General features: G+C 42.0%; 1 protein-coding gene across 1 annotated transcript; it reads right to left on the reverse strand.

The window, feature by feature from the left end:
* Positions 1-61,708: 61,708 nt before the first annotated feature.
* GLA1 (Folylpolyglutamate synthetase family protein) lies at positions 61,709-120,991 on the reverse strand. Its single transcript, XM_086816329.1, has 10 exons — positions 120,568-120,991; positions 120,392-120,489; positions 64,542-64,692; positions 64,289-64,351; positions 64,031-64,192; positions 63,734-63,937; positions 63,008-63,107; positions 62,669-62,800; positions 62,405-62,536; positions 61,709-62,258 (listed from the first exon to the last, which is right to left on the reverse strand). Exons 1-10 carry the CDS (start codon positions 120,958-120,960, stop codon positions 61,882-61,884), a joined length of 1,812 nt encoding a protein of 603 aa, XP_086672455.1. The 5' UTR covers positions 120,961-120,991; the 3' UTR covers positions 61,709-61,881.
* Positions 120,992-131,091: the final 10,100 nt, after the last annotated feature.

The raw sequence follows: 131,091 nt of genomic DNA on the forward strand, positions 1-131,091 counted from the left end.
GCAGAACGCTGCATTTTGGAAACGCAGAACGCTGCATTTTGCACAAAATACAGCCTTCACAAACATGTTTCAATGGTGCCTCAAGAGGGAGCAATGAAGCAACCATATCAAATTTCTGCAAATGCAACAAACTACAAAGTTCAGATGACTAAAACGAGCATGCCATAGTTTTGCATCTAAAACTGCCTTTTCATCAGAAACTGCATTTGTTGAATCTTCCACACACTTGTCATAAGAATTGAGCCTATACAGCCCACAAAACAAGGTGCCAGATGCAATAATCGTATCACCAGAAGTCAAATCATGAACAGTACATCTGTCATCCACAAATTTGACTACAAGTCCAAGTCTAGCAAGCCAGACAATAGATTCTTCTTTATCCCTGGCACATACAAAGCATCTGAAAGTGTGAAAGCGCTGCCATTTGTAGCAGTAAGCATAATTTTACCAACGCCCTTCACTGGGTAAGAAGCATTATTGGCACATGTGACAGTATTCCCATTAGAGACAGCCTCAAGACAAGTGAACATATCACGATGCGAGGTAATGTGCTTTGTAGCACCACTATCAAAATACCATACATTAGAGTCAACAGAAACTACCAAACGTGCATCATGTACAGATGGGTCATACTGGCAATACACGCTAAATGCCCATTTTGTATCTTGCACAACATTTGCAGAATCTACATTTGTAGAAGCATCCGCTATTGTGGCTACATTTGACTCTTTCTTCTTTGCCTCTTTAGCCTTTAGCTTAGGGCAATTCTTAATGACATGATTATTTGCCTTACAATAGTTGCACCTGGTCTTTTTATTGCCTTTATCAAGAGCCTTCTCAGACTTATTGTTGCTACCTGTGGAAGGAGAAGAAGTTACAGACCTACTAATAGGAGAAGAAACAGTGGAAGGGGCTGCCTTACCACTTCTTCTCTGCTGCCTGGCCCTGTTTTGCCTGGACTACGCTTCTTGCAAGAGCTTGTTGACTAAAGTATCATACTTGACAGCATCAGGTCTGTCCTCAGTAAGAAGTCTCCATGTAGAAGCAAAAGTCTGATATGTCTCAGGTAAAGCATCAAGAACAGTCTACACAAGAGAATGATCAGGAATAATCTCACCTGCAGAAATCAACTATTCTTTGAGATCTTTAATCTCAGCAAGAAAAACATTCATGTCATCATCTTCCTGCATAATCTTCAATTCTAGCTCTTTACGCAGGTAAGAGATTTTTGCCTCGTTACGACTTGCATACAAACCAGCTAGAATATCCCAAGCCTGTTTTGTTGTTTTAGCTAAACGAACATGTGGGGTGATGTTATGTTTGACAAAAAGTGCAATCAAGGCATGAGCCTGCGCATCTTTACCATCCCAAAACGAGCTTGTTTAGCAGTGGGTAAAACAGCAGCAACAGTAGAGCTGCTAGAACCTGCAACATCCTTAATAGATCCTACATCCAAAGAACCTGGACGTACATCCATACCCTGCACAATGTTCCACACTCCTTTTGCAACCAAAACATGCTGCATCATATATGCCCAAAGTGGGTAGTTGCTGTCTCCATCCAGTTTGTCTTCCAGCAGACAACATGCGAAATACATCATTGTTGTTATCAGCCATGGCCACTGACTGAAATTGATGCAAAAGCTACCTGTAATGAAGCAAAGACTGAACAGAGAACAACTCGTGCTATGTAGCACGGTCCATAATAGAATACATATGCGTGTTTTGCAGAAAACTGCACTGTCAAAATTTCTACACAAAATGACGAAAACACCTGTGCAGAACTTGAAATGCAAAAACGGAGCCCGAAACGACCTCAGATGCGATTTCTGAGAACGCTATGCCCTACGGGCTTATTTGCAGAGTATAGGGACCTGCAAGCGCTTGCGAAAGCTCACCTCAATCGGAGAACGTGAGTCGAAGGGTGTTGGCGGTGTAGCGCTGGGAGCCGATGCCTGCTCTGATACCAATTGTTGGAATTAGGGTTGCAAGAAAGTACACAAAGCTTGGAGAAGAAGAAGCAAGAATGCACACAACACACAATGTATTATTGTGTCAATGTACAAAAGATAAGTTAGCCCTAGAAGGATGGGCGTATATACAAGCCGGGGGAAAAAACCTCCTAAAGAGGAAAAAAGTGCCCCGGCGGTCCTAAGTGTGTTCACACACATCACTGCCTATATATATATGGCAACAAGATCTCAGTAGTACAGCCTATCATCCCGAGACAGATGGTCAGACTAAAAGAGTGAATCAAGTAATAGAAGATATTCTTCAATCATGCTATGGTAGGGAACCCAAGAAGTGGTTAAGCTATTTGCATCTGGTTGAGTTTGCTTATAATACCTCTTATCACCGAAGTATCGGGATGAGCTCTTTCAAAGCTCTGAATGGACAAGATTGCCTGACACCATTAATATGGTCCGACCCATCGTCGAGATGTCCAGACATATGCTTGATGAAATGGAGTAGCAAATGCAATCAATCAGCAAAGATATTAAGGCTACCCAGGATAGGCAAAAGCAATATGCTGATAAGAAGAGAACAAAGGGAGTGTTTGAAGAAACAGATATGGTCTTCATTCGAGTACGACCCAAAAGAAGTTCTTTATCTCTAGGGAAGTACAAGAAGCTCTCTCCTCCCAGATACTGTGAACTGTATGCCGTTACAAAGAAAATAAGAGATCTAGCCTATGAACTTCTTCTACCTCCCCATCTCAAAGTACATAATGTGTTCCATGTTAGTTTACTTAAAAAGTATCTACCCAGCCCGAGTCATGTGATGCTGGATGAATGAACAATTGATTTCTCTGACTCAAGGCGAGATGGTACTCCAACCTGAAGAAATCCTTGATGTTTAGGAGAAGGCTCTCAGGAAAGAGTCCTTAGAGAGTTTTTGGTCAAGTGGAAGTTCTACCCTTTAGAGGACGCCACTTGGGAGAAAGAAGAAGAGCTGGTAAAGGACTACCCCCACTTTGCGAGATGAGGATATCTTACGTTTTTCAAGGGAAAGAGGATGTAAGGTTCCTCCTCAGCCTCTAAAAGATCTATAAGCTCTCTTCTCAATCCCCTGTAATCATCCCCTATTTTAGAATGCAAGAAAGCATTGTTTTCCCTTGTTTTTGGCCTAGAGAGAGAAAATGTTCTAGAGCGATATAATACAAATTTGAGATATTTTTGGATACAAAGTTTCTCCTTATATTTAAGATGAATTCTCTTGAAACAGAAGTTCAAAAAGAATTCTCCAATGTGCATTAGAAATTAATTGAATATGTGTATTAGAGACCTTAGCCTAAGGGTCCACATTTTCAGAAATTTTTTATTAAGGCCCAAATAAGGTTCTAAAGGGCCAATAAGATTAATCAAAGTGTTGGGATGACAAAAATAAAAAGAATAAAAGAAAATCTCCCAAAAATGAGTAAATGTTCACATAAGACGAAGAGTTGACTAAGTATTAGTTTTATCAGTCTAAAAATGAGGTTTATTAGTAAAAAAAATGAAATTTTGACACCTCAGTAAAGGAGGGAGGGGGATCATGAAGGAGGCGCCTAAATCAAATGATTACTCCATATTTTTAATTCAAAAAAGTTGAGATATTTCATCTCTCCTCTCTCCTCCTGCAAACTGGATCAAAAAGTGAGCCACCAAACTGGTCCAAAACTTGTCCAAATCGGGTCAAACTAAAGCTAGAAGTCTCTAGAACCCCATTGGACTTGGTTAATGGCCTCCCTCACCTATAAATAGACCTTGATTTCTTTGTATTTTCATCTTTGTGTATTTAGATGCCAGTATTATCTTCAAATTAGTGTGATTTTATTATCCCTCTATTTTGCCTCTCCATTGGGAAGCTTTGGAGCTTCACAAATCTTCATCCTCTCTTGGAGATTACCCTCTCCATCTTGGTGGCCAAGATTCTCTTGGGGGCTTCACTTCTTTTTAAAAAAATCAAGCCAAAAACCAAGGGTAAGCCTAAATCCATGGTGTTTTTCTATCTTTTTCAATGGTAATCTTCTTCCCAGCCTCTCTAATGCTTGGGAAGAATTTTAATCAATGGTTTTCTTCTTGAAATCAAGTTTTTAGTGATTCATATTGTTTAAATGGTTTAATGCTAATCTTTTATGCTTAAATATAATATTTTTGATTAGTAAATCTCTCTTCTTGAAAGATTAATCATCTTTTTGGTTGGATCCTTGTTAGAAGGAAAGATCTTAGTGCTAATCTCATTATCTTAATCAAAACTCTAGGCTTGTTTGACAAGCTAGAGAAGAAGATTTAAGTATTTTAATGATTTTTAATCTAGTTAAAATGATGATTAATTCTTTTAAGCTTGTTTATGATTAAGCTTGTTTATTATGATTAATTCTTTTAAGCTTGTTTATGATTAAGAAAAATCATATTAATTCATTTTAGTTGAAAGAGAGTTATGCTAACATTTTTGTAAGTATTTTCATATAGGAATGATAAATGGATATTTTTAAGAATAATCAAGAGGTTTAATTATAATTTTGCTTATAATTATGTTTATAATTATAATTATGCTATGTATGCATAATAAATTTTTAGTTTAAAAGAGGAATTCTCACCATATTTTGTAATTATGTATAAAAATTTACAAGTAGAATTTTGAGCATTCTCAGAAATTGCAGCAAAGCTATGGCAAAATTTTACCATTAAAAGAATGAATTTTATTTTTATGCATAAATTTAATAATGCAAAAAGAGGAATTCTCATCATATTCTAGGCAGAAACATTTCTAAGCTAAAAGAATAAATTTTGTTACATTTATGGTGAATATTTTTATAGTATTTATGCATAATTATTTAAATAGAGAAAAGAAAAAAATTTTGATATACTTATTTTACATGCATAAAAATCTAGATACAAAAAGAGAAATTCTCACGACATTCTATGTACAAACATTTTAAATACTAAAAGAGGAATTTTTGGCATATTTCAAAATAGGTATATTCATGGTATGAATATACATAAGTATTTTTATGTATTTATCAAAAAGAGAAATTTTTATTATACTTTTAATTAGAAAAATGCATAAATTAATTTCAGTGTTAAAAGAGAAGGTTTTACCATAATTCCATGTAGAAAATTATGGCATATTGATGCCTAGGTCCAAATGGAGAAAATAATATTTTAGAATATTTCTATGAGAATAATTCAATAAAATAATGTATGAATATTCACAAATGGATCATTGGAGAAAGAATTATCTTTATTAAATTCCATTATTCTTGAATAGAACTATTTATAATTTTATTATGGCCAAGAAAGAATAAATTTTCATAATTTTGGATTTTACCTTTACGATTGGAAATCACAGTTAATTTATCAGATAAATAGAAGAAAATTCCTTAGGAAACAAATCTAGGATTAAATCCGAGTAATTCAGGGTTAGACCATGACCACATGAGAAAGGTGGGCCAGTAAGACGCTTGCCCATCTCTCCAACCAGAAATTAAGCAAAACCTTGTGACCATTCCCATTTCTTCAGTACGAAGAATGGATTACCGAGCTGATTCAGAGAAGTTTTCCCTAAGACCTGAAATCATCAAGAAATAAGTTAGAAATTCATTGTAATTGATGGGTGGATTACCGAGATATGAGATTCATGATTTTCATTAAGAAAGTCTGGGTTTTGAGAAAAAGGGTCTTGTGGAATCAAACTTAACAAGAAAATTCTTACTTGAATAGAAACTCTGTTTTTGAAAAAGGACTGTCTTACGCCAAAATGCTGGAGGAAGCATTTGGCTTATGATTTAATCTAAGGAGAGTTACGTTGCAACAGCTGGCGGTGAGTCATCAAAGGACATCGATCGACAAAGCCTGCCAAGACCAACCTCGGTATGGTTAAAATGGTGCGCTTCCGGTACGATGGGCAAGGGCCGACGAAGCGGTCCCTGAGTAAAGTGCTAGGATACCTAAGGAGGATCCTAGAGGGTTCTGATTAGGCGATGCACGGGCTCGCGGTTGCTAGGACATCCATGCGTATGTCGAGGAAGATATGAATGGACTGACAAGAAATTATTTAAGTGAACTGGAACTTGAAATTGGATCTTTTTGGTTGACTAGGTGGTCTTCAACAGAGAGTCTGGATGACATTTTGATTATAAAACAATGGATTGGAATTTTGAGGATTATGATGGAAATACTATGGTTTCATCCCAATTCAGCTTTAAAGTTGAATCTATGAAAGGCAATTTCATATTGTGTGTGTAAGTGGTGTGTCTATTTTATATTTTGTTTGAGTACCGACTAGGGGGCCTGGGAACTCTTTTCCCTGGTTTTCGAGACAAAACATAACCAAATTTTTATAAAAAGGGATACCACACCAATACAATGGTTGGGCGGTTACGGTTAGGTTGGATCGGTGGAACTCTGTAATAAATTTAGATACGTTCAAGTTACGTTAGTTAGAGTAAGTGCCTGGAAGATTCTTGTTCTATGGGAAAGAGTCAACGGCTGTGCCTCGCTTTTAGAGGAAAAAAGCAATGATCTCTAGGAAAAAAGTGATGATCTCTATGAACCAAGTGCAAGTCCCTTCCTTGATCTAGCCATGTGACCTATGGGTTTGGTCGGAATAGAAAGGATAGTTAAGGCCTTGACCCGTTAGATAAATTTTTCGTTAGATGATTTTCCTGGCAGAATTGCCCGTGCTTTCTAGGCGAGGGAAGTTTTTCCGGTCTTGGTTTTGGAGGAACTGCCGAACTAGTCTCTTGTCCGCACATTCATGGTGGGTGAGGCCCCAAGTGGGAAGCCCTGCCCTACGCAAGAGGCTGCTACTTTTGCTGCTAGCACCCCGTCGGAGAAGCCTGCACGGTGAGGGCAGGGGTCTCAGAGCTGGTATCAGAGCTTTGTTGAAAGCTTAAGAATAAAAGACCTGAAATCATTGAGAAATAAGAGAAATTCATTGTAATTGATGGTGGGTGGATTACTGAGATATGAGATTTGTGATTTTCATTAAGAAAGTGTAGGTTTTGATATAAAGGGTCTTGTGGAATCAAACTCAACGAGAAAATTCTTACTTTAAAATTCTTACTTTCATAGAAACTCTGTTTTTGAAAAAAGACTGTCTTATGCTAGAATGCTAGAGGAAGCATTTGGCTTATGGTTTAATCTAAGAAGGAGAGTTATGTTGCAACAGCTGGGTGGGGAGTCATCAAAGGACGTTGCTTGCGGCAAATCCTACCAAGGTCTTGACCGGCCTCGGTATGGTTAAAATGGTGTGCTTCTAGTACGATGGGGGAGGGCCGATGAAGCGGTCCCTGAGTGAAGTGCTAGGACACCTAAGGAGGATCCTAAAGGGTTTTGACCAGGCGATGCACGGGCTCGCGATTGCTAGGACACCCATGCATATGTCGAGGAAGATATGGATGGACTGACAAGAAATTATTTAAGTGAACTGGAACTTGAAATTGGATCTTGTTGGTTGACTAGTTGGTCTTCAATGAAGAGTCCGGATGACATTTTGATTATAAAACAATGGACTGAAATTTTGAGGATTATGATGGAAATGTTCAATGCACTTACCCTAGTTGTTTGATGAGGGGCACACTGAAGACTAATGCATCAAGAAATTTAGAGCACAAACAAGTAGGAGGGGCCTTTTTCCCACCCCTGGCCCTATCAAACCATAGGCGTGAGAATGAGAAACCTCCTAGTCCTAGTTTTACTCTTTTGCAAAGGGGTGCATCACCTAGTGGGGCTCAAAATTCTAACCAAGCATCTACTTCCCACGGTGATCCTTCCATTCATATGATTGATGTTATGCCACCATATGTTGGAGCTATTACATAAAAGGGGAAGGAGAAAGTAGTTGAAGAACCCTCTCCACAGCCCTGAAGCCTCTCCAGTTTCGCACCCACCCACCCATGTTGCAGATCATGTTGCTCATCCTCGTGCCACACCTCATTCATCCAAAGTTCGTGCCTTAAATCGAGTGGAGCTTACCATGTCCCTTCCTCAATACCTTCTTACTTGCCCTAGTGGCCGTTCCTTATTACAAAAATATTGTCATGAGTTGAGCTCTTCTTGTGCTGTTGCTCCTACTTTACCTACTATGCATAAAGTGGATTACTTGTTGGCCGAGAAGGAGTGCCCACGGGTGGAGTGCCTTATCCATGATCTGGTTTTGCCCCATGCTATTGTTGATGGGGGATCTAGGGTAAATGTTCTTAGCTACACTATGTTCACAAAGCTTGGCCTCTCTTTTAATGGAGTCCCTATCTCTGGCCTTCATATGGGAGACCATCGTTCGGTGAGAGTAGAGGGCCATGTCCAGCATTTGCCTATCACTGTGGCTAGGATGACGGTGGAGATTGATTGCTATGTGTTGCAACTTAGTCCAAGTTCTAGTCAATATCAGTTGTTGCTTGGGCGGCCTTGGATTTGACAAGTTGACTATGTGATTGATATCCCTAGAGGGCATCTTCTCCTAGGGTGGGGTTCCTCTCGTGTGATTATACCTGCTTATCCTTCTTCTATTGAGAGTCAGGGGGTGACTAGTGATGTAGAGAGTGATGGAGATGATGAGGTGAGCTCGATTTCCTCCTATTCCCCTACGGTGTACCTTACCTACCTTGACTCCATTGAGATTACCATAGATGATGAAGAGGAGACTCCACCTTTGGCCCGTGCAGAGGATACTATGAGTGTGCCTATAAAAGGAGAGGATAAAGTGGTTCTTGTGGGAGCATCTCTAGAGCCTACTTTGAGGGACCAAATTGTGACTTTATATAGGGAGTATGCTGACATTTTTGCCTGGGGTTATACTAAACTTAAGGGTTTTCCTCCTGAGTTAGTTGTGCATTGCATCCCTTTGAAAAGGGTTTTCCTGAGTTAGTTGTGCATTGCATCCCTTTGAAACCAGGTGCTATTCCAGTGCGCCAGCACCAACGTCGTTTGCCTGAGTACTATCGTGAGGGGGTTTACATTGAAATTAAGAAACTTTTAGAGGCTAGTTTGATATTTCCTATTGATAACACTGAGTGGATGTCCCCAATCGTTGTAGTTCCTAAGAAAAATAAGCAATTATGCATATGCGTGGACTACAAGTAACTTAATAAGGCTACTATTGAGGACTATTACCCTCTGCCTTTCATTGACCAGATTTTAGATTCTTTAGCAGGGAAGGAGATTTATGCCTTTATGGATTGTTTCTCATGCTATAATGAGATGGCTATTGCTGTAAAGGATAAGCTTAAAACAACCTTTACGAGAATATCTTTGGAACATATGCATACCATGTCATGCCATTTGGTTTATGCAATGCACCATCTTCTTATCAAAAATACAAGCATGAATGTTTTCAGGATGATTTGATTGATTTTCTCAAAATTTTCATTGATGATTTAGGGGTGGGTACTTCAAAAGACAAACTTGTTCCTTCCCTAGCCTATGTGTTTCGCAAATGCAGGGAAAAATCAATCGCCTTAAATGCAAAAAAGTGTGTATTTGGTGTTGCATATGGCATTCTATTAGGTCATCTTATTGGGCAACATGGCATTGCTATATGGATCCTCAAAAGGTTGAAGCTCTTCTTGCATGTCCACCCCCCACTACTGTTTGGTTGCCAAGTGCGCGGCTTTCTTGGAGCTGCAAAACATTATAGCCGTTTTCTTAAAGATATGGCACATTTTATCCTACCTTTGAACTCTCTTTTACGGGTAGAGCAAAAGTTTCATTGGGATGATCCTCAACGTGACTCTTTTTCTTCTCTTGGCATTCACTACTGCCCCTATTCTTAAACCCCCTCATGCATCTAAACCATTCCATTTGTTTTCTTCATACTCCCATTATGTTCTTTCTTCTTGCATTGCACAAGCATATGAAAAGAAATTTCACCCTGTTGCATATTATAGCCAAAAATTAAAAGATGCTGAAACATGCTATATTTGGGCTGAAAGGGCAACTTTATGCATTACAGAAAGTGCTGAAAAATTTTGCACTTATCTTTCTATTTAGCATACTATCATATATGTTTCCCCAAAGATTCGCTAAGGTTGTTATTGAATAAGCTTGAGCCTCCTGAATGTCTTATGAGCTGGATAGTTGAGTTACAAGCCTATGATTATGAGTTGAAATCTAAACCTTCTGCTTTGCAAAAGCTAGTTGATTGCCTTTCTGATTTATCTCCTAGGGATTTGGGTGAGCCTGATGAGCCTACAGTTGACCTTTTTAAGATTGAGCTTTCTCAAGAGTGGTATGATAACATTGCCCATTACTTGTCCACTCTAACTTTTCCTCCTGAAATGAATAAGGCTGAGAAGAAACGTTTAGTGACCCATGCTAAAAAAAAATTCTATTATTGAGGGGGAACTTTATAAAAAAGGGTTTTGAGGGTGTGTATCGTCGTTGTGTACACAAGGAGGAGATACCCCATATCTTGCAGGAGTGTCATGATTCAGGTTGTGGGGGACATTTTGCGGGTAAGCTCACTGTGCTTAAAATTTTGCGAACAGGCTATTGGTGGCCTACTGTGTTTAAAGACTCCTTTGAGTGGTGTAGAAAGTGTGATATTTGCCAGTGTGCAACACGTTTGGAGAATCGTTTATGACCTAATAATCCCATATTGGCTGCCTTACCCTTTGAAAAATGGGGCATAGACTATGTTTGGCCTATAGCACCTACCTCTAAGCATGGGAAGTCCTACATTATTGTAGCCACTGATTACTTTACGAAGTGGTCAAAAGCTCTAGCAGTGTGAGGAAGGATGATGCACGTACTACTGCTACATTTTTGAATGAGCGTATCATTTATCGCTTTGGAGCACCTGGGGAACTTGTTTCTGATAGGGGGACTCACTTTCTTAATGATGTGGTAGAGGTACTCACTTCTTATTTTGATATTCGGCATGATAAGACTACTCCTTATAAGCTGTCTACCAATGGGCAAGTTGAGAGTACCAATAAACTTTAGTGACTATTTTGAGGAAGAGAGTTGATATTAATAAGAGGGATTGGGATGAGAAATTGTCAACAGTAGCAGCTGTTTTGGCTTATAATACTACATTCAAAGAAGCTACTGGTTTTGCTCCCTTTTCTCTTGTTTATGGCCAGGAGTGTGTTATCCCTATTGAGCATGAGCTTGCTAGTTTGAGATTTCTTCATGCACATACCTTACCATTTGAGGAGAGTCTTCAAGAGAGGTTGGGTACCCTAGAGCATTTGGATGAGTGGAGAATGAGAGCTTATTTACATCAAGAAGTTGCTAAACATAAGGCAAAATAAACAACGCACAAAGAAAGCTAAGAATTACTCCTTTGAGCAGGGCCAGCTAGTTCTTTTGTATGATGCACGTCATGAGCTATTCCCACAGGGAAGTTAAGCCATGTTTGGTCTAGTCCTTACCACATTGTTGAGGTCTTCCCTAAGAATAAAGTACAACTAGCTGAGATGGATGGGACATGGTTTGCCACCAAAACAAACTTTAACAAAATTAAACCTTATTGGATATGAGTTTCTTTCTTGTTCCTCTTGCTCTTCACGGGTTTTCCCTTGGTCTCTATACTTTGATGGTGCTTGCAGAGATGCAACGAAAAAAGGCTTATGTGGCATTGTGATTTATCCTCCTACTCGTTCTGCTATACTTTTGGGTATCCTTTTGGGTGAAAATGTTAGTAATAATGTTGCAGAATATCAGTCTTTGTTGTAGATTGGGTTGAGGGCTCTTATCTTGTTGGAGGCATCACATATTGACATTTATGGTGATTCACAGCTTGTTGTTTATCAGCACAATGGCCAGGCTTGCACACTTCACCCTTTGATGCACTATTATAGCCTATTAGCTCGTGAGCTCTTCAGCCATTTTTCCTCTTATACCCTTACCTTTTTGCCTCGTCATGAGAACACTGTAGCTGAGACTCTTGCCTTGATGGCCCTCTCTGGTTCTTTTACCCAACACTTTGACCTTTCATTGATTGATGATTCTTCTTCTTTATACCCATGGGAGCTTGTGCAAAATTATAAATGTTTGGGAGTGGAAGAAAGGTAGGCACCTTAGGGAGTTACACACTTTTGATCCTTTTGCCTATCATCAGCTTATTTTAGCTATGACCCACCGACTTATTCATTTGTCAGATGTCCTATTTCTTGCCATTGATCCTAGTCATTTGCTTATGATCGTGTAGCCTAATGGATAAGGCACCACTCTTAACCAGAGATTCTAGGTTCCCACTAGCAGGCTAGTTTTCCCCGCAGGACGCCACTGTTGCATGTTTTTTCGCACCCATACGCATTGTTCACATCATTATTGCATGTTTGAATGATGTACGTGTTTTCTACTATCATTATTGTCTTACTGCATGTGAACTTAAGTGTATAGCACTTTATTTGCATATTTTTAAAAGCTCTCACACTTGGCTAGCTCCGAGAAAGATGTTTTGACGTTTTGCAACATATAAAGATGGCCAAGCTCGAAGGCAAAACAATATGGACATCTATATGCCAGAAGGTCCAAGCTTGAAATAATGTGAAGCCTACCCGGATGGAACGTTGCAAAGGCCATGTGAAAGGGACCTTAGCCCATAAGTCTAATGAAAATAATTAAAAAACCTTCGCGAAAATCAAAAGTGGTATCTTGAGAGAAACGAAGAGGTGCCAACTCTGCAGCAGCAAACAGCCATGCACGTTCGTGTGTGTAGAAGACAACAGGGTTGCGCCATTTCAAAAACGCCGGCCTTGAAGCTGTGAGCACCACATACAAAAAAAGAAGAAGAAGCGGGGCGGTCTTACTATTCCTTGCCACCATACACAAATAAAGAGAGGCCGTTTGATGTTTCTTACCGCCATTGAGCAGAGTAACGAGAGCAATGGGAACAGGCGGCTGTAGATGAGGCGGGTGGAAAAGGCATAGGCGGCTATGTTTTTGCTGATGCTAGGGCATCTTAGGCGGAGATAGAAACGTCGTTGCTACTTATGCCAACGTATCCTGGGTGGAGAGAGAAGCGGCTCTATTGTTGATGCCAGCGCAACCACCTGCACAGAGAACACAAAGAGTAAAAGATCCATGTCCCCTCCACGCAACAAATTCTGGGGTGCTAACAGCGGAAGTAGCACTTCTTGCGCGGGGCAGGGTCCTTCACTCAGGGCCTCACCCACCTATATCCGGACAAGAGACTAATCCCTCGGTTCTTCCAAAACCGAACCTGGAAAAACTTCCCTCACCCGGAAAGCACGGGCGATTCCTCCAGGATATTTTTACTCTAATGTAGTCAAGAGTCTTAACAGAACTGATCTGATCCAACCCGTAAGTTCCCATAGTCAGATCAAGGAAAAGACTTGCACTTGGATCATAGAGACCAACGCGTTTTTCCTCATTGAGAGGCACAACCACTAATTCTTTTCCATAGAACAATTTTTATCCAGGATTTACTTCATCTATCATGCATTCTTCCACATACATCCACATCCATTCTTTCACATCCACATCCATTCTTCTCATACACATCCACATCCATTCTTCACATACACATCCATATCCATTCTTCACATACACATCCATATCCATTCTTCACATATACATTCCCATCCATTCTTCACATACACATCCACATCCATTCTTCACATACACATCCACATCCATTCTTCACATACACATCCCATCCACACATCTATTCACATCACATCTCATTTCTATGCAAGTTTTCAGTTTGATTTTCTTTTGAATACAAGGAGTATTTCTTGAATCAGTATCCCCAAAACTTCTTGATCGGAATTCTGAATTTCATACCAGAATTGCTCAAATTCTATAACCTTGATCCACATATCAATTTGAAGGGTCTCAAACTTAGTTTCAGATTTGGCGGGAGTTTTGAGTGTATTTTTCTAAATTGGTCACACCTTCTTTCCTTGAAACTGATGACGAAGAAGTTTGGTCTTGGTCATAGTCTAATTCAAGGTTCGAGTCAAATACAATTTTTCCTGATCTATCTTTCTCAAAAAGGTTTGATAATTCAGTTACTATTTTACTAAATTTCTTTCTTTGAATATTCACTTAACTGATTTCTAAATTAGTTACGAATTCCAATGAGGAATAGATTAATCATTTATCTGAATATTTTGATCTCGATAGATTTTGTGAATTCTCTTTTTACAATCCGTGTGAATATAAAATGATAGAAATTGCTCTCTTAGAGTATTTAATTATTCATTTATCAAATACTCATAGAATTTAAACATAGAATTCTAATTTTGATATAAAAATTCTTTATGCATCTATTTATGCATAAAAATCAACTTCAGTGGGAATAACACTTTTATAAAAAAATCCTTTTATGCATCTATTTATGCATAAAAATCAACTTCAATGGGAATAACACTTTTATAAAAAAAATCCTTTCATGCATCTATTTATGTATAAAATCAAATTTAATAGGAATAATACTTTTAAAATAAAAAGAATTTCTTTGTGCATCTATTTATGCATAAAAATTAATTTTTATAAGAATAATGCTTTTATAATAAAAAATTTCCTTTATGCATCTTTCTATGCATAAAAATCAATTTTGATAAGAATAACACTTTTGTAATAAAAAAATCCCTTTATATATCTTTCTATGCATAGAAATCAAATTTAATAAAAATAACACTTTTATAATAAAAAAATCCATTATGCATCTTTCTATGCATAGAAATCAAATTTAATAAGAGTAACACTATTGTAATAAAAAAATTCCTTTATGCATCTTTCTATGCATTCTTTTTATCAAAGGCATAGCATTTGAATTTAATTCAATATTTGCAAAACATAAAAATTAAGAAAACCATAGATTTTTTATTAAACAAGTAAGAAAATTAGCTTACATGAAGCTTGTAAGCTCTCCTTTGGCTTGAGGGATTGAGGGTTCTACTCTTGTTTGAAGCAAGAGTGGCCACCAATTCACTTTGGAGAGGATTAGGCCAAAAATAATTAAATTATTAAAAAAATCAATGTAGATGGCTCAGGACAAGAGCAGAGTAACAGTGCTTAAACACCATTAAGCTTTTACAAAGGGAGAGGCTTCAAACTGATTCTAGAATTTTCCAAATCAGTTTGGTCAATTTTTGACCATTTTTGGTTCAATTCAACTTACTTTTTGGATCTAGTTTTGAAACAAGAGAGAAGAGAGATGAAAATATATCATTTTGTTGAATAAAAATTTGGGGTAAGGATGAGAAAAAGGTGCCTTCTTCATGAGGGGAGATCCCCATACTGAGGTGTCAAAATTCAATTTTTAATTCTTTTCTTTTGTCCTTAGTCCACTCTTCATCTTATGTGAGCATTTACTCATTTTTTGGGGGGGGTTTATTTTATTCTTCAATTTATCTCCTCCCTACATTTGGATTAATCTTATTGGTTCATAGGAACCTTAATTGGACCATAATCTTTTTTTTTTAAATATGGACTCTTAGACTAAGGTCCTTTATACCTATTTTTAATTAATTCCAATTGCACATTGGAAAGTTCTTTTTGAATTTTTGTTTCAAGGGAAACCATTTTAGACACTAGGAGGATTTTTATATCCAAAAATATCTCAATTTTGAATTACCTCCCTCTAGACATTTCCTCTCTCCATGCCAAAACAGGATCTTTCTTTTATTTCAGAGAGGGGAATAATTATAAGATCAAAAGAGGAGGTTCTTACACCTACACACCTCAAAAGCTGGAGGGAGGAATCTTACAAAGAGAGAGGAGCCGTTTGCTGTCCGTGCATCTAAGGTATCGGCTGCATCTTCTACGCGCATCTACGACATCGGCAGTGTTGGCATCTATGAAGAGATAAGGCTTTCTTTCTTTGTCTATTGTTAAGAACATTTTGAGCTTTGCTAGTATTTGAAATAAAGTTCTACACACCTAATTTTCACATTGTCTTGCTCATCTATCTACTAAGCTGTGATATACACACTGTCGATATATGTTTTCATAACAAATCTCGTCTCTGCAACATAATACATTTTAAAAATGTGATTTTGTGATACATATATAAGTGATTTGTCATTTCATTATACATCATTGTAGGAGGGATTTGTGCATGCTTTGTGACACACCCAACATATTCCATTGCTTTTAGTGACTTAGCCGCACTATATTATCACTCCCTAGCATTTTTCCTTTGGGGTTCCTTATTCTTTCCTTCTTCTAGAGGTGTTTGGCTGTGGGGTTTCCCTTTTTCCTTACTCCCACCTACCTCTCCCTTAACACGGATTCCCTTCCCCCTTATTCAGTAGGTTGGCCTCCCTTATCTTATACCACAAATGTCATGATCAAATGGAGGTCATGGTAGCCACATGAATCTTCTAGTTCAACGACTCCCATGTCGCCTTCCCAATGGAATTCACCTCCGAGGAAGCAGTAGCTAAAGCCTTTTTTTGATCCCAAGGATCACCTGACTCAACAGAAGGTGATCATGTCCCCAACGTCCATGACAGAGGCAACAATGGCCACGGTAGCCTTCAATCCTCCACCCTCCACCCCCACCTCCCCCTCCACCACCTAGTTCCTCTCACCTAAGTACTAGCACCAAACCACTACCACCCCCACCCCCACCCCCACCCCCATCTGGTACATCCATACTACCACTCTTCCTTCCCCAAACCTCTTCACCCCCCATTCATTTTCCTACACCACCCCCCTCACTAACCCCACATTCACCACACTCCTTGTCAGCTAGGAATGTACACTGCATTCCATGGCATCCCGTCCACCTCAACCAAACCCCCACCCCTCTTTGATGAAAACCTTGCCACGCGAACCTCCACGTCGACAACCCCTCCACCCTCGTCTCACTGACACATCACCCCTCCCACCCAACTCTCGAAGAAGGTGATATTCCACTACAGCCACCACTGGAGTGCAAGGTTGAGCCTATGCTTAACCCTCTCAACTAGCAGCACCCCCTCAACTGCATAAAGTTTGAGCAAGCAATTGCTATCCTGCTCAATCGTGACAACTTCAGACAACGCTCATCACTCGCATAATGGACTACATGGACATCAATAAAGAGAATGTGGGGGAGAGGGAGAGCTTCAAACCAGCAAGTAAACACACACACACACACAAGAGAGAGAAAGACACAAGAGAGAGATGGATGGCTGAATTTTATTCTATCTTCTTCTTCTCTACTCAACCAACATAACATAAAGATAAGAGTACACACTATATGGGTTAGTACTCAACTACTACAACATACAAGGGTCGGCGGTCCCTAATGTGAACCCGTGTGACCAAATGAGCTGGCGCTATAACTATGCCAGTCTCTAATAATCCAAAATGGCTGTCACATAGCCTGTCATCCCATTGGCCGCATATCACCCATAATCTCACCAACCATGCCAGTGGTGTAGATGTGGAAGCTATCACCTAGGCGGGTCATCAATGTCTATTGTAGCACTAGTTGAGCTCAATATCTCAACAGTCCCCCTCGAGCTCAACTCCACACACTGCACTCCAAGTAAGCTCCTAAACCTGTGGAGCTTCTCTGTGCCCAATTCCTTTGTGTGAAGATGTCAACTACCTAATTCTCTGTGCTGACATATACAAGATCTACATCTCCTACTAGAACCTTCTCCCTCACAAAGTGACACCTCAATGTGCTTTGTTCTAGCATGATATACTAGGTTACTAGCCAACTATATGTTGCTCATGTTGTCACAATATATGACAACTGCTCTATCCACGGGCTCTCCCATGTCACCAAGTAGCTTCTGAAACCAAGCTACCTCACAAGCTGCCATAACATCACCCCTGTCCTTTGCCTCTGTACTCGAGACAAGGCAACTATTGGCTGCTTCTTACTGCTCCAACTCATAGTAGCACTCCTAAATGAGAACATAAAACCACTGGTAGATCTCATGTCTATAATACTACTAGCCCAATCAGCATCTGTGTACCCATTGCAACTGTATCTCTGTACAGCCTCATAGAAAAGTCCATAATCAACTGTGGACTTTATGTACCTACTGAGGATCCATCTAGCCACATCCAAGTGTGGCTTCCTAGGGGCCTGCGTAAAGTGACTCGCAAGTTCAACATCATAGCTCAAGTCTAACCTTGTAATGGTCATGTAGATCAATCTACCCACCACCACTATGTGCCTGTATGTAGTGGAGTCCTCCAAAAGCTCACCTGTATCTACGGCAGAAGGCTTTGTGTTTTTCTCTAAAGGCACTGAAATAGGCTTACAACCTGTCATACCATACTTGGACAACATGTCCAAGCCATACTACCTCTGTAATAGCAAAATACCATGAGGTGATCTCACCACCTCTATGCCCAAGAAATACCGCAGCTCACCCAAATCCTTCATCTCAAACTTTTGTTCAAAAGCATTCTGATATCATGTATGTCTGCATCACTATCACTAGTGATAATCAAGTCATCCACATAGATGACTAATAGCATGATCCCTCTATCTGTCTTTTTCACGTATAAAAATCTGCACATTGGATATCTGAAATCCAATGGTAACAAGATACTCCCCGATCTTGTTTGACCATGCTCTAGGTGTCTGCGTCAAGCCATACAAGGCTTTTTGCGTAACTTGCACATAAAATCTAGATGTGCATCACTCTCATAACCTGGTGGCTACATCATGTACACATCTTCTTGCAAATCACCATGCAAGAAAGCATTCTTTACATCCATTTGATGTAAAGACCAACCCTTCGCCAGCCATAGCAATGATAGCTTTCATGGTTGCCATTCTTACAACCGAGCTGAATGTCTTCTCCTCATAGTCTATGCCATAAGTCTATGCATAGCCCTTGACAACCAATCTTACCTTGTACTACCTGCTTCGCACACTGAGCCATCAGCATTGTGCTTGACTTTATACACCCACTTACATCCAATTGCCTTCTTTTCCTTAGTAGGCAAAGGCACTAACTCCCATGTTGCATTTGCATCCAATGCTGCCATCTCCTCATCCATGGCATCTTCCCATTTCTTATTTCCAATTGCCTGCTCAAAGCAAGTGGGCTCAACCTCCTATATTGCTTTTACCATCTAAGCATAATGATGGGCTATATATCCATCATATCTCAACCTGTCAATAGGATATCTAACCCTCATAGACCTATGTACACCTGGATCACTGCCTTGTGTCCTCAAAACAACCCTAGTTCTCCTTACACCAAGAGTAACCATAGACAGAATGCCAAGCTCCTCATTACTCAGAGCCACTAGAGTCACCATCCATATATGAGAGACCTATGACAAATCATGCACAAAAGGTTGACCTATCTTTACTTCCCTTTCTGTGATACATGTGTATTTGCATCATTCCTCAATGTGCGTAAAGAATGCCACATCATCAAAAATGGGGCCATGGTAAATTTTTTGTAAATCAACTCCAATTTTTTCGGAGGTTTCATATATAGAATCTACTCTTCAAGATCTTTTCGATATATAACATGATGGGGTTTGGACATGACCCATGGAAGATGTACAAAAAGTAGGTTCAAAAGTGATGATGTGGACCGGTTTACGGTAGCCTTTAAACTTGATTTTGAGGAAAATGGTATATCTTGAGCTCATCAACTCCAAATGTTTCGGAGTTTGAAATTATAAGATTTACTTTTCATGATCTTTCTAATGATATGTCATATGATGTGGTTTTAACATAAGGTAAGAAATGTTCACCCGCGGCTCCCATTTTCAAGCCAAAGATGGCATATGATGTGGTTTTAACATAAGGTAAGAAATGTTCACCCGCGGCTCCCATTTTCAAGCCAAAGATGGCAAATAATCCCTTAGAGGGCCCAAAAATGAGCACAAATTTTCCCTAATGAAACAAAATTTTGTGTACAGGTGGGCAAGCTGAGCAATACAAAGAATGCTTGTCCAATTTTCTTGAAGATGTGGTAATATCTATTGTAGACTTTGCTGAGAATTACTTTTTTAATAAGGAGAAAAATGAGATACAGTCAATGCACTACCAAGTGTCCATATTTATGCATATTACATACTTTTGCATTGCAGGTGACATCCACAAAATGATACACTTTTGTATCTCTGATGATAAGAAGCATGATACTCATTTTGTGCAACATTGTTTCATGCTACATTATAATTGGGTATTACTCTACAGTATTTCCCTACAACGTCATTGGGTTTGGTCTGATGGTGCTTCATCTCAATTCAAAGCAAAAAGGCCTTTCTACTTTGTTTCCAGGTACACTACCATCATAGGTTTGCAAATGACTTGGAATTTCTTTGGCTCTGGTCATGGAAAGGGAGAGCAGGGGCTGTGGTGAAGAGAGCACTAACTCATGAATAACTCAAGCCTGTATAGAAGCTTTAATGATTCATCTGCCAAAAATAATTTCACGCCCGTGGGGGTTTGTCAAAAAAAGTCCTTAGATTGTGCTAATTCCCTTTTCAACTTGCTACTCTTTAAAAATGGAGAGAACACTTGCTTTGTAAATAAGAAAAGTAATCCTAAATTGGGGATTCCAATGAATACAACATCGACACATGGAGACACTCAAGTACTCGATAACAGTAGTAGAAATAACACACAAAGAAGAAGAAGAAGACTTAAAAGAATCTCAATACTTTGAGTCTAATTTATACATACATCTAGTTTTGTTCTATTTATGATTGCAACATATATTGTATAATCATACACCATACTTTACAATTGATATGCGTTGGGAGGAAGTGGGCTTGATGATGATGAGGAGGTGGGCTTCATCTTCCTCGATGGTCTTCCTTTTTCTTGAACTTCATCTACTAGGAGATCTATTCTTGGAAGTTGCACCTCTTGAAGCAACAGCTAAATTCCCTCAATAATCAATAAACAAACCATATCCTAACAATAATGACTCAAAGGTACATGCTCCCCCTCAACAAAGCATCCATTAGGTGTCCTTAAATAGGCAAAGTTACAAGATATCTCCATAATTATATCCTAATCAACTCCAAAGATGTCTCAATCAAGATTGTAATTTCCTAATAATCAATAAACAAACCATATCCTAACAATAATGACTTAAAAGGCACATGCTCCACCTCAAGAACAACGTATCCATCATTACTAATTTTTTAAGACTTATTACTCGCGCAAGTTTATAAGAGTGGTTAAATGATTTAAAATTATATTTAACATCTCATGAATTTAGATTATTTTAAAATTTCAAATATACAAAATGGGTTTCACCAATTGTGGAATCCCAAAAAATAATGGAATGTAAACCTTGAGAACATCAATGCCACCTTTGTATTTTATGTATGAGTTACCAGTCTAGATGCATCAAATTTCTAGCTGAAAGAGAATCATGTTGTTTAAGGGCTAAAGGATTAAAAGAGGAAAGAATAAGGATTAGTTGTGCATGACTTTTGAAGCTCTTTCTATCGGTGGATTTAGTTTGATACCAAAGAATGAGAGATCCATTGATTCAAGAGCTTCATTGGATGGGAAAAAACATTGCAAGAAAAAAGATGAAATCAAGTCCCTAATCTATATAGTGTGTGCATACATCTACAAGCTTACATGGAGTAGGATAAGCTTGTATGGAAGATACCCGGATGTGCGAGGATGCATTCAACATACGATTGTGAGAGGAGCGTTTAGCATACGACTAGTTTCTCTTGTCCTCATTAGATATCTTTTGCCATAAGGAGGCAATGTGTTTGGTTCATTTATTCCTACCGCAAGAGCCTGGGCTTTGTATGACTGATAGTAGGGACATCTTAGTGCTTGACATCCATGCCCCTGACCAAACACCTGCAATGCAAATTGTTTCTCCACCAGCACCACTTTCTCAGCATTCAATGGCACAAAACCTAGAGAGTACTTTCAATGCAAATAAAGGAAATTTTGCATTATCTTTTGAGAACTATGAAATATAATGATCTGCACATCAAAATTGTAAGCATCATGATTCAAGTCAACTTACTATCAATTCTAAGAAAGTGTCATAAATATATACACCTTTTGATGATTCAAATGTCTTATACATTCAGTGCGAGACCAGCATCCTTTCGATGACCTTTTGATATTGAACTGCTAGCACCGAATTCTTGACCCTCCTACTCTCTTCAGGAAATCATCATCATATGCAAAAACCTACAAGCAATGTAATACGTTTAATTGATAAAATACACATAAAATGAGTACTAATAGCTTAAGAAAATTTTGGTATTGTTACCTATTAATTTTCATCACCTTCAAGCATTTTTCTTGTCCACAAAGGGATCATAGACTTACTCTTTTAATGTACGGTAGCTGCTATATATTTGCCCATATCTTCCAAATGGTCTGCAATTATTGTAGCCTCCTCCTCCAAAGGCAATTGGCTTTCATATGCCCTAGCCTCATTGAACATGTCCCTTAATATATCCTTTCTAGGCAGATACTCAGAGTCTTGGACTGCAAAATCAACTAGGAGGTGTTTGTCAACTCCTTCCTCTACCCACCCCATGTCTGCTTCCCTATAATTTGCTAAAGGAGCCAAGCAATAGTCTTCCAAATATTAAAATGATGCATAATGTCTTTTAATAATACATAATCACATTGGTCTGCCATAGATAGGCAAAGAAGGAAGTGACATGTTCCTTCTCATTAGGTGGACTAGCTTCCAATGGGATTATACTCATGGGTGGTGCTACATCGACATCAACAAGGGATGTACTAGTGGGAAACTTTTCCTTTTCAGCCTCTGCCCTCTCCACTGCTGGATCGATAGCCACCTCTCTTTCAACTACATCATCCTCGATTGGCACTTTGGTAAATCTGTTGTCTGGGGCGGCTTAGAGTCTTCATAAAGGAGATGCAGAAAACAAAGAAATCCATAACTGTATTGGAGAAGGCGACACTTCTTTGAGTGTAATGGGCATTTCTCCTCTACTCTATTGCCGCAGCTAGAGATCTTTTCAAGACAGTGGGGTTGAGCCTTCTTTTCATCATGACTTTGTCTGTTACAAAATCAGATGGATGAACATATTGTTCACCATCGAACGTCACGATGTTTGTAAGATTCCTCCCCAGTCCCTCAAGATGTCCAGTTTCTTCCCCTGTAATCAATCCCCTTTTCAAAATAATAAAAGATCTTGTTTCTACCTGTTTTGGCCTAGAGAGAGAAAATGTTCTAGAGAGAGGTAACTTAATTTTTATATATCTTTGTATGTAAAAATATCCTTTCTTATTAATTCTGGACTGCATTTTTCAAAGCAGTAGGAACTTTCTTGGATCTCAGCACAGCTTACCACCCCGAGACTGATGGTCAAACAGAAAGGGTGAACCAAGTAATCAAACATATACTTCGGTCATGTGTGGAACCCAAGAAGTACCAAAGCTATCTGCACCTAGTCGAGTTCGCCTTCAATGCTTCTTATCACCGAAGCATTGGGATGAGCCCTTTCAAAGCTCTGTATATAGACAAGACTACCTAGCACCATTAACTTGGTCCGACCCATTGATTAGGGTTGAGATGTCTAGACAGATGCTTGACGACATGGAGCAGGAGATGCAGTCAATCCGTAAAGATATAAAAGCTTCCCAGGATAGACAGAAGCAGTATGCAGATAAGAAAAGGTCAGACAAAAAATTCGATGAAGCAGATATGGTCTTCATTCGAGTACGCTCCAAAAGAAGTTCTCTATCTCTTGGGTTTATCCCCAAGATATTGTGGGCCATATCTGATTACAAAGAAAGTAGGTGACTTAGACTATGAACTTGTTCTGCCTCCTCATCTCAAAGTACATAATGTATTTCATGTCAGCCTTCTTAAAATATATGTATCGAGTCCTAATCATGTGCTTAATGATGAACTCTTAACTTCTTCAACCCAAGGGCTAATGGAACTCCAACCTAAAGAAATCCTTGATGTTCGAGAGAAGGTTCTCAAGAACAAAATTCTAAGAGAATTATTAGTCAAATGGAAGTTCTATCCTTTTGAAGACGCCACCTGGGAGAAAGAAACCGAACTGTTGCTCTGCGGGATTACCCCCAGTTTGCGAGATGAGGACATCTCGCATTTTTCAAGTGGGAGAGAATGTAAGATTCCTCCCCAGTCCCTCAAGATGTCTAGTTTCTTCCCCTGTAATCAATCCCCTTTTCAGAATAATAAAAGATCTTGTTTCTACCTATTTTGGCCTAGAGAGAGAAAATATTCTAGAGAGAGATAACTCAATTTTTAGATATCTTTGGATGGAAAAATATCCTTTCTTATTAAAATAAATTCCTCCGAAATAAAAGTTTAAAAATAATTTCCTAAGGTGCATTAGAAATAAATTATAATCTGCTCAAAAGACCTTAACCGGGGTCCAGATTTTCTAAAAATTTTGGATGAGGGACCAATACGATTAATCCAAATGTAGGGAGGAGATAAATTGAAGAAATAAAGAAAAACCCCCCAAAAATGAGTAAATACTCACATAAGATGAAGAGTGGACTAAGGACCAAAGGAAACATTAAAAAAATGAATTTTTGACACCTCGGAGTGGGGATTCCCCCTCATGAAGGAGGTGCCTTTTTTCTCATCATTGCTTCCTAATTTTAAATCAATTAAGTGAGATATTTCATCTCTCCTCTCTCCTATTTCACGTCTAGTTCCAAAAAGTAAGCTGGACTAACCCAAAAATGGTCAAAAATTGACCAAACTGATCTGGAAAATTCTAGAATCAGTTTGCTTGGTTTGAGGCTCACTTTTTCCTATAAATAGAAGCCTCCCCCTCTGTAAAAGCTTAATAGTGTTTATGCACTATTACTCTACTCCTACCCTGAGAGCCAATTACATTGAATTCTCTTGATAATTCAATTGTTTTTGACTAAATCCTCTCCAAAGAAATTGGTGGCCACTCTTAATCCAAACAAGAGTAGAACCCTCAATCCCTCAAGCCAAAGGAAAGCTCACAAAACTCCATGTAAGCTAAAAATTCTACTTTTTAATTTCAAATCTAAGGTTTTTTTTTTCTTTGCTTTTTTTTTTGTTGATTAAAGTGAATCTACCCCCTTCTCAATCTACCCCCTTCTCTTTCTTAAGAATTCAGCCTTTCTTTATCCTAGAATGAGTAACAAATAAAAGTGAATCTATCCCCTTCTAAGAATTCAGCCTTTCTTTATCCTAGAATGAGTAACAAATAAATTGATTAAACTTTTCTTATTGTTTACTCACTTGAAAGTGAAGATTGAGTAGATTAGAGTGCTTTACTTCAAATTGGGGTTAAATTTAAATTGAAAATAATATGTTAAAATTTGAGAAATGATCAGCCATACAAAGGAGGTTATGGCAAAATTTTCTTAAATTTTGTGAAAAATAAAGTTTATTTTTATGTTATTCTAAAAGAGTAATTCCCACCGTTTGTGCATTCTAAAAGAAATATTTTTATTTACTCCATGTACATATTACCTATGAATATGCATGGATATCATTGATATTAATTTCTTTGCATAAAAAGATGCATATTGGAAATCTTTTTATTATAAAAGTGTTGTTTCTATTAAATTTAAATTCTATGCATAGAAAGATGCATATTGGAAATTTTTTATATAAAAGTGTTATTTTCATTGAATTTAACTTATATGCATAAAAAGATGCATAATGAAAATTTTTTTATTATAAAAGTGTTATTTTCATTGAATTTAATTTCTATGCATGGGACGATGCATAATAGAAATTTTTTTATTATAAAAGTATTATTTTCATTGAATTTAATTTATATATATAGAAAGATGCATAGTGAAAATTTTTATATAAAAGTGTTGTTTTCATTGAATTTAAATTTTATGCATAGAAAGATGCATAAAGGAAATTTTGTTATAAAAGCGTTATTCTTGTAAAAATTAATTTTTATGCATAAATAGATGCACAAAGAAATTCTTTTTATTTTAAAAGTGTTATTCCTATTAAATTGATTTTATGCATAAATAGATGCATAAAAAGATTTTCTTTTATATAAAAGTGTTATTTCCATTGAAGTTGGATTTTATGCATAAGTAGATGCATAAAAAAAATTTATATCAAAATTAGATTCTCTTTAATTCTATGTTTAATTTCCATGAATATTTGATAAATGAATAAGTAAATACTCTGAGAGAGAAATTTCTATCGTTTCATATTCACTCGGATTGTAAAGAGAAAATGCAGAAAATCTATCGAAGTTAGAATTTTATATAAATGATTAATTTATTTCTCATCAAAACTCGTGATTAATTTAGAAATCAGTTAAATGAATATTCAATTAATGAAATTCAGTAAAATAGTAACTGAAATATCACCCCCTTTTTGAGAAAGTTAGTTTAGGAAAAATCTTATCAGACTCAAATCCTGAATCAGACTCTGATCAAGACCAAACTCTTTCATTAGTTTTGAGGAAAGATGTGACCAGTTTCAGGAAAATACACTCAAATCTCCCACCAAATCTGAAACTAAGCTAAGACCCTTCGAATTGATCTAAGGATCAAGGTTACAGAATTCGAGGAATTCTGTTTTGAAATTCAGTATTATAATTATGAAGTTTTGGGGATACTGATTTAAGATATACTCATTGTATTCAAAAGAAAATCAAACTCAAAACTTGCATAGAAAGCATGTTTTCTTAAAGGACTGTCTTACGCCAGAATGCTGGAGGGAGCATTTGGTATGTGTTTTTCCAAGGGAAGTTCGGTTGCAACAGCTGGCGGGGAGTGTTCAAAGGACAACTCACGCAGCAAAGCCTTGACCAGCCTCGGTACGGTTAAAATGGTGCGCTTCTGATACGATGGACGAGGACCGACGAAGCGATCCTTGAGTGAAGTGCCAGGACACCTAAGGAGGATCCTGGAGGGTTCTGGTTACTCATGGACTATACTATAAGATCTTGTTAGCGTGGGTCTGTACCAAGTGATTAGTTTGCAAGCGGGCATCCTGATTGTCCGTTATTGCTTGGTACTAATTCCAAACAATTTTTCAGTTGTGATCTTACTGAGTTTATTTATCAGATGGCACGTACCAAGAGAACTACTCAAAGGGTAGATACAAGCAAAAGGCCTACGGAGTCTCTTCAGGTGCAAGGTAGGAGGAGAATATATCAAGCCCACACGTAGTTCTACGAGAGCTTCGATAGATATTGAGCAACATATGCAACCTGCAGTAGCCAGGCTACCATTTCAGAGACTTGTGCATGAAATTTTTGAGCATTGGAGAATTGGCATGTGATGGAAAGTATCTGCAGTTTTGTGTCTCCAAGAAATTACTGAAGACTGGCTCATAGAGTTTTTTGAAGGGCTCATAGAGTTTTTTGAAGATGCATATTTCCTTGCTACCCATGCCCATAGGCTTACAATAATGCCTAGGGATTCAATACACTCCGTAGATTAAGGTACAGATATCATCGTCTATTAGCACCTGTCTCTAGTAATCGTCGCATATGCTGGAGATCTTAATGGTCTCGCCCCTCCATCCTCGTGCAAGGCCAGTTGAGGACGCCCATGGTGGTCATGACAAGGACACCCACTCTCAGACTTGGAGAAGAGTAGAAGCACAAGACTAGCAGAGCAAGATGCTGCACAACCTAACCCTCACGCACAACTAGAACTGGAGGCACAACCACAACCGAAGGCCACAATCGTCCGTTTTACCAGTGATGGTGATATTTTTCCTAGTGATCAAGCAAATAATGATGCATGACAAGAAGCCAACAGGGTTTGTATAGAAATCAACATCATTAAAGCAACAAATCCTAGAGAATTAACAGACTTGGAGAATATTGCTCCTATCAATATGGCATTTACAATTCAAGGAAGGAGGCTTGTTACTAGCTTAGATGCAGCCGACTTATGTGTTTTGCGATGTGGCGAGATACTAGAAGTCACAGACATAATTGTGCACGTATCACTATGGTATGTTGGCTGATTATGCTGTATTCTATTTTCTAATTCTATTTTTCACAAATCTTATTCCTATTTTCTCACAAATCCTAATTCTATTTTCTATTCATTGTTGCCTGTCTGCAGGTATTGTCTCTCTCTTCTACTAAAAGAGATACAAAATATTACATATGTTATAACAACATATGTTAGGTAATTTGTATGTGTTTTTTTTATAACACCTATGTCTTGTTTGTTTTTTCAGCAACATTGGAGTTTGCTTCTTTATGACATTGAACAAAATACATGTTATTTTGCAAACTCTTATTTATTGAAGTAGGATAAACTAATGCTTGTTTTGTCGACCTTTCAGATGTGCTTGAAAGTTTGCATCAATTGTGGAACACCTGTTATTGGAATCTAATCTTATTCAAACCATGAGATATCGAAGGATAAAGGTGCCAATCCAGCCAAGCGATAATAGTTGTGGATGGAGGATGTGCCTTAACGCATTTCTTTTACTAGAAAAGATTATTAATATTCTTGATATGTAAGTGATGTTAATAATAAACATTTCCATCACCTAACGTAGAGCTCTGTGAGGTTTCTAACAAAACATTTTCCTTTGCACAAATATACTCAATTGCATGTTTAACAATTTAGGATAAAAGTTGTACAAAGAATTATTTTGGTGGTGCATGATTGTGCAGAAGAAGACATAAGACAGGCAGGAGATTTTGCAAGGGAAGTCGAAGAGCATAGGCATCACCAAGAAGAATAATACCAAAGGGAAGTGCAATCCCACCAATTTGCTATATCGATGAATTTGAGAGGTGCATAGCTGAGGTGGATGAATGGGTGGAATCCAGGAGACAGGTTGAGCTAGGGGCGAGCTAGGGACGTGGAGGCAAGAAAAGGAGGCTAGCAAGCAAGGAAAGGAAAGAATGTGGGAAGAAATGATAAGAACAGAAGAGAGCATTCGTCCAAGGCCAACCCAATCACAGACACATTCACATCCTCATTCGCATTCATCACAGACACCTCACCACCGTCACCCCTGAAATTAGCCCATGTATATATATATATATATATATATATATATATATATATATATATATATATATATATATAGAGCGACAAACATGTATATTTTTTGGAATATATGAATACTGTTGTCTCTTCTATAATGTTTTGTCTCTTTTATAATTCTATATGTGTGTTGTTTCCTTTTTGTATCCATGTCTATGTTGAAACTTGAAAGAGGAATGTAGAGGGATACTAGCGAAATGAAACTTGAAATATATTAATCGTAGGAGATCATCGGAGTAAAAAAGAGGAGTGTTTTGTTATAAATGGCTACAAGCATAACTTGTGCCCTTTAGGTTTTGAGGTTTGACCAACTAAATCGTTGGCTTCTTTTAGCCTAGTAATAACTTCGTTCTCATTCTCACATGATTCTTGCTCATCTCTAACTCTGAATTCTCTGTTCTCACCCTCTACAAACCCAAATGCTACAGTTATTGTTATTACTGATTTCTCAAGCAGCAGAACATCTTCTTTTGAGTGCACACCCATTGAGGGCGGCAGAACATAAGTCTTTCTCTTCTTCTTTTTCTTCCTCTTTGCTTGTTGGTGCAAGGTCACATCCAGCAAAGCTTCTTCAACTATAAGAACAAGAAAATATAAGTGGCCAACACTAGGGGAGGATAGTGGTTAGGTCTTTTCAAGATGACTCATAAATAATGCTCACCTTGATCATTAGAACTCTTCCTTTTTGGTGTCCTAGAATGCGTCACATGGTAAGGACAAGCTGGCTCGTTTTGGAGAGCTTCCTTCTTGCCTCACGGGTGACAGTTAAACATTTAGTACACCTTGATCCCTTCTTCTTTGGCATCCTAAAATGAGTCACACAATTAGTGCATGCTTGCCCCGATTCTACACTTGCAGTGTGATTGTGCCCACTTAGAGAGCTTCTTCCATCATGCCTCATGGGGGTGACAGCTTTCCTGCACTCAACTTAGTTCTCAGAGTGGTGCTCTTTGGTTCCTTGTTGACATTTCCCTCCCCTTCTTCCAAGCCAACAATGATAACACCTATTGAATCAATAGTGTGGTCTCATCATGTGAAAGCATGATGATGGAGATCGAAAAACACTCACTAGGCGTTCTTTCCACACAAGACACTTGCTCTAGGGTTTTCTTTGCTACCAAGAAGGAGAATCCTATGCTCCACAACCTCAACTAGATCAACATATTCATGTCTTACTTCTGCCCCTCCTTGCCTACTAAAAGACAGTGCTGAAGTGTAGCCTACACATTTTGAAATTCATTGGTGTAACACATCTTTTAAATGATTAGAAGAAGGCATACACAAATCGCTTTAACACATGGTAATTCATCTATGAATTTTGAGGTTGGGAGAAAAGCATGTGATTTGCAACACAGAGCTTTGCAATCGGTTGGATCGTTTGTCCAACTGGTGGATTCTGAGTTTATAAGCTGGGTCACCCCTAAAGGGTTTTTTACCACAGGTTTCCACTCGGTTGATAACCATATAATATGTTGTCAGGGTTTACAACCCAATAGTTAAAACCAATTTATAAGTTGACAACCAGTTATATAAACATCAATAGTTAACTTAAAAATTGGTTTAAAACCAAATTATAAATTATGCCACTTTAATAGTTTTTAACCCTTTTTTCCAACCCCTTTGAAACCAATTTATGGGTTGGAAGGGTTTATAACCAGCATTGTGGTTGACAACTAGTTTATAAATTGAGAGCATGAAAAATGGCAACTGGCTACCAACTTGTTGACAACCAGTTTATAGATTGAGAGTATGACAAATGGCAACTGGTTGAAGACAAGTTTATAAGAGAAGGGGCACTTGAAAGGGTTTTGGACTATTTGTTTTCAATCACTAGATTGACACCTATTGTAATAGCTTGGAAGCACTGCAAATGGGTTTCAAACTGGTTTCAAATGGGCTGGCATATAGCAAGTTCTTAAAGGTGGTATTAACAAATGCCCAGCAGTGCTAATCAAATAAAACCAATTAAAGAGTATAGGTTGCCACCTTTGTTTTCAAGCATGGCATGACCAAGTGGTTTCCTTACCACCATTTTTTGGCTTCTTTGGGATGGTATGGCTGCAATGCACTTGCCTTTGGCACATACATAAGAGTAGCAAAACACATGGTACGCATGCTTACAAGGTAATATAAACAGACCAACAATAGACTAGTCCCGCTCCAAACCCGAGGCCACACCCTGGGAAACTTTTCGTCACAATCAACATACTATCCTCATGTAGAAGAATCTTTGGTGATTATGGAATAATCATCATGCTAGAGTTCTCTAACTTCACACCCATCATGAAAGTTGTACTAGCACCTGCTTTCACCACAACCTCATTCTTGTGGTCTAAATCGGCCTATAAACATAGACAAAGAGGCAATGAACATGGCATGGACTTTCTTCATATACAAAAAACAAATATACATACCTTTGCTTTTTCTAGAGCTTCTCTAGTGATGTAAAGTTTATCTTGAAGCTGCCACTCTGCTTGTTCTTGTGCATCAAAAGCGGCATGTTATTTGATGGATGCAATTGCACCTTCAATGCGATGCAGGCTGCACTTTACCTCCTCTACCTTCGTTGTCTCTATACGAAGAGCCAGCAATGCAGCATGTTATTTGATGGATGCAATTGCACCTTCAATGCGATGCAGGCTGCACTTTACCTCCTCTACCTTCGTTGTCTCTATACGAAGAGCCAGCAATGTAGCTTCTTTAATACACTCGCTATTTAGTAAGATGTCATCCACCAATGTTTGCACCTAACCTGAGACCTCTACCATTGCCTCATATAGGCTACCATGTGCCAACAAAGTGCATGCGTCCTAAGATAGTATTACACCATAGCTCATAGCTAACATCCACTGTACACCTGCCTCGCACATCCATGAGTTCTTTTTTTTGTGCAATTACCATCGACACTTATCTTCGTACAACAACCTGCTTAGCAAATACATCCCACTTCACAGGACCGGTGTGCAGACCTCGTAGACATAGCTTGGGGCAAATTGAAGGCCCACATAATAGTTTGAGCATGTAGTTTGGTAAACCTCTTTATATAATGTATACAAGGGTAGATAGTGCTCCTGCTTTGTCATTCACAACATCACCTTCTTTTCTTTCTCAAGGAGCTCTTAAAACACGCTTAGCCAATGCTTTGGTGGCACCTCATTGGGAGTGAGACACATTGCATCCTCCCCCTCAAGAGTGAGACCATAAACTCTAGAAAATTCCTCTGAAGTCCTACAAAATTCTTCCAATGGCTCTGTCTCTAACTTTGGGTGGCAAAACTTAGTGGGTGCCTACTTCTGGCATGCATTGGTTAGACAAGCAAACACACACTCCTTGTCTCTCATATATTAAGCTCAAGACCACCAACATTTGTGGAGCTCGACTTAGCAGGTTCTTTTCAGGTATGTAAATTTTTTTTCTTAGTTTTCAAAATATTTTCATTTTTTTTTCCAATTCAAAGTTCATTTCCAAGTTGCAAACCACAACCCAAAACCTCTATATCTGTTGGTCCAAAGTGTACCACCTTACCATGCATCCACCCATGCACACATCAAATTTTGTAGCATTCTGACTAAGTTGGTCTTTCGGCATATTTTGATGCCTGTTCCCATAGGGCCAAACACAATTTTGGCTGTGGAAGTGTGATTTTTACATAAATATATTATAGCAATCATATGTGTCATGTTTTGATAATATTCAAAAATTCTTGTGTCAAATTTTTGAAATAAAAACCAATATCATGATGAAATGTGACAATAATATCAATATTTGCATCTGTACTATACACAACTTAATTGCACTTAAGTGTTATCAAAATTGCTTCATAGGCTCGATACAAAAAATAATTACTATTACACAAAAGTCATGTCCATGAGACAAGTTAAAATTGCCATAATTAAAGCACAACTTCATAGAACAAAGTACTTAGTTGAAATCTGAGTACAAGGAATGAGGGACAAACTAAATACTAGAAAGTGCTTCATAGGCTCGATACAAAAAATAATTACTATTACACAAAAGTCATGTCCATGAGACAAGTTAAAATTGCCATAATTAAAGCACAACTTCATAGAACAAAGTACTTAGTTGAAATCTGAGTACAAGGAATGAGGGACAAACTAAATACTAGAAAGTGCTAAAAAAGTAAGGAGTACAAAGCTTGATTTAGAGTTCATAATGTTCCTCACACTAAAATCTCCTAGCACCTATATGTCCTCACATCATGTCAGGGTTGAGATTGAAGGCATCACTATTGTTGTGGATCCTATGAACCAACCATAAATCCTTATCTTTCATGGTGTACCCTTGGCATGGATAGATGCCAATTGCCAATCATGCAATAAATCAACCAGATAATGTTCAGCTTCTGTTTGAATTGCCATCAATACTAAGGTTAACCAGTGATCAATGGAGTTACTGTAATATTATGCATAGTACCTCCTTGTAAATGTCTTTTGAAGATCTTGCATCACTTTCGTGAGCAACCTTGTGAAAGGGGCCTTTGGTATAAGCAAGTCCGTTGCCTTTTGATACTTCCTTATCTCTTGGAGAGCAAGAGTGCATGGTCTCCATCTTCCCTTTCTGTAAGGTGGCCATGGAGGACTCATTGGAGCTGGAGCTAGCACTGGACGAGCTCTTGCATTTATAAAACTTGATGGTGGTGGAGCAGTAGCACCATTGTTAGACAGTGTACGTTCACTATCAGTTTTGTTGTTAAGATTAGGAGAGGCAGTTGTGGTTGTACTTTAACTGGGGTTTATGAGCAGACTTCTTCATACGTGCCATACTACTTCTTGAGAGTGAAGTGGAGTGAAGTGAAGTGAAATGAGATGACTTTATCTTTCACACTTTATATTCACAAGTTTGATATAAGATACTAAGGATAATATACATATGTATATATGTGCACACACACAAATATATCAAAAATAAAGTATCATTCTCACAATTTAATAGGACTACTAACATTAGCATTATTAATTTTTTATTCAATCATCCCACACTAACAAAGTTCTACATTTACTAAAATAAGACTACACCATCATTAGATTGTTCTCTACATTTCCATTGAATACCAATCCTTTCCTAAAACCTCAACCAGATTGCATGGTGTTCTCTCGTTGTTGAGTTCTTATAACGTGCTTTTTTTATTAGACATCTCGCTCTATAGACCGCTTCTGACTCATTAGGTATGAACTTTAACATCTTCTCCTCATACCTTATATCTATCCTCCTATACCACCATTCGAGCAAATGTCTCATGGGATTAGCATCATGTATTCCACCTCCATGACCCGCATCTTGGGTGCTTTGCTCTACTATTTGGCCCCATCAATTACTTTCATTGATGAGTGTTCACAGTGATCTTCAAACCACCACTGATCACTTGATCTATAAGCTAGTCTTAGACAAGCTTAAGAGACGTAGTGAAATTGCTTTACTTTTGTTAAAGCAACTGTATGCTCCAAGTAATGTTGTTGGCACATTTGTTGGTATTAATAATAGCTCAAGGTCTCATACCATCATTTGGTCTCTGTATGGCTCGTATAGTCTCGTTTCCTTCACAAATGACATGAAGCCTCTGGATATGGAGTAGAGAGAGAAGTGTTTATGTCAGTGTGTTGATGTTGCAGAATTGTAGGTGTTAATGCTATAGAATTGTAGCTTTGAAATCTTATGTTCTTCACCCCATAGTGTTGATATTACAAAGTTGCATTATGTTTGATATTACTAATGACTCCTTTTCTCATTGCTTACTCCGTTTGGTATTAGGTTTTGATGTAAATTTACATTTACAACTCTATTACTAACACCTTGTGTGCAAGTAAGGAACCCCTAGGACTAGTTGTGCAATGGTGCAAAAGGATTTGGTTCAACTCCTAATAGGGTTTGTAAACGTTTTTGCACCTATTAATACTGCAATGGTGCTTATATCAAAAGGATTTGGTTCAACTCCTAATAGGGTTTGATGTAAATTTACATTTACAACTCTATTACTAACACCTTGTGTGCAAGTAAGGAACCCCTAGGACTAGTTGTGCAATGGTGCTTATACCAAAAGGATTTGGTTCAACTCCTAATAGGGTTTGTAAACGTTTTTGCACCTATTAATACTGCACACTTGCATCAAAAGGATTTGCATCAAAAGGATTTGGTTCAACTCCCAATAGGGTTTGTAAACGTTTTGCACCTATTAATATTACACACTTGCATCAAAATGTATTTGAAATGCATTTTTCATAGCATTATTTGCACAAATCTACATCGTAATTGTAAATATTATGTAATTTTCTTGATGGAGTACATGCGCCAAACATTGTTCATCCATTGTTTTATCCCCTTTTAAACCTTTCTTTTGAACCTTTCTTTACAAAATTTGCTTATTCAACAAGTTGTCTTTGCAAGGAAATGAACAAGAACTATGAAAGAATGAGAGATTGATCACTTACATCACATTTTCACCACTCTATCTTAGGCAAAGTTTGTAATCTGATCAAGCTTTTTATTACTAAAACTATTGCACATCATCTATTATTGATTTTTCTCTTTAAAGGTTTGTAGAAACAGCTCCAAGAAATACCAAGAAAATCTTCTTAAACTTTCTATTACACTCCATCACTCATATTTTCATCAAAACCTTGCGCAACAGTCCTCTTCTTGAAATATTTCTCTAAAAAACTTCAAGAAACTGTTGTTTAGGCTTGTTTTATCATAGTTTGCACCAAGAATTGATCTCTGCACTCTTGTCTTTGCAAATTTACATATCTACACCCAGATTCTTATAAACTTCAGTTTGCATTGTAAACTTTGTCAAAAATCTATAACAAAATTGTAAACTGCATAAAATCTTCAAATAGAGCTACAATCTTCATACATCTACTTAAATTTGCTACATAACTATAATCTCACACGTTCTTAATAAACTTTGCACCAAGATTTTCACAGCCACCAATAGTTCTTTCCAAATTGCCAAGACTCCTCATAACTAAGCAAATGTGAAAGAAAACTAGGATTTATGGATAGATTTAGCCAGAAGAAACAATAATCCAAGTAAGTCTTACATTAATGATAAAGACTAGGGTTTTTTAATATGCTATAAACCTATACTCAATTTAAAGTTTGATAATCAAGATAATTAAGAAAATGTTAATTAATAAAATTAACATAATCTCAAAATTTAACTTTTATAAACTAATGTTAACTCTAATCCAAAAATAGTTAACCTAATCAACTTTAATTAGAGATTAAAGATCAAGAATACTTAAAAAATGATTGTTCATAATTTGTAGAATCCTTAATCCAAAAATAATTAAGTACTCTAATCACTCTCAAATCAAAAATACCAAGATCAAAGCCAAGTGTTCTGATACCAAATGTAATGAATTGAGATAAGGGACAAATCACCATAGAATATTGGATCAAAGCTTTGCATCCATGATGTAGGAGTGGTTTAGCCTCTCACCAAGAAGATGGAAATAGCTTTCCATAAGCCAAATGTAAGAGAGACAAAAGGATCAATGTAATGAAAAGGTAATGGATCGATACAATATGCAAAGAGCACATGCCTTTTATAGTCCCAAGGCCCATGTGCCCTAAATCCCACATCTGTAAATGTGTCCTAAACCCCATGTTCCTAAGTCTAACTCTAGTAATTTTGTTACTTCATTACACAAAGGTAGACTATCTATCCACCAAAATCCATGCAACTCATACATGCTAATACTACCACCATTCCTCTCTCCTTGCACTATTATCCCCAGCAAGATCACCAAAAGTATCACTGCCTGGTCAAACTTGACACTTCACTGATTCAAGACAATTAAGCACCAGTAGGCGCCTTACAATCATGCCCTCTAGTTATGCCCAATGAATTGGTGTGGTGACTATTACCACACCAGTCCAAGAGCTATCTCAATTAGAAACTCGGTGACCAGACTAGTGTCTAGATAGCATCTGGATTGCTAACAAGATGAGAGGTAGAAGAGAGAAAACATTGGCATGCCATGGCTCATAAAAATGTAGAAAGAGGAGAGTTCATAAGCATGAATATCCTAGCAAACAACCAACTATCTCAGTATACTAAACAACATAGTAACTTATTCACTTATCAATAGATAAGCAAGCTAGTGTTGGTTCACCTTCTGCACTTGCTAACAATGGATTAGGTGGTGATGGAGTTTCTATGTGGGGAAAGCCTTGATTAAATTAATGATGAGGCTAGAAAATTTGCTTTTGGCCACTACGATTGCATGGGTATGGATGTGTAAGTCAATGTAAGCACATTAGAGGAGAGGCATTAGTAGCAAAAGCGCATTAGTGGATGATGACATTAGTGGAAGATATGAGTGTAAGTGAGCAACAACATTACTAGAATTGACAAGTAACATGTTATTGAAAGAGGGAGTAAATCCCTTATTGAGGAAAATTTAGTAACGCTTATGTGAATATAAGTGACTAATGGAATTATTGGCAACTATCAATATCACATTATTATAGGATAACAATGTTAGTAGGGATTAAAGAAAAGTTATTTTAGTGAAGAGAAGCAAGAAATCCATGTTATTGTTGCGGAGCAACAAAACAGGTTAGTACATAATCAACATTAATGCAAAACCCACCTTATTGCATAGATCCACATTATTGGTGACTCATGCAGTACTAGGAAACTTCCCATGTTATTTATTGATGCTTATTAGATAGTACAATGTGTTCAAGTCAAGATCTTACTTGCCTTAGCCTTTGTCAAATCATGGATCATTAGGTCTTTTCTTTGAGCCATAGTGTAACTCCATAATGCAACTCCATGATGTGGGTGTGCTAGCTTGTCTGTCATATCCTCACTCCACTGTCACACCAAAATGTTTCATGGATATGGGGGTGAAGGAAGAGCTCTTTATGCCTAGATGGAGGCAAGAAGTGAATGACCTTCATAGTGGTTGTCTCTTTCACGAAAGGTAGATGAAGAAGAAGCTAATGAGAGGGAGAAACACCTAAAAGCAAACCTATTCAAGTAGGCAAACCATCTAGCCATACAAGACTCCGATAGAGCATATGTAAGCAAGAGTATAAAAGAGAAGAGCTCACAAGTACTCTATTATATATTTCTTAGTGTCAAATTTTACTTATATATAAGTACCTAGTTTTCACACTAGTCCATCGGCCAAAACTTAAAAATGGTCTGACTAACTAGTTTTAAGCAAAGTATATACACAAAGTTCTTAGATTTCCCTAGGTAAGGGTGCCTCCACTATTACCAGTCTTAAGCAAGTATATATACAAAGTTCTTAGACTTCCCCTAGGTAAGGTTGCTTTATATAAGCACGAAAGATCCCAAGAAATGATGGAGAATCTCTAGTTAAGCCTTCTACTCGTACATCAGGAGGAGCATGGTAAAAAATAAGACACCATTGAAGTGAAATGAGGAATTGACCACCTAATTAAGGAATGTCCTTATAGAAGCACATGAGAGACTTCGATGCGACCACTAATCCAACCACGAGACTTTGAATGATTGGGGTGTGATCAAGGATGCGGCACCACTTAACATCACGACACAAGGCATTTGTTGTCAAGGTCTCGCCAAAGCTTGCACCCTCAAACTTTAAAAGGTTCCAAACCCCGAGAAGTGCTTCAAACTTTCCTCCCCCAAAGAGGCAGCAAGGTCCAAATCAGAATCAAGATGCTGGGAGATTCAAAAGTGAAGGAAGACCCTTCCCTCAGAACACTTTCTTAGGAGCCCCACCTTTCTCAAGGACTCAGAGGGATGAGCTTAGAAGTGAGAACAGATGTTTTGGATGTCAGGGTTTTGGTCACCAGCTTAAAGACTGCCCCTGCCATATCAAGAGGACAGGGAAGTCAAGGACCCAGAATGCAGAGACCAGAAATCAGGGCAATCCCAGGAGGAATCCAGATGGCTAGTTGCAAGTCCTTTTCTATACCATTGGATCAGAATGGCAAGAGCATGTGAGATTTTGGAGAATGCCACTATGTATAGAAAGATAGTGGGTAGGTTGATCTATATGATGATCACTATGCCAGAGATGAATTACATAGTTAGGTTGGAGAGTTAGTTTATTTAGGTTTCTTAGAAGCTGCGTTTGGATAGTGTCAGGTGCGCACACTATACTACGTAAAGTCCACAATGGATTATGACCTCTTCTATGAGGTTGGTATATACAATTATAAGTGTATGAATACATTGATGTAGATTAGGCTGGTAGCATCTTTCACAAAAGATCTACTAGTGAGTTTATATTTTTCTTTGGGAGTGATGCTGTTAGAAGTAGCCAATAATTGCCTTGTCGAGTGTACAGAGGTAGAGTATAGGGGTGCTACGATGGCAGCATGTGAGGTAGCTTAGTTACATAAGCTACTTAGAGATTTGGGGCTACATGTGGACATGCAAGCTACCATCTATTGTTGCGACAACCTTAGTAGCACAATTGGCCAAGAACCGAGTGTTTCATGCATGGACCAGACACATAGAGGTCCATTATCACTTCATCATAGAGAAGGTCTTGGGAGAGATGTTGATCTCGTGTATGTTAGTACACAGAGGAGCAGGTAGCTGAAATTTTTACCAAGGCTTTGGGAGAAGAGAAGCTTCACAGATTCTGAACTATGCTTGGAGTATTGGAGATGGAGTTGAGCTTGAGGGGGAGTGTTGAGATGTTAAGCTCAATACGAGATGACACTCATGACGTGCTTGGGTGACCGTTTCACCTTTACACCACTCATGCATTCAATAGAGCTGACATGATGGATCTTCGCTAGTGATCCTATAGTTGGACTACACCTACCTAGTCCCAACCGAGTTATGACATACTTATCTTGCCAGCTCACTTATTTTGTGTGTTCACATCATGGATTGCTTGTACATAGTACTCTAGTACTTATGTTGGTTTTCAATTATCTTTTGTAGACCTCTTTTGAGAGCAAGAAGAAGAAGAAGATTTCAGCCTTCCATCTTTGTGTGTGTATTATCCATTGTTGTGTGACTTGGCAAGAGCTTAAGCTCTCTCTCCTCCCCCAATCTTTTCAATTGTGAAAATGGCAGACATTATCATGTCATAACCTATGGGGGTCTTCTAGAACTTGAAGATGAAAATCTTGCCATATGAACTTTGTTAGACACACGGATTCGTACGATGTGATATAAGGTAGAACTTTTATGAGGAGTTCTAAGCTAGTTCATGACTAGGCTACGCATTATATTTATCTATGATGAAAGGACTCACAAATCCTAAAAGTAGGCACGTAGACATGGAAAAATCATCCTATGGGAGGGTTGTTTGAAAAAAATTCTCATACCATGGAAATGATAGCCTCAATAAAGTTATGTGCAATAATTAAGAGAATCATATGAAGAGGACATCTTGTATGCCCTGCTTCTGAATGAGGATTATTGTGAAATCTGGATGCATCTACTGGCAAACAATTGATATCATGGGAAAGCCTAGGACAAAGTATGTGGAGCCAGATTGGGAGAATGAAGAGACAGTCACCACCACAATGCACATGATGAGACTGTCTATGACAGATGAATCATGGGAAAGCCCTTCAGAAGAGCAAGTTTATGAAAATGATTGTGGGAAAGAGACTTTGGATTCAACTGCAAGCCTAAATTTTTGAAGATGGATGAAGAAGAAGCATTATCATGCTAACCACAATGATATTCTTAGAGGAAAACCCACGGATGCTCAATGGCTAACATATGTCGAGGCCACGTAAATTCATGAGTTCCCTAAGAATTAGGGAGAAGAATTAAGCCACATAATGTTGTAAGAATCTCAAGGAATAGTGAGCCAAGAAACACCCAAGCCCATGAGATCAAAAAGAAGAAAAGGAAACAAGACATTGGCTGAGGCCGAATGGGAAAAATGAAAAAGGCATTGGCAAAAAAGGAAGAGAATGAGGAGGAACCTGATTTACGGAAGGCTCCCAATCATTTCAAAACATTTGATGCCAATGAAAGGACAATAGTTCACTGAAGGGCACAATGCTCATCAAAAGGTGAACAAAAAGAAGTTTCATATGATGGACCTATAGAGGTGAAAGAAGTAGATATTGCAGAGTGTGGTGAAGATCCCAAACCAGTCTTTATCACCATGGACCTGACTCCGCAAGAGGAATAAGAGTTAATTACTCTTTTAAAAGAGTTTAAGGATTGATTTTCTTCGAGCTACAAGAACTTGAGGGGCGTGCCATCGGAGGTGGTTCAACACAATCCATGTCATGGCTTAAGGCCAGTCAAGCAACCTCCCTACTAGATGAATCTGAAATACTCAGCAAAGGAAATTAATAAACTCATTGCTCTATGGATTTCATTTATGAGATTGAGTACACAGATTGGTTATCTCCAATTGTGATTGTACCCAAGAATAATGGAGAGCTTCGTATGTATGTAGATTTGAAGAAAGTGAATGTAGCTACCTTCCAAGGATCACTACCCATTGCCATATACAGAACATGTTTTGGAGAGAGTGGTTGAGACAAAAGATTACAGCTTCTTAGATGGATTCTTGAGATATAATCAGGTGTCCATTGCCCTGGAGGACCAACACAAAACAACTTTTACTACCAATGGGGAACTTTTGTATACAAGGTCATAGATTTTGGGCTGACCTATTCTCTTGCAACGTTCTAGAGATTGATGAGTATAGCTTTTGGAAAAGTGGTTGGAAGTGTTCATCGATGATCTTTGTGCGCATTTGCAATGGATGGAGCATTTAGTTTGCTTGAGAAAAGTATTTGAAAGGTATTAATTATATTGCATATCTTTGAACACTTTGAAGTGCCAATTCAGGGTAAAACATAGAGTTATATTAGGGCACATAGTGCCAAAAAATGGAATTTTCACTGATGATAGTAAGGTAAAATGCATATTAGAGTTGCCATTGCCTACCAATTACAAAAAGGGGTGCAATGGTTTATGGCTCATGTAGGCTATCATCGGAGATTCATTGTGTTCTACACTACTAATATAACAATTCCATTGTACAAAATTTTGATTGTCATGGAATGGAGTGAGGAATGTCAACAAGATTGAATTGAAGAGGGCATTAGCCAGTGCATCTATCTTGAGATTGCCAAATTGGGACCTCATATTCCATGTGCACATTGATGCCTCAAACTTTGCAATTGGGTGTGCTTTGACATAACCAAGGGATTATAAACTAGACTATCCAATATGCTTTACAAGTTGACAACTGAATGAAACTGAGATGAACTACACCATAATATAGAGGGAAGGATTAGCCATGGTATATGCGGTTAAGAAGTATAGACACTATCTATTGGCTAATAAGTTCATATTCTCTTTGTAGATCATCAAGCTTTGTTATATCTTATCAACAAATCTTGCATGATGACAACATGGATTACCGATTGGTTGTTACTTTGTTGATGGAGTTTGTCTTTACCATCATGGGTGAGAAAAGGTTCAAACACGTATTGGCAGACCACATTCATGAATACCTAATAGAGAACCTGCTACTAGAGTTGATGATAAACTACCAGATGCTGTGCTATTCAAGTTGGATCTATTACCTGAATGGAGTGAAGAGATCTTAAAATATCTTGCCTTTGGATTCCCATATGATAAGATATTGAACAAGGACAATTTTGTGCCCAGCAGCTCAGTGGTGGCAAAGCGCTCAGTCTAACCACCTTCTAGGTAGTGAGCACCACGTCAGTATTGCACGTGTGAAGCTGGTGAAGGGATGTAACCGCTAGAGTAGCCGTTGCCAAGATCAAGAAAGTTGAGCTTAAAAGGATAGTGCAAGGCAAGCAGTGTGGGTGCTAGTCGAAGGTTGCAAAAGTCCATGCTACCATTGTCTCATAGCTAGTGGATAGCCAGTGATATGAAACTTACTATAGTCATAGTTCTTGGCAGGTCCTAGCCTTGTGTCAACAAGCAATTGCTTTGTTGAACTTGTATTGATTTTGGAAGTAATACATTAACAAAGAGCAATATTGCAATTCACTTCATCTCTGTGTACTCTCTACAATGTGTTGAATAGGAATGTTGTGTCCCTGTTTTAAGAAACATGTTGTGTACGAGAGAGAGAGAGAGAGAGAGAGAGAGAGAGAGTTACTTAGCGGTGTGAGAGCAGAGTGTGAGTGTGTGAAGTTCCAAAGCTGAGTTGTGTTTTGAGTGTTCCCATGACCACTCTAGAGTTGTGTTTTGAGTGTTCCCATGACCACTCTAGAGTTGGTGTTCGAATCCAGAAGCTCTGGTGGGTGGTTACACGTCTCCCATGACATTGCCTGATTGGTATGATACCCCAGACTGTTGTCTTGCCATTCCGTTGAGAAGACATTCAACGAGAAACACTATGTGTGCATATACTAGGAGGCTAACCCACATTAGGCTTGTGAGCATGGGAGCATGGAAACAAGCTCTAGTGGAGCATGGGTTAGGACTAACCTTAAGGTTTAAGGTTAGGGTCAGGCATCCAAGGGTCACACATGGGAGATGGAGAGTCAGGAGTCACTTGAGGGCCCTCCTATATAATAGGGGCATGGGGCACACTCAAGGGAGGCTTAGGCTATGGTCTCTTGATGTTATCTTGAGGCTAGGTTATGTTGGCTAGGTTATGTTATGCTCTCTTGTGTAGAGGATCATAACTACTCACCTACCATTTCACACTATAGCTACATGCTATTGGAGTTATACCTCTTGATGGTATGGGACATCAAGGTAAAGGTATGATGTACTTCATTATAATTCATGTGTGCATCCCTTGGGCTCGGGGGTGGTCAGGTGGATGAGTTTATGCCTGATTTATGCATGTTTATGCATAACAATTATCTAGAGAGATCTTAGGGTTTTAACAGTGATATTAGAGCAATCTCTAGTTAGATGTTATTTTTTCTTTCTTATTATAATTTTTGATATTTTTTGAAGTAAATTTTAATATTTACTAAATAAAAATATTATTTTGTTGATTTGTGTTGGTGATTTTTCATGTGGATCATCAATATGGCAGTTGGAACACGTGTTTCTTCTATTCAATGGACGAATCAACGTTGCGGGAAATTTCGTGAGTTTAATGCTATTTTTTTCTATTTTATATGGTTTAAAATAAGAATTACCAAAATATCGCATGTTTTACTGTGGATATTTTTGGTAGAATGAATTCCTTGAATTTCTACAAACTTTAGAAATTTTTTCTAATTTTTTAAAAAATTTTAGAGTATTTTTATAGTTAAAATGTATTTTTTATACATTTTTACAAGTTTTTCTGCGGGTATGCTATCAAATTTCTAACGATTTCTGCTAATATGCAGAGTGAGGCAGCCAATTGAAGCATGGAATGCTCTCCCGTGTGCGTGGGATCCTCTTTGCCTCTCAATTCTGGATTTTCCTTCTTTTTTTCTCTCGCGTGTGTGAATGCCTCTTGCTAGGCATAGTTTGATTAAGTTTAATCATAGTTAAATTATAATTATGATTAATTAATCTTTAATCCTTCTCTCTGATTAATAGAGAAGAGAAGATGGTGTGTTGAGAGAATTGTTTTGATTGGAGTAGAAGGAGAGGAGAGAGGTGTGAGGAGAGAGGACCTCTCCCTCACCTTATTCGAAACGCGCACGCAAGGGGGGGGGGGGGCTGCGCTCCACCGGCAAAAATCACCCCCCCATGAAAAAATTTTATAAGCTTTTTATTAAAGCTTAAAAAAGCTTTGTTTTTTTAGCTTTAAAAAATATAAAAAAGGTTTCTTTTTCAAAATATTTTCAAAACTTAAGCTGGGAGAAAAAGCCTAAAAAAGGGAGAAATATGAAATTAGAGAAAAACAAATCTCTGAAATTTTCTGAATTTATTTTCTTAAAACCTCTTGGCTTTCCGCATTCCCCGAGAAACCTTTTGGCTTTCCGAATCCCGGAAAATCTATTGACCTTTCCGATTCTAGAAACTTTTTGACCTTTCACATTCTGATTTTTTTTTTTTTGTCTTTTCATTTTCCTAAAACTATTGGCTTTTTGTATTTCGGGAAAACCATTGGGATTTCGAAAATTTTTGACCGTTCGTATTCTAATGAGTTCGGGGTAAATTAAATTTTTTTAAAAATTTCTAAAAATTAGTAAAAAATTAGACAAAGGTTATTTGAATTTTCTGGAAAATGTGGGGTTGGTGTTTGGCATGTGGTGTGTCCATTCGGGTGCCCGTGACCATTCAAATTCCTTTAAAATAAATTTTTGATCCAAAAAATTAAAAAATTCATTAAAATTATAAATTTTCATTGGATTTGAGAATTGTCGGGTGGAATTGAAAATTTCGTGAATGATGGGATTCTCAAGAAAAATAAGAAATATTCTAGAAATTATTTTTAGAAATCTTAAAAATTGGTATTTTTAAAATATCAATGGTATTTTGGCAAATCTAATTGCTAAACTTTTTTTAGAAAAATATAGGTTTGGAATGCCATAAGATAGGTGTGGTGGAATTCAAAATTATCTTATTTTGAGGCCCTATAAAATTAGAAAAAATTTAGAAAAAATCATGATAATTCTTTTTCTCGAGAATTTAATATTTTTGAGGATTATTTAATGTTGAAGTACGTTTTCTCATGCTGACATTAGTTAGATGCGGGTTATTCACATATTATTAATACGATTGTATCTTGTATTAGTAGATATTTTTGTTTGGATTAATTTTAAACGATGTTTTCATGATTTTTTAACCATTGTTTAGCCATTTTTTTGGACATGTTCCCGAATTGTTTCAATGATGGCTATAATCTGCGTTCAAAGTGCATCTCACCTTTGACACTTATCCATGATAATTTATTTTGTACTTGTTTAAGTGTGGTCTATGCTTAATTTCTTAAGCCTAAGACAAATTCTATCGTCATGGGTTAGTTGATTGGTTTGTTTTGGTGGATTTTATTGAAAGTTTTTCAAGTTTTATATGGACTCATCAGGTTTTGCCTAGATCACTTGTGTCTAGGGGTTTTTTAATGAGTGTTACACACATGTGTTTAACTTGCTTACTTTGTAGTTTTGCTTGAACGACACTACGTTCATATCCTCCGAATTGATGAGTTGGCCAACAATTTTAATGCTTCTTTTGGCATGATTAATGACCATTAGATGGCATGCATTGATTTTTATGATCAACTATGGTTTTCATGGATTTGAGGAGCTTCTATGCTTTTATTCATGGTTTTACAAGGATCTTTTGATCTTTTGGATAATTTTATGTGCTTTGAAGGTAGCATTTGCCTTTATTTTTTTGCACATAATTTTGGAGTATATTTCTTGTACTCTTGTACATATTCCAACTCGGATACCTAGTTTTCTATGTATCTAGGTGAGTTATTTTTCTACCCCAACTTTATTGTGTTTATTGGCTAGTTATCATTAGAAAGGTGTCAATAATTCAAAATTCTTTTCTAATGATGTACTCGGAAAGAGTCATTCCTTGATGTAGTCTCAGGTATATAGAGACAGGTTTTAGTATGTGAAAGTCTAGGATAAGGCAAGCTTATTCCTTTTATATAGAATTTTATTCATATTTCCTAGATGGCATCATACTATAGGGAGTTTCAAATTGTTAAGGTATGTATGGGGGGTATCATGGTGATATGGGACGCTAGCGATCCCTCACATATATTATCTTATGGGATAATTTGGGCTCAGGATTGTTGCTTTGCTTACATCACTTAGCATGTTGACCTTAACATTCAAAGACAATCTCATTTTCTGAATTCATTTAAAGTTATTGTATGGACATTCTCTAGATAAACTTCTTTTATCTATAGCCTGCATGTATTGATGATGATGACTGTAATCTCGTCGGCATTTTTACTTGTTGAAATCTCTTTCTTTAGAGTTCAACGAGTTTATCTTGTTGTGTTCAGATTAAGGAAATTTAGATTTTTCCTTTGTTGGCATTTCTTTCTCTAGTTCCATAACATTCAAAGACAATCTCATTTTCTGAATTCATTTAAAGTTATTGTATGGACATTCTCTATATAAACTTCTTTTATCTATAGCCTGCATGTATTGATGATGACTGTAATCTCATCGGCATTTTTACTTGTTGAAATCTCTTTCTTTAGAGTTCAACGAGTTTATCTTGTGTTCAGATTAAGGAAATTTAGATTTTTCCTTTGTTGGCATTTCTTTCTCTAGTTCCATACTTTAGGTGATTTATACAGTCGACCTGATGGTTTACGGATGGACATATGTGACTCATCGAGACGTTGATAACTCTCTATGTTGATATGGGTAACTCGAGACGACGCGGATAATTCCATGAGTAGATGTCTAGATTGGCACGCTTGCGTATGAACTTAAACTACCTCCACATGTTAGAGTCCATCTAGTCTTTCATATCAATAGATTGAAAGGGAAACTGGGAGGTGAGGATAACATAGTTACTCCTCAAGAACTTGTTGAAGTCAAAGAATTATCCTATGTTCCACATGAACCTGATAAGGTACTTGAATTCAGGGAAAGAAAACTATGTAGTTGACTAATCCCTGGGGTTAACATTAGGTGAAAAGATAGGGAAATAGGGGATTCGACTTGGGAGTTGGTTGAGATTGTTCAGCGCAGTTCTCCTTTTCATTACAAGAGTGTAATGTTTTGAGAGAGAGGTATGCACATTATGTGTGCATATACTAGGAGGCTAACCCACATTAGGCTTGTGAGCATGGGAGCATGGGAACAATCTCTAGTCGAGCATGGGTTAGGACTAACCTTAAGGGTTAAGGTTAGGGTCAGGCATCCAAGGGTCACACATGGGAGATGGAGAGTCAAGAGTCACTGAGGGCCCTCCTATATAATAGGAGCATGGGGCACACTCAAGGGAGGCTTAGGCTATGGTCTCTTGATGTTATCTTGAGGCTAGGTTATGTTATGCTCTCTTGTGTAGAGGATCATAATTACTCACCTACCATTTCACACTATAGCTACATGCTATTGGATTGGAGTTATACCTCTTGATGGTATGGGACATCAAGGTAAAGGTCTGATGTACTTCATTTTAATTCATGTGTGCATCCCTTGGGCTTGGGGGTCGTCGGGGGTCGTCGGGTGGATGAGTTTATGCCTGATTTATGCATGTTTATGCATAACAATTATCTAGAGAGATCTTAGGGTTTTAACACCTTCCACATGATTGTGAACCTAAGAATGGAGAAAAGTAATGCCTTTCTTCCAAGAAACCGTCTAAGAAGCTCGTAGCTGGGAGTGTCTTGCACCATTCCAACTAGGAAGATAGTGCAAAAACTTCTACAACACTACACGAGCAAGAGGGAGTGTCAGGTTTCACTAGAGAGATCTTAGGGTCTTAACACCTTCCACATGATTATGAACCTAAGAATGGAGAAAAGTAATGCCTTCCAAGAAACCGTTTGAGAAGCTCGTAGCTGGGAGTGTCTTGCACCATTCCAACTAGGAAGATAGTGCAAAAACTTCTACAACACTACACGAGCAAGAGGGAGTGTCAGGTTTCAAGCATAATTTGGACCAAGAAAAGGAGTGCAAAGAGCTAGAAGCTGTGCACAACCTAGGTTAGGAAGCCCAAGAATGGTGGAGCAACAAAATCCGAAAGAACAACCACAGTAACAAAACCCCTAGAAAAGATTCAAGGGAGCCATGACATCATTAGCCACAAATTTCCTGGTGTTATCAGGAGAGAAAGGGGAAGATGCAGATTTGCATGTAAGGAGGTTTGAGCAATACTGGTGGAAAGTGGTTAGACCTTGAGATGTGGAAGAGATAGAGCTGAGTGAAATCCACAGAGATGCTTTCATGAACACCTTCAAAGACAGAGCCATGGAGTGGGTATCAAGATACCAAGACAACCATTTCTAGACTTATAAAGAGACCATGAGTGCTTTTCTACGAAGATTCCGCAAGATAAAGTTTGCAACTAAACTCTGTGTGATCAAATGAGAGAACTCCGACAAGAAGACATGGATGTAGAAGCCTATGCAACAAAACTGCTAAGCTTGAGGCAGAGAGTGGCGGAACAAACCCGACCCTCAATGCAAATAGTTACAGATTGGTTTGTCCAAGGGGGCTTAAGGCAGACATCCACCTAGCAGTCAGCACAAAGAAGGCCAAAACTGAAGAGGAGTTTGAGGAACTGGTCGAGCTGGCCAAAATGGCAAAAAAAAGAAGCCAAGGAAGAAGACAAAAGAGGAAGCTCAAGAAAAATGTCACAATGGAGGAGGATGATTCAAGCAACATCTCACAGGATACTCTAGTGGGCAGTGAAGAAAAGGAAAGACAAAATGAAGAAAACCGCAAAGGCAAAAATGAGCCTCAAAGAACTTATGCTATAGGTGAAGCAACTGATGCAAGAGATGAAAAAGAGCAAAAACTCAGAATTCCACAAAAATCTGTTCTGCTCTCAATGCAAATAGGAAGGCCACCTCAAGGAGGACTGCATAGTGCCACCAACATGTACCATTTGTAACATGTACAATCATAGTACATGGAACTACATGTACAACATGAAAAATAGAGCTCCCATGGTGAACAACATGGAAGGAGTGAAAAGAAGACCCCCAGGAATGGGAAGGTATGGGAGGTGAGGCCATGGAAATTACTCAGGAAGAAGAAGCCAAGGATATGCCAATGGTTCTACCACCTTTGCATGCTACTATTGCCAACAGCCTGGGCACACCAAGGCGGAATGTGCCATGAAGAAAAAGCATGATGAAGAAAGATAGGCAGAATTGATGCAACTCAAAGAAAATCTGCCAAGTGCCAAAACATGATGCGGCCAGATGACACACAGACGGAGGTTCAAGACATCTTGGCAGTCACAAGGGCTAAAGCTAATGAATCTAGTGTACCCAAAGCCTGCAAGAAGATAGTTGTGGACTGGGACCAGCAAGAGAAGATGAGGATTCAAACCACTAAGGAAATAAAAAGAAGGCAAGGCAAGCAGTAAGAGGATAGCTCATGTGAATTCATCACAGATCTTTCAAAAGCAAGCAAAAATCTGCACAAGATGCGCGGAGAGCACAACAATGAAATATGCTTTGAAGAAATTAAGAAGAATGCTGATTGGTTGCAAACCAATGTAGTATCAATGCTACTGGACAAACAGGTTCTATTGAGACAAGTGCCGGATTTATGCCCAAGATTCAAGGACTGAGCAAAGAGTTAAAACACTAAGACGAAGAAGAAACCTTGGAATGTAGCAGAATGCAAGATGAGGAAACCTTAGCATCCAAACCAGAGATGATGAAGTGGCCAAAGTCACAATCCAATTGAACAATGTGCTCATCAATGATGCATTAGTGGATAGTGGATCTAGAGTAAATGTCATTATATAGGAAACCGTAGTAGGATTGGGTCTCAAATGGGAATCCATCCCATTCAACATAAGAATGGTAGATAATAGAGTGGTGGTTCCTACAAGAATTGTCAAAAATGTCCAAATAAAAATCAAACAAATGTCTAGACTTGGAGGTCAACCTAGTGGTCATAACCACTGAAAACCACATCGAGTCTTACCAGGTTTTATTGGGAAGGCCCTGGTTGAGACATGACAAAGTGAAACAGGATTGGGGCGGCAGAAACAAAATCTCCATCAGAAAGGGGAAGCAGAAAGTCCATGTTGACCTTTTTGATTTAAGGGGACCAGTAACACCTGCTCAAAGGCCAGTCCATGATGCGCAAACATTCAATGTCAGAAGGCTTTGATGAATGAAGAGGACATAAAACTCCGCGAACATCCCAACCTGGTGCCCTTGTACATGTTACATGTAGATGAAGTGATGGGACACTATGCGGAAGCAAAAGATGGAAAAGCGGAAGAAGCAGCCAAAGAAATAAAGAAAAAAGAATTGAATTCCACAAAACCAAAGGGCTCAAGGAGAGCAAAATTGATCAAAATCATGCAAGATAAAACCTTGAAAGAGGTTGAATGGGCCTGTAATCTGGAGCAAGAGAGGAAGAAATGCAAGAGATCCATGATTGGGTGTAGAAGCAAAAAGAGATCTAGAAGGGAAATGCCACAAAAGTAAGCTCGGACAGACTACAAGAGGTTAATTTGGGAAATGAAAAAGAAGAAAAGCCGGTGAAGATTAGTTTGGAACTGGAAGAAGAATTTAAGCAAGAGTTGGTGTCCTTACTAAAAGAATACCAAAGATATCTTTGCTTGGTCATATTAGGACATGGAGGGCATTGACCCTAAATTCCTCCAACACAGCATCAATTTAAGAGAAGGATCCATACTAGTCAGACAACAGAGGTGCATAATGAACCCTAACTATGCCAAACAAGTCAAAGAAGAAATTGATAGATTGCTAAGAGTAGGTTTCATCGTGCTAGTAGAGAAAGTTGCTTGGATATCCCCAATTGTGGTAGTTCCAAAAAAGAACATGAAAATTAGAATCTGTGTGGACTATTGCAAGCTGATGAATGCTGTAACTACCTCAGATCCCTTTCCACTTGTTGGATGAGGTGGCTGGGAAGGAAATGTACTCATTTTTGGATAGATTCAATGGGTACAACCATGTAAAAATGGCGCCAAAAGACAGGGAGAAAACAACCTTCATCATTGAATGGGATGGCAGTTGTCATGATATTTGTCTTGAAAAATGCACTGGCTACTTTTCAAAGAATGGTGCAAGAGGTTTTCTAAGATCACATGATAGACTTCATGAAAGATTTTGTGGATGACTTCAGTGTATCTGGAGATAAGACAAAGCACATCTATCATTTGAGGGTCTGCAGAGATGCAGAGAAACAAGGCTCAAGCTAAATCCAACTAAGTGTGCATTTGCAGTAAAATGAGGAACACTGTTAGGACACATAGTGTCAGCCCAAGCTTGGATTGGTAATATATCATCCTGCTAAAGCGGAGGCCATATCCAGAATGTTTGATTCACAGAACATCAAGCAACTAGAGAGGTTCCTTGGTATAAGGTTAAGTGGCATGCTAGATTTTTAAAATATTTAGCACATGTGGCCAACCCATTGTATGCACTTACCAAGAAAGATACAAAGTAAGAATGGAATTCAGAGTGTCAAAAAGCATTCCAATGGCTAAAGAGAATGGTGTCAATTGCACCAGTGGTGACTTCCCTAGACTGGAATGAAATATTCCATGTATATGTAGATGCTTCAGACAAAGCAGTGGGCAGTGCACTACTGTAGGAGAAGCAAGAGGGGTATAAACAACCTATTCACTATGCAAGCAAAGCCCTCACAAGGGCGGAAAGGAACTACAGCAGCACAACAGAGCGGGAAGCTCTCTCAATGATATATGCTGTGAACAAGTTCCAACACTACCTCTTGGGAAACAAATTTGTTTTCCATGTGGACCATTAAGCCCTTATTTATCTGGTGAACAAAGCTTTTTTGGTGGGGAAGATGGCAAGGTGGATGCTCTTGGTTCAAGAATTTGAGTTCACCATCTAGCACATGCCCAGAAAAGAAAATGTAGAGCAGACTTTCTGCCTAGACTGGATTTCGGAGAGAACGAGCCCTAGATGGAGTGGATGATCAACTCTCGGATACCAACCTATTCATAGTAGTAGCTGCAAAAATGGGAGAGAATTGGTATTATGATATGATGCAGCTTTCCAAGGCATTGTGCTACCAAACTATCTTGTATGATGACTTGTTCTAATACACATGAAAGGTTAATTCTCAAACTTTGTAATTGTTGTACATGCCTTAACAGAGTAGTGAGATGCATTATCTCATTCCATAGGTCTAGGGTAGGGGTTCCTTTGCAAAATGTCAACCCCAAGTCATGAAAGGTGACTCATCAACAATAGGAGCTAGGGGATGAGTGTACATCAAGGCTATTCAGGAACATTGTTAGCCTTGCATAATGCATGTTGCAATTTGAATGTAGTTCCCTTCCCAAAAATGTTATTGATGGTTAGGAAACCCTTTGGTGTATGGAACACATTGGTTTACACCAGTGGACTAGGTTCAACTCCCAATAGGGATCACACTGAAATTTGTTACTAAAAGCTTGTAAACTATTTGTATTCTGTTGTCTCTTCAATATTTTGTAAATTTTGTCCAAGATTTATCCTTTTCTTGATCAATGTGTCCAAACTTCTTCTAATTTATCAAGTTCCATCACGATTAATTACTAATCACAAGATCATTCTCTAATATATTATTTTTAATGACTTTCTTGATCAATAACCTATTTTTCAACTATCTTGATCATATGACATCATCAATTGTTGTATAATCTTGCATTAAGATACACTGATCTTGCTTATTTGCATCAAATTAAGTAAGAACACCACAATTGTGTTTATATTGCATCAAACTTTGTAACATTTCTTGGTTTCAATAAATTTCTCTTAAAGAAACATAATTCTTGCAAGAAATGATCAAGATTAAGAAAGTTTCAATCAAGAATCACTCACTGCTCAAGTTTACCCCAAGATTTATTGAATTTTGCAATTAATCTTGTAAACTTTACAATTCTGCATCAAAATTCTTGAAATTTGCTTTTACACAATAAGCCTTGTATAGATCTGTAATTAAACTGCAAATTGCAAGTAATCTATATAAAATTCCTCAATTGGAATCCAGTCTACACATTGGATCTACAAAATTGTTAATTGCATTGAAATCTATATAGAATCTTCAATCTGCACCAATCTTTAATTTGCACCAATTCTTGATAAGCACTGCACCAAAATCTGCACAACAACCTTTAATATCCTCCAAAACTACTAAGGTTTTCTAGAATTAGGCAAATATAAGAAAATCACTCTAAAAATGGCTAAAAACCTTAATTCAAAAATCAAGAAACTTAGGATTCTCTCAAATCTGTGCAAGAATTAAGGTTTTTGAAATCTCCATGGCTACCATATACCCAAATATGATTATCATTAATCTCATTTATAATCCACTCAAAACAAAATCAAAAGAAAATATGAAACTCTGTAAAAGCACTAATCTAAAAATAGATTAAGCACTAGTGAATCACTCCCCAATCCAAAACATCAAGATCTAAACTAAGAGCTCTGATACCAAATGTATTAGAGTGATAATAAAGATGAGATCTAGAAAAATCACCATGGATTATTTCAAGATTAAGGAGATACTCTCATACAAAGAGCCATGATGCCTAAGTGAGTTAGCCTCTCACCAAGAGGATGGAAACAATCTTCCATAAGCCTATGGTAGCCAAAGGCTCCAAGAACATACAAATGATGGTCCATGAGTCCCTTATATACTTGAGCCCATGCTCATGGTCCTAGACCTTATCTATAAAGTTGTTGCTTCATTATAGCCAATAATGCCGCTCTTCACTTTGTTATTCCTATCTATTCATAGATCCATTATTGATGCTAATTGTTGATCCTTGAGTGATAGACTTCTCTATGAACTTCACATAAAACACATGCACACTGGCCTCAAACTAAGGGCATAACACTCGCACAAGGCAAGTACACCACTACGGATAGAAGCTTCTTGGCCAAACACACTTCAATGCAGAAAATCACGATTCTCCTTGATCAACTTGTCAAGAAACCCTATGAGAAACCAAACACCAGAGCCACTTTCTTGACCCCTTAGTACTACAAAGTATGCATACACCATAACCTTATCCAATGACATTAATTTAGGTATATTTCTAAAGGGGGGACCATAAGGCATTCCATTCAATCATGTGGTATGATCCATCATGTCCCATCATATGGATTCCATTAAATCATGCATGCATAAGTGGTTTCTCTACCATGCATCCCAATCTTGTTAGCAAACCAAACCATTAAACAAAAAATCTCAGCATGAAAAAGACCTCATTTATTTCTCTCTCAAACCAAAGTGGAAAAATGGCAAAGAAAGAAGTCAAGAGAGTTGAAGGAAGCAATTGAGTTGGCAAATTCTTTGACATTGGAGATTGACAAGACACGAGGTACATATTTTGCCCATTTCCCATGCATGTCACTTGTATATGTTACTAAGGGCACCACATTTTTTTTTCACATCTTACACCTCACGGCACAGACAAACACATGCACTTGCAACTATCCTTGGAGGGTTGTCAAATGACAACCCTCCACGTATATCTCTAGATGGGGTGACCATGGGGGGAACAACCTTGGCCCATGATAGAACCCATTGCTTGCATAAACATCCACCTTGAATATACCTCCAAAGCACTTCAATGAATATTACCTTAGCTTTGATCCACTTTAACACAAACAAAACCTCGCTATGGCTCTGCCGTGTTAAATCGTAAATTAAGCCCAAAATTTGTGTATCAAAATGTGAGATCTAACAATAATATCTTGTCATGCTAAGGTAGCCTAGACTACCATCTATGTCCATGCACTAATTTCACTAATCAAAAGGCATGGGCCACTTCTTCCAAAGCCACTTCCACAATAGAAGGAGGCCTCATATTTCAAGAACTTTTACTTTGCATCTACTTTTCGTGCCACCTCAACAAGTATCCTACCCCTAGGGCTATCCAAAGGTTATCTTCAAATTTGTATCGAGAAGTAGGTTGATCCTAATCTACCACTTAACCTTGCACGCTAACTTCACAGCATATGCAGGACCATCCACTACGCATGTGTCATGACATTATAAGTGGTGTCGCCACCCATCCTTGATTGCACCCCAATCATTCAGAGTCTTTGCTTCGATGTTGTGGGGCTCCGAGTGTGCCAGAGCAACTTTCCAACAATGATAAGGTTGCTGTAGTTTTTGTTGGTTTTATGGAAGATTCTATGAAAAAGAAAACAGTTTGCAGGCTAAAGCAAAGCCCTGTGTTTGGCATCTATGTGGACGAGTCTACAGATATTTCAGATGTAGAGCACTTGATAGTTTATGGTAGCTATATGTATTATCATGAACCACCTGCATCTTTTCTTTGTTTGTTGGAGGTTGAAGATAAAACAGCCAAAGGATTATATGCCTTGTTAGATGCTTTCTTCAAACTATATGAAATAGATGTGTCAAAATTTGTTAGCTTTGGGTCAGATGGGGCATCTGTCATGGTTGGTAAAGATAATGGCCTTGCAACACTTTTGAAGAAATCAAGTCCTTTGCGACTTGCTAGAGCATGTTACACACTTGAGTCTTGCCTTTTAGAATGATTTTGTTGATGTCATGGCAATTTCTAGTTTGGTAACTGCAACAATTGGTGCTATGAAACTTGAATTCATTGTGGATCCTTTGATTGACATGAATGCATGGCAGCATGATAGCAAGGGTTTTCCTTTGATCCCTGAATATGGATCAAAGGATGGTCACCTTGCGGCACTCACAGCATTCGGCAAAGGTGATTGTTTCAGAGAGGAGTTAAAATTAAGAGGTGTGCCATAGGGTCTAACCTTGTAATTGCAGTAGGGTTTCAAAAAGAGTATTGCACATTGCTAATGGATTCCTTAAAGCAAAGATTTGTGGACAATGCAGACTTGGCCAACTTGAAGATTTTATGTCCATCTTCATTTTCGAGTAGGAAGCTTTTGAAAGCATATGGGGTTGATGAAAGGAATGCCTTGGTTGACTTTTATGCACGACCAAAAGAGACAATCAGTGGAGAAATGTGTGTAAACCTTGTGGATGAGAGATGTATAAAAAAAGAATTTTAATTGTTTAAATTGCAAGCAGCTTTGGATTGGAAAAATCTGCCTTTACGTGAAACATGGACACGCATAAGTTGGAATACTTTGCTTAAGAAAAAATATGCAAACTTATTGTGCTTGAGTCAAATTGCCATGACCCAATGCTCTAGTACGGCCATTTGTGAAAGGGGTTTTTCTACAGAGAATAACATCAAAACACGTTTGAGAAACAAACTTGAGACAAGAAGTTTGGAATCATTGTTGCATATATCAATTGAAGGTCCAAATGTGGAAGATTTTGATATTGTTGAGGCTATGGAGACATGGAAGAATGCTTCTAAAACATCAAGGCATATCTATGGAACTACACAACACTACTACTGAGTATTATTGTATATTCTTATTTTTTTCTTATGTAGGATGTCGGTTTTTTTACCATAAAGTTTGGTGGAAAATTAAATCATTTTTAACTATAATTGATTGTTGAACATGATAATGTAAAATGATCTTATATTCTTACACTAACCTATAATATAATGCATTAATTTTTTAATCTCTGTGTACAGATACTAAAGAGTCAATTGATGGAGTATCACAATATTCCACATAGTATCAATCCTTTATTTTAATCTTTCCAAAATTTTGTGTCCATAGTATCTATGCTTTCTAGCATATTCTATGGAGATTGGTACTTTACTTTGCCTATCGAAATCTATTATGCAAGAATGTATCTTTTTGCTTATCCATAGTAGCTTAAGCACTCTAAGGAGCCTTACCTTAAAGGATGCCACTTGTTAGTTGGCTTTTGATCCCAAATGCCTTTGTATGAGTGAAGTTTTGATATTAATAAATGACTCTCTTTGGTTGTTTATATTTGTCATAGATGACAAATATTCATACAAACTTTTTGAATGACAAATATATTTATGCAAACTTTTTGAATGTTTACTTTTTGAAACGCGAAGTGAATGTTTGATACTCAAGTACAAATTTTTTTAATTGTGAAATTTTGAGAAAGAAGTTTTGAATTATTGAAAAACCTTAGGATACTTAAAACCAAAGGGTTTTGTATTGGTTGTAAAAAATGTTTTTTTGTGAACACTGCATGAAACTCCCTCATACCTTTACACGAAAGGGGGAAATTCCACGTGGGTGGCTAAATGGTGACAGTTGTAGCCGACATTGGCTGCCAAGCAAAGGTTCTCATGGAGTCTTGAAGGTCTGCACAGAGTCTTGAATGCCAAAGAACGCCAAGGGAATGTCGAGTCGGGAGAATGAAGCGACCGAAGTCAGAGGGGGATTTGAGGCCATCAGAAGATGCCAATCGAGAGCGATTGTGAGGGTACTCAGCTGAGCTAAAGGGTTCCACATTAGGACTAGCGAGGCCACCCCTCATTACAGTTTTTCTTTTTGGAGGGGGGTCTTGGCGACATCAGTTGCGTGTCTACTGAGGCCTCTTCCCCATCTCGGAGAGAGAGAGAGAGAAGAGAGAGAGAGAGAGAGAGAGAGAGAAGAGAGAGAAAAAAGAGAGAGGGGGGGGGAATGTTGCACGACTCAAAGCTGATATGCCTTTTCTAGGTGGAGGACCTTATCCTCTGACTCAACACAATCACCCACACACGTGTGTTGCCACATGGCACACTTATCTCCTTCACACGCATACACACATAATAATAGTACATATAAGGGTTGTCCCCCTTCAGAGAGCAAAGGTGGTGAAACCCGAACACAAAAGAACGATACGCATTCCAATCCCATCACATATTGTGTCAGAGTCAACTCATCATGCACACCTCCTGTGTCATGATCCTAGCGCCCTCCAATCACATAATGTGACCGCGGTAGCAAGCTTGGCCAGCACTTCAGTCACACCCCTAGCTCCTAATTGGCCCTTGTTACCACCGGAAAGGAAAACACACACAAACATAGATACAATCAGATTTTAATATTTTTTAATGATTCTACATTTATACGAGTTAAGTTTATTTTTTATCTAAGTTTTGTGTACGTAATTTTATTTATTATCCAAGTTTTGTGTGTGGTAAATAAATCTAAGTTTTATAGACGGTAAGTTTTTAAATTAACCAATGTTTCAACTCAATACAAGGGTTAAAACTCTAACAATTGTCAATTTTGAAAAGTTTATTATACTTTATAAAATAACTAAATAGGACTTAGTCTCTTACTCTCCTACGAAAGCAAGGCAACAATTGCTCATCTGTTAACCGTTCTATAGGTTTACACCTCGACTTTAGGTTTTTCAAACTTGAGACATAATCTCTCATAGATTTGTGCTCTTCTTGCTTAATATTATATAGTTGAGCTTCAGGGCTCCACTTGTCTCTGCTTCATTCAAAACTTGGTACGAACACATTCGTAAGCCATGTAAAGTTAATCCTATATCAGGCTTAAGCGATGGATATCATTGGTGTGCTTTCCCTTCTAATGTAAGCGAGAACGCAAAGATTTTTGTTTGGTCGCTAATATGCCCACAAGTTTTGCATATCGATTCAAATATCTCAAGGTGTTTTATAGCGTCACCACCATCACCTGAGAATTTTTGCATCAATCTCGCCACATGCATGGGCTTGGCTGGTGTTGCGCTTTGTGGTGCTAGTGGTGTGGTACCTAACTCCCTAGCAACCCCCCTACCAATTTTATTAACCATTTTTAATAGGTCGACAGGTGTTGCAACTCCCATGTGAGGAGGTGACTCTAATTGGCTCCCTTGGTGGGGCCTCATGTGCCACCCTTCTTATGGCTGCTCCACCCCTGCCTCGGCCTCTAGCAACTTCAGCATGTCAATTTCCATGTATCCTTGGGTCAAGTGGTATTGGAACAGCTCCCGCATTTTTGTTAATATCATCATCAAAAATTGCTTCTCCCAAGTTCCAGATACCTCTCATATACTCTTGGAACTCTGGCATCCTCATCACATCGCGTCGACTTCCGCCTTGGTTAGGTTTCTCTATGTTTTCTCTCGACAAATCATCATTGCCTAAGAGAGGTACTGCGAAAGCGGGCAAGTCTTTCCAAGACTCCTCCAAAATAGGTTCTAGAGGTGGCATGTCTTCCTCCATTTCTCTAGCATTGTCTCATATGCGATCAGGTATTCCTTATGTCTCAATCCTTTGAGGCTAGCCCTTCTCCACACGTTACCATGTCAAAGGCACGTCTCTCGGCCATTCCTATAGAGATCTAGGGTCACTTTCTCATGTTCAAGGTTCCTGAATTGGGCTTACACTTCCCTGAATCATTCTTCAATTTCTAGCTCCTTGAAAGAAGGAAAATACATTTTACCCATCCTTTATAAAGTCCCTTCTAATTCTAGTAGTAAGTTATACTGTGGCTTGAGGATTACTCTCCCCTGGTAACCATTCCTCCACCGATTGTTGTCCTCTGCTCCTGGGTCTTCTACCGTCTATTTCCCTATCTAAGCTCTATGGTTGTCCCTTGTCAGCTTGTGGAGCTTCTTCGTTCAAGCTTATAGGTGTATCCTAGGATTCCTCGGGCTAAGCCCATGAATCCACCAGGACATGTTGGAGAAGAAGTGTCTTTCTCCCCCGCCAATTCATCATTAAGAGGGTTTTCCATGGTTTCCTCACTACTTGATGATTCAATAGAATTTAGTCTCTACTGCAAATCAAACATACGCCTTTGTGTGATGGTCGAGCGAGCTGACCAAGCTGCTTTGTTAGGAGAATCCGGTTTGATGCACTATCGTCAAGGGAAATGTCATCACCAACAAGCCTTCTCGACCTTAATTGCACGAAAAGGTTTTAACTGGCAAAAATTCAATTTGCATACAGTTGAAATCACTCAAATCTGTAATTACCAGATTCCTACAGAATCACGGACGTGATCATGCTAGGAATCGTGATAAAATTTTCTTACACTTCCAACTATTTGAAGCTGCCCCTAGTATCAAGGTGTCCTTCAGAATACCCCTCAATACTCAATTTGATGAAACTCAAAGTCTCAATTGACGTGATTTTACACGGTCAAGAATCACGATCGTGATCCTCTGCAAAATCACGGTGATGATTTTTACCTTAACAAGTTCAATGGTAGTACATCTAAGTTCCTTGCAATCCCTAGCCACTATTTCAGTTGAAATTCCAATTGAATTGCCAAGTTGGATCACCCTAATTGATGATGCGTCATCAACGATCGATAACATCAACAATCTTACCAATCACGGACATGAATCGTGATCACGATTAGATAAGATAAGAGGAGATCACATCTGATTGGTCTAAATTAATGTACAATTGATGTGCAATCTTGGGATGAATGGTGACAACTGCAATGTCAAATAATCAAGGTCGTGATTTTGTAGTTTGCAGAATCATGTCAATATGATTCTATGGATTTTGATGAAAAATCGATGGTTAGAAGTGTAAATCTTAATTTTTCTAGTCCAATTTGATCCTTTGCAACATAAATGTTAATCTGATAACTAGCAACAGACCAAATAGCTCCTTATTTTTTAAATTTTTCATGATTAAGAAAAATTTAGAAAAAAAAAATGTTTACTACATAATCACGTCATGATTAATGAACTTTCACCATGCAAATGCAAATGACTTGTTTTTTAGCTTTTTCAACTCTTTATTAATGCAAACAATCATTCGAAATGCAAAAACAACCAAAAAAAAAACCATTCCTTTTCTCTTTTCTTCTCATTTCTCACAACCTGATCCACTTGTTTATCACATCTCAACCATCCACATAGCTTCAAGAAGCCATATCTAAGGAAAAGAGACTTGTAAAGAGATGACGAGAGTACAAAGAGTAAAAAGAGGCAGTTGCTTCCTTGGTAACGACGCCAAAAATATTAATGGCTACACTACCCCTCCTCTAGTGCAATGGAAAAACTTAATTGACTCCAAGCTCGTATCTCTTGAAGACTCCTCTAGTGCAATGGAAAACTTATTGACTCCAAGCTCATATCTCTTGAAGACTCGAATCTACACTAGTGGTTGCTATCTCCACTCCTTTTTAACTCCTCCCTCATGCCATCACCAAGAGATTGCCACCCTCCTCAGAAAGACTCACTCCTCTCTCCTCTTATAGTCATAGACACAAAGCACAAGAAGAACATTTCATGGTGTCTTATTATAAAAAAAGTCAACGGAGGGGTTTCATTGTCTTATTGAAAGTTGAGTATGAAGTTCAATCAAACCAATATATTTTCTGATTTTTATGTTGAAATGCTGTGCACTTGGCTTGGAATGACAATATGGTTCACGCTTTTCACAAGGTGGCAACGTTTGACATGGAATTGATCAAAAGACTCCAATGATGCAAAGCAGATGCGATTTGAAAAGGGTTCCATTGCTTGTGACAGTATCACATAATAGTGAATAAAGTACACTTTTGGCAACTTCACAATTTCTCATGAAGTTTCACTTTAAGCAGTACATATCCACGCTCTTTTCTTTCGAACAGTCCAGTGTGTTTGCAGACACCGCAACAATCTGTACAGCTCATGCACCTGTTGTTGCATCTGCTCGTAGCAAAGAGAGGACTTCTGATATTGCATGCAAGGATCCAGTGACACATACAACTCCTTTTCTGTGGGTAACCTGAAGCAACTGACTAGCCTTCTTGACAGCACTCGATATTGACTCTGACTCAGTAATAACCATGGCACGATCTGGCCGTGAGTTCTTTTCGTCCACCAGTTGTGATTCAACAGAATTCTGATGGCCTGCAGGGCCATAGCAATGTGAATTTGCAACCTCTAATTTCTGCTCCTTCGCTGCTTGGTCCCAAATTTGTGCCAGAAAAGAAGCTGAGGTGGACCGAAACCTACCCCCAGCAACTAAAATTTCTGTGGCCACCACCACCTTAGGCGTAGCACCTGCCAGCAGCACCAACATCAACACATGATTGGTAAAGGTTTGGGAACGACGGGGCCTTTCCAAAGAGATCAATAGCACTATTGGGGTCAAACGTGGTTGTTGACTCTCTCCAACATTCTTTAGGCTATAGAAACAGGGCACAAACCTGAAAGTAATTGTGAGCAGAAATCATAGTGATCTTTATCTGAAGCCATTGCAACAACAAATGCCAAAGGATCCGATGGGAACACCATCTTTAGGGTACTTGCCAAGGCTTTAGCAGAGCTTGCAGTATGTGCTGCAAGGTAAAGTAGCCAAAGAATGTTGAACTCTCCACTTTCAAAGACATGCAGGATTCCTTATTGACAATGGATTTTTTTGAATTTTTGGAAAAAAAAAATGCCACAGGGAGGTATTTTGTCACACTCACCTCCATCAAGAACTAAAGTTGTGTGTTCGCCACCCAATCTGACAGCTTCTGCTTTAGAAACAATTTGAAACCTCCCTGTGACAAAAGTTTGTTCCAAACCAGACCATATGGCATTTTCTTGTACTCTCCATCCTTGCAAAATGATCAGACCAAACACATTATAGAAAGGAAAAACTCGGGCTGGATCTTGGCTCTCAAAATAGTATCTGTAGACCGTATTCCATCCTAGGAGTTCACACTACCACCGTTTGTGACTTTAAAAATTGAAATACAGCTCTCTTGCTGCTGAAACTTCAGATATTCGACAAACTATACACAAGTCTGATTCTTTGAGCTTACCTTGATCACGCAAGCACAATATCGTGCAAATGGCTGTGAGAGCATTCTCCAGCTGATGGCAACCCATCATTCGTAGCTGAAGAGACTTCTTCTCTAACTTCTGAAGAAATTACCAATGTAGTATTAATATCACAATGACTTTTGTGATAAATTACCTGATTTTTTTAAAAGAAAAGGTGGTATAATATTTACTTTTAGATAATCTTTAGGATAGGTGGTCAGATAGGGAAAAAATAAGAGGAACCTTTAGAAACATCCTTTTGAGCTTCGAAGCACTGCTAAGAGGAGCTAAGATTCACTCAATCCAAAGAGCCATGACACAAAAACAAATTGCCCCCCTGTAAGTGATATCCAGACCTGAGCCAACCTTACAACCTACTCATCTAGAAAGCCTATAGCGTATGTATCCCACTGACTAATTCAGAGTAATGGAAAACCATGCATCACATGCAAACAAGTACGACAAGCCTATAGCATGCATATGCAAATAGATGACTTATTGACATATGGCATCAAACGACATGACAAAGCCAAATAAAATCAATATCCTAGGGAACAATGATTCGTAAAATGGGATCCAAGGCACTGCTGTAGCATATGCCATATCCATTCCCTAGTGTATGCAAACTTGAAACTTGCTAATAGAATCATTTACTGGAAAATACGGTCACAAAGAGCACCTAGACTTCAAGTAAACAAGAGTTCGACACTTATATAGATACTTGCCCAGCTGGAGGACTGTTCATGTGAAAAAGTCCGGTTGATACTCATGTCACAGCATTGAAAGGCACCACCCTCGTCCAACCTAACATCGCCCACTCCATAATGCATGCCCTCACCAAAAGCAGGAATGATCCTAGCATTTTTGGATGTAGCAACTTCACAAATTATCTCCTTGCTATGTGAATCCAAAGGTCCACCCATTACTACCTAGTAGAATTGAATAGAGAAAAATCAGCAAATGCATAAAACCTCTATACATTTCAAGGTGAATGATACAAGAGGCAAATCAGGCTGACGTACCGGTCGGCCTTGTTTTATAATACCAGACTTAGCCAAGGCAACGCTTTCTAATGATCCACCCAAAGCAGCTAGATGCTCCTTTCCTATATTTGTTATGACAGCAACTGCAAGTCCCGCAGGCGAAATCACATTGGTTGCATCCCGGGCCCCTCCTAAACCTGCCTGCCATGGCAAGTCAACTTTCACAAAGATGTATGCAGTTTATACAACGCCATATCAAGTCCAGACATTTATGCCATAGATCAAATGAAAAATGACCTCAACAATCGCAATGTCCACATTTACTTGGGCAAAGTACTTAAAAGCCAGCACAGTCAAAACCTGTAAAGTAAAAGCCATCAGCCTCCATGGATACAATGTGTTGTTCTTCCTATTATGATAAGCTCAATCACTGAGCTTGATATCTTAGCACAAGTGGAAACATAAATCCATGAAGATCAAGAAATTTATACTCAATAAACAGGCCACCGTTATCTAACAACTTGGGGTTAAAAGAAATATCATCTTTCACCTCAAAGTGAGTAAGAGACCCTTGCTCTGCTAGAATTGCTGCCTCAATATTCTTCCAGTTATCTTGAAACAATCTCTGAAAAGAAATTGGCGAAATGGGCTCCTCAATCTTCCCAGCAACGATTCTTTCATGTATGCTTATAATGTGAGGGCTTCCGAAACACATAGTTGAAACAAAACAACAAATCAAAATGCAAGATTAGACGGTGACCCAAAACAAGTTGAGTCACAATATAAGAACATCTCTAAATCAGATTCAAAGAGAGAGGGTCAAAAATTATGGCATGCTTTTAGTGCTTAATTGCTCACCCAAACAACATTATTACAAAAAAAGATACATCATGATTGCACCAAACTTTTAAAGTATACAAATGGCACATGCTCAACTTGAGTCTCAAATGTTTTCCATTCCCAAGGGGGAGCCAGGAGCTTCCATTCGCATGTCCAAGTGTACATTGTTCTCTAAGGGGTTATGGGACAAGGGTTGAAAACTCCAAATCCAAAGGTCTTGGAAACTGATTAGCATTGGGAACCTTTTATTTTGGATGTTGTTCTTTCTTTTGGGAAGGAGAAGAAGGGGGTGGGGGATAATAGCACGTGGCAAGGAAGAATATTTGGGGCAACAAGGTGGCCCTTGTTCCAACGTTTCATACAAAAATCTGTTTAGTGTAGAGTTACGGTTTACACAGGCTAGGGTGGATGAAAGACAGCCACGGTGCATGTGTGCAGAGCCAGTGAGAGAGAGAGATGACAAAGCTTAGAGTGTTGCACAACTCAATGATGATTAGATTAAGATGATGTTGTGTTGTAATCCTTCACCAAGTACAATGCTTTATAGGCTTAGAGCCTTATCTTATGACTCAATCACACACACTGTAACAGTGACACATGGCACATGTGCTGACATCACTGCTCACCACACACAAAATATCTAGCCCTTAGAGGCTGTTCATAGTCACACTTACACATACTAGGGGTGGTTCACACACTTAAAGCTCCGAATCCCAACAAAACCCCCCCTAGGAGAAAATATGGAGAAATGCTCGAGACATCGATGATGGCCTCTGGACTGCACACTATTGGTGCCAACACCTGGACCTCAAGTCAACAAGGCATGATAAAGGAGCCCCACCACAGCTGCAAAACCAGGACCCCTCCATAACAATAATCCCCCCTATGATCCATCCTCGTAACTTGCTAGGTGCAATAGCTTGCACTCATGCAAGAGGTGAGAGTATGGTATGGGAATGGACCTTTTATATGATCAAGGCCCTTTTACACACACACACACACACACATAGAGAGAGAGGGAGAGAGAGAGAGAGAGAGAGAGAGAGAGAGAACACAGAAATCTAACACATTGGATTATTACATCTCATTTTGGGGGACAACCTGGGTAGAGAACCCTTGGCCCACACACAAACTCATTAGAAAGACCACGTACTGCTACAGTGATTGCCATTTCTTGTTCAAGCTCTTCTTGTTCTTTTGTTGGGTTATCTTCTGCTACAAGATGGGCATGATACTTTTCTTGTTCCTATTCCATCTTCTTGAAGCATTGAGCTTCTTTATGCCCAAGTCTCTACCAGTAGTGACACTGGATCTTTCTTCCCTTTTTGTCCTTGAATTAACTAATTATTGAGCTTCTTTATACCCAAGTCTCTCGCAGTACTGACACCGGATCTTTCTTCCCTTTTTGTCCTTGCATTAACTAATTAGAGATTTGTCAAGGTCAAGGCTGATACCACTGTTGTTATCTTATTCCTTCAGTCTTCAGTCTTCTTCGATAAGTATATCTTCATAAGATGTATCACGGGCTAGTCGAAGAACATATAAAATCTGAAAAAAACATGATACCTTTTGTAATGCTTTTAAGAAGCACAGCTATCTTGTGATCGTCATCAACAACTCCTAAGCTGGAGGGTTGTTGTCTGACTGATCCAATATTGCCCAGGTGTTCACTGAGTTCATCACTTTCATGCATCTTTAGATCAAAGAATTTTCGCTTCAAAAATACTTTTGAACTAACAATCTTATTCCCAAATAGATTTTCCGTTTTTACCCATACCTCATTGGCTGATTTCGTGAGATCAAGGTGCTGTATCAAACTCTCAACAAGACTGAGGCCAGTAAGAGCAATCGCACGATCATTACGATCTTCCCAGAGACGAACTTTTTCTAGACCCTTCTCAACTTCAGGCTTCTTGTCAACTCCTTTGACAATTCCAAATCCCATCCTTCATAAGCATCAGCTGCATCTTTTTATCTACCATGTTGGGAAGCTGGTGCTATTGAAAGTACATACTCGATGAGGTGGCCCGATCCATGTTGAAAAATTGTGCAATAGAGGTTCTGTAGATCAGTTGGGCAGCCCGTAGGTGGCGAGCTGATGTGGTTGTTGGAGCTTGAGCAAGCAAGCTAACTAGTGGCACAGGGCAAAGGACGGCCAGTTGGCGGTGACGACAGCAAGAGGCCGTGCAAGGCGCAGCGTGGGCAACTGGGCGAAGAGCAGGCATAATAGGAGCAATGGGTGGCAAGTGTAGGCATCCGACGGTGGTGACTGGAGCAGAGAAGAGGAGGCAGCAGGCAAGGAAACAGCCAACATCAATCAGGATACGCAGGGCCTCCAATGGGCGCGAGAGGCTTCAGAGTGGTCGTCATAACAGTGCCCGCTCGGGAAGCCCAGCACGGGCATTTGCACCACCCTAGAACAACCCCCCCCCCCCCCCCCCCCCCCCCCCCCCCCGCGCAGTGAAGCAGCCAGCTCAGCCCAACCCGGCTTGTGGGGCCATCACCCGCCACTCCTGGCAGAGTGAGATGGTGGCTCTGCCGCAATAGAGCTCAGGGCACCGCAGATGTACCAGGCAGCAGAGTGGTGGAGCACCAGCTCAGGTGGTGAGCTGCGCACTAGGGCCACCAAAGGAGAGAGACAATGACTGTGATGGCAATGGTAGAAGCGGCTTGAGGTTAACGATGAGGAGCTGGCTGTAATATGCGGAAGCTTCGGAGAAGGATCGGTACTTCAAAACTCAGAAATCAGCACTCTTCTCGCGACGGAATTAAATGACAAACTGAAAGACGATGTGCAGAAAATAGAGAGAGAAGGGGGAGATGGAGAGGACACAGTATTGGGTCCCAATTACCCTCTGTAGGGCCCCCACCACGGATGGTGTATTTGCTTTATTAGAATGATGTAAATCTGAAAACAAATACAAAGTACTTGACCTTTTCTTGGCTGGAAAACCTGCCCTTGACCTTCAGTCCTTCACCCCTTTGCTTTAGCAATGTTCTTGGCTGTCCTGGCCCTTGGTTGCTTGGAGCACTTGGTGAATTATGAGATGAGTGAAATGATTTATGTCTTGGGTATTTATACCCTCTACTATATGCAGTCGGCTGGCTTCAGGGAGCTCCACGACTGTGTCTTGTTAATAAAGTGCTTGCACACTTATAATTAATGCTTTCACACTATGCCTACCTTCTGTCCAGCCTGCGCATGTGTTCACACTGCTGTCCAGCCTGCGCAGCCTTCTGGGGCAGCATCCTGGCTGCTGGGCACCATGCACATGAACCAAGAAGAGTCCCCTGACTGCTGGACAGCCCTGCGCAAGGGTACTGTACTGCTGGGCAGTCTGTGTGGGCTGTCCCACACTTGGCTGACAACCATTCTAGACCTTGTTGCCCAGCCAGCTGGCTGTCCCAAGGTCCTAAGGCTGGCCGACAACCCTTCCAACCCAAGCCATGGCTGGTGGGCACAATGTGGGCCCTCCTGGCCCCTTGGGGATGGTTCTATACCTCCCCCATGCCCATTCTACAAGTGCAAATACAAATCCTCACACTGGGGTAGCCCTATGGGCTGGCCCCATCTCTACATGCAAACCTACATGCCTACAGAGGCCTGGCATCCAGTTGCAAACCAGATACACAGAACATCTGACATCATTCGAGAGGGAGACTCACAGCGCGGACTGGCACTGCTTCATGTGCAAGACAATGCACACCTGACGTTGGACTCATGTGCAGGACGATGCACACCTGACCTCGGACGACTGAGATGGATCCCTGGCTGACTCGTCCCGGACTGGACTCACATGGGACCAGTTCACCATCCCAGGTCCTGCACCTTCTGTACAGAAATGTCTACGTGGCATCCAAGTGCGGGATGCACGTGACATCCCCTTCTGCTTAACTTGACGGAAGCTGCATAGCCTCCAAATAATCCGTCAATAATGCCGGATAGTCTTCGAAAAATTCCTTGTCGAGCCATACCGCTTCATGAGTTCCTCGGTCCTGAAACTTCGTGAGGAACTGTCGTAATCTTCGGCCTGAGCCATGCTTGAAACGGTGCAGAAGGATCTGTTCTGGAACCATTACTTCTGCTTCATCAATGATGTCTGGTTCCGCTTCGTCTTTGACCTCTGAAGGGGGTGGACCTGCATATGGCTTTAACCAACTGACATGAAATACATCGTGCATAGTCCAACTCGGAGGTAGCTTTAACTGCATAGACACCTCATTAATCTTTTTCCGGATGGGAAATGGTCCGAAGCTCCTGAAAGACAACTTTGGGCATCGCTTGCCCACCTGATTCAATCTTTGCTTCATAATCCGAAGATACACCCAATCTCCTTCCGAAAACTTCATGTCCCTTCGGTCTTTATTGGCCTGTCGAGTGTAGGCCTCTTGCGCTTTAGCCAATCTGTCTTTAACGGACTCTAGGATCTCCTGGTAAGACTCCGTCACTCTGTTCGCCTCCGGTACTGAAGACGAAGTCCTGGTTAACAACGACTGGAAAGGCCTTCCAAACGCTGCCTCATAGGGAGTCCTGCCAATAGCTGAAGAAAAAGAGTCATTCAAAACAGCTTGAACTAAAGGCAAAAACGATTCCCACTTACCTTGCTGATCGTGGACATAACACTTCAGCACATCAAAGACCAACTGGTTGTATATCTCTGTCTGGCCATCTGTCTGTGGGTGGAATGCACTGGAAAAATTCAACTTAGTACCAAAATTATCAAACAATGCCCTCCAAAAATGACTGGTAAACTTGGCATCTCGGTCTGACACTATGGTCCTAGGAATCCCACCAATCGGGTACCAATGCCGAATGAATAGCTGGGCAACATCCTCGGCGGTCACATTGGCCCTGCAAGGAATAAGCATAACAAATTTGCTGAACCTGTCAACAATAGTTAAACACTGTGTATTACGCTTACTCGGACTGGGAGGCAGATTTGTGACAAAGTCCATCGAAATGTCTTGGAAAGGACCCTCAGGAATTGGCAAAGGCTGTAACAACCCTATCTTCTTTCCAAGAGGAGCTTTCACCTTTTGACAAATGTCACAGTGTTGTACATATGTAAACACATCACGCCTCATCTTTGGCCAATAGTATTGCCGTTCTAATTTCTCCAGAGTCGAATTCATGCCCCTATGACCACCTGTAATGGCGTCATGGGCATCATGGAGAAGGGCTGCCCGGAATGATTTCATGACACACAGTCGGCCTTTGTAGTAAAGCCAACCATCGCGTATCAGAAAATGGCATGGTCCTATGGCATCCAATGCCTGTTCCCACTGTGTACCGAATTCCTCGGAATCCGCGTACGTGTGCTTCATGTTTTCTAGTCCAGTACCAACAAGGTCAAGTCTAGTGGTCTGAATCGCAGATACTTGTCCCTTCCTGCTCAAAGCATCGGCCACTGGATTGGCCTTTCCTGGAAGGTACTCAATCATGCCACCAAACTGCTGGAATATCTGACTCCAGCGGTGTTGTCGATCACTCCACTGTGCACTTGGCATCGTCTGAATCCAGCGCAATGCATGATGGTCAGTGCGAACTTCGAAGTCACGGCCATACAAGAAATGTTTCCAATGTTTCAAGGCCTGTATAACTGCTAGGAGTTCACGATCATAGACTGAGTAGTTCTTTTCGGCGGGCAGTAACTTACGAGACATGTAAGCTACCGGATGACCATTCTGTTGCAATACACCTCCAATTGCGATGTTACTCGCATCGGTGATCACCTGAAATGGTTCGTCCCACGAGGCAAGGGCTAAACAAGGCGCTTCTGACAAAGCCACCTTGAGGTTCTGGAATGCCTCCAACGCTCGTGGAGTCATTCGAATCTTTTGCCTCCTTGTTTTCACTCCCTTTAGCAGATCGGTGAGGTCTGTCGAGAGATCAGAAAACTTGTCAATGTGGGTGGAATATGCCTGGCATATACCCACAAATGATCTAATGTCATAAGCAGTCTGAGGTACTTCCCAATTAACAATCTCGGCCACTTTAGCCGGATCAAGTCGAATGCCTTCGGCACTGATTATATATCCCAAGTAATGTACCTGGAACAGATAAAATTTTGACTTCTTTTCATTGACATAGAGCTCGTTGCTTTCCAGCAACTTAAGGACTTTCTCCACATCAATGTCATGCTGCTCAACTGTAGCTGAAAATATGAGTATGTCGTCCAGAAATATGAACACACACTCTCCAATCAACTCCCGGAAAATACGCATCATCATGCGGTTAAATGTAGCTGGGACGTTCGTCAAACCAAATGGCATGACCACAAATTCATAGTGGGCCCGTTCTGTACGGAAGGCAGTCTTGGGGATGTCCCCCTCTACAATCCGTACCCGGTGGTACCCACTCTTTAAATCCAATTTAGAGAACACCTTAGCTCCATTCAGCCTCTCGAGAATATAGTCAATTCGAGGCATCGGGAATCTGCTCTTGATAGTCAGCTTGTTGAGTGCATGATAATCGACACACAACCGAGAAGACCCATCTTTCTTCTTGACGAATAAGATCGGTGCTGCAAATGGCGACACGCTGGGGCGGATGAAGCCCGCTTGCAACAATTCTTGGAGTTGGCGGTCCAACTCCGATTCCATTGCCTTAGAAAGGCGATACGGAAACTTGCTCGGGGGTTCCGAGCCTGGGAGGAGGTCAATCTTGTGATCCTCCGGTCTGGACGGGGGAAGCTGGGGAGGGAGACTGTCCCGAAGAAAAATATTCTGGAACTTTTCATGGAGAACCGAGTACTTCTCGGAAGCACTGTAAATCATCGCACACTGTGCGCCTTTCCTGACTGCTCGCTTAGCCTGCAAGTGGCTTTTGAGCGGAAAGTTTGGAATACCTGGCTCACACTTAATGGTCACAGGGGTGTTTGACACATTCCGATCAATCTGGCACGTGTGCTTGTCCCACTTGACATCTGGGAGAAACTTGTGAAACCACTGGATACCCAAAATTATGTCTGCTCCTACAAGAGGGGCAACCATAAAGTCACGCACAAACTCTATGCCCTGAATGACTAACTTAGCACCTAGAGCTTCATACTTGACGCTCGTTGTCATACCTGTGCTAAAACCCTCAACTTGTTTGTCCACCGGAGTTAGCTCGAAACGGGCACGCCTAGCGGCCTCTTCCGTAATCACATCCTCCGTGCTGCCGCTGTCAAACAAGACAACGACTCTCTGGCCACCTATGTAGCCAAAGGACTTGAGCAATTCGTTGCGCTCATACTCCTGGTCATGGGCGCCCTTCTGCTTATCTTCGAGCTCCCGGCTAATAATTGCTCCAACTGAAGCACCGGGGGTTGAAGAACTAGGGGTAGCCACTGGGGTCTGTGTGGGAGCTGTGCTCACCACGGAAGCTGTGGAGGCGGCGGCGGCCTTTGGAGGCTTCTTCGGACAATCCCGAGAAGTATGTCCTTGTGTGTGACAAAAGTAACATTGAAACCGATCCCGTCAAGTGGGAAAGACTCCGTTGGACACCCACACGCTTAATAGCACAACTTTAAAACCACAAATATGAAATGGACAACTTGAAACAACTTGAAATTTAATTGAACAGAAATGGAAAGATGGACACCAGCACTGGGGCCGGAACGGGCCGACCCCCCCCTCAATATATGATATATTTATTGGGAGTATTTAAAGAATACAATGCTCCATGGGTTCTGAGAACCAGATAATGTCCATGTACATATGAAAACAGTACCAAACAAATAGGCTCGGATTTCGATGAAGAAAACTCGAAGCAGCACGACCACTAGTGTGGTCCAATCTCTGCGGTCCTGTGCTTTCACTGGACTCCGCGGAGAGCGCCTCACTGGTGTTCCGAGACCACGCACAAACAGGCGCTCTCGTACTAACGCCTGGCTCTCCCGATCTCAGCACCTTTGGACCGAGGTTCGCCAATACAGCTTGGACAACCCGGCACCGAACGGGTGTGGCCGTAGAGGGATGAATCCCTTATCAGATTTAAACATATAATACTTTACTCAAATCTGAAAATCACTTACTTGTAGATGGTTGATAGAAAACCAATACTTGTGGTTTGCTGAGGATGAAACCTCCCTTGTTGAAGAAAGAGTTGCCTCGTGTAGAATTATCAAGACAAGCACCACCACGAAAGGCCACAGCCGCCTGCTGTGAGAGAATGAGCACAACTTACTGGTGGTGGACAATGTCCTGAGGGTAGAGAAAATGGCAGCCTGTCAGTAGCCGCCTGTGAGAGCAGCCACAACAGTCCTTGTGGAGGTGGAACCCACGTCTGAGTGCAGAGGAGAAAAGCAGCGCCAGCCTTCAAGTATGCTGCCGCCTGTGGGGGGTAGTTGCAGCCAGCCTGTAGAGGGGCAAGCGCAGCCGGCAGCAGAGGGTACAGCCCGTTGGAGGAGTCGCCTGTAGAGGTGGAAAGAGAAGGCAGCCGCCTGCAGGGGTGGTTGCAGCCAGCCTGTAGAGAGTCAGGCGCAGCCAGCAGAGATGGAGAAAAGCATGCGCCTGGTTGCTGTAGGAGCAGAAGCGTAGGTGACGCTTTCTTGGTCTTCACGTGGAAGGAGAATCGGGTGATGAACAAAATCGCCAGATAGAAGCGATTCATTCTACGCTTGAAGGGAGAGATTTCTTTTAATAAAATTAAGGTGGAGTTGCAACTAGAGATCTCCACGTTTGCATGAAGGGGGACTAGTGGGGGTTGGTGACCATGCCCACCCCCACACTCACTTAAAAGTGAGGCTCCCCACCTTGGCCCCTAAGTGGGTGCCCAAAGGGGGTGCCCACTTTTAAATAAGTGTGAACCCCTAACCTTATAAAACAAAGGGGTTAGAATATAAGACATTAAAACAACATGTACCATATACTTACCACCTGTTCACATGCACTGAAACTTGTCAGAAAACAGGGCAGACTTCACGACTCACTGGCAGGCGTCCCCGCTCAGTAAGTAACACGTCAAGCAGGCAAACACACAAATACATGTCATGCGAAAATAGTTTCAAACATGCAAAATATGTGTGCATGTGCAAATAGTAACATGGACATATCTCCCGTTCATGGAACATGTACAAAATATCTGTCGGCACAAAACTGGCACGACATAAAAACATAAAAACCTGGTCTTCCTATGGAGTGACAATCCCATAGGTAAGACATAGTTCCAGGCACGAATTTCCCTATGGTGTGACAGTCCCATAGGTAAAACACGGCACGAATACTGGCTCTTCCATGGCGTGACAGTCCCATGGATCGAACACAGTCCAGGTCATACACGGGTGGCACTGGTCTGGCTCCCGTCCATACGACACCATCCTGCTAACACACGGGTGGCACCAGTCTGGCTCCCGTCCATGTCAGCAAAATACTGGCCTCTTCGCATGAGACACCGGCCTGGCCTCAAGTGAACGAGACGCAAAAACTAGGAATGGACCAAATGGTCGGCCAATTGGTGACATCCCCCCGGGCTTCTAAAGAGTTGACCTCAACTTAAAAGCCTCAAGATATGCCTGCAACAATTGCGGATAATCTGCAAAATAATCCTCATTTACCCATTTGGCATCAATAGGCAAATAATTCTTAAACTTCACAAGGTATCTCCTGGAAAGCTTTCCGGTAGGTAGCTTTCTCTCCTTGTGAAAAACAATCTGTTCTGGCTGGAGGATCTCCTCAAGCTCTTCAATTTCTGGCGGATCTTCTGTGACAGGCTCATCAGGATCTGGCCCCACATATTTCCGAAATAGACTCACATGAAAAGCATTGTGAATCTTCCAATGACTAGGTAAAGCAAGCCTGTAGGACACTTCATTGATCTTCTGAATCACCTTGAAGGGTCCATAATAGCGAGGAGAAAGCTTAGGATATGATCCTTCTCGTCCTGGCCTCTTCCGAAGCCTAGCCTTCTGAAATTTCAGCAATACCCAATCACCTTCTTTGACTTCCATGTCCCTTCTATGCTTGTCAGCAGCCATTTTATGCTTATCCTGAGATCTTGCAATGGCTGTCCGCACCTGACCAAAGGCAACATCCAAGTCACGAACATATTCATCAGCTGCAAAAATCTCATCCTTGGTACGAAGGATGGGTGGCAAGACCACTCTGCCATAAATAATCTCAAACGGAGCCTTTCCTGTGGAAGCATGGATCGTATTGTTGTAGGCAAACTCAACAAGTGGAAGATACTTCTCCCATGCACTCTTTTGATCTGCCACATAACATTTCAACAAATCCAACACTGCTGAATTTGCAGCTTCACTTTGGCCATCCGTTTGGGGATGATAAGCTGATGAAAACTCAAGCTTAGTACCCATATTATCAAACAAAGCCCTCCAAAATAGGCTTGTAGTCCTGGGATCTCTATCCCCAACAATGGATTTAGGCATACCATGATGCTTGAAAATATTAGCAAGAAAAAGCTTTACCATATGATCAGCTTTAATGGTTTTCTTGACGGGCAAGAAATGAGCTTGCTTGCTAAACCTGTCTACAATAGTCCAGATGGCATCATTCCCATGCTGGGATCTAGGCAAATCCATAATAAAATCCATCGTGATACTTTCCCAAGGTTGCGAGGGAATAGGCAATGGCTGAAGCAAACCTGGAGGCTTTTGCCTGTCAAATTTCACCTTTTGGCAAGTAATACATGCACGCACATAAGCCTCAATGTCTTTACGCATGCTTGGCCAAAAGAAGTACCTCTGAATCATGCGAGTAGTAGGCATAATACCTCGATGACCAGCATATGGTGGAGCGTGACATTCGTCCATAACCTTTGGACGCAAATCCTTCACCACACATAGGCAATTATCCTTCATGAGATAACCCTCATTGATAACATAAGAGGCATGTGAATGACCAGCCATCAAATCAGTCCATATATGGCAAAAATCAGCATCCAAATGATACAAATCTCTCATAGCAGATAGATCTCCATGAGAGGCCACTGAGACTGCAGCAACATAAGGCCTCCTAGATAGTGCATCGGCCACCACATTTTTCTTTCCTGGAGTATGCACAATCTGAAAATGAAACATGGAAAGAAAGTTTGCCATTCTCATCTGCTTCTCTGAAAGCTTAGTTTGAGATAGAAAGTATCTCAAGCTTTGATGATCTGTCTTGACTACAAATTCAGCCCCAAGAAGGTAGTGTTTCCAAATCTTTAAGGCGTGAATTACAGCCAAGAGCTCTTTCTCATAAATATCCATATGAAGCTCAGCATCATGCAAACGACGGCTCTCGTATGCAATTGCATGCCCTTCTTGATTTAGGACAGCTCCTATGCAATCACCACAAGCATCACATTCAACCACGAATGACTTGTGCAAGTCAGGAACAATCAATACTGGACCACATATGATCGCATGCTTGAGTTGCAAGAAAGCATCCTGTTCCTTTGAAGTCCATTTGAAAACAGTTTTCTTCTTCGTGAGATCATGTAGAGGAGTGGCAATCATAGCAAAATGCCTTATGAAACGCCTGTAGTACGAACATAATCCCAGAAAACTACGTACTTGATGTACGTTTTGCAATTCGGGCCAATTCCGAATAGTCTCTATCTTTGCAGGATCCATTGTAACTCCATCCTTGGATACAATATGTCCCAGATAATGAATCTCTGAAAGGAAAAACTCACTTTTCTTGGCATTGACGAAAAGTTTATGCTTCCGCAACTCTTCGAACACTGTGACCAAATGAGTTCTGTGTTCCTGCTCATTCTTGGAGAAAACCAAGATATCATCAAAGAAGACTCCTGTAAACTTGCGATGGGATCGGAATATCCTATCCATCATTCGATTAAAAGTAGCAGGAGCATTAGTGAGACCAAAAGGCATTACCAAGAATTCATATAATCCGAAGGCTGTCTTGAATGCAGTCTTATGGACATCTTGTGGCACCACGCGTATCTGGTGATAACCACTCTTCAAATCAAGTCTGCTAAAGCAAGCTGAGCCATCAAGCTTATCCAAGATATCATCAATACGTGGAATAGGAAATCTGTTCTTGATGGTAAGCTTGTTCAAAGCTCTATAGTCTACACACATACGGAATGATCCGTCCTTCTTTTGAACAAGAAGCACAGGAGAGCAGTAAGGTGAGGAACTGGGCTGAACCAAACCTTTCTCTAAAAGCTCGTTTACCTGCTTCATAATTTCTTCTTGTTGTGCAGCACTCACTCGGTATGCGGGTTTATTAGGAGGAGAACTACCGGGCACAAGATCTATGCGGTGATCTTCGGGCCTTTGGGGAGGTAATTCACCTGGCAATGAGTCAGCAAAACAGTCTTTGAATGCATTAAGAAAATTCAGCCTATCATTAGACATAGCATCCACATTTTGATGATTTGGCACAAGACTATCACGCACAAAAACCAAGTACGCTGAAAGACTCTTTTTCATTGCTTTATTAATTTGGATGTGTGATACAACTGGGATAGAATCCCCTTCTTTGCCAGCATCAATAAAATGCATGCGGCCTTTATGCATAAAAGAAATCATATTGGATTTGTAGTCTTTGCGGGGCTCAAGCCTATGGTGCCACGGCTTGCCCAACAATACATCACATCCATTCAAGGGAGCAACTAAGAAATGCTCATTATCAAGATAGCCCTGTATATGAATACGCAACTTCCCAATCAAAGGGGTAACCTGCACCTCTTTGCCAATAAATGCAGCTTCAGCTTCAATCTGAGGTCCCATATTTTCAACCTCAATACCCAATGCAGCTGCCATTTGCATAGAGATGAAATTGTCAGTTGCACAGTCATCAAACATGAAGAGTGCGGGCTGATCCTTGATTTGCCCCCAAGCCTTGCAAACCATTCTCTCTTTAGCATCATGACCTGTATTACCTTGCACATCAGGAACTGCATGAACATTTGCTTTGGTGTGCTTGTCCTCGTGCTTTGGTTTACGATCTGGGCATTGGCGAAACATGTGGTCTTTGCTACCACAAGAAAAGCATTTTCCATCCTTAGCATATTGCTCTCTTTGCTCCGGGGTTAAGCCGAATTTGTTCTTTCTTGGGCCCTGTTATTTAGATGTGTTATTTTCAGCTTTACCACCCTTGTAGGGCTCCCGGAAGTTCTTTTTAAATGGCTGTCCGCCCTTTTGCTGATTTGGGGCAGCCTTGTCCTTCGCCTTGGAACCTCCTTGATCCTGCTTGATCTTGAGCACCAATTGCTCTGTAGCAAGAGCAGAAGCTGTAAGTTGTTGCAACGTATGTTTTGGGTGCAATTCAATACCCGATCTATATGCAGGTTGCAATCCAGAACGAAACTTCCTCTTTCTTTCATCCTCTGTGATTAGCATGAAGGGAGTCACTTCCAGCAACACTTTCCAAAATTTGTTAACATACTGTTGCACACTCTCGTTATCTTTTTGTTCCAACCTATCCCACTTTTGAGTGAGAGTTTGCTCTGCATTGGGTGGCAAGAACTGAGCATAAAATCTGTCTTTGAATTCCTTCCAAGTAGAAATGGGATCCTTGGTGATCTTTTCAGTGATCCACCAATGGGCAGCAGTGCCTTTCAGAAACATGCTAGCATGGCGCACCTTCGACTTTTCTGTAAAGTCCTCATCGCTAAAAGCAATGTCGAACTGTGCCACAAACGCTAGCACCTTAGAGGCATCATGTTCACCATGAAAGACATCAAATTTGACAGATTTATCACCTGCTTTGAACTCCTTGAGCTTCCTGGCATGAGGCTCATGGTCCTCTCTTTTTCTTTTCCCCTTATCCAACGGGGTAGCCCTGTCTGCATGGGCTCCATGGGCCATCATAGAAGCTTCATGGGGCACGGTGGCATGTGCTCCACGAACTCGAAGCTCAGATGCATGTGACTTACCTGCATATGGCATGGTCTCTCCATGAGACAACTCAGAAGGCAAAATTTTTCTGGAAGTAGACCTATCACCATGAGATACATATCTTGCATGCATGTGACTTTTGGTGCCCTCCATGAGCACTGGCATACATAAATCTATCAGGCTTAGTGCCTTGGGGAGAGGATGCATGTCGAGAGGTGACAGTCACCTCTTCCTTTTGCATAAAAGATTTCAGCCTCTGGGATGCAGGATCTCCATGCTTCAAACGAGGTGGATTTCTGAATTTTAGCTCTCCGTCATCCCCCTCTTTGATATCACCTTTGCGAAGGAGATAGGCAAGTGCCAACTCCCTTGGTTTCTTGCCCACTTCACGAGCCATTGATTCAAAGGTTACATCAACCATAGCATCAGCCTTCCTGGCTTCAATAGCACTTTGCAGATGAGGATCTTCATGCAAAAACTTTAATTCTTGCTCTTGAGCCTGCAAAAGTTTTCTCATATGTTCCATTTCAGCTCTCATAGCATCAGGGTCTTGTTCAAGCATAACTGTCTTTCCTGGAGACAGTTGACCCTTGGATTCACTATCAAGAACCCTTTCAAGGGGCTTGTGTCTACCTCGCAGGGCATCAGACCCACGAGAAGCACTAGAGGGACCCCTCGAATTTGGCACTTCCAAAGGGTTGCCTTGGCTGTCCATTGTGTTCAAAGTTTGCTAAAGGCGGGATGTCCAGTACACAGGTTCGTTTCCCCACTAAGAAGAGGGAAACAACCGTGCTCTGATACCAATGAAACCGATCCCGTCAAGTGGGAAAGACTCCGTTGGACACCCACACGCTTAATAGCACAACTTTAAAACCACAAATATGAAATGGACAACTTGAAACAACTTGAAATTTAATTGAACAGAAATGGAAAGATGGACACCAGCACTGGAGCCGGAACGGGCCGACCCCCCCCTCATTATATGATATATTTATTGGGAGTATTTAAAGAATACAATGCTCCATGGGTTCTGAGAACCAGATAATGTCCATGTACATATGAAAACAGTACCAAACAAATAGGCTCGGATTTCGATGAAGAAAACTCGAAGCAGCACGACCACTAGTGTGGTCCAATCTCTGCGGTCCTGTGCTTTCACTGGACTCCGCGGAGAGCGCCTCACTGGTGTTCCGAGACCACGCACAAACAGGCGCTCTCGTACTAACGCCTGGCTCTCCCGATCTCAGCACCTTTGGACCGAGGTTCGCCAATACAGCTTGGACAACCCGGCACCGAACGGGTGTGGCCGTAGAGGGATGAATCCCTTATCAGATTTAAACATATAATACTTTACTCAAATCTGAAAATCACTTACTTGTAGATGGTTGATAGAAAACCAATACTTGTGGTTTGTGAAACGGGAGGCGGAAGCGTGAATTGGAATCGTATAAATGTGAACAAGATTCTGAGCACTTAACAATTGAGCATTACAACCACAAAGCTGAAAATGACAGTACACCACATAAAGGGGCCGATGATAGGCTGATCCCCCCCCCTTTAGGTTATATTACCAAAAGAGTCTGCAAAGTACAAGATTATGGGTGCCTGGGGATTCACCACCAGCCTGCACCTGATTCTACCAAATACATCATGTATGAATACATCTCAAACAAGAGAATCTGTAGGTACATCCGCCCTACACACAGGTACATCCGCCCTGCACAAGCCTCTTCACAGGTACATCCGCCCTGCACAAGCCTCTTCACAGGTACATCCGCCCTGCACAAGAGTATCACAATCCTCACACGTACTCCGCCCTGCACAGGATGTAAATGGATCTTTAGGCCCTGTTTCCACGCGAGAAACTGATCCAGAAACCTGTGTTCTCCGCGAGCAAGTGTTCCCAATGCTTGCCCTAAACACCTGTTACACCAGGAATCCTTGAGACACATCCATGCTCACATATTCCATTGCTGTCCAGCCTGTTTTATGCAATAACCAGTCCAAAACAGCAACTTTCCATCGCGAGAAATCCACCTGTTAAGGGTCCTACAGCCCTGTGGAGGTCCCTAGAGCTGTCTTGTATTGTCCAAGTTGACTTTGGACACCTGTAACCAGCCCAAAACTCGCAATAACCAGAAAATACAGGTCTGAAATTTACCAACCAGCCCTTTAGAAGAGTGTGGGGATCATTATCCAAGCTTGTGTGAGTCCGGGAAGCAAGCAACCAGCCCTGTAGCAACTCCCAAAGCTTCAATCAGCTCTCCAATGTGTTTAATCATGAATAAAACAGCCCAAAAGGCCTCTTGAGGGAGGCGCCTTTCTCCAGTGCCACCTAAGGGGCTTGGTGGGTGCACAAACTGGCTGACATGTGTCCCCATAAGGTGTCCAGGTAGGTGTCCAGCCCATAGTGCTCCATTTGTCCTGTTTGTATAAGTTTAGGTCCAACCAAATGGGAAATGTGTGCCATAAGTTGTCCGGACTTCATTAATTTTGGTCCAACCAAATGCGAACGCATTATAAGTTGTCCGGCCACTTATTAATGAGTGTGGACCTGCAAACTAATAAACTTTAGTAGTAAATGAAATAAGCTGTAAATTGAGTGTGGACGCACTTACCACCTGCAAAACCCATAAGCCCACAGTTTTAGGCCCAAGCAGGAGTGCACACACGTGTCCACAAGGTGCCCGGGCGTCCCCGGTCCCTCGGACTTCACAAGCCAAAATAACAAGCATTGTCCAGGCAGCAAGACAATGTCACACAAAGTAAAATAAAGTTATGACATGCATCATTTATGCATTGTGCACATGTAAACTTGGAGAACCACCTATCATCATTCTTGTACTTGAAAATATTCCGCCTGCCATCATAACACACCATGTGTGCATGGCCGGAATCCACACGGGCACCGCCCGAAAGTCCACAAATGTCCTGCCATGTCCTTGGACTCATATGCATCCACTCATATGATCCATACACATGCCCAGGTATAATACATACATGCATCCGCATGTTTCTAGGCCTGACACGCATCCGCATGTCCCTAGAATATAGGGATTTGTGACATCCCCCCGGCTTCTAATCAGTTGACCGCAACTGAAAAGCCTCCAGATAGGCCTTCAAAAGATCTGGGTAATCCTCGAAGTAGGCCTCATCCATCCATTTCGCATCCAAAGCTGAATAATTCTTGAACTTCACAAGGTACCTACGAACAAGTTTGCCTCCCGCAAGCTTTCGTTCCTTGTGAAAAACAATCTGTTCAGGTTGAAGAATCTCTTCCAGCTCATCCACCTCGGGTGGGTCTTCCAAAACCGGCTCAAACGGTGTCGGTCCCACATAAGGCCTCAATAGGCTCACATGAAAAGCATTATGCATGTTCCAATGATCTGGGAGTACAAGCCGAAATGCAACATCATTGATCTTCTCCAAGATTTGAAAAGGTCCATAGTACCTGTTGGAAAGTTTAGGATACTTTCCCTCTTTTCCTGGCCTCTTCCGAAGGCGTGCCTTTTCAAATTTCAGCAAGACCCAATCACCTTGTTTGAATTGTACATCCCTTCTATGCTTATCAGCTGCCTTTTTATTCTTGGTTTGAGACCTCTCTATGGCTGTCCGTACCTGTGCAAATGCAGTATCCAAGTCTCTGACATACTCATCTGCTGCAAAAATCTCATCCTTTGTACGAAGGATGGGTGGTAGTACCACCTTGCCATAGATAATCTCAAAGGGCGCCTTGCCCGTAGAAGTATGTACCGTGTTGTTGTAGGCAAATTCCACAAGTGGTAAATACTTCTCCCAATCCGATTTGCGGTCGGATACATAAGATTTCAGCAAGTCGAGGACGGCTGAATTTGCTATTTCACTTTGCCCATCTGTCTGTGGATGGTAAGCTGATGAGAAGTTCAGCTTTGTACCCATATTGTCAAACAATGCGCGCCAAAATAAGCTTGTGGTTCTAGGATCTCTATCCCCCACAATAGATTTAGGCATGCCATGGTGTTTGAATATCTGTGCCAAAAACATCCTAGCCATATGATCTGGCTTTATTGTCTTGCGCACAGGAATGAAATGTGCCTGCTTGCTAAACCTATCAATAATGGTCCAAATAGCATCATTTCCCTGTGGCGTCCTTGGCAAATCCATAATGAAATCCATAGCAATGCTTTCCCATGGTTCATTTGGTATAGGCAAAGGTTGAAGCAATCCAGGTGCTTTATGTCTGTCAAATTTGACCTTTTGACATACCATACATTCACGTACATATGCTTCAATATCCTTGCGAATATGTGGCCAAAAGAAATACCTCTCCAAAGCTTGTGCTGTGGCCAAAATGCCTCTATGACCTGCATATGGAGGAGCATGGCACTCATCCATAACCTTATGGCGAAGGTTCTTTACCACACACATACGATTTTGCATCATGAGATATCCATCTCTTATGACATAAGATGGGACAGCAATACCCTCTTGCAAATCAGCCCATACATGTGCAAAATCCTCATCCAGATGATAAGTATTACGCATATCCGATAAGTCCTCATGGTATGCAACTGTAATAGCATGAACCTGTGGTCGTCTAGATAAGGCATCCGCCACCACATTCTTTTTCCCTGGAGTGTGTAAAATCTGAAAATGAAACATTGAGAGGAAGTTTGCCCATCTCATATGCTTCTCTGAGAGCTTACTTTGAGTCAAAAAGTATCTCAAACTTTGATGATCAGTTTTGACCATAAAATCAGCCCCTAAAAGATAGTGTTTCCAAATAGTAAGGGCATGAATTACAGCCAACAACTCCTTCTCATAAACCTGTAAGTGAAGCTCTGCATGTTGCAAGCATCTGCTCTCATAGGCAACGGCATGTCCTTCTTGGTTCAAAACAGCCCCTATGCAGTCCCCACTTGCATCACATTCCACAACAAAAGGTTTGTGCAAATCCGGAATAATGAGTACCGGTCCCGAGATGATTGCACTCTTCAACTTTTGAAAGGCATCTCTCTCTTCTTGTGTCCATTTAAAGATTGCTTTCTTCTTCGTTAAATCATGTAACGGAGCGGCAATGAAAGCAAAATGCTTGACGAACCTCCTGTAGTAAGCACATAAACCAAGGAAGCTCCTCACTTCATGGACTGATTTCAGCTCTGGCCATTCTTGCATGGTTTGTATCTTTGCGGGATCCATGCGCACACCATCCTTTGATACAATGTGACCAAGATAGTGAATTTCTGGGAGGAAGAATTCACTCTTTTTTGCATTTATGTAGAGCTGATTTTCCTTAAGCTCTTTAAACACAATAGCCAGGTGCTCACGATGTTGGGCTTCATTCTTTGAGAATACAATAATGTCATCAAAGAATATACCTGTGAACTTTCTATGTTTTCTGAACACCCTGTCCATCATCCTGTTGAAGGTAGCGGGTGCATTTGTAAGGCCAAAAGGCACCACCAAAAACTCATAAAGACCAAAGGCTGTCCTGAATGCAGTCTTGTGTACATCTTGAGGTGCCACTCTCACTTGATGATACCCACTCTTGAGGTCTATTCGGCTGAAACATGCCGAACCTTCAAGCTTGTCCAAGATGTCATCAATGCGCGGAATGGGAAACCGATTCTTGATGGTTATCTTATTGAGGGCACGGTAATCAACACACATCCTGTAAGTACCATCCTTCTTTTGAACAAGAAGTACCGGCGAGCAATATGGCGAGGAACTAGGCCGAATCAAACCCTTTTCCAAAAGTTCATTCACCTGTGCCATAATCTCTTCTTGTTGACTAGCACTCACCCTGTATGGTGGCCTATTAGGTGGAGAGCTACCGGGAATTAGATCTATGCAATGATCTTCCGGCCTCTCTGGTGGCAACCTTGCTGGCAAAGCATTTGCAAAACAATCTTTGAACTCATTCAAAAAGTTAAGCTTGTCTTGATCTAATGTACTAACATCAACACTAGAATGTTCAATGGTATCACGTACAAAAACCAAGTAAGAACAAGCTGATTTCTTTATTGCCTTATTAATTTGTACATGGCTTACAAGAGGTATGGTACTTCCAGTAGTACCAGCATCTATAGAGTGCTCACGGCCTCTATGTACAAAGCTGATTTTCTTCTCTTTGTAAGCCTTAATAGGCTCTAAACGGTGATGCCAGGGCATCCCCAACAAAACATCACAACCTGTAAGAGGAGCCACTAGAAAGCTCTCATAGTCGAGGTAGTCTTGTATATGTACACGGAGCTTACCAATGACCGGAGTTACATCAACCTGTTTGCCCTCAAAGGCGGCATCTGCATTCATTTGCATTCCCATGTCTTCCACATTGAGACCTATGGCGGCAGCCATCTGTACGGATATAAAGTTGTCTGTGGAAGCATCATCAAAAAGAAACAAAGCGGGCTGATCCTTCAATTTGCCCCAAGCCTTGCATATGACTCTACTCTTGGGCTCATGCCCTGTATTACCCTGCACATCGGGTACAACATTCACAAGAGGCTTTTGCACATTAGGCTCAGCATTCTTAGGATTCTGTGGGCATTTAGGATATATATGATCTTTACTGCCACACTTAAAGCATTTTCCAGCCTTCCTGTACTCTTCCAATTGCTGTTTTGAGAGCCCAAAATTGTGGCGTTTACCCCCCGGCTTCTTTTCGGAGTCATCCTTTGCATCTCGGCCATCTTTGGGAGCATTCTTAGGTGGCTGTCCACCCTTTTTCTGGTCATAACCAGCCCTGAATTTGCTCTTGTTTTGACCTGCAAATGGCTTATTTGTGGGTGCTTTTATGTGCAAGTTCTCCGCAATCATGGCTGAGTGTATAAGCTCTTGTATGGTCTTATTTGGGTACACTCCCAAGCTTTGTTGGATGATGTGATGGAGCCCCGATTCAAACTTTCTCTTCTTCTCGTCCTCTCCAATCTTCATGAAGGGAGTAACCTTGAGAAGGACTTTCCAAAACTTTGCTATGTATGAAGCAACGGACTCTCCCTCATCTTGGGACAGCCAATCCCACTCCTTGCGTACATCCTTTGCAAAGTTTGGTGGTAAGAATTGATCATAAAACTGAATTTTGAAAAAAGACCAAGTTGGGGCAGCACTTCCATCAAGTATTTTTGCAAGCCACCAATCACTTGCCGTATCCTTGAGATGCATTCCCACATGCCTGAGCATAGACTTTTCCGAAAAGTCTTCATTGCAAAAAGCTATCTCAAACTGTCTAATGAAAGCAAGTGCTTTGGTAGAGTCCATCCGTCCCTGAAAGTTTTCAAACTTTACATCCTTGTCACCGGATTTGAACTCTCGAGGCTTCTTCCTTCTATATGCATCCCTATGTACATCCTGTTCATCTGCATGATGATGATGCCGCGATGAAGATTCACGATCCCTCTTCATTCTCTCTTGAGCCACACTCTCCAAACGAGTGGAAAGCTCAACACGAGAACGGACATGTCTTCTTGGAGCAAAGCGGGAATGAGTAGAGGATCCCTCATCCTTACTCTTCTCTTGACCTGCATCAAGCCTAGCACCAGGGACTCTTGTCCTTTCAGCATTTGGCACTTGCTGTGCTCTTTCTGCTTGTTGTGCATCATGTGCATCACCACGGGCAGCCATGAGGGGTGGCTTCTTGAAAGCCAAACTACCATCTGCTTCAGTGTATACATCACCCTTAACCATTAGGTATGCAAGTGCAAGCTCTCGGGGTTTCTCAACATCCATTTCCTTTGCAATTGCTTCAAAAGTGACTTCATGGACCGAAGCCTTTGCCTTCGCAGCCAACACCCTTTGTACATCCGGGTCATTTTTCAATGACCTAAGCTCTTCGGTTTCAGCCCTATAGTGTCGCACTTGACGCCTCAAAGATTCCAAATCAGAATGCATAGTGTCATGAGTACCTGCATCTCCATAGACATCATTGCCTGCAGCATCTCTTGCATCCCTTGTACCATGAAGTTCACGGTCCTGTGTGTTCTCCACACTGTCAGAAATGTGGCTGTCCACGACACTCAAATCAGGTCACCACTTATGATTCCAAGCCTCAGACCGTTTTCCAATGAGGGGAAAAACTGAGCTCTGATACCAATGAAACGGGAGGCGGAAGCGTGAATTGGAATCGTATAAATGTGAACAAGATTCTGAGCACTTAACAATTGAGCATTACAACCACAAAGCTGAAAATGACAGTACACCACATAAAGGGGCCGATGATAGGCTGTTCCCCCCCCTTTAGGTTATATTACCAAAAGAGTCTGCAAAGTACAAGATTATGGGTGCCTGGGGATTCACCACCAGCCTGCACCTGATTCTACCAAATACATCATGTATGAATACATCTCAAACAAGAGAATCTGTAGGTACATCCGCCCTACACACAGGTACATCCGCCCTGCACAAGCCTCTTCACAGGTACATCCGCCCTCCACAAGAGTATCACAATCCTCACAGGTACTCCGCCCTGCACAGGATGTAAATGGATCTTTAGGCCCTGTTTCCACGCGAGAAACTGATCCAGAAACCTGTGTTCTCCGCGAGCAAGTGTTCCCAATGCTTGCCCTAAACACCTGTTACACCAGGAATCCTTGAGACACATCCATGCTCACATATTCCATTGCTGTCCAGCCTGTTTTATGCAATAACCAGTCCAAAACAGCAACTTTCCATCGCGAGAAATCCACCTGTTAAGGGTCCTACAGCCCTGTGGAGGTCCCTAGAGCTGTCCTGTATTGTCCAAGTTGACTTTGGACACCTGTAACCAGCCCAAAACTCGCAATAACCAGAAAATACAGGTCTGAAATTTACCAACCAGCCCTTTAGAAGAGTGTGGGGATCATTATCCAAGCTTGTGTGAGTCCGGGAAGCAAGCAACCAGCCCTGTAGCAACTCCCAAAGCTTCAATCAGCTCTCCAATGTGTTTAATCATGAATAAAACAGCCCAAAAGGCCTCTTGAGGGAGGCGCCTTTCTCCAGTGCCACCTAAGGGGCTTGGTGGGTGCACAAACTGGCTGACATGTGTCCCCATAAGGTGTCCAGGTAGGTGTCCAGCCCATAGTGCTCCATTTGTCCTGTTTGTATAAGTTTAGGTCCAACCAAATGGGAAATGTGTGCCATAAGTTGTCCGGACTTCATTAATTTTGGTCCAACCAAATGCGAACGCATTATAAGTTGTCCGGCCACTTATTAATGAGTGTGGACCTGCAAACTAATAAACTTTAGTAGTAAATGAAATAAGCTGTAAATTGAGTGTGGACGCACTTACCACCTGCAAAACCCATAAGCCCACAGTTTTAGGCCCAAGCAGGAGTGCACACACGTGTCCACAAGGTGCCCGGGCGTCCCCGGTCCCTCGGACTTCACAAGCCAAAATAACAAGCATTGTCCAGGCAGCAAGACAATGTCACACAAAGTAAAATAAAGTTATGACATGCATCATTTATGCATTGTGCACATGTAAACTTGGAGAACCACCTATCATCATTCTTGTACTTGAAAATATTCCGCCTGCCATCATAACACACCATGTGTGCATGGCCGGAATCCACACGGGCACCGCCCGAAAGTCCACAAATGTCCTGCCATGTCCTTGGACTCATATGCATCCACTCATATGATCCATACACATGCCCAGGTATAATACATACATGCATCCGCATGTTTCTAGGCCTGACACGCATCCGCATGTCCCTGAGATTTGTGACAGTTTGCTGAGGATGAAACCTCCCTTGTTGAAGAAAGAGTTGCCTCGTGTAGAATTATCAAGACAAGCACCACCACGAAAGGCCACAGCCGCCTGCTGTGAGAGAATGAGCACAACTTACTGGTGGTGGACAATGTCCTGAGGGTAGAGAAAATGGCAGCCTGTCAGTAGCCGCCTGTGAGAGCAGCCACAACAGTCCTTGTGGAGGTGGAACCCACGTCTGAGTGCAGAGGAGAAAAGCAGCGCCAGCCTTCAAGTATGCTGCCGCCTGTGGGGGGTAGTTGCAGCCAACCTGTAGAGGGGCAAGCGCAGCCGGCAGCAGAGGGTACAGCCCGTTGGAGGAGTCGCCTGTAGAGGTGGAAAGAGAAGGCAGCCGCCTGCAGGGGTGGTTGCAGCCAGCCTGTAGAGAGTCAGGCGCAGCCAGCAGAGATGGAGAAAAGCATGCGCCTGGTTGCTGTAGGAGCAGAAGCGTAGGTGACGCTTTCTTGGTCTTCACGTGGAAGGAGAATCGGGTGATGAACAAAATCGCCAGATAGAAGCGATTCATTCTACGCTTGAAGGGAGAGATTTCTTTTAATAAATTTAAGGTGGAGTTGCAACTAGAGATCTCCACGTTTGCATGAAGGGGGACTAGTGGGGGTTGGTGACCATGCCCACCCCCACACTCACTTAAAAGTGAGGCTCCCCACCTTGGCCCCTAAGTGGGTGCCCAAAGGGGGTGCCCACTTTTAAATAAGTGTGAACCCCTAACCTTATAAAACAAAGGGGTTAGAATATAAGACATTAAAACAACATGTACCATATACTTACCACATGTTCACATGCACTGAAACTTGTCAGAAAACAGGGCAGACTTCACGACTCACTGGCAGGCGTCCCCGCTCAGTAAGTAACACGTCAAGCAGGCAAACACACAAATACATGTCATGCGAAAACAGTTTCAAACATGCAAAATATGTGTGCATGTGCAAATAGTAACATGGACATATCTCCCGTTCATGGAACATGTACAAAATATCTGTCGGCACAAAACTGGCACGACATAAAAACATAAAAACCTGGTCTTCCTATGGAGTGACAATCCCATAGGTAAGACACAGTTCCAGGCACGAATTTCCCTATGGTGTGACAGTCCCATAGGTAAAACACGGCACGAATACTGGCTCTTCCATGGCGTGACAGTCCCATGGATCGAACACAGTCCAGGTCATACACGGGTGGCACTGGTCTGGCTCCCGTCCATACGACACCATCCTGCTAACACACGGGTGGCACCAGTCTGGCTCCCGTCCATGTCAGCAAAATACTGGCCTCTTCACATGAGACACCGGCCTGGCCTCAAGTGAACGAGACGCAAAAACTAGGAATGGACCAAATGGTCGGCCAATTGGTGACAAACATCTACCCTCGTTCCTGTACTGAGAAAGCTCCTCAGCACTCAACTTGCCACCTGTCTTGCCAGCCTCCGCTTTCTGGTCTGGAGTAAGCTTAGACGCATTGTTCGAGTTCTTGGAGCCAGAGGCTCCCGGGCTCTGTCCTGGGGAAGACCCCGTCTGGTTCTGGCTTTTGCCCCCCGAGGCGTTAGCCTTGGGAGAAGCCGGCTGGGAAGGCTTGGGCTTGCCACCATTGTGTTTCATTTCTGCACTCTGCGCAAGCGAGAGTGCGTCCTCAAAGGTGGCTGGCCTAAACATATGCACCTCCCATTGGATTTGCGTTTCCAGGCCATACAAAAACTGCCCTTTCTTGTCCGCATCAGATAAGCCTAATTGTAGACACAAGGTCGAAATTTTATTGGCAAACTGAAGGACTGGTTGTGCATTCTGACGCGCACCCCTGAACTCGTCTTCGAGTCGCTCAAGGTAGTGGGGCGGTAAAAACCGCTGCTTAAGGTCACGGACGAACTCGTCCCACCCATAAGCTGCCATACCTGATCTGGTGTGGGCATGAGCCCACTGAGTCCACCAAGGAATGGCCTCACCTTCCAAGTACCAACTGGCTAAGATCACTTTGTCAATATCTGATTTCCTAACTGCGGCAAAGTAAGCTACCATGAATACAGAGTAGTGGGATCGAGTTTACCATTATACTTACTGAAATTCATTTTCTCGGGAAAATGATTCGAGGGCGCCGCCGGTGTCAATCTGGCGTCCAAAGCTCTGAGGTAACGCTCGTGTTCCACTCGTCGCATGGCGTCGTCTTCGCGTTGTCGAATCTCCAATGCGCGCATCTGCACCTCAAGCAAGGAGCTTGGCTGCGGCTGTGACCCTGCGAGAGGGTCCCTGTGTGACGAGGATCTGGTATCTGGGATACGGAAGGAGAGGGAGGAGGAGATGGAAAACGCGACGCTGGAGAGCGAGAACGCTCCTCCAGAGCCAAAATCCGCGCCTTCTGCTCATCCAACTTGGTTGTCTGGTCTGCGATTGCTCGCATCATCTGCTGGAACATGTCTTGTACACTCAAGCCGGGTGCCCTAGCTGGGCTGCCTGGTGCACTCTGGTCCCATGGTTCTGGTTCTCTCTCGTCGCCGAAGTTCGCCATAGCGGGAAAATGCAGTTCCTTTCCGGAACGCAATTTGACCATCCACTATCTGTGTGGGAGACTTCCGGAGGCTTCCGGAGGCTAAAAACCAACCGTCCTTCGAGGGACAGGAGTCACTCCGAAAGGGGTAGTCCACCAGCGTCTAAAAACCAACCACACGAGCGAAAAAATTTTCTGGTTTTCTTTGCTGAATCTTTGTCCTTGAAGTGAGATATGATACCACTGTAATATGCGGAAGCTTCGGAGAAGGATCGGTACTTCAAAACTCAGAAATCAGCACTCTTTTCGCGACGGAATTAACGCACAAACTGAAAGATGATGTGCAGAAAATAGAGAGAGAAGGGGGAGATGGAGAGGACACAGTATTGGGTCCCAATTACCCTCTGTAGGGCCCCCACCACGGATGGTGTATTTGCTTTATTAGAATGATGTAAATCTGAAAACAAATACAAAGTACTTGACCTTTTCTTGGCTGGAAAACCTGCCCTTGACCTTCAGTCCTTCACCCCTTTGCTTTAGCAATGTTCTTGGCTGTCCTGGCCCTTGGTTGCTTGGAGCACTTGGTGAATTATGAGATGAGTGAAATGATTTATGTCTTGGGTATTTATACCCTCTACTATATGCAGTCGGCTGGCTTCAGGGAGCTCCACGACTGTGTCTTGTTAATAAAGTGCTTGCACACTTATAATTAATGCTTTCACACTATGCCTACCTTCTGTCCAGCCTGCGCATGTGTTCACACTGCTGTCCAGCCTGCGCAGCCTTCTGGGGCAGCATCCTGGCTGCTGGGCACCATGCACATGAACCAAGAAGAGTCCCCTGACTGCTGGACAGCCCTGCGCAAGGGTACTGTACTGCTGGGCAGTCTGTGTGGGCTGTCCCACACTTGGCTGACAACCATTCTAGACCTTGTTGCCCAGCCGGCTGGCTGTCCCAAGGTCCTAAGGCTGGCCGACAACCCTTCCAGCCCAAGCCATGGCTGGTGGGCACAATGTGGGCCCTCCTGGCCCCTTGGGGATGGTTCTATACCTCCCCCATGCCCATTCTACAAGTGCAAATACAAATCCTCACACTGGGGTAGCCCTATGGGCTGGCCCCATCTCTACATGCAAACCTACATGCCTACAGAGGCCTGGCATCCAGTTGCAAACCAGATACACAGTAGTGTTATTTTGAGCCTTTGGACCATTTTTATCTTGGTTTTGGTCCTTTTTAGGTGGCTGTCCATCATTTTGCAGGTTTTGGACAGCCCTCTCTTTGCTTTGAAATGAGGGTTTAGCCTTATTGGATCGACTCAATTTGAGTTCCAATTGCTTGGTGGCAGTGGCAGTGGCCAGGCTTCCGTAACATGAAATGATGATATTAGCATGTCTCAGTGCAGTCCATAAAACAAGAAGCACAAAATTCCCTGGCCTCCGCCGGGAGTACCTTCCGCTCCTTTCTAGGCTAGGAGCATTGGTGGGTTCGGTGCTAGAGATAGGCCCCACAGCAGCTTCAGTGGTGGCCAGAGCAGCTGGGCTACCTTTGGTCAGAGTTTTGGTATGGTCTCACTCCGGAACAGAAAAAGCAATATATGAGTGAGGGAAAATGCTTTACTTGTGGTAGCACCGAGCATATTGCAAAAGCATACCCAAACAAGAAGAAGCGTGATAATGCAAATGCATCAAAGCCTAATGTGCATATGGTTCCGGATGTGCAGGGCAACACTTCACATGATAGCAAAGAAAGGGTTGTATGTAAAGCTTGGGGTTAGCTCAAAGATCAGAGCGCTTTGTTCATGTTTGATGATTGTGCATTTGAAAACTTCATATCCACACAGATGGCAGCTGCTTTGGGTATTGAAGTGGAGGACATGGGTCCTCAAATTGAAGCAAGGGCTACCTTTGTTGGTAGAGAAGTGCAGGTCATGCCTATTTTTGGCAAGTTGCGCATACACATTCAAGGCTATGTGGATCATGAGGATTTTCTTGTGGCGCCTTTGAATGGCTGTGATGTATTGCTTGGAAAGCCTTGGCATACACGTATTGATCCGTGCAAGGCTTAGAAGACTAACAGGATCACCTTCATGCATAAAGGCCGAGAACATGTAATTGATGCTAGTGAAGTGGGTGATACCATTCTCCTTGTATCTCATGTACAAATTAAGAAAGTAATGAAAAAGAGTTTTTGCGTACTTGATTTTTGTACGAGATCATGTTGAGGAAAATAATGTACATGTAAACACTCTTAGTAATGATAGGCTGAAATTTTTGCAAGAGCACAATGATTGTTTTACTGATGAGTTACCAAATGAGTTACCACCTCTACGACCGGAAGATCATCGCATTGATCTTGTGCCGGGTAGCTCACCACCTAATAGGCCAGCCTATCACGTAAGTGCATCGCAAAAAGAGGAGATCGTAAAGCAAGTGAATGAGCTTCTTGAGAAGAGTTTGGTTCAGCCAAGCTCTTCCCCATATTGTTCACCCGTCCTCTTGGTTCAAAAGAAGGATGGATCCTTTCGTATGTGTGTGGATTATAGAGCTTTGAATAAGCTTACCATCAAGAATCGGTTTCCGATTCCACGCATAGACATCCTTGACAAGTTGGATGGATCGGCATGCTTTAGCCGAATTGATCTCAAGAGTGGGTATCATCAAGTGCGTGTAGTGTCTGAAGATGTACACAAAACTGCTTTCAGGATAGCATTTGGGCTTTATGAGTATCTTGTTATGCCTTTTGGTCTTACGAATGCCCCGGCTACATTCAATAGAATGATGGATCGCATATTCCGTGGGTACAGGAAATTTACAGGTGTCTTCTTTGATGACATCCTAGTCTTCTCAAAGACCAAAGAAGAGCATAAAGCTCATTTGGCTATTGTTTTTGAAGAGCTCCATAAGCATAAACTCTTCATAAATGCAAAGAAGAGTGAGTTCTTCTTGTCAGAGATACATTATCTTGGGCATATTGTGTCCAAAGATGGAGTGCGGATGGATCCTGCAAAGATTGATGCAATTCGGAATTAGCCTGAATTGACTTTGGTGCATGAGATCCGTAGTTTTCTTGGATTATGCTCTTACTACCGCATTTGCATACAACAACACGGTGCATGCATCTACGGGAAAGGCCCCGTTTGAGATTGTTTATGGTAAGGTGGTTTTGCTACCCATCCTTCGCACAAAGGATGAGATATTTGCAGCTGATGAGTATGTAAGAGACTTGGATATTGCTTTTGCTCAGGTGCGGACAGCCATTGCAAGGTCACAAGACAAGCATAAAAAAGCTGCCAACAAGCATAGAAGGCAATTAGATGTTAAAGAGAATGATTGGGTATTGCTGAAATTTGAGAAAGCAAGACTTGCAAAGAGGGTGCATATCCTAAGCTTGCAACCAGGTACTATCGGCCTTTTCGAGTGATCGAGAAGATCAATGAAGTGGCTTTCAGATTGGAATTACCTAGTCATTGGCACATACACAATTCTTTTCATGTGAGTCTCCTTCGCAAGTATGTAGGGCCGGACCCTAGTGAAATGGTCATTGAGGATCCACCAGAAGTGGATGAGCTTCAGGAGATCTTGCAGCAAGAGCAGATTGTGTATCACAAGGAACGCAAGCTTGCTGCAAGCAAAGTTGAGGCGTTACCTTGTGAAGTTTAAGAACTATCTTCCCATTGATGCTAAATGGGTACATGAAGAGTTCTTCAAAGATTGCTCGCATGTGCTTCAGACATATTCGAAAGCTTTTCAGCTGCAGACAACTGTTTAGAAGCTGGGGGGATGTCACCATTTGGCCACCCAATTTGTCCACCCGTGCTTTCTTATCATGTATGTACATTGGACTGGTGTCCATGGCAGTTGTTTATGCCGAGGATTGATGCCACTCATGTGATAGTGTAGACTTGGCTTTTCGTTGCGACTTGTGCCTCCATGTACATGCCCGGAAACGCTTGGTGGATTGGTGTTCCATTGGGTTGGGTACCTCGTGTACTTGCCTAGAGTACGTCTATTTTGGTATAGTCTCATGAACGGGGATTGTCCATACCAATGATGCATTGCATAGCATCTTTATGTGCTTGCTTGCAATTGAAATTGCATGCTGTTTTCATGCTTGCTTGACCAATGTGTAGTTCCGGGTAAGGGGACGCCCGCCTGTGAACCGTGCGTGTGAAACTGTCTGCTGACATGGTTGTGTGGCATGTGAACAGGTGGTAAGTATTACCCAATCTAGGCTCAAATAGCCCTTAGGACTTAGCCAATATTTATAAGTGAGTGCGTTCCCACTTCATTAAAGTTTGGGCGCCAAAGTCACTTATAAATTATGACCGCTTCCAAGTTCACACTCACTGAAGTCCCGAGGTGGACAAGACTCAATGTCCAAGACCTGGTCCTCCCCTTTTACTCATAAATGGGCATCTCCCCATGTCCCTTCACCTGATTGGACCCCAATTCACTACTTATTAAGAGAAAATTCGTGTTTTCTCTTCATGAAGATTTTTGGAGGCTGAAAACTCTGTTTTTTCACCATTTCTCTCCATTTCCAAGCTCTCCATAGCCATACCCAACTTGCTAGGATGTTTTCCAAGCTTCCAAAAGTGTTTCCAAGTGCTAATCACTCTCCTACTCACTCCCAATGACTGAAATTCAGCAAAACAACTCTCATTTTTGCTATAATTTCTGGTCTTTTTATTGAAAACCCTAATTTCAACCTTCCTTTCTCAAGTTGAACCATAGGGGAAGCTTTCCCAAGGTTCCCTTCATCCTCTTGAAGACTTTTGTCTCGCGAAGAAAGGCGACAAATCAAAGATCTCAACACTCCAAGGACTTCCATCGTGAAGACTTCCGCTGTCATCGACTCTACTTGCTATTGGTAAGCTTTTATGCTTAAATATGGGAGCAAGTAGCACGAGGGAGGAACCGGATTACAAGATCACATACCCTGTGTAGTGTTCTCTTGTCCACGTGCTCTCTTGCAGATTGTTGCTACCATGTGTTGGTGGAACAATAGAGAGCAGATGGTAGGAAACATGGGCACTTGAGAGGGTAGTGTGGGTTGCAAGTCTACATCAACAACCACTTGTTTGCAATCCTGTATTCATATGCATTGGTATGGAAATCTGGTCAGAAATGACCATGACACTATGTACTTGATTCTCCCAAGATTAATATACTTTATTTGAGGGAGGGGTTGGCCGTTTTCCGGCTCATTGTGTGTCTCTTGTCAATTCAGCAATTTACTTCTTGTATTTGAGCAAGTGTCCAACAAATCTTAGTGTATTTAAGTGTATTGATTAGCATTGTGTTCAACCAAGTTACAACTAACTCTACATGCATGAATGATTCTCTCCAAGTGGACTTGACTGACTCCCTGACCCGCTAAGGCTGAGGAATGACCTACATAGCTCGTGCCTGACTTATCCTGGACTGAGGATATACAATGGGGTCACGGCATACGACAAATATCATCCTACAGGGTTCTAATAATGTACAAATGTTGCACTGCTGATGATGAGCCATCTTGTCACCATGCACTGAGTGCACAGTGCATGTGACATTCCCTCCTGCTTAGCTTGGCGCCAGGATCATGGCTTCCAAGTAGTCCGCCAACAACTGGGGGTACTCTTGAAAGAACTCCTCATCTAGCCATACGGCTTCGTGGGTACCTCGATCTCGGAATTTCGTATAAAACTGACGTATCCGTCAATCAAAACCATGCTTTCAACGATGAAGAAGGATCCGCTCGAGCTCGATGACTTCTGCTTCGTCTACCACGTCTGGCTGATGTTCATCTGAAACATCAAACACTTCTGGACCAACATATGGTTTTAGCCAAGAAACATGGAAAACATCATGCATTGTCCAACTAGTAGGCAACTTTAACTTCATGGAGACATCACTTAACTTCTTAACTATTGGGAAAGGTCCAAAACTACGGAATGAAAGCTTGGGACAACGTTTGCCCACTTGTTTCAATCTTTGTTTCATGATACGCAGATTGACCCAATCCCCTTCCTTGAAGTGGACATCTCGTCTAGACTTATTCGCCTGTCTACTATATGTTTCCTGTGCTTTGGTCAAGTGGTCCTTGACTGACTCAATGATTTCGGAAAATGCTTCCGTGATTTTATTAGCCTCTAGAGATGGAGACACCAATCTCGTCAGAAGAGAAGAGAAACGGCAACCAAAGGCTGCTTCATATGGAGTCCGTCCAACACTTAATGAATGAGTGTCGTTCAAGATAGCTTGGACCAATGGAAGATAATGTTCCCATTTGGACTGCTGGTCATGACAGTATGACTTGAGAACATCAAAGGCCAACTCGTTATAAATTTCTGTTTGGCCATCTGTCTGCGGATGGAATGCACTAGACAACTGCAACTTAGTTCCGAAGTTTTCAAATAATGCCCTCCAGAAATGCGAGGTAAACTTGGAATCTCTATCTGATGTTATGGTGCTAGGCAAACCACAAATTGGGTACCAATGCTTGAGAAACAGGCGGGCTACGTCCTCGGCTGTGGTCGTATACTTGCATGGGATGAGCATGTAGAATTTACTAAAGCGATCCACAATGGTAAAACACTGAGTGTTACGGGATCCGATGGATGCTGGTAGAGGCCCTACAAAGTCCATAGATATGTCAATGAAAGGTCCATAGGGGATAGGCAAAGGTTGAAGTAAACCAGCCTTCTTTGTATGTGGAATATTTACTTTTTGACAAATCTTACAGGCTTGTACATGTGCATAGACATCACGCCTCATCTTTGGCCAATAACAGGACCGTTCTAATTTCTCGAGGGTACTGTTGATACCCCTATGTCCTCCAACTAAGGAGTCATGGGCATCATGGAGAAGAGCGGAACGCTTTTTCCGAGTGACACAGAGATGGTTCTTGTAGAACAACCAACCGTTCTGTATTGAATAGTGGCCAGGCTCAGAATTGAGGGCCAAACTGTACTAAGTACCAAACTCAGGGAAGTCGACATATTGGTCTTTCATACTATCTAAGTCCTTCCCCGTGATTTCGAGAATGGTAAATTCTTGGACTGCCTGGATGCTGGCCTTTCGACTAAGAGCACCTGCTACTACTGGGTTATGCTTACCAGGGATGTATTCAATCATTCCTCCAAACTGTTGGAAGAGTTGACTCCACCTAGCCTGTCAATCACTCCACTGGACACTTGGCATAGTTTGAAGCCACTTAAGTGCTTGGTGGTCTGTTTTCACTGTGAAAACCTGTCCATAAAGAAAAGGCTTCCAATGTTTGAGCGCTATGATCACACCCAAAAGCTCTTTGTCATATACCGAATAATTTTTTTCGACGACATCCAACTTTCTACTGTAATATGCCACGGGTCTATTGTCCTGCTGGAGAACTGCACCTATGGCTACATTGCTGGCATCAGTGATGACCTCGAAAGGTTCGTCCCAAGATACTAACTTTAATACAGGCGCTTCTGAGACAGCTTTCTGGAGTGCACAGAATGCATCAAGCGCCTTGCCTGTAACTAAGACTTTCTGCTTGCGAGTCTTCACCCCCTTGAGCAAGTCGGTAAGAGGTGCTGCAAGGTTGGAAAACTGATGGACATGGGTACTATAGGCTTGACAAAGACCTACGAATGAGCGGATTTCTTGGGCGGTCTTAGGAATGTTCCAATCTAAGATTTCCTAAACCTTTGATGGATCCAGTCTAATCCCATCAGAACCGAGGATATAGCCCAAATACTGAACTTCTTTAATACCAAAGACAAACTTTTTGGCGTTTATGTAGAGCTGATTATCTCGCAAAAGTTGCAAGACTTTCTCCACATCTTTCTCATGCTGCTCCGCAGTGGCTGAGAAGACTAGTATGTCATAAAGGAATATGAAAACACACTTCCCAATGTGGACTGCGAAAATCGTAGACATCATCTTATTGAAGGTTGTGGGTGCATTTGTAAGCCCAAAAGGCATGACTACGAACTCGTAGTGACCACACTCCGTTCGAAAAGCTATTTTTGGAATGTCAGCTTCAAAAATGCGGACCTGATGGTAACCACTCTTGAGGTCGATCTTAGTGACCGTCTAAACGCTCCAAAATGTACTCTATCCTTGGCATAGGAAACTTATTCTTGATGGTGCGTTTGTTTAATGCCCTGTAATCTACACAAAGGCGTGCAGACTTGTCCTTCTTTTGGACAAATAGGATAGGTGCAGCAAATGGTGAGAAAGAAGGCCGAATAACTCCGGCTCAGACAAGCTCAAATAACTGCTTTTCTAACTCGCCCTCTAAAGTCTTGGAAAGACGATAGGGAAACCTGCTAGGAGGATCTGATCCAAGGACCAAATCAATGTGATGGTCCTCGGGACGAGAGGGTGGGGGACTAGGCGGGAGATCGTCCCTAAGCATAATGTCCTGATGTCTGGATAGGAGGTCTGCTAACTGAGGGACTGAAGATGACGGCTGTTTGAGCACGAACATAAAGTAGTGCTCCTTCTGCTCCCTTGCAGATAGCTCGTCTGGCCTGGAGATGTGAAATCAATGGAATGCCAAGAATGCTTCTATCCCCACGAATCATGGCAGGCTCAGTAAAACCTTTACAAATAGTAAAAGTGTCCTGCCTCCAATCGAAAATAGGCTCATACTGACGAAACCACTAAATTCCTAAGATCATGTCACACCCCAACAGAAGCGAGACCATGAAATCTCATTGAAATGAGGCCTTTTGAACTTCAAAGGCAAATTGCTGTGCCTTCTGGGAAATGTGGGTGCGAAGACCAAGTGTAAACCCGTCCACATCCAGATGATGTGGGACTAATGTGCAGTTCAATTTATTAGCCAACTCGGGAGAGATGGCGTCTTTAGAGCTACCCATATCGAAAAGGACTACAAACTGTCGGCCCTGGGCAGAGCCATAAACTCGGATGAGGCTCTTCTGTGCAACATCGTTCTCACCCTCCTGCTTAGCATCAAATACCACTTATGGCATAGGATACATAGAAGGTAAAAGTTGAACCGCATTTGAGGTAGTAGGCGGAGCTAGAGGAGCTGGGGAGGCTGTGGCAACTGTGGCAGAAGGAGCTTTGGCGGCTTGTTTCGCTTGCCATTTGTGGCAATCCTTCTTACCATGCCCTATGATATGACAGAAAAAACATCTATTTTCTACTGATACTTCTTTTGCTCCTCCGGAGGAAGATAACCTCTAGTAATGTCTGCTTTAGCCTTTTCATCAGGAGTTTAGATTCTTTATCTTTCTTACCCCCTAACTGGAGCTATTACTGCCGTCCTTAGCAGCATCTTTAGAAGATGCATTACCTTTCCCTGGCTTTGCAACGGATTGCTGCTGCTGGGGTTTGGTACTGGATTGAGATGACTGCTTGGGCTTGCCTCCGTTCATCTTCATTTCTTCATTCTGAGCGAGAGTCAGAGCAAGGTCATATGTACTAGGTTCAAAGTTACAAATTGTGAACCGAATGTTAGCATCCAATCCACGAATGAATTGTTCCATCTTGGTCGGCGCAAATAGCCCTAACTACTGTGCTACAGTAATAACCTTTCCGGAAAACTGAAGCACTGGGAATCCGTTCTGTCTGAGTCCATAGAACTCATCTGCCAGACCGGTCATGTACTGGGGCGGGAGAAATTTGGTCTTCAGGTCATGGACAAAGATGTCCCAATCAAAGGTTGTGACACCTGTGGTCTGGTCTGTATGAATACTAAACCAATGTTGCCACCAAGTGACTGCCTCACCAATGAGATGGGGAGCCGCTACGTAGACTCTATCCCGAGGGTCTGTGATCCTAGCTAGTGGAAAATGAGCATTAAACTAATGAATAAATTGATTAACTGCTGAATGATCACACTTACCATCATACTTACTGAAGTTTGGTTGACTGCAAATGACGGTAGTTGATACTACGGGCTGGTGGCACCTATGGCTAGGGAAACTGAGGAGAGATGCTGATACCTCAGGTGTATGGCCTCCTTTTCTCGTTGATGCTCGAGTAATATACGTTCTCGATCAAGCTCACGTTGGTGCTCCCGAGCGGCGAGTTCAGCCTGACGTCGGTCTTCGTCAATCCTGCGTTGGGCTTCCTCATAGTCCCATCTTTCTTCTTTTTCTTGTTGCTTTCTAGCTTCTGCTTCTGCTTCTGCTTGTTCTTCCCTCCTTCGGGCCTCATCCTCTCTCCTTTGTTGGTCCATTTGAAAGAAGAGAGAGATGTAGTCGGGTGCTGCTGGATGCGGAGGACGTGCTGCTGCTGCCTCCAAGAGTTGGAGACGCTCCATGAGCAGCTGGTTCTGAGCTCTAAGAAGAGCTATGGTGTCTGTTGTAGACGGAAGAGCAAGGTCTCCTTCGGGGAAGACATCTTCTGGGTGATAAGTACTCTCTTCTGTAGACATGATGCTGAAGTCAATGGTCGTGCTGAAACGCAATCTGACCATCCAAGGATGCCCTCACGCTAGGATACGGTGTGTGCGGACAAGCTAAATCTGATACCAATGTAATTTGCAACGGAAGTCTTCGTATTGGAGGATCCTGTCACACAAATGCTCACACTGTCTTCTGTATCTTGAGTTTCGGGAGTTTAGCAATCCAGTTTAATGACTTCAAACTTTTAGTGGGATATGAGAGAGAGAGAGAGAGAGAGAGAGAGATGTACACCAGATTGGGTCCCAAATTACCCACTGAAGGGCCCCCTATCCCGTTACCGAGATTGTATTTGCTTTATTACTTTAGAGAGAATGACCGTGGACTGTAGATAAGCCAAACGCAAGATCTCAGAGGATCAGAAGCCTGGCTGAACTGAACACGGCTGTAGAAACACCACAATGAACTGATCTCGAGCCTATGCACTCTTCCCAAGGGCATGAGGAAGGGCTGCACACCTCAGGCTGAGAAGGGACTGTAGTGGACTGTTCTAAGCTATGAATGAATGCTGAAAAATGCTTATGAAGGCTGTGTTACCTTCACCAGATGGCTGGAGCAGATGTGGATGATGAATGGAAGGCTGAGAACCGCTGTAGAACTGAAACACAGGACTGTAGGGGGTATTGTGCACAGGCTGGTTGCTGGATATGCAGAAAACGCAGGGGTCCTTGCTGCAAACTGGCCCGTGGATGACTGTATGCTGCATTTAAGAACTGTGGACTGCTGTGGGCTAAACACAGATGCCCAGGGGTGCTGAAGAGGCAAACGCAAGCCTGATGTGAAGAGGGGACTACTGGTTGCAGGCGGGTATGCTCCTAGAGCTGAGGAAGAAGGCACCTGGATTCTGATTGCTGAATGCTCCTAGAGCTGAGGAAGAAGGCGCCTGGATTCTGATTGCTGAATGGAATACTAAGCACAAGTCTTGCCTATTTATACTAGTTGGGAGTTGGTCAAAGTTGGCTAACTGGACATAAAGTTATTAAACTTATGTTATAAAAATGGCATTAAATGCTAATAAAATACTATAAAATATTGAAAAAATACTAGATAAATCTTAGTTAATTTCCTAAGGCTTTTGTGATGTTCTAAGTGATGCACAGGCATATGAATGCATGTTATGCAAAATGCAGAGTGCTTTCTGATGCAAACACTAAGGCTTCTACTGACTCTACATGCATGAATGATTCTCTCCAAGTGGGTTAAGAGACTTGACTGATTGAGACTGACCCGCTAAGGCTGAGGAATGACCTACGTAGCTCGTGCCTGACTTATCCTGGACTGAGGATATACAATGGGGTCACGCCATACGACAAATATCATCCTACTGGGTTCTAATAATGTACAGATGTTGCACTGCTCATGATGAGCCATCTTGTCACCATGCACTGAGTGCAGAGCTGTACTCAGTGCTGCCCAGTATATGTACCTGCTATTGTACCGGCCTATTGTTGGTGTACATGCTGCTGCTAGTGTACCCAACTGTATGTCACGATTGTGACGTGTTTATATATCAGATTCTCTCTTCATTGCTGATTACTGTTGCAGATGCAAAGAGTTACCAGCCAAAGGGAACCCCTACCCTCGACTGGTTGCGACTCTTCGTCAAAGGATGTACCTCTTCATCGAATAGCCACATCTCTTCGACGAATGGTTGTATCCCTTAGTGAATGGTTGTGCCTCTACATCGACTGAACACATCCCTTAGCCTAAAAGTTGTACCCTTTCGTCTAAGGTCATGTCCTTTCATCAAAGGACATGCCTCTTCAAATGTGTCTCTTCATCTCTTATATAAGAGACCTATTGTACTCAGTTTAATAACAACAAGTCAATTCAATCTTGTCTCAAGTGTTCTCCCGAAGGTTCTTGTTCTAAGTTAATTACTTAAGTAGTAATTAGTACACAATATGCAGGATTAACAACATAATCCTCACAGTGGTATGAGAGCAAATTTTTTCCTACCCGTGGGTTGTGAAGCCCTCACCCTCTCCGCGGCACTCCCTCATCCACCTCTCCTCTCAGTGTTGTATGGAAGAAGCAGAGCGATGGTGGACTTGGCGTGAATCCTTGCTTGTAGTAATGTAAACAAGTACACAAGGTCTCACACCCTTATACACGTATTGTGTGTATAGCAGAGAGGGATCCCCTGCAGTATTTCCGGAATGCTCTCCCTCCCTGCTGCCGGTGGCGTTCGCAACATGGGAAACTTCCCCCCTTCGATGCTGACTATGGAGCCCCCCCTCTCTTCGCCTTGGTTGCTGCCAACGGCCGCTCTTGTGTGCTGAGCGTGGCTGCCTGACTGCTGGTTCAACACTGTTCGCAGCAACCCATTCGGCGATTCAGCCCTGGAAGCGTCAACTCCACTCGGCGACCCAGCGTTCGAAGCGTCACCTCCACCCGGCGGCGACGGCCTTCGAAGCGTCAACCTTCAATCAAAAAAAAAAAAACACACCAATACACAACATTAATAAGTGTACTGCCACGTGGAATTTTATATTAAAAAAAAACTCAAACAAACCCAACAGGCGTGCGTACCCGGCTGGGCGTGCGCTGGCCGCCCGTTTGAGATTTGCTGGTGTGGACAGCTACCGTGGGCGATTAGAAAACCACCACCCGGCTGTCAGGATGTCGCCTAGTTCTTACTCGCCTCCTTCTCTCCAGCGCATAGGCGCCCTGCTTCCTGGCTGTTCGTGGGTTTTCCTGGCTTTGCCCACACCACATACTTTGTGTGCTCTTGCCCTTTACGTGCATGCTTCATGGAAAACTTCCCGGAGGAACCCGACATGCACATCTCTTACCTAAGTTACATCGACGAGATCCCCGAGGCTGTTCTTCCCGAACACAGCCCTCCTCGTGCCCTCACTCCGGAATCAGTGCCACTACCCGCCGATGTTGGGTGGATTCCAAGTCTTTCAGCCTCTCCTATCCCAGCATCCCCAGCCTCTCAGGTGTACCGCATTCATGTCAGCAGCCCGCATGTGACCGAACCCGACACTTGGGCGATTTGGACTATCTTCCTCACCTGCGAGCCACTGCATCTTACTCATTTCGAGTATTTTTTATCACGGTACCCGCAGTTGGCGCACTTTCTTCCAGAGTGCAGTGTGGATGGCTTACGCAATGTCTCCTCCACGCGCCCTCCTGTGACATTTTACTGCGAGATCTTCGTCCCCGACTATACTCCATTATCTCCAGTGCCCAGTTCTTTGGAGGAAGCCAATGCAGTAACTTCGGAGGACGATCCCGACGAAGTGGAAGATCCCGACTTCGCATACGAGGACCCTATTACTGCCTCTCCAGCAGCTGTTCCTTCCATTCTCCATTTCGGGTGGACCTTTCCTGCTTCACCACAGTACTCTCTCTGAGTGCTTCAGATGTCGACGTCGCACGACAACGTGCCACCCGCCGATCCTCAGCTGGAAGCCTTGCTGATGACGACTCTCCAACAACAGATGGAGGACTTGCAAAAGGCATTTTTCGACGGAATGGCATCAATGAGATCCCAGATGGAAGATATGCAGCAGCGGCACCAACATCAGCGCGAGAGATCCCGGAAGTCCCAGCGAGCGCATCGTTCGCATTCTCCACAGTCATCCTCATCATCCTCGGTGGGCCAGCAGGACGATCCCTTACCTCCTCCCGATCCGACTGCCGAGGTAGATAATGCTGAACTTAAACTTTTATATAAATTAATGACCACAGCACAAACACGGAAGATGGACATCAAGTTACCCGAGCCCTACAATGGCCGCCGTGATAAGCGGTTAATCGATCATTGGCTCTACAAAATGGAGGTTTACTTCTCGAATACTGAATTGCCCGAGAACAAAAAAGTAGCATTGGCCAGTACCCTCTTGAAGGATACCGCCTTCCTCTGGTGGCGACGCAGGATTGCAGATGGCAAGTCTACTCCAACGTGGGATAAATTCCGGCGTGCTCTTCGCAAGGCTTTTGAGCCTGCAAATGCGAATTTTCATGCCAGGTCTTCTCTCCGCCGCCTGAGTCAAACTGGCTCCGTGGCCGCGTACATCTCAGAGTTTCAAAAATTGGCTCTGGAGATCGAGACACTCAGCCCCTTTGACCAGCTTCACAGCTTCATTGACGGGCTTGAACCCACAATCCAAGACGAAGTCCATAAGTATAATCCTGCCACCCTGGATGAAGCAATCTCGTATGTCGAGCGCATCAGTGATTACCGGCGTCCTTCCAGGAACTTTTCCTCCGGCGCCCGTTCCTTCCAGCGGAATCGATCCAATGGGACTAGCCAACCCCAACGTCCTAATTCTGGACAACCCAACTCTCGGCGACCATATTCTGGACAACAGTCCTTCCGGCCGCGATTTTCCAGGCAAACTTCCGCGTCAAATGCAGGATCCTCTCAGACCCAATCCTCTGGCAGCAGCAGAAACCGAGATCGGTCTCGACAGGACCGTCGCAACAATGAACGGCGCAATTTCAAGCGAGAACCCTCTTCAGGACAGCAAACCTCTTCATCGACTGCCCCTTCATCCCAACCTAGTCACCCAGGCCTCTGCACAATTTGTTCTGGCGATCACCGGTGGTATGAATGCCCTCAGCGTCCTAAACCCTCCAACACTCGGCGCAATTCTCAGGTGGACAGTTGTCACCATGCTGATCATGACCCGCCTCCTGTGAAAGACAAGAACAAACAGATGGCTTGTTCTGTTCGCGTTTCGGAGTTTGTCAGTACCCTGATGCTTAATGGCCAAAGTACCAACCCTGCTCCGGTGAATCTTTCCAAACAGGTCCTTAGTCTTCTTGGCTTCATTGGCGACCATCCCATCAATGTGCTGGTGGACAGTGGCTGTTCCACTAATTTTGTGGGCACTTCTTTGGTTCATAAGCTTCGCCTACAGACCCGACATTTTGTGGATGCTTTTCAAGTGGAGCTTGCTGATGGTTCCTTCCTTAATTGTAACCAAAAGGTGCAACAGCTTCAGTTCCAGATTCAAGATTACCAGGATCACCTTAATTTTTCAGTGATGCCGTTGTCACATTATGACATGATATTGGGACAATCTTGGCTATATCGATATGATCCGGTGATCAGCTTTCGTTCTCATTCAATTCAATTATATCATAATGGTCGAGAGCTGGAACTTCATGGCCTTTTCAATGCCAAACCCATCACCATTGTTTCTGCCCTGCAAGTCAAACGTCTCGTTCGCAAACGTGACAGTGCAACATCCTTGGTCATGTTACGGGAGATTGAAGCAGAAACCAGTGAGCAATCTCAAGCCTCGTCATCAACTACTGCTTACTTGGAGCAACCCTTCTTCAGGCCTTTTCAGGATTTGTTTCCGAATGATCTTCCGACGACATTGCCTCCTCGTCGTCCTGTGGATCACCCGATTGATCTTATCCCAGGTCAACCTCCTCCAACCCGAGCTCCTTATCGTGTTTCTTACTCTGAATCTCAGGAGATACAAAAGCAATTACAGGAGTTGCTGGACAAAGGTCACATCCGTCCCAGCAAAAGTCCTTTCGGAGCCCCGGTTTTACTTGTCAAGAAGAAGGATGGATCAATGCGGCTTTGCATTGATTACCGAGCTCTCAACAAGCTGACAATCAAGAACAAATTTCCTTTACCTCGCATCGATGAATTGTTCGACCAACTGCTTGGTGCTAAGGTGTTTTCTAAGATTGATTTAAAGTCCGGCTATCATCAAATTCGTATCCGTAATGGTGATGAATACAAGACAGCCTTTCGGACAAAATATGGCCATTATGAATTCTTGGTCATACCTTTTGGGTTAACCAATGCCCCGGCCACTTTCATGACCCTGATGAATGAAATTTTTGGGCCATACTTGGATAAGTTCGTGATCGTTTACTTGGATGATATTCTGGTTTTTAGCCGATCTATGGTCGATCACAAAGAGCATTTACAGATAGTCTTTGAAGTACTACGCAACAATGTGCTGTACATCAACAAAAAGAAGAGCGAATTTTTCAAAAACCATGTGGAATATCTTGGTCACATCATTTCTGCTAAAGGGATTGCAGTAGATCCTAAGAAGATTCAGGCGATTGTGGATTGGCCTTTGCCTCTCACCATTTCAGATGTTCGATCTTTCTTGGGACTTGCTAATTTCTATCACAACAAGGTGTATAGATTTTCGGAGATTGCTGCCCCTTTGACAGAATTGACAAAGCTGGACAAACTTCAGTGGTCTTCAGAAGCTGAGCAATCCTTCAATGATCTCAAGCATGCCTTGACGACAACCCCGGTCTTGGCCATTGCAGATCCCACTCAGCCCTTTGATGTAATGACAGATGCCTCAGATCGTGCTTCTGGTGGAGTTCTGATGCAGAATGATCGTGTCATTGCTTTTGACAGCAGAAAGTTTTCAGCCATTCAAAGCAGGTATCCTGTGTATGATAAGGAGTTTTTGGCAATCGTGCATGCTTATCGAACATGGAGACATTATCTTCTTGGAGCAGATTCAGTTGTACGTACAGATCATCAATCTCTGACGTATATTTTCACTCAGCCTGTTATGAACTCTCGACAAGGCAGATGGGTTGAATTCTTGGCTAATTTCCACATGATTATTCAGTATGTTCCTGGTCTTCAGAATGTGGTTACAGATGCCTTAAGTCGCATGCCTCGAGCCATCAATTTTGCCATCACAGATGTGCAAATGGAAATCCCTGCTTGTTTCAAAAATGAATATTTGACGGATAGAGATTTTGGAGATGCGTTTCGTGCTCTCAAATCTTCTAATCCCAGTCCTGCAGAAATGAACATGTTTGCAGCCTATATTATCGTGGATGAGTTGCTGTTCTTCTCTGACCGCATTTGTGTGCCTCACAATACTTCATTGCGGAAGATTCTTATTCAAGAACATCATGAAGTCCCTTATGCTGCTCACCCTGGTATCAACAAGACATATCGACTTTTGTCTGCTACATACTTCTGGCCTCAGATGCAGCAAGATGTTATCAAATTTGTCAAAGCTTGTCATTCATGTCAAACAATGAAAGCCTCTCGACAACTTCCTCAAGGGTTACTTCAACCATTGCCAGTTCCCAATGAGAGATGGGAAAGTATCAGTATGGATTTTATCACCACCTTGCCTCGTTCATCCAAAGGCAATGCTCAGATTCTTGTGGTGGTTGATCGATTTTCCAAAATGGCACATTTCATTCCTTGTAAGAAAGCTGCTTCAGCCCCAGACGTGGCGTCATTATTCGTGCAACATGTCTTCAAATTGCATGGTTTGCCAAAGACCATCATCTCTGACAGAGATCCAAAGTTCACTGGACATTTTTGGACGTCTTTGTTCAAATCTCTTGGCACAAATTTGTTATTCAGTTCAGCCTATCATCCTCAAACAGATGGACAGACTGAAAGAGTCAATCAGATTTTGGAAGAAATGATTCGACATTACATTCAATTCCGTCTGGCATCATGGGAAGATTATTTACCACTCGTGGAATTTGCTTATAATAATTCCCATCATTCAGCAATTGGATTAACTCCATTTCAAGCAGCATATGGACATACTCCTCTTGTGCCTACAAACTTTGTTTTACAACACAAAGTGGCGTTGGCAGATCAGTTGGTTCAGGAGATGCAAGATGTGCTTGTACAAGTTCGAGATAAATTGGTCCATGTGCAACAAAAATATCAAAAACAGGCCAACAAGCATCGTCGACATGCAGAATTTCAAGAAGGAGACTTGGTCTTATTATATGTGGCACCTCACCGCTACAAAACAGTGAAGTCAGTTTTTCCAAAGTTACGACCTCGCTTCTATGGGCCTTTCAAGATTCTTAAGAAAAATTCAACTGTCAGTTATAAGTTGGAACTTCCACCGTCATGGGGAAAGATTCATCCGACTTTTCACATCTCTTGGCTCAAACAGTATATTCAAGGAGATTCGCCTGTTCCAGACTTATCTTCTTATGTACCAGAAATTGAAGATGACCATATTATCCTTGTTCCAGAAGTAATACTTGACGTAAGACAGAAGGAAACAAGAAGAAAGTTGACTACAGAATTTCTTGTGAAGTGGATGGACTTGGATGAGTCTGATTCCACTTGGCAAACAGATGAAGAAATGCAGCAGTACCCTAACCTTCTTCAGGAGTTCTTCGACAAACGGATGTCTATCATTTGACACATGGGTTTTATTTTAAATGGGAGGGAATGTCACGATTGTGACGTGTTTATATATCAGATTCTCTCTTCATTGCTGATTACTGTTGCAGATGCAAAGAGTTACCAGCCAAAGGGAACCCCTACCCTCGACTGGTTGCGACTCTTCGTCAAAGGATGTACCTCTTCATCGAATAGCCACATCTCTTCGACGAATGGTTGTATCCCTTAGTGAATGGTTGTGCCTCTACATCGACTGGACACATCCCTTAGCCTAAAAGTTGTACCCTTTCGTCTAAGGTCATGTCCTTTCATCAAAGAACATGCCTCTTCAAATGTGTCTCTTCATCTCTTATATAAGAGACCTATTGTACTCAGTTTAATAACAACAAGTCAATTCAATCTTGTCTCAAGTGTTCTCCTGAAGGTTCTTGTTCTAAGTTAATTACTTAAGTAGTAATTAGTACACAATATGCAGGATTAACAACATAATCCTCACACTGTACCTACAATTGTACCGCCTACAGTATTGGAGAATATTAAAAAGGGGAATGAACTTCTCTCCTAAGATCTGAATTTGAATCCTTGTCAGGTACTTATTTCTGTATTTTCAAATTCATGTATTATTAAAATTAAATGTTGTTTTTACAAGTCTTGTCAGGCAAAACATCACACCCCGTTGCCATCACCAAGGCCACCAAGATAGTGACTTTTCCCATGATTACCCTGACTACACCCTCACATTTAGAGGAGCCAGTGAAGGTCATTTGGATACGAGAAAAACTGGGAGCAAAGCTATGACCCGGGAGCACTAGGTATTACTCCCGCCGTGGTGCTTCACCTCGCTAGGCGTTAGTACAAGCGTGCCTGTTGGTGCACGGTCCCAGAAGACCAGTGAGGACAGGTATTTACCCAGTGCTGGTGGGAGACTGCCTATGACTTTTCGTCTACTCCAACAACTGATTCTTCATCGACAAAATCTTATTGTTTTCTAGTTGTACTCACTCCTTGTTATGGAGAAATCTGGCCTTTGGCCTGTGAACACTTGTACATATAAATACTCCAAGAAATACAACTGTTTGGAGGGGAAGGGGGAGGGGGGGGGGGGGGACAGTGATGGTGTCAAGTGTTCTTTGTCATTTTCAGTTTTGATGTTGCAAGTATTGTCCATTGTTTGTATTAGTTAAGTGATCTAAAAATGTGTATTTTATCTTCCAATTTGTCAGGCCTCCTATAGAGCGGTTACAATTATTCTCCAAGGGGTAGAGTGAGATTGTGTAACGCGCGGAAGCTCTGGGTAGTCTTCTTTCAGCCCTAAACACTCTTGGAAACCTTCTGATGCAAAACGCACCATCTGATGCAAAAACGCAGGTAGAGAGAGAGAGTAGAGAAAGTGCTGGAATTTCAGTATATACTATGGTACAAAAAGGTACATGTCTTTGCAGCCCTTGGCTGCCTTCTTGAAAAGGTTGCTAACCCTAAAATCTGTCCCCTATGGCACCCCTAGTGACTCACACCCCTAGTGGGAGTGAATGCCTAAAACAAAGAGCAATGGTGCCTTTATATAGGCCTTGGAGCATGTGGGAAACTGGCCGACTGCTGGTCGGCCAGTTCATAATTCATTAAATTCCATTTAATGCAGCCGACTGTGGTATCTTCCATATTCCTTGATGCGCCTGCTGCTGCCCACTTTGCTGACATCAGCCGACAGCTACTCTGGCAACCTGCATCCTTTTTCTTGCAGCCGACAGCCCCTCTGATCCATGCTTTGCTCCAAGTCCTGCTCCATGTCCATCTTCTACTTGTTCATAGTCTTTATCTGCTTGCCCCTTCTGGATTTAGTCTTGAGAAGGTCCATGGCATTGCTGATGCACATGACATCCCCCTCTGCTAAACTTGATGACGGGAATCCAACCTGCTCTTGGATGACTGTCATCATCCCAATCCTGTCCCGAAGTCCCTCTGTCATCTTCTATCCTTGGCAAACCTTTTTCTCTGAAAATCCGGTCTGTTTCTCCAAACCACTCTGTCTCTGATGAAGATCTATGCATCTGGTCTTCCTCTAGTCCACAATCCATTCCTGCCCTGGCTCTGAACACCGTCTTGGCCTTCATTCCTGGAACCGAGTCTGGCACTCTCACATCACCCTTGGAGGATAAACCTCCCTTGGGACCGTTCCCTTAGAACCTATCTGGCTCACGGAACTGCCATCCCCATCTGGCACTGTGGAACACCACCAACAAACCTCCTGGGAGTTCTTCCCGATCTGTGTTCTCGCCTTGGGCTTCAAATCCGTGTACTTTCCTGTACCTTGGACCTGTACACCATCATCTGGGACTGAATCAGTATTTAGCTTGGCTGAGCCTGATGCTCTGATACCAATGTAACGCGCGGAAGCTCTGGGTAGTCTTCTTTCAGCCCTAAACACTCTTGGAAACCTTCTGATGCAAAACGCACCATCTGATGCAAAAACGCAGGTAGAGAGAGAGAGTAGAGAGAGAGAGTGAAGTGCTGGAATTTCAGTATATACTATGGTACAAAAAGGTACATGTCTTTGCAGCCCTTGGCTGCCTTCTTGAAAAGGTTGCTAACCCTAAAATCTGTCCCCTATGGCACCCCTAGTGACTCACACCCCTAGTGGGAGTGAATGCCTAAAACAAAGAGCAATGGTGCCTTTATATAGGCCTTGGAGCATGTGGGAAACTGGCCGACTGCTGGTCGGCCAGTTCATAATTCATTAAATTCCATTTAATGCAGCCGACTGTGGTATCTTCCATATTCCTTGATGCGCCTGCTGCTGCCCACTTTGCTGACATCAGCCGACAGCTACTCTGGCAACCTGCATCCTTTTTCTTGCAGCCGACAACCCCTCTGATCCATGCTTTGCTCCAAGTCCTGCTCCATGTCCATCTTCTACTTGTTCATAGTCTTTATCTGCTTGCCCCTTCAGGATTTAGTCTTGAGAAGGTCCATGGCATTGCTGATGCACATGACAGATTGCCAAGCTCATTTCTCAGGAAAGCAGACCAGAGACAGTGTCCAAGAACAGGCAGGAACGAAATGGGAACTGGATGGAACAACTGGCCGACCAATAGTCGGCCAGCTAACTTGGTCTATTCCAGCCTATAAATAGCATTGGCTGCTCAACGATTTGATTCATTCAGCCCTTGTTGGCTGGGTCATAGAACTAGGCATAGAGTATTTTCACCTGTTCATTGAAGTCAGCTAAGGACTGCAAATCTGATGTACCTTTTTGTACTATATGATATACCGAATATTCTGCTCTCTCTCTCTCTCTCTCTCTCTCTCTCTCTCTCTCTCTCTCCTGCATACGTTTTTGCATCAGCATGTTCCCATATGGTGTTTAGGGCTGAAAGAAGACTCCCAGAGCTTCCGCATGCGACATTCAAGACCCTGAGATTGGCAGCAGGATAGAGCAAATACGGGAGGGACTGGATTTTATCTCAAGTTCTGCCGTATGCACCTTGGATGCGGGCCTCGACGAGATCAACAGCTTTTTGCAAGAGGTAGCACAGAGCAAATTGGAGGGATTTCATGCACAAGATAGGAGCATTCGAAGGGGTCTTGCTTCTCTCCAACGTCTTCAAGAGAGTTCTCCTCATAGTCCATGGATTGAGAGTTAGCTTGCTGCCACCCGTAAAGAGATCACATCCATCAAGGAGAGGACGCTGGCATACAGATACCATGCCAGAGCTGCCTTCTGGACCTGGGGTAGGGACAAACTTAGCCTTGACATGGACTCTTCCATCCCTCCAGAGTGGTTGGCCCCAATTCCGGACCCTCCCACCCCTACACTGGTTGGGAGTGTTCACCAAGCATGACGTACCTTTGGCAGTCCATGGTGCAGATGAGAGCTCCACCTTATTCACATTCTCTATTGGACCTCATGGTAGACTTGAGAGGGCAAAGCCGACTATGGATGATTTCAGAGGATGCACCTTGTAGAGGGTGAGGGTGATTGGTTTCCATGCACATGAGTGGCACTGTGCACATAGACCCTCCACCGGCCAAGGTGGCCAGAGAGAGATTCTCGCGTTTGTGGATTTGGGAAGACTGTTCTCTCACGTGCCTATAGTGGGACTCCAGGGAGTCGCCATAGCATGATCCAAAAGACAGGGAGGAGACTCCTCGTACCCCCTTTTTTGTCTACACCGCAAAGCTGGGCCGTAGGATCCAAATGCCAAAGGTTGAGGACAGCAGAGCAGGACACTGCCAATCTCAAGGCCTCCCTCCTCAATTCTCTCGGATTTCTGGAAGACGCTGTGGGATAGTTTTCGGCCACGAAAGATCACTTGCCCCCTCCCACATTGTTACGGGGGGCACCGTTGCTTGGGCCACTGAGGTCGAGACCGTCTTGTCATATGAGGAGGAGGGTGGGGGACTAGCCCTTCAGGTCTCCCACCTTCATATTTCTACAATGCCTATCCCAGCTCCATCTACTAGTCATTGGACTCTAGGTTCTAGCGAGAGATGGGAGATTTGCAACAATATTGCTACATGGCATATTTGGAGAGCTCGATGCAGCGAAGCCATCGAAGGCACCCTGTCACGTGTACACGTTAATCCGGTGCCACATAGACATGACTATTCCTTACAGCCGCCTTAAGGGCAAAGTTAGAGGTCGTATATGGGCAGTTTGGAGCCAATTTGGTGGCCCTATAGGTGCCCAGGACATGTACCAATGGTTGGGACATATTATGGGCACAATATGAACACATTTTATGACATTTTTGATGATTTTTTATGGCCTGAAAAGTAAAAACCAACCTGATTACGACTTGCTATCACTTTCCTATATAAAGGCAAGTCATGGATCATTCATAATCATTCAGAGACAGAGATTGCAGAGCCAAGACCAAGGACATGCAATCTAACAGTTTGGATCAGCCAAGTACATCTCCAAATCAGCGTTTTCCATTAACGCACAGTGGAGAACAGTAAGCATAAGTTCATTCATAGCATTCATAGTCTAGATCTACATTGGATCTATGACAATCATTGTAATTACTCATTCATTCAATAATATATAGTAGGAGCAGGTTAGGTAAAGAGACTCTCTCTTCTCCTTCTCTCTACTCTATGTCATGAGCATGTGATTAGCGTTAATCTTTATTGCTTTGCGTTAATCATCATTAAGCACGCTTCCGCATAGTAGTCATGTTACATTGGTATTAGAGCATTTAGGTGTATCCTAGGTAGGAGTTGTGTATGCTGAATTAGGGTTTCTAAAAATAGAGTTTGCGTTTTAGGGTTTGCATTTTTGCGGTAAATCAGCGTTTTTGCATCAGTTTTTTGTCCAATTTCAGCATAGCATAGTGCTAGAAAGTGTAGATTTCAGCCTAGTGTGATTCTAGGGAGTCTAGCATGCATGTAGAAGCCTAGAATTAGGGTTTTTGGGCTGATTTCTGCATAAAAACAGCAAGCAGCTCTTCATGGATCCTCCAATACGAAGACTTCCGCTGCATGTTACATTGGTTTTAGGGTGGTTCAAATCACATGTGGAAGTGCCAAGAGGCCTCCCTGAGAATCTGGTGTCATGGTCCCTATCTCACTGCCACTGGTGGTGACCCCACTTGGCACTTGTGTGGCTGTTCCCACCTCCCCCCATTGTAAGAGATAGCCTTCTCCTCCTCGAGCGACCAACCCCCAAGGAGAAGAGCATCCTCTCCCCTCTTTATGTTTCTTGATTCTCACTTCCCAAGGGAAGCCAAGTTTGTATTTAGCCATTTTAGCTATTTCTCTTGGTAACTAATAGAAGAATCTTTTTCCCCGCGCAATCTGAAGAAGAATAACTTCAGCAAGCCAAGGGGAAATAGACTGTTGGCAAGTGCCTGAGATGTGGCTTCCGAGGCGTTGAAGTAAATTTGGAAGAACCCTCATCCAAGTAAACGTGCATCAAGAAAGTGCCCAGCCAATTCTTACAGGAGGACTACCAGAAGCCAATCTCTAACCTGCAAAGAGGCAGTGTGAGAGGCATAGACTCTCCCAATGCCAGTTGTCCTTATTTCATTGTTGGGACACTTTGTGGAGGATGGGAAGCTCGTCCTGTGAAAATTTGATAGTTCTCACGGCATGTGGGAATGGAGAACAATTGGCTTGGGCGAAAGCCATAATGCCAATCAAGGGACAAGCGGCCGACTTGAACACTAAGAATTTTCCACATGCTGACACACGCAAGAAGCATGAGAGACTCGTCTACACAAGAGAGAGGGGAGAAAATGGCGAAGGCAAAGGAGAAGGCCGGCAAATTGGCAGGCAGAAGGAGGAGGTGGTGAACGGCGAGCAGGGCGGCGAGGTGGATGGCAATCAAGCAAGAGGAGGGCTGCACAGAGAGGAGGATAGCAAGGTGAATAGCAAGCAAAATGTGCACGCCCATAGGCGCACAACATGGGGTGAGATGAATGGCGTGAAGGGTGTGCAACAAAGAGGAAGAGGGTGAAGTGATTGCGATTGTGCCAGCACAGAGGTGCGCAGCTAGACCCTAGGGATGTGCAACAATCAACAATGCGCTAGAGTCTTGTATATCTAAGAAGAGGTTCTTTGAGATATTATCACGAGATATTAGATCTCAAGGCTAGAAATCAAGCATTGTTTTCGGGGGCTTGAAGAGTAGAAGATTGGCATTGAAAAACTTCATAACGATTGGATTTCCTGTTTTTTGGAAATCAATATGACACTATTCTACATAATATTTGTTCCCCTAGGTTTCTTCTCCATAGATTTAGTCAGATGTCTAAGAATCCTTGGCTCGGTGAGCGGACTTGATATTGGAAAATCAAATACAAGAAAGAGACTTATGGTTTTGATTGCTCACGTTTTGATTGGTTGGGGTGAAGCATTTATGTTTGCGAAACCGTTAGGCACGTTGGTCAATTCTGGCATGACACCTAGATGTGTGCATATATGTATATGACCTAGATTCAGAGAATGATAACACTGATATTGATATCAATTGTTTGATTAGAAAGATTTTAGATTTTATCTTCCGAGATGATACGATTTAGGTGCAAGGTGTTACCTTGGGAAGCGTACTTATTACATTCCTACCATAGGGACATCCAAACGTCCACATACTGGTATTTGAGTAAAACTCATGGAGCGTACAATGCTATTTTGGCACAATTTTACTTTTGGCATAATGATTGACAAGAACTTTAAGTTGTTGGACACTTCCGATAGTCACTAGTTGGCTGGGTATGAGTTCTTACTCATTATCCTCGATCTGTCAAGTAGACAAGAGGAGAAATCAGACCATGGTAGAGATTTTGTATGCATACGTCTCCAAGGGACCATTTGATTGGGAGGTAAATCCCTATGGTCAAATATAGATTAACCGTGTGCTTGTCATGTGTTTAGGAGACCATCTGATTGGGAGGTAAATACCTATGGTCAAATATCGATTAACCATGTGCTTCTCCTATGTTTAGGAAATTTTGGAAATCCTTCTGTCACGAGAATCCTTGAACACAACACCCCCCCCCCCCCCCCCCGGGCGGCCCCCGAGGGGCTTGCTTTGTTGATTTGCAAATGTGAAAGTACCAAGGCTGAATTGGATGAAATCTACTGAAAACAATTGCTCACTGTGCTCTCTGTATTTATCACGCCAAGAACTGTAACACGTGGAAGTTCTGGGAGTCTTCTTTCAGCCCTAAACACTCCTGGAAACATGCTGATGCAAAATGCAGATATGAAGAGAGAGTAAAGAGAGAGAGATATGTTGGAAATTCAGTATATTAATATGGTACAAAAAGGTACTCAGTCCATAGCCCTAGGCTGCCTTGAAGAAAAGGTGATAAACACCCAAAAGTCTAGTCCCTACTTGGACCCTAACGATCCATCCCATAAAGGAATGAATGACTAACACATTGTGCCTCTTGTGCTATTTATAGTCCCTTGTACTTTATGGAGGCCAGTTGACTCGACATCATTCCATATTATTGATGCGCCCTGCAACTGCCTCATCTGGGTCAACCGACAGACTGTTTTATCTCAGCCGACAGCTCCCCTTCAGCAGCCGACAGCATCCTATGCCTTCCATGTCCCTACTCCAAGTCCATACTCGGTCTCTTCTGCACCTTGTGCTCCAAAATTCTGATTCTTACTGTCTTTTTCTGGCTTCCCTCTTCTGGGTAATCTCTCAGAATGTCCATGGCATATCCATGCACATGACATCCCCCTCTACTAAAATTGATGACGGGATTCCAACTTATTCTTGGATGACTGTCATCATCCCACTCTATTTCCAGAATCCCTCTGTCATCCATCCATCCCTGGCAACCCTTTTCTCTGAAAACCCGGCACGGTCTCCAAAACCACTCCGTCTCAGATTAAGATCTATGCATCTGTTCCATCTAGTCCACAATCCATTCCTACCCTGACTCTGAACACTGCCTTGGTCTTCATTCCTGAGAAATGAGTCTGGCACTCTCACATCACCCCTTGGAGGATAATTCTCCCTTGGGACCGTTGCCCGAGAACCTATCTGGCTCACAGGACTACAATCCCCTCTGGCTCTATGGAACACCACCAACAAACCTCCTGGGAGCTCTTCCCGATGCTGTGTTCCTTGCCTTGGGCTTCATATCCGTGTACTTTCCTGTACCTTGGACCTATACACCATCATATGGGACTGATTCAGTGTTTAGCCTTGCTGAGCCTGATGCTCTGATACCAACACGCGGAAGCTCTGGGAGTCATCTTTCAGCCCTAAACACTACTGGAAACATGCTAATGCAAAACGCGAATATGAAGAGAGAGTAAAGAGAGAGATATGCTGGAAATTCAGTATATTAATATGGTACAAAAAGGTAGTCATTCCACAGCCCTAGGCTGCCTTGAAGAAAAGGTGATAAACACCCAAAAGTCTAGTCCCTAATTGGACCCTAATGATCCACCCCATAAATTAATGAATGACTAACACATTGTGCCTCTTGTGCTATTTATAGTCCCTTGTACTTTATGGAGAACTGGCCGACTGCTGGTCGGCCACTTGACTCGACATCATTCCATATTATTGATGCACCCTGCAACTACCTCATCTGGATCAGCCGACAGACTGTTTTATCTCAGCCGACAGCTCCCCTTCAGCAGCCGACAGCATCCTATGCCTTCCATGTCCCTGCTCCAAGTCCATACTGGTTCTCTTCTGCACCTTGTGCTCCAAAATTCTGGTTCTTACTGTCTTTTTCTGGCTGCCCTCTTCTGGGTAATCCCTGAGAATGTCCATGGCATATCCATGCACATGACAAGAACGGAGCAAAACACGTGTGTTCTCCAAATCTACAGATACACTCTCTGATTTGCAAGCTCTAAAGAACTACCCTTGCCTGCTTATTCTGGACCAATTCTAGGGCTGATTTCTACTGGATTTTTATTGCACCAAGTCAGCTAAAGGCTAAGGGAACTTATTGCACAAATGAGGGGAGAATTAGGCTTTTTATAGATGCTAAAGAATTTTTACAAGAAAATTTTTTTGCGTCAGCAGCCAGCTCCTTTGTCCTTACATTTCACCTTTAAAAGACCCCATTAGACTCATTTTTAGGGCTCTTCTCTCTTGGTAGTGGAGGCACTCTTCTAGCACATTTCTATGCTCATTTGACCCACCTTTCACAGTCCAAACTGCTGCTAATTTCTCTTGCTCCAAATCTATTATCCATACTTGTTCCGCATCTATACATATTCCTATGTCTTTGACTCCATAGGGCATTCAAACATGTCCATACACTCAATGGCCTTGTCCCTTTATTAGCTAGGACGCACGAGTGGCCAACACTTCCCTAGTCTATGCTGTTGTACATGGCCTAAATAGTCATGGTACATGCATCTGGGAACTTATGCATGTAGCATTCCTTCCTGCTTATCTTCAAACTAGACGCCAGACTTGTCTTCCTCCCAAGCTTGGGATCTTTTTCGCATTAATCATTTCCATCTTAAATGTTTCAATCTCAAACATCGACCAATCCTTTCAATGGTGATCTTAGCAGCTCTTGTAGAAACTCCATTAAAGTTCTTGTCACTTCAAGCAGCTTCTGAATAACTGTAATAGCAGCTGCTAATCTTTTCCACCTTTGGATGCCAAGGTAAGTGCAGCACCCAAAATCTTCTTTGAGTCTAACCCAAAAGCAAATTTTGAAAAAATTCAATTGGCTGAACTAAACTGATTTCAGAAGAACTGATGAGAATGAGTTTTTTAAAATTTTAAAAATTGGGTCCTTCATTCAACACACCAAACCATTGCAGTATTGCCTGATGCTCTTGTTTCCCAACACGTCAATGGATCTACAAAAACTGTCGTAGTGTGGACAGAGTCCACCACACTACACTGCCCTAACTCAGACTGAACAATCATAATACCAGTGACAAGTACCACCAATCTGACACCAATGTCAGTTACACGCTACCTTCTATCTGAGAACTTTAATCTACTAAGTAAACACTGAGAGGATCTCTTCCTTATAGCTCACCCATTTCAGAGGTTGCTACCGACTAGTACGTCACTTTTAGTGTCACAAACAATAACTCTGCAGCTACTAACGTAAGGAATGGCCAAAGTGATAACATCAAGAATACACCATCCAGAATCTGCTGCACCTATATCCATGCTCCCAATCAATGGAACGTACAAATCAAGTAGAACGTTACACCCTCCTGCTTAACTTTGACCAAAGACATAAATACTGAACTTACACACCCATCTGTGGACCCTGACACATCTTCTGAGCCATCGAACGGTGTCTATTGACTGCTCACCTGCCACTGCTCAATTGCATCAGGTACCTCTTATTGAAACAACTTTGGTCTGCTGGCATACTTTGCATTCCCTACTTGTATTTTGCTGTGTTGAGCCAAACAGTATGAAAATTCTTAAGCATAAACTTAGACATGCAATAGCGCCAGCATTTCCAGGCCACCTGGTCAGAGAAGGATGGGCGATCTTCCCCATCCAACCGTGGCATGTAGTGCAACCAAACATTTGCTACCCTTAAGATCTTAAGAGCCGCCTAAGGGGAAGCACATGTACCTTGTGTAGGAGCCCACAGAGTAGCCCTCAGCACGCAGTATATTGCTAATGAATGCTGCAGTGGATCCTTTGCCCTTGGTGCCAGCGATGTGAACAACCTGCGAGGGTAGAGGTCACTTCACTATCATGTTTCCTTTCGACTTAGAGAGGGGAAAAATAAGGCATGGGGTGCATACGGGGTAGTGAGAGAGGGGGTCGCCGAGGCGTGAGAGAAGGCGACGTATTCTAGCAAGGTCGAAACCCTCGGGGGATTCTGTCCCGGCTCCTCTGGGCACGCCCACTTTCTCGTAGTTCTTCAACGAGTCCAGAAACTCGATCACGTCTGGAACTCCTTCCCCCCCCTCTTCCTCTCCTACATTTGATGCAGAAGGCGATCCCGCACCATCCCTGCAGTTGTTGTTGTTGATGATGCCAAAAGACATTGTCCGAACGGCGGGACTGCGTGCTGCCACAACAGTCCACGGTAGAGACGTTGGTCGCGGGGCTGGTACAACAGTGTTGACGAGAGTCGAGAAGAATGATGTGAAAGGCTGGGAAGCTGCAAACATGAGCCTTGCTTGCATTACCATGCCCTTGCCTTCCGGCTAGCGTTCACGAGGGGAATATATATATATCTATTACATTTACATTCACATATTAACCAATGCACAATGAGAGGGGAATATATATATATATATATCTACTACATATCAACCACCATGGATAGCCAATGCACAATGAGAGGAGAGAAAAAAGAAATCTTGGATTTTTAAAAAATAAGAAAAAAATATTCAATCAATTGACCCCTTTGTATTTTGATTGACACTTTGTATTCCGGCTTCCATTTTCACATTTTGCTTTTTAATGTCTTTTACATATCGTAGCAATGCGCAGGGTGAGTACTAGTATATTTTAAAGGGAAATCTAATTTCAAAAATCAACACTCTCCACTCAAGAGAGGGAGAAAAATAGAAGTAAGAATGCCTTTTCTCCTCAAACCGCCCAAATGTAATGCCTATAGTGGCAAATAGGGGCATACAATGAGTGGAAAATTGAACTCAATAATTAATAAGATTCCTTTTTTGGACCAATAATAAGTATATATATTACTTCAAAACTAATTTTACATCCAGACCTTTTAAACCAAATCTACTAAAAACTGAACACCCCCTAGTTAGAGCACTTCACTTCATTCAAAAGTTTACACAGTAGATTCCATGTATCTTCCTCCAACATAAAGTTTACACAGTAGATTCCATGTATCTTCCTCCAACATAAAGTTGGATTGTCCCCAAGAGATTTGATACCCCAACTGAATGCAAGCTTCCATCATAACTTTAGTAGTACATCCTCTAGGAGTTTGCTTCTCCAATATTTCTCCCTTTTTTGACCAGATTTTAACTGTAGGCCTTGTCCCAATAGGATTCTCTATGAATGCCACAAATGTATGATTCACTTGCTTCTCCTTGAGATACCATCTTCTAGTTTTAGGCCCAAAGCTGACATGTTTAGGCTTCAAATCCATACCAATGCTAACCTGCATCATATCAATCACATGTTAGGTTTCCCTAGTATTGCTTGAAGGTCCCCTAAATAGATACAGAAATCAAGGGATGCCAATCCGCAGCCTCTGAATTATCTGACTCATGCCCTCTTTTTCTAGATTATTCACACAGATTACAGACCAGCACATACACACACTTTTATGCATCAAATCTATCACAACAAAACGGGTGAAAAATGCAAAAAGTTTTATACATGTAAAACTCCAAAGCTTAAATTTGTTGATGTAAGTATAGTTATTATTCACAATAAGAAATCAATCACATCAAGCTAAGCAAGGGTAGAGGTGTAAGAAATCAATCACATCAAGCTAAGCAAGGGTAGAGGTGTAAGATATGTTTTGATTAACATTATTTATTGGTGTAAGTATAGTTATTGTTCACAATAAGAAATCAATCATCAAGCTAAGTGTTAAGGAAACCCTACCCTAACGTGTCGTGGGAAGTTGCCTATCTGCCAGCTCAAGCATGGCTCAAGAGCTCCACAGTAGTAGTCGCTCGCCACCGCCGTCACACCGAGGTGGTTGCTCTAATCCTATAGGTGATGCAAGCTCTCTCGCAAAGATCCTGTGGGATCTCCGCAGAACAGGATCGCGTTGGTTAGCCTAATCACTCAAGAAAGAGAGAGAATAAGTGATTAGCACTAATCACTCCCTAACACTAAGCACACCACACATGCTATATTAGAGTTGCAAGATAAAGGGAGAGAGAGAGAACGCTCCACTTTTATTGCACAAATGGGAGAATGAGTTACAAACAAGAGAAATTGGCTTTGATAGTTCCAAGCCTTTTACCGCTAGCTTGCTCAGGAGTAAGTGACTCGGGGCACCCAAAACATAGTTACAAGGCGTTTCTCTATAGTTTGGCCAATTGACCCAAGATCCTTTTGTCTGTCCTTCGAAGCTCAATACTTGGGAGAGTCTTTAGGGAATTTTTCTCATTAAATGACGAGATTTACAATATATAGTGCTGGTGCCCATTACGTAAGTGTGCGGACATAGTTGTAGGGAATGTGTTAACCACCAATATGTGGTTAACATACTCTCTTTCCTAAATTCAATATCATCTTCGTGTGATGAGTGGGAGGGTGTCGAGGCATGTAGGGAATTGCCGCACTTGGTTGGGTCTCCTGTCTCTCCAGAAATGAGAGGGAGTAAGGAAGTTAGTATGATGGAAAGAAGTTAGTGGTCTACTAGCGATTAAGTATCCAGCTAGTCTGATGGGCTCTTATCAGTTTGATTTTTTGGATATGCCCAGTAATACAGTTTATTTTGTTTTTTATGTTTTTCTTTTTTTTTTGTCGCCTTTGCGGAAGGACATCCTCATCATTAGAGGAGTCAGAGTACTTGAATGAGTAGACTAGCATGGAATTCTTAAGGACATCCTCATTAGAGGAGTCAGAGTACTTGAATGAGTAGACTAGCATGGAATTCTTAAGGACCAGTATCCCAATGGTAGGTAGTATGACTAAAAAGCAATTAGTAAAATAATGGTGTTAGGAAGCAAGTGGCAAGGGGGGAAATCTAGAGGGACAAGGAGGTAACATGCATGGAGACTGCTTGCGCTCCAAGGTGCTGGTGGCAATGTTCATGAAGCTTTAGCATCTTTGTCAAGATACCGTGATGGGTACTTGGCTCCCATGGATGTTAAGTCATCAGGTTGCGGTGTTCTCTTGTTTTCTTTTGAGACTTTGTCTTTTTCTACCAGTGAAGCTCTGTGATCCTATGGTGATAGGAGTGGTAGTCGATGCGAGGATCCAGACATGTGGAGCCGAAGAAGAAGTTAAGGGTAGGATTGATTAGACATGAAGCACAGTTATTCGAGTGAAGTAGGCGTGATTAAGAAGATCTAGGCGATGGGTCATACCATTGACCTGGCATACGCCCACCATGGTCCCCCCCATCCAGAGATATACCTTGATGGATGTCGATGATGAAGCTTTGTGTGGTGTGTGCACATAGGATAGAGCCCTATGAGAATTGCAGGTGTTGTGCATGGGTGAGGGCAAAAGCTGTGCCCATGGCCTTTGAGTTTATCTTTGAGTGGCTGGATAAGCTCAGCCATGTGTAACACTTCCCCTTGGGTCGGTGGTGAAGCTGAGGGGTGGGGTGGAGCTTCGTGGACAAGGCTCCGTGGGTTGAAAGGGTTGGGCAAATTGAGCGTTGGAGTGCCCATGGGTTGGGTGTGGGCAAGTTCATAGGATGTTGCCAAGAAGGAAGGGACTTGCCTGCCTATTGGTCGCTAAACCATCTTTGTCAATTGGACAGGTACTGGCATGGTGAGTGTGGTTTGGGCGAACAGCTGAGGGGTATGCCTTGGGAGCCAAATAATGGAATTGCCATCATGGAAGCCTTGGGCTTCTAAGAGACATTTGGGCACCCAACGCTGTCGAGTGATGAAAGTCCGTTGGCGAGGCTTCTTGCATTTTTGTCGACGAGGCTTTGAGCTATGATGTGATTGTTGACGCATAGGAGAGGCTTTTGATTGTGGCTTTGGGAGCCACATGTGTGTGTTACCGTCATGGAAGTCTTGAACTTTGAGCACATTGGTAGACACCCAACATTGTTGGCTTCGTTGTGCTTGGGGTTGCCTAATCACGGTCGTGGGGCCTTCTATCACGACTTTTGGGGGAGTTGTTGTGGTGGATGAGCACAGGCGGCATTTTCGGGTAGCCAAAGTAGTGTTTCCTTCATAGTAGCCTCGTGCTCATAGCAAATGGTCGAGATCAGCCAACATTGAAGCTTTGGCTTAGGGTTGGTTTTTGTTGGATGAGTTGGCTTTTTGCACTTGGGTTTTAGAGATGGTCGTTTTGGGGATCCATAGTTATGTGTAGCCACCATCATAGAATCCCTGAGCGGTAAGAAGATTCTTGGGCACCCACCATTGATTGTTAGGATAAAGGTAGGAGGTCGAGGTGCCTGTTGTGTAAGTGGTCAAGGATCTACGTAGAGTTGAGGGGAAATTTGATGATGAGACTTGATTGTCATTGGTGGATGGTGCCGACAGTGGTTGACCGACCCATTTTGGTGAGGCATGGAGTGTGGGAACAGGGGAGAATACCGATGATGAGGATGGGGCATGAGGGAAAGGGTAGTCGAGGGAGAGGGTGTGTGGATAATCTCCTCTTAGGGACACAAGAGGACAATGACCTTTTTGTCATTGATTTCCATGGTGGCCGTTTCTTTGCGCCAATTGATTTGGCAATGAGTGGCATCAATCCACTCTTTTCCAATGATTTGGCAATGAGTGGAATCAATCCACTCTTTTCCAATGATAATCTAGCATTGGAGTGCTCTTGCATCCATGACATGAATATATGTACTCCAACTGGTTATTTCCAGTAGAAATTTCAGGAATGAAATACCCAACACTCATTAGACACATTTTGTGTGATATTTGAATGTAAGTGTCGTCTTTTGTTAGTGTGGGGTTTCCAAGAGCTTTTTATGCCTCCAAGAATATGAGATTGGTGTGGACCATGGGATATATGTGGGCTTGCCCACCATTGCAGACCATTTTCAATCAAGAGTCCAATCCATATTCTTGGTGGGTTGAGTTTTGATGGGAGTTCAGGGGCAGTGGAAGACTTACCAGTTATTGTGGGGGGGGTGAGAATACCCTTTGTGTGGAAGCAGTTGGTGGGGGAAGAGGATCAGAGTTGAGGCACTCCCCATCCTAGAGGATTATTGTTGCCTTGCCTTGGGGAAGCTTGAGGGTAGCTGTGATGTCAGCTGGGATGATTATACTTGTAGCATTCTCGACCCAGCTTCCTCCAAGGATGACTGTTTCTTTGATCTCACTTGTAGGAACCACATAGAACTTACAAGCCAATGGGTTAGATACAATATGTATAGTTTGTGTAAAGGACCCAAGGCTTTGTATGTGTTTTCCACTTGGCAATTGAACTTTGGCGTGGGCAATTTTAAGAGATGGTTTGCCCAAAGATACCCATGTTTCCCATAGCAAAAGATTGTGGCTAAGCTGTGGGAGACAGCAAGGCATGCTTGCGTTGCATGTTCCTGCCAAAGGGGAAATCAATCCAGACCCGAAGAGTATTTGTCTCAAGTTGTGGAGCAACTCTAACACTCAAGGTGTTAAGCGAGGCAATGGCTTTGTAGGGTTCATGGAGGGTCTAGCCATTTGGGAGTACAAATTGTGTGCCGATTTTGCAACCTCAGAGGGTGTCAAGTGTAGCAAGGAATTTAAGCCAATCATGGTCGAACGTCATCACTATTGACTAAAATGACTATTCTTGGCACTCGTGCGTCATCAAGGCTCGATGACAATAATCATAAACTAAGAGATCATTGCTCCTAGCGGTGGTCACAGAGTCTTCAACAAAGGGATCTTTGGCCATGGGGTGTGAGTGTATAAATTGACCTTAAGCGTTTGAGACCCTTTGTGGAGGTAGACATGATGCATGTCCCATTCATGGTGGATTAGTCGGGTTTGTCTCATGAAGGGTCGACCCAAGATGGCATCATAGGCGGCATTACAAAAGTCTATGACCACAAATGTGAGGTGGAATGTCATGTCACAGACTTTTACCTTGAGGTTATGCACTATGCCCAGGGGTTTCGCAGATTTCCCATCCGCAAGCTTGATCACCAAGGTGGTGGGATCAAGGAGTGGTTGGCCCAGTTTTCCCAGCATGTTTGTGTGAGGATGCTTATGCCACCACCTCCTTCTAGGATGCCTTTGACCACATGTCCATCATAGGAAATGGGCAAGGCTATGTTGGTTTCATCACCCTCAAAGTAGTGGCCTAGCGCATTTACACGTATTGTGGGTGTGCCTTTGGGTTCTGGGTTATGGTGATGGAGTAAGTATGGATGATGGGGCTCAAATTCATCTAAGGAATCTAAGGGAGCTTCCTCCTCCACAGAAGCTTGTAGTCTGCATTCCATCCAATCCCAAAGGTCATTCCATAAATTTGGACTACCTTTTAACAAGGTTCCAATGGGCATTTGGATTTGGGAGAAAAGGAAGGCAGAGAGGCCGACCAGGTCGTGTTTGATGAATAGGAGCTTCTTAAGGTGTGGGGCCATGATCAGAGGGTGGACTAGAAATAGTATATGGAAGTTCAATTTGCTCTTTATTTGATAGGGGTGGAGGTGGAGATTTGGGTGTCGTAGGAGGGTAAAAGATCTTAGTAAATCGTGTGCGGGCACCACGTGAGCCTTGGCATGCAACCATGTGATGACATTCAATGGGACAATCGAAATCTTCCCATGTTGAATGCTCAACACGTTGAGGGATGGCATGCCTTTAACTATAGAGTGAGAAACTGATTGTAAAGGGCAATCTTTATAGTAATGGTCAATTCCACAGCCATGACATTGGGGTGTCACTAGTAGGCGTTTCTTTTGAGGGAATTCAACCACTCTATGGGGTCTATGGCAGAGGAAACACAGAAGAGGTGGTTTCCCTGTGGGTGCACCTATAGTGTGCACAAGTGGTTTAGAGTCCATGTGAGACACTGGCAAAGGGAGATGAGGTGTTAGGGAGATGACGGAGTGCATGGGCTTCATAGGTTTAGCAATGGACTTGGTTGGAATCTTTCTATGAGCAATAGAGAGGCAACAATAGGTGTGAGGCACTGGCACAGGGAGATGAGATGACGGAGTGCATGGGCTTCATAGGTTTCCATGTGGGTGCACCTATAGTGTGCACAAGTGGTTTAGAGTCCATGTGAGGCACTAGCAAAAGGAGATGAGGTGTTAGGGAGATGACGGAGTGCATGGGCTTCGTAGGTTTAGCAATGGACTTGGTTGGGATCTTTCTATGAGCAATAGAGATGCAACAGTTGGGATGGAAATATTGGTATTGGAGAAGGTCATGGTGGCATTGCGTGTGAGTAGTTAATTTGGGGTGGTGCCACCAGTAAGGCTTGGGGCCCAGGAGGAGAGGAAGGTGCTGTTACAAATGAGCTTTGGGTTGTCATTGGCGTAGTGGCCAATTGCATGGAAGAAGTTTCTCGCATGTTATCATTGAGAAAGATCACCCATTTGCAGGCCTGATCAAAGGTGGAGGGGTCCTTGACCAACATGTGGTCATGTAGTCTTGGATTGTGCAACACCAAGAGGAAACGATCCATTAAGTTCTTGTCACACAATTTTTCCCTCTCTTCGCAATGCGAATCAAGATAATGTGTGCGATGTAGTCACGTAATGTTTCCTCGAGTTTTTGTTCCAATTGGACCAGTTGGATATGATGGGGCTCCATTTGGGCCCGTAGGGTGCAAAGCCAAGTATGAAGGCCTCTCGCACAACCTTGAAAACGCCTTTGTGCCGAGGGTGCAAGGATTGGAACCATTACATGGCCTTGCCTTCAAGGCTAAGTCCAAGGAGATGGACTTTGGTTGCATCATCAAAAATTTTAAATGTCCGATAGATTTGGTTAAAGACCTCGATGTGGTATACGGGGTCTCCAACTCCGTGGAATTTCGGTAGAAGTTTGTAAATTTTTACCTACATAGGTTTTGTATGTGATGTTGTGGGTGCAAGTGTTGTGACACTCCCCTTCCTAGAGCTTGTGCTAAGCTCGGAATGTCAAGTTGTGGCACAAGTGCAAGGGTGGGGGGTGGGAATAGATCTGTGTGGTGGATAGAGAATGATGTACGTGAGTATGTGCGGGGAGTCTATCCACGCTAGAGTGCATGTATGGAGGGGCCCCACTAGATGAGGGCTCTTCAAAGATCGTTTTGCCCTCCTGGCCAAACATGTGGTGTGGCGACTACACATGAATGTGCAATTGGAGCTGGGGTGGCGGAATGGAAGGGAGGCATTGGGGGCGTGCAACCATGACCGAAAGGTGTCCATGGTGTGCGGGGAAGCTTAGAAAAGCTTCAACAGTTCCCACACGAGCCTGAAATAGGAGTTTTAGCTCACTTTTACCTTGGGTGTGAATTCACCCTTAAGGTGTAAATGGTCTTTTGAGGCGTTTTAGGCGTGTAAAAACGACCCTAGTGACCTAGGGGGTAGACCATAAGCACCTCTAAGAACTTTAGAAATTTATTTTTTTTCGAAAAAAAGTTTTTTCGTTACGACCATATGCTTACAAGCGTACACCCGTGGCTTTAGGTTGGTATGGCCGACAAGTGTAGAACGACCATGGTAAAATTTGTTATTTTTTTGGATTTTTTTTGGATACGACGTACGCTTACAAGTGTCCGCCCATGGCTTTAGGTTGGTACAACCATGGCAAGTGTGAAACGAGTGATTTTTTTTAAACTTTTTTTTCGAGCAAAAAAGTTTTTTGGTACGGCCGTATGCTTACAAGTGTATGCCTGTGGCTTTAGGTTGGTACGGCCATGGCCAAAAAAAAAAGATTTTTTGGGGTACAACCGTACGCTTACAAGAGTACGCCAGTGGCTTTAGGTTGGTATGGTTGGCAAGTGTGGCTTTAGGTTGGTATGGTTGGCAAGTGTGGAATGATCGTGGCCAAAAAAAAAAAAAATTGAGAAAATTTTTTTGTTAGGGCATACACTTACAAGCATACGTACGCCCATGGCTTTAGGATGGAACAACCGTGGGGTGGCAAGTTTGGAACGGCCGTTGTTGCAAGTTGGAATTTGAATTTCAAATTGGAGAGAAATTAGTCGGAGACAACTAAGATCCCCTCATTAATGCTAGGTAGGTGAGAAAGGGCTAAAGTTAGAGACTACCTCTAAATTATTGGATTTTTACTAATTTAGAGGCACTCTAACTTAACTTGATTAATCTTCTTAATCCCACTGTTAATCACTCCTTAACCCTCTTCTTTGCCCTTAAATTACTCTTAATTGGTGAGGAGTTTAAGCATGGGAATTTGATAGCTGGATTAGTAATGTTTAGACTAATCCAATGATGTGATTATTCCTAAATAATTTCATTAATTAGGCCTCTAATTAATCCACTCAAAAGAGAAAAAAATAGAGAAAAGAGACTAATTGGAGTGGACTAAACATAGATTTGAGTCAAGGCAAGTGTTTAGAACATTAATACCACTCTAATTAGTTTAATTACAAGCAATTAGACTTAGTTTTTAGGTTTTTTGCTCTCTTTAAGTATACTAATCATACTAACCAGTAGATTGGTGATAACTAGTAAAAATTAAGAGATAGTTTATGGTTTTTTATTTTTTTAGTGGATTAGGGTTATATTTAACAATGCTAACCTGCCTATGCAAAGTAATTAAGAAAAAGAAACAAGATTAAGATAAAAATTAAGAAAAATGGTCTAGGTTTAAGCAAAACCCTCTTGAGATTAAGCTCTTTAATCACCCAAATCTCAAGTTTTTTCACTTAAACAAGTAATAATCCTACTCTAAACACAAAGCTATACATGAATCACAAAAAAGACAAAGAAAAAACCAAGAAAAATAAAAAAACCAAAGAGCTTACCTAGCACTGGGTTATGGAGGCGCCATTGGATTCGAATCAAAGATAACGTAAACAAGTAGCGGATGGTGCTCCCCGCCGGTAGCACTGGGTTATGGAGGCGCCATTGGATTCGAATCAAAGATAACGTAAACAAGTAGCGGATGGTGCTCCCCGCTGGTAGCGGCACCAAAGATGTTAAGGAAGCCCTACCCTAACATGTTATGGGAAGTTGTCTATCCACCGAGCTCGAGCATGGCTCAAGAGCTCCAACGTAGCTGCTTGTCACGCCGTCCTCACGCACTCGTTGTCACACCGAGGCGGTTGCTCTAATCCTATAGGAGGTGATGCAAGCTCTCTCGCAAAGATCGTGTGGGATCTCCGTGGAAGATGCATCCATCCAAACAGACAAACAAAAAGTTAGCCCGTGTGTGTCTTGCAGGCATCATAGGATCTACCACGTATTATAGATGTCACCCGAAATATCTTATGATTTATGCAGTGATGGGATCTAGTCCCTTGATATGTATTAGGATTATTACCCTAGTATCATCCCTAAGGAAAGGGATCAAACCCTATCTCCATCTATAAGTATGGAAGACAGTTGGCTTCTAGATACTATCATGACAATTGGCCTTAGAGTAATCCCAATAACCTAGTCGATAATCAATCTATCTCTTGTCATGTAAGTAGAAACTAGCATGTATTTGTTTTAAAATTTCATGTATCTCAATAGAATACCCTAACTCATAAATAAATGATTGTCATATTAGTATTCTACTAGGAAAAATTCAAAAAAG

This window comes from Cibotium barometz, chromosome 22 (genome assembly GCF_041138505.1).
Source record: "Cibotium barometz isolate CiBa-2024 chromosome 22, ASM4113850v1, whole genome shotgun sequence".
NCBI classification, from domain to species: Eukaryota; Viridiplantae; Streptophyta; class Polypodiopsida; order Cyatheales; family Cibotiaceae; genus Cibotium; species Cibotium barometz.

Excerpts from the sequence above, each read along its gene's own strand:
- GLA1 (XM_086816329.1), bottom strand. The coding sequence starts at position 120,960 with ATGGTAATGCAAGCAAGGCTCATGTTTGCAGCTTCCCAGCCTTTCACA. Across the intron at positions 63,108-63,733 it reads ATGAACAGTCCTCCAGCTGG|AAGTTAGAGAAGAAGTCTCT; the intron begins GCAAGTATCTAT and ends TAATTTCTTCAG. Across the intron at positions 62,537-62,668 it reads AACTTTAGTTCTTGATGGAG|CACATACTGCAAGCTCTGCT; the intron begins GTGAGTGTGACA and ends TTTACCTTGCAG.